The sequence below is a fragment of the Marmota monax genome, unplaced genomic scaffold (genome assembly GCF_021218885.2).
Source record: "Marmota monax isolate L192 unplaced genomic scaffold, Marmota_monax_Labrador192_F-V1.1 WCK01_AAM20220418_F8-fsc00025, whole genome shotgun sequence".
Classification (NCBI taxonomy): domain Eukaryota; kingdom Metazoa; phylum Chordata; class Mammalia; order Rodentia; family Sciuridae; genus Marmota; species Marmota monax.
Genome location: NW_026691950.1, coordinates 6,512,344 through 6,656,522, shown reverse-complemented (window position 1 = coordinate 6,656,522; position 144,179 = coordinate 6,512,344).

Below are 144,179 nucleotides of genomic sequence, written 5' to 3'. Positions count from 1 at the left end.
ATATACCACATTTTCTTTATTTATTCCTCTCTTCAAGGGCACTGAGGTTGGTTCCATAGCTTAGCTATTGTGAATTGAGCTGATATAAAAGGTGATATGTCCACATCACTGTAATATGCTGATTTTAAGTCCATTGGATATACGACAAAGAATGGGATAACTGGGTCAAATGGTGGTTCCATTCCAAGTTTTTTGAGGAATCTCCATATTCTTTCCAGAGTGGTTCCCCAAAATTGGAGTCCCACCAGCAATGTATGTTCATATGTTTGTTGACCAATCATATTTTTTGGTCTGTGACATATCTGTTCAGTTCCTTTGACATTTACTGATTGTTACCCTTCTAATTCCAGACAAAGTGAAAACACAGCAAACAGCTGCCTTGCCTGTTTATTCGATTCATTATTTATGCATTAATTCATCTGATTTTTGCTGAATATTTACCAAAACTATAATCAACATGTAGACATGATTCAACAATACAGAGAAGGAGTTTAATATATGTGAGACATCTCAAAATGCCTATCAACATGAATATATAATTATGACAGTTGTCATGAAAATAAAGAACACAGCTTCATGATGGAAAGTAACAGGAGCCATCTACACATGTGGATTATGGGAAGATTCACTGAGAAAGTGTTCTTATACTTGAGCTCTGAAGAACAACATATCATGCAAACTGGGACTAGGATGGTTCCAGGCAAAAGGAAGATTGGAAAGCAGGAAAGACTTAAGTATTTTAAGTGATTCAGAGAAGGGCAGGGTAATTTGAAACTCAAATATGTTTGAGAGGTTTTTTTTTTTTGATCCATTTTTACATTGCTATTGAAAAAAAAAGCCTGAGGCTAAGAAATTTAAGAAGTAAAGGGATGTAATTACTTAATGAAACTGGCAGCTGGAGGGTCCAAACAACCTGGCACTGGTAACCTGTAGAAGCCCTCTGGCTGTGTCACCACATGGCAGACACAAAGGAGACTGTCTTTGTGTACAGATGACCAAGTCCATTTGTTGAATAAAAACCCATCTTCATGAGAATTACTCAATCATAGGAGACCTCACCTACTTCCCAGAGAGAGTAGAAATCCACTTATAAGGGTGGAGACCCCATGACCTAATTATACTCCACTAGGCCCTACCATTTAAAACTTTCCACACCATCATACTGTAAAACAAGCCTCTAACCCATGAAATTCTATGGGAAAAATCACATCCAAGCCACAGCAGTGAGATAGAAAGTTTTCCCTCTTACCATGGTAACTGAATTAAGCAGATGACTGCATTCATTTATGTATCCTTATTATTTGCCCCAGTAAGACTGAAAATGTTACTTTTCTTCTTTTTCTCTTCCCCACCCCCTCTTTCTCTCTCTCTGAAAGCAATAGGCTACAATAAATTTCTTTACAACAATTTTGCAACAGTTGTAGATTAACAAAATATGGAAAGGAGAGAGTTCTCTAACGTAAACCCAGTTTCTCCTATTATTAATATCTTACACTACATGGTACACTTCTTGCAATTTTTGAACACTTTGTACATTGTTATTAAAATATCAATTTTACTAAGAATTTTTCAGTTTTCATCTAGTGTTTTTTTTTCCTGTTCTAGGGTCTCGAATTACATGAACTTTACATGCCTTCTCAGGTTTCTTTTGCCTGTGACAGTTTCTCACACTTTTCTTGTTTTTGATGCCCTGAGAGTTTTACGACATGATGATCAATAGAGTATATTTTCGTTGGGATTTATCTATTTGTTTATTGTTTTCAAGTGACTGGGATTGTAGTTTTACAAGAAAAACAACAGAAGTGCCTGTTTTTATCATGTTCTATCAAGTGTACCTGCTATCAGCATGACATCACTATTGATGTTAGTTTGTGTATTGTTTTTTGTTTGTTTTTTGTGTGGTACCCAGGATTGACCTCAGGAGCACTTGAGCACTGGGCCACATCCACAGCCCTATTTTGTACTTTATTTAGAAACAGGGTCTCACTGAGTTGCTTAGCTCCTCTAAAATTGCTGAGGCTGGCTTTGAACTTGCAATCCTCCTGCTTCAGTCTCCTGAGCCATCGGGATTACAGGTGTGCATCTCGGGGCCTGGCCTAACTAGTACGTTTATAGAAATTATTTGGAATTCTGCAGGGAAGACCTGTCTTTTCTCATTTATGTATTTATTTATTTATTTATTCATTCATTTTATTTATATGGATATGTATTTTATATTTTTTGCTACATTCATACGACTTTATTTTGTTGCTCATTTTCAGCCTGGGCCACTGGGAGCTCTTTCAATTGATGATTTCTTTTCTAGCATTTCTTCACTTTATGACATTACAAGAATATTTAAGGCCCAACACCTTGCACCTTTTCTTCCTAGTCCAAGAATAAGCCATTTTGCCAATGAACTCTTTTCCCTTTCATTGAGAATGACATTAGAAATTGAGATCTATATGCTAGTTTCTGTTTCTCTTCTAAATAGTTCATTGTAACTTTGTGTAACTGGCAGATAATGTCTCTCTCATTAAATATAAAATATAATACTATTTGGAGGTAAAATTAGAGGTTAAAGGGAAACAGCAGAATTTATACATCAAATTAAATCTCAGTGTAAGTAACAGAAAATTATTTAATTATGTCTGCCTATAATTGGTCTGAATCAGGTAAGTAACCTACAATTTCAGAATACACTTGTGAAATGAAAGATATATTAAACAAATTTTATCTCATGAAATATTCTGCCATTAATAAAGAAATTTACTCCCTATAATCCATTACATTTCTAGGAGGCTGTTAGTAGACAAAAAAATCATGGTAGCAAAATTGAGAATTTTCCTTTATGATATAATGGACTGCAGTGAGTTATAAAATTCCTCAATTTAAATATGATATAGTTTAATACTATTAACAAAAAAAATTTAAAGTATTTGTCTTACTCAAATTATTAACTCAATTAACAATGAAGAGTAACCCAGTAAGGGAGGAGGGAAGGGTAAGGGAAATACTGGTGACTATGATTATGTCAAAACGAACCTCAATATTATGTATAAATATATAAAAGTGCACTAATAAAAAAAGAAGTGAGGAAAATTCAGGCAAATATGTAACCCTTTTCTATGAGCTTTAACCCACTTCCTCTCAACATTAGGAGTGGATTGCATTCAATAGACATTAGTGTTTCAAATGCTGTTTGAAATGATTGACAAGTGCTAGAAATCTATTAAATGAAGAGAAAAAAAACAAGAGTAAATATTAAAACAAAGAGTGCATGTTTGTTTTTTTAATAGTTTTGGAGGTTTCAGTTCACAACTGAGTAGCCCTACAGCTTTGGACCTATTGAATAGCAACATATCAAAGCAGGAATATGTGGTAAAGCAAAATTGCCCTAATTATCAGCCAGGAGGCAAAGAGAAAGAGAATGGGGCTGAAGTGTTCCCCAGTGACCTAAGGACAACTCATTAGGCCCCACCTCCTAATGATCCCTTTATTTCCAGTAGCACCGCCTGAGAGACTGAGCTTTTAACACATGAACCTTCAGGATACATTTAACATCTAAACTATAGCAAGCTTTTAAGTGAATTATTTTAACTGGGTTGATCAATCATATGTTATGTAATTCCAAATATGTTAATTTCTAATGATAAATCATAAACCAAATCATTCTGTGGCATTTTGTAAATCTTAAAAATTGTAGTCAACCTGCAAAACTTTTCTAAGCATACAACAACCATGCACAATTCTTCTGCTATACAGATAAAAATCTTTTTTGCTGTTTGAGATGATCTGAAAAATATTTTACACATTGAATGAATCAAGTCATTGAATTTCCTAAGACTTCAATCATGATAATTTGATTATATGACATTTTCATTTTCTAAATAAAATAGTGCAGTATTAACCAAAATTTTGGTCATCCAGCTGATGGCTAAGTGTGAAAGTTCATATATGAATAAGTAAGAGCTTGATAAAGTATTTGCAAATTATAATGCTAAATGCAAAAACAGGCTATTCTTAGAGAGACATTGTTATATATCAGCTACTAAAAAACAGGACTGTGTTAATCTATCCATGTAATTGTTATTCCCATTTCACTTCTTTTAAAGCAAATTTTCTCTAATTAGATTTTTTAAAAGGAGCAAGGAGTCAATGACACACAACAAAACCAGAGGAAGCACGTTCCTATGCAACAAGATCTCTGGTTTTGTTTTTATGTGAGGATTACATAAAACATACATTTTAAAATCAGTATTCAACAGCATTTTCCATATCTGGTTCCAAAAAAAGGGTTAAGAATTTTTTTTACCAATATATTGGCATGCTTTCTATAGTCCTATAATCTCTTTAGAACATGTAAATACAGTAAGTTTCTTACATGTGAATTACTTGCAAAACGTGAGTTGACTTTTAAACATATTCTCTGCCAGTTGTGTCCTCCAGGAGGCAAACACTGAAAAGGAGTTAGGAGACTAGGAGTCTTTGGGGGAATTAAGAATATAAATTATAATGCATAAAGGGGAATGGGAGAAGCATTAGGAAAGGATTACTATGTGAACCGGACTGTGGAAAGAGGAAAGGGAGAAAACATGATGGGGCAGAAAAAGGCATGGTCCCTTGTGCCAATCTCGCACAGCACAGTAACCCAACAGGGGTCAAAGATAGCCTATTATGGGGGAGTCTTGTGTTGGGCAGAAATGGTTAGGCCTTACGAACACCACTGAAACCAGAGTTTGAGATGAAACTAGATTCATATACTTAGGGTGGAAGATGGAGTTTGTGCGGGTTGCATGCTTCACCAATTTCCTCTGGGATCTTGTCTCCAAAATTTGAAGAATGAAATTCATTGACAACAACAGAAGGTTAGAGTAAACCAAGTTAGGATTTATTTATGTGAGAAGAGAAGATATAGAGTTCCTGTAATGCAGAAGGGAACCTGATAGCAAGAAAAACAATTTTGGTGTACTTGCTTGGGGGCTTAGATGGTTTGGGGATATGAGCATTGACCAAAATCTATGTTAAACAGGCATTGAAAAAGTACCAAAGCCATTGATCAAAATCTATTTAACAGGTATTGAAAAAGTATCAAATGTATTGGCTGTGTTCATACCCCTCACCCCTCACATATACTTTAAGACAAAGAAGTGGGCTAGAATGTTTCAGGGGTTAGTTTTGTGATGTGGTCTTTATATTTGAACAAGATCTTAATAGGGTCCTGTTATCCTATCTTGTCTGCCTCTACTATCACATGGTCATTGGTTGGTGCTGTCTGAAGCCAATGTCCTCAGTTTGAAACTGGAAAAGAAAAGGCTTCTAAAAGCAGTAAGGGACAGTATAGGGTAATTGCTCTGTTCCCACTTTAAGTTCAGGTATTTCCTTGAATGGGGAACCAAGCAAGCAGTACTTCTCTTTGTTGCCACATTATGTTACATTTGCCTTCTTTGAGAAGACAAATTTGAACTTTTTACAAACTGTCACAAATTTTTAAAATAAAAGAATAGAATATCCCAACAATTAAGTGTAGGCCATCATCCATATTTGTAGGTTCCCCATCTGCAGATTCATCAGTCTTTAATCAAGAACTTATCTTTTAAAAATTGAATATGCACTCTATGTACAAACATTTTGTCTTGTCCTTATCCCCTAAACAATACAGTGTAACAACCAATTTGCATAGCATTTACATTTCATTAGCCATATAAGTAATCTAGGGATGATTTAAAGGGCACAGGATGAAGTGTGTAGGTTATATACAAATATTACAATTTATATCAGGGGCTTTAGCATTGTGGATTATGGTATCCCAGAGGAGTGCTGAAACCAGTTTCAGAAAGATACTAAGGGATGACTGCATTAATCATTGCCCCAATTAATTATTAGAGAAACATTTTAACTAAATGCTGGACATTGTACAACCATTTAAGTTGCATATGTTGATAATTTAAAGTTCAACTTCTAAAAATAATATGTTAAAACTGAAACATTATAAGGGCAAGGATTGGGAACTATAAGTACAAATTAAACTTAACTGTTATTTTTTAATTGGTGACTCTCTGAACTATAATTACTGTGAAAGGAGGCTTGTTATTATTTAATAGCTACTGCCAGTTTTCTTTTTCTTTTTCTTTTTTTTTTTTTTTTGAGAGAGAATATTTTAATAATTATTTTTTAGTTTTCAGTGGACACAACATCTTTATTTTATTTTTAGATGGTGCTGAGGATCAAACTCAGCGCCCCACGCATGCCAGGCAAGCGCGCTACCGCTTGAGCCACATCCCCAGCCCAGTTTCTTTTAATTTTAATAAATGTTTTAATTTAACCTATTGTTTTAAAGAAATTTTTACTAATGGAATTATATCTCTTGACTAGTGCAAATATAGATTATGACTTTCTCTCATAAATTTTGAATGGATTGGTGATAGCAACATTCAAAGAATAGAAACTACAAATGTATTTTATAATTGAACAACAAATTTAAACTTATCAATATCCCTGCTGATATCATTCTGATTGTTGATTGACACAAACTACTTGTAAATTATCATAAGCAATTTCATATAATTTTTAGTTCTATTGATACATTACTTCTATGACCACATTATGTAAAATGTTCACCAGGAGTTGTCAAACTTGCCAGTAATAAAATTTTTGTGTCAGTTTTGGTATTTTTAAAATATAGCCCTCTATTACAGATGAAAATGAAAGAATACAATTTTGAATAGCATATCCATGTACTTATCCTGGTGCAAAAGTTATAAAGTCATACAGTGCTTATAAGTTTTGAAATTTAAAAAATAACGTGCTTCTTGTTTAAAAGAATGGATATTTTGTGATAAGATTTAATTTTTAATTCTTAATTATTTTAAACTTGATTGTAGAATAAACATTAATGTGCTACTACTATATATTCATAAAATTAATGTGTGGTACATATTACTGTGCCACACACATATGCATATTGTCCCTATCATTCTTAGTAATCCTGAAAAGTAATTATTATCATGTCTATTTTTTAGGTGGAGGTATTAAGGTCCATTAAGCCAATAAGCAGAAAAGCTGCAATTTGAGCATAAATGTAATTTACTTTAATGCATTGTTTCCCAATAACAATAATGCTGTCCTAAAAAGTGAGAACTGAAACCAAATCAATAACCCAAGATTGTACTTTATGAGAAAAATCAGAACTTTGAGTACTGGAATGCCTCTATAATGGTAATATTTCTACAAATGGAACCATAACAAAGTGAAAGGGTAAAATTGAAAGCCTCCAAAATCATAAAAAATGTATTTCTGTGAGTATTTCCTCTATTTTTTAAAATGCCAAATAATATTAAATCCAGGAAATCTAAACATATCCTTGCTCCTGGACTTCATCAAATTTCAAGTTCTCATCTTACCTTTATTTCTACCAGTACAATGGGGCTCTTCTCTTTGAGGGAGCACTGCCTCACTGAAGAGGAGTCATATTCCTAGGGAGTCAATTAGACATCTTAGTTTGGTTTTAGATTAAAAAAAATAACTAAACTTACTGTAGATAAACCTAAGTAGAAGAGATTTTTGCTTATAAGACCAACTTAGCAGCTGTTTTTTTCCTACAAGTTGCCAAATGCATTGATCACAACTACAAGTTTGAATGCTCTTTAATGAAAAATATTTAATTATACATCATGAAAAATGCCTCATTTCTTACCATATGCTAGAGATGATTTTTCACCAAAAAATGATTTTTATAAAGAAAATAGTTTTCATGTAAAGAAAATAGCTTATATACTTGTGCTTGCTCAAAATATAAAATTCTGGCCTCCATGGAAATCTATTGAATCAAAATTTCTAGAAGTGGATTTATAAATTCCCAATCGTATCTTTAACACATTCAATTTTGACAACTGTTGGTTGAGGGAATAAAGTTTAATTGAAACTGGGAAATTTTTTGAACCCCATTTTTTTAAAGCACACATTGAATATAAAATTAGTCTGAATGGTCTCTAGATTTGCTGTATATACTTTAATTAATGAGCAACTTTAAAATACTTAGACACTACATATTTTTGAATAAGCATTTTACCCATCTACTTTTGACATACTACTGCATAGTTAACAATAAGAAAAATCTGGAAATGTGTTAAATGTGACACATGTTTTATGCCAGAAAGCAATAAAATATTTTTTTTTCTTTTGGTTCTTTTTATTTTATATTACAAAAGGACTTATTTTGACATAATTATAAAAAATGGAATATAATTTATACTAATTCAGTCTCCAGCACTTCCTCTTTCCCTCCTTCCTCCCTACCCCCATTCCCTTCCCTCTATTCTACTAATGATATTATATATATAATGATATATACAGACATATGTACAAATATGTGTGTGTATGTAGCTATGTGAGATCTATATCTATCTTTCTATCTATCTATCTATTAATCTTAGGCATATATAATTAGTAGAAATCAGCAAAGAAGAAGAAATATATAGGCAATGAGGCTCATAAAACCCAAAAGACTCATTAAAAAGGAAAAAGCTCAAAAAGTTTAAAAGAAGTCAAAAACTAAAACCCTCTTCAATCTTCTGGTCCTTGTAACCACCATTCTTCTTCCACCTGTCAGTTCTTAGAAGAAAGGGATTCATTTCATCTATGCCATCAGAACCTTCCTTAGAAGGCCAAGTTGTTCTTTGGGCGTTTGCCCGTGTTCTCTCTGCTCCACTTTCACACCATAATTGAAGTGAGACCTGTTGTTCATTTGCTTGTTTATGATCACATCCAGTGAGTGTCATCTGGTTTTCTTCAAGCATTTTTCTTCTATGTAATCTGGCATATCTTTTCCTATTCCCTTATGTTTTTGTCAGGAAGATATATGATTGGGGTGCCAAGTTAGTCCCTGCTTTTGTGCTATTTTAGATATTATTCTTATTTCAGTGTTCCAGTGGCCTTAAACAGAACAGGACATTGTGATAAAATGGAACAAAATGAGAAGAGAAGGGAAATGCCCATATGATTGAAAATATCTTGAGTATTTTTTAATATTATTATTTAGGGTTGATCATTTCAGATTGTTTAAAATATTTGTATAAAATGCAGCTGCAAAATCTTAAATGAGTTGCTCACTCACCTATTATTTATAAAATTGAATGAAGGATTATAATATATTTATTTTTCCTTATTTTAACATTTTGTTAGTTTTTTCTATTTCACATTTTAAGCAGTTATTTCTATTTTAATAAAAATCTCTTTAAAAATCAACATTTGACTAAAAAACTTACAAGGTAGATAATCCAATAGTTAATTCAAGAAAATATGAAGAGCATATAAACACATGAAAAATATTTAATCACACTATTAGTCAATAAATGGAAAGTAAAATGCAGTGTATTTTATATTTCAAAATGTATAATGGTGATGGTTTTAATGATAATAATTAAATCCTATGAATTTGTGTCATGGCCAATATTGTAACATATCTTCAGAAGAAGTATAATTATGTCCAGTTTTCCTGGAAAGCAGGAAATTTGACTACAATGGTTCTAAATTTCTTTAAAAGGAATTCTGTAGCTTATTTTCTCATTTTATGAGTCTATGTTGTTTGTATATGTAGGTACCAATTGTAGATATTGGTTGAAAAAGCTTTCTGATTCCTTATTTTTTAATCATAAGAATGTGCTAGGCTCTACCTGTTCAAGTTAATACTGCAATTCTCATAACCTTCCAATCAACTAAACTCTGTAAATGAGTATCCATGCAAACCAGCAGAGTTAACATTAATCTGAATCAACTGTAGAGAAAGACTAAAGTAGAAAAAAAATAGATGAAAGTTTTTATACTTTCCTGAGCTTAATATTATTAAAGATATGAAGTTCTGTATGACTCTTATAATGCTGGGAAATAAAAGTTGGTAAAATAGGAAACCATTGAAAAAATAGTTTAAACCCCCTAATGTCTAGAAAAGGTCTATTTGTTGCTCCTCTACCACAAGAATTAGGATGTGTTGATTCTACTAGACTTAGGCCTATCTATTCTGCATATCTGAGAGAATAAGACAGTATCTTATTTATTTCAATTGAATGCTGGATTTTAATTTTCCTAGTCTCCATTGAGCTGTAGTCTTCTCATAAAGCACTATTTGACAATTTTAAATGTCAGGAAACCCAAGGATATTTGGAAACTATTTATGGATACCTGCTGTCCCTGGTGATACACACAATCTATTCTGACACAAACATTTGCCAGATCTATTCCTCTTCTGGGACTCCCATTCTGTCATGATTTGTAGCCAATTGCCTGATGCTTCAATACCTGCCTAGTACTTTGACCCTTTCTTTGTAATGCGTGTTCCATGTGGTAGTTACCAAAATCTTTTTTCTGTCAGATCTAACATAGTTGGTTCACCATTGACCTAAGGCTCTAAGTTTGTCCTTTTATCTTGCCAATCTGTTGTTGACAGGTAGTGATAACAACTATATTAACATTCCTTAACATTAGTTTGTTTATTTAAATAAGGCACGCCTGTAATTCCATCTGCTCAGGAGACTGAGGCAGGAGGATTGCAAGTTGAAATCCAGCCTCAGAAACTTAGTGAGGACCTTAGCAAATCAGGGAGACCCTGTCTCTAAATAAAATACAAATAAAAGCTTGGGATGTGGCTCAGTGGTTAAGTGCCCCTGGGCTGAATCCCAGTACCAAAAAAAAAAAAAAAAAAGATCTCTGATTCCTGATGGCAGCCATTTGACAATGGCAATGTAGATGGAGAAATCTGATGTTTGAGGATGTGCTTTTAAAATTTAAAATGTGAAATATTTAAAGAAACTAGTTATTCCCAGAGATTTGTTTGTATATAGGATATAGGTATATTCCACAAGTTATTCTTTTTTATTATTTCTATTTCTTTCTTGGAATCAACCTTGAGAATATTAAGTTCAATTCCTGAATGATTGTACATAATTATTTATTTCTCTTATATTTTATTTTGAGTATTTAAAGTGTGTGTGCACCATAAAGTTTTCTATTTAGTTTTGTTTTCAATAATTCAGAGCTTTTTATTCACTAATTATACTTAAGCATTACTAGTAATGTGTATGTTTCAAACAGACACATGGGAATTGAAATGATGAAAATTCTTCACTTGAAATAGTATTGACTGCAATGACTTTCCAAATTCTTTTGTTCAAAATAGCACCATTATAACCTAAGTTTAAAAAAAGGAATCGGATTTAAAGATCATCTTCAGATAGCTGTTACCTAGACATTTTTCTTCCTTTTCTGTACCTACCATTCTCCACTATTGAAAAGGAACTAGAAACAACAATGAAATGTGCTCTGAAACAATGACAAGTAAAGGTCACTTGTATTTTATAAAGAAATATCTGCAATTTCCATAAAATCCATTTATGTAAGTTACTGCCACAAAGACAATTGATGGTAAATTTGTTTTAAAATTATCTTAAAAGCTTTATTTTAAATGGTAGAACAAATGTCAGAGACTCTAAGACAAGATGAATAATAACATCACTCTAGTTTCAAATAATATAAATGTACAAACTGATTTATTTTCCAGAAAGGGTATACAAATACAGTTAAATAATTTTATATTTCCCAGCTGCCTGGAGAGTCAGAATTATCATGTACCAAAATCTCACTTCTACAGCATGTCAGGAAGAATTAAAACAATATTGGTAACAATTTCATAGACATTCAACTTTATCATTATGTTTTGATGGCTATAGTAACTGGAACTAGAAGTCTTAAATGACTTGATTTAATAATCAGATAAAAATGAGGCATGTTTGTTTAAACAAATCTAGAGGAACATAGAAGGATGAAACTTTAGCTGGCATGCTTATAATGCAATGCTAGTCTTTTCAGTACATTGGTAATAGTGGTTTAATGCATGTAAATGCCCTTGAGGCATTCATTGATAGAACATTAACTACTGTAAACTGCAAAAAAGTCAAGTTGTTTGAGCTTCTCAATGTTCCATATGGCTAACTTTAAGTGTAAATTTCCTCTTAGATTTTAAAGAATTTACCTACAGAGGATCTAATTTCATTTTCTTTTGTTTCATGCACAAACTTATGTCACTCTACCATGAGCACTGATATTGGCTTTGGATTGGATTGGAGATTTCTGAAATCAAAGTAACACTATAAGAAGATATAAATGTAGAGATTGCCAGCATACTGCAAACATAAACGAGTACAGGTTCTCTTGATAGATGATCTTATAATTCAGTATTGAAATTGTGGACATATGGGGACAGACGAAAAAATAAAATTAGTGGATATAAGCCCCAAAATAAATTAATTAGGTGGAAAATCCATTTAATTATAAAACTCAAATCAGAGACTATCTTTTCTATGTATTAGTGAATTTTGAAGGAAGGTGAAAATGGTCCATTTTCTATTACCTATTAGAAAGCACTCCATGGAATGCAGAATTTCCCTCTAGATACAACAGATCCACAGTCTACAGTCAGAGGTGAGAGACTCACAAGTCATGAAAGCCAATATTTCATATAGACAAAATTGATGAAAACACTTAAACCCACAAGTGTAAACTCAATGCATGGCAAACATGAGAATCATGAGCAATTTGCCCTATTCGTATCATAATCAAATTGCTCAACAGAATAATCAAATTACTGACAAGATTGCTTATCAGAAAAAAAATGGAAATAAAAAGGCAGCCCAGAACATCTTTAAATATTGAACACATAATTTTATCAGCCTAGTGTTTCATCCCTACTGAAATATTGTTCAAAGAATGAAGATAAATTGAAAACCTTTTGAAATACTCAAAGCCATAAGAATTCATCACTAGCAGAACTATACTCTAGAAAGCATAAAAGTTAGTGCTTCAGGCAGAAACAAATGATACCAGATGGAAATTGAATCTACCCAAATGAATGGAGAGCACTAAAAAACAACTGCTTGGACAAGTACATAGATTTAAAAATATAAACATTTTTATAAGGTAGTTAACTATCTGAAAAATAAAAAAAAATGTACTATTTAAACATATGTAAGAATAAAAAACATGACAATAATAGTACAAATGCTAGAAGGGAAAAATGAAAGGATGATATTAAAGGCAGGATTGTATTGATCTGTGAAGTGGTAAGATATCCCTTGGAGATAGATCATGATAAGTGAGGGATATATGTTATAAATGTTAAGTAATCGCTAACCAGACAAAGAATGATAGCTAGAAAGCAAAAAAAGGAAGTAAAATGGGATGATAAAAGAAATATTCCTCCACCCAAAAATAAAGTTGACAAAGAAAGGAGATGAATCCAAAACAACTGCAAGGTAAATAAATTAGACCAAAGCATAACCTTTATCCTAATAACGAAACAATCCAATTAAAATAGAGATTGTTAGATGAAATTAAAAGAAAACAGACTCAACTATTTGCTGCCTACAACATGCAGTCTATATGGGTACCTTTTCAAAGAGAAATAGCTTAAAATAAAAATAGTAAAATAAATCTCACAGCATTGTTTTGATTAATCAAAATGAAAATGGAGTGGCTATAGTGATATGTCAGAAAAAAAAGAAGGGCACTTATTAATGATGATAATCCATCAAAGGGACATATAACCCTCATCATTTATTCACCTAATAATGAAACTTCAAAATATATGAAGCAAAAGACGAGAAAGAATCAAAAGGAATAAACAAATACAAGATATTAGTGGGATATTTTAATTTCCTTCTAGTACTTGTTAGAGCAAGCACACTAAATCAGTAAGGATGGAGAACACTTGAGCAACACGGCCAGACAGCTTGATCTACTTGTGATGTACACAATGTTCAATGCAGCAATAGAAGGAGACAGACAAATGTTCTTTCTCAAGTGTATGAAGTTTTTTTTTTCATCAAAATAAACCACTTCATGGAAAAAGCAAAATGTCAGTAAACACAATGGTTTTTAATTCTACAAAGCATATTCTCTGAGCAAAATAGTTAAATTATAAATCATAGAATAATCTCTGGAAAGTTAGCAAATATTTGGAGATCAAATAATATGTAATGATATAACAAATGCACCAAGAAGTAAAAACTGAAAATATGTATTTTGAGAAGAATTTAAATGAAAATATTTATGGCAACATTTACAGGGTACTTATGGGGAAAATGTTGAGTATGAGAGATTTTTAGCAAACTTATTTTTGATCTCAGACTTTATTATTCTCCTTTTTTTAAATCTTGAATTTTATTCATTGAGTGAATTCACATAGACAAAAATCAGTTATTTTTTTAAAAATATTGTTTCCTATGTTCATATGCTTTTTATGTATTTACAATTTTATTGTTCAATGCATTATTAGGGTCATGTTCATGATTTCCTCACTATATAAATTTTGCAAAGATCTAATTTTTATGGAGTGAGGGAAGAAATAATCTAATAAAGAGGGATCTCTTAATGCAGGGTTCACCAAAAGTTGCTCAAGTAGTCTACACTTGAGGAAACAGTGTCCTTTGTAGTATTTTCATTTCTTGTTCCATCTTTCCATGTGAAATGTGCCTGGCTCACTTTTCATTTTGTAAGTATCATCATATTTTGATATGATTTTTTTTCCTGCTTTCAAAATTTTAGATTTCATGCTTAAGAATTTATAAAACACAATGGTAGCTTAAAAAGTCATGATTAGTTAACACCTGTGTATTCATTACCCAGTTCAAGAAAGAAAACTTGACTTTTAAAAACTCCTTGCATTTTTATCATATCTTTATTGAGAATTGACCATTAATAAGAAATTTTGTGGATTATTCACCTGTTTCTTTCTATATCAAACACATGTATCCATTCTTAAAATCAATAGTGTATGTATCTTAAAACTTGTACAATATAATCGTACCTGTTATTTTTTAACTTTCTTCTTTCAATCAACATGATGACTTAAGACAGATGTCTCTGTTGATTCATGCAAGTATAATTTTTGATTCTCAGGTGGAGTAAACCATTAAAGGAGCACTTTAAATTCTGTGGAGGACTGGGGTTGTGGCTTAGCAGTAGAGTGCTTTCTTAGCATGTGTGAGGCACTGGGTTCAATCCTCAGCACCACATTAAAAAAATAAAATGAAGATATTTAAAAAAAAAAAAACAATGTACTTAAAAAAAAATCTGTGGAGTTGCTTTCTTTTCTCACAACGATAGAAAAATATCATTGGCATTTAGTAACAAAAAGTCAAATATCACATTCTATGCAACAATTTATTCAGGGGCAACTGAACTGGTCAATGAGGGGATTAGGAAAAAGACAAACCTACACAAAAATAGAGATAGAGCCTGGGCTTAGTGGTTCAGCTGCCTCTGGTGGAGGAAGACTGACTACAGGCAAATTCAGCTCATTTATTATACAGGTTTAAACATCAGAAGGATTTATTGTGAGAAAGCTTCTTTAACATAAACAAAACCAAAGCTGAGGGTAAAAGCACACCAATTAGTGCTTATCAGCTTGCACCTATATTACTCTCTACTTCCAGGCAGCAAACATTGGAACCAAGGTTATGAATTAATAAATTCTATGACTGGCACAAAAACCCCATTTGAACAAGGCTTCACTATATAGGTTGGGGAAACTTTGATAGGTGCCTTAGCCCTGAGAAATTCTCAAGAGATGTGTTGCCACTGTCGATGGGCAGTTCAGACCCATGATTCATTTGCTGCTTCCAACTTTTTTGTTTTATTTTTTAAGCACAAATAATGGGCTATTATTGGAAGCTCTTGGATGTCTTTTGTTACTAATTCTTTTTTGTGCTAAGATAGCTGCTATCTTAGCACAAAAAAGAAGCACAAAAAAGAATTAGTAACAAAAGCATAGTTGCAAAAATGTATCATGTTGAATGTTTAAACATACTGACAGGATCAAATGATGAAAGTCATTAAGTGTTTGTTCAGCAAGCCATGCAGGATCCATGGGATGATTCATGCTTTCTTGAATATCCTGAATGTGATGCTGTAACTCCATAAGGTCTAGACTGTCACTATTTCTGTGCCAAATTTCCATTAAATGATTTTTAACTTTCTTTTCAATCCTATTGGATAGCATTATATTTGGCTGTTGTTAACACAAACAAGTTTGTAGCCCATATATATTGTGGGACCAACATATAGGTAAACTCCCACAATATCCAGTATAATTAAATACAGTTGAATGAAGAGGTGGAATATGTTTATCTGAAAAACAATCCAACATTTGAGTATAATTAATAAATAATGAAATGGATTCTTCAGTCCATAAATCTGGGGTATATTAAAAGTGCATCTGGGAAACAAGTCCAGTAAGTTTCCCAATGACCTTTTGTACTTACCTGACATCTCAGTAAAGCCAGCATAGACACAACATGGTGGCTGGAGACTTAGGGCCTCCCTGCTGTATAACTATCTGTTTGTTCAACCTGATGTGTGAATTTCTTCAGCCATTTGAATTGAGGCTTTAAATCCTCCATGGTGATGGTGAACAGCATATTCAGAGGAGAGGAGAGCTGTATTTTCTGGAAATACACAAGCATGGCCTCTGCCCCATATTATTACTGAATCTTGTCCATTCAGTTGTCCTCTTTGTTAGTTTCTCCACCAGTCTAGGCCTGACTGACCTATTATAGAAGACACCATGTGTTGCTCAGCAGTGCTGTAATCATCAGCATCACAATTTAAAAAAATTAAAACAAAAAGAGCGCTATTCAAACAATTTTGAAGTTCTATCTTTCCCTTTTGTTTTTGTAATTGTAATTTCAGTGATAAATGAATCTACTCTACAAGAGCCTGGACTTGGGGATTATAAGGAATATCTGTTTTGTGATCTATATAATGTTTATCACAAAACTGTTTTAAAAAAGAACTAGTATAAGCTGGATGATTATCAGTTTTAAATTTTAGAGGGTGGCTCAGCACCATAAAAGGTATTTAAACAGTGAGAGATGACCTAATGAGAATTTTTTGTTTAGCTAGAAAAATTAATAAAAGTCATCTGTCAAGCTTGTGAGGATTTCCAAAGCCAAAGTTGTTCTTGAACTAAAAAGGGCACCACGACGAAAGAAGGCTCAGCTCCCACCAATTATATGACTTAACTTTTGTCATTAGTAATAAGCTGAGCAATGAAATTATGAAATGGGGTCTGAATAAATATTGCAAGTCAGCTTTACATTTTATTTCTCCGATAGGTGATGACCCTATAATTTTACCTTTGTAAAGCATTAAGAGACAGCAGTTGTAAAATTTATAAGGGAGATACAAAATGAAATTAAAAAGAGTAAAAACATATTTTTAAAGACTGGTTCTTTCTAAATAGTAGAATTTAAGAGACACAAAAAATTATTTTGTTGGGATGAGAGTAGATTAATATTTTTAGAAATCCTTATTACTTTAACAAATAGAAGGTTATACTTTAGGTTTATATCAGTACATTAATATATTGGCTTGTGTCTGTGGAAACAGTTGCTTTTTCTTTCTCTCTCAGCCTTTATTTAAGAAGCCCGATTTCCTCCTGAAATGTAACAGAGTTCTATGAAGAAAGCTTATCTATTTCTATAAACAGGCTCCATGCCAGAAACTCAGCACAAAGCCAGCCTAGTAGATTAGGAACTATTTTTTTTTCCTTTCTTTTTCATTTTTTTAAAGAAGAAAAAGTATTTAATAAATTTACCTGATTTTGTTAATTATATATAACAAATTTAATCACATACAAACTTTTTGAAATTTATCCTCCACAAATCTTTGTAATTTACTTAGACATTTTATAACCTTTCATTTTACCGAAGGACCTTTTCATTCAAAAAGCATTTTCTTTTATTCTTTATATTAAAATATATTTTTGTACCTAAATTCCTTCTGATCTTTTTTCTAGTTACTGACTTCTTTCCAAATTTATATTTTGAGATAATCCTTATAAGATTTTTGAATGCAGACAAATTGTTTTACTTTACTAAGATGAATTACTTTTGTTTTCATAGTACCAGTCTGAAAACTCTTAGACTATTTGCATATAAACCATGCCTTAAAGAAATTAATTCTCAGCAACTCTGTTTTTAGCAAAGACACAGGAATAAAGAAATCTCAAACCTTTTCCATTAACCAATTTATAAAAACAACTCTAATGTTTAAATACATTTTACTTAAGTGTGCTTGATTTTATATTTAGTAAATGATATTGTAGCACTTTAACTTTGTAAATTGATTATGTGTTCCCTTAACAAACGTATTTATGTAGATTAATCCCATTATATTAAATCTAATTATTTTAACTGTAAGCCAAAATATGAAACAAATGTAGTTCACAGTATTAGCCATCTCTTTCCTGTGGAAGAAAATTCTTAGAATATGGATAGTACATTTTGGACATCTTATAAACACCAACATTTTATTAATTGGCTGACCACTCAGAAAAATTTATGAGTTAGTAATTTTTTAAAGACATCTTTATTTGTTTACCCAATTTAAACTGAACTTCTATGTAAGTCATTTAAATTAAAAATAACAACAACAACATTTGGGCCAGGCACTCTGGAGCATGTGTGTAATCCCAGTGGCTTGAGTTCATAGCCAGCCTAAGCAATGGTGAGGTGCTAAGCAACTCAGTAAGGCCCTGTTTCTAAATACAATACAAAATATGGGTAGGGATGTGGCTCAGTAGTTGAGTGGCCTTGAGTTCAATCCCAGGAACTCAAAAAATAAAAAATAAAAATTTTGTATTCATTTTTTATTTTAATTTATGAGCACTCATTTATCTATGTGCCAATTTTCATACCACATACTATATGCATACAAAAATAAAAGACACCAGTGTGCACATGTACACAAAAGATACCAGAAACAAAGATCTTATAATTTTTTTGTAAGTGTAGCTACATAGGTAGGAGGCAATGTTATAGATATTTATTGAAGACTCAGAGTCAAGCTGTTAGAAATTAAATTAGAGCCAATCAGACTTTTATATTATGACTTAAATATAGAGCAGGTATGTGTAGATGGAAATGGCAGTCGTCAAATCTAACAGCCATGAGGACACTGTAATAAAATATTTCAGATAGCTAGCCTGTTGTTCTAATGATCATCAGATCAACCCCAACACCATCATCCCTAGAAAAATTCACCTCTGAGCAAAGGCAATGTAAAAACCTCTACAGTTAGATAAAATAAAACTGATTAGAAAAATATTTATTTAGGAGCATAAGATCAAATGTGAATTCATCATAAAATTATGAGTTCAAAGACATAGGATTCTTTTTTTCTGCAGTGAAAAACAAAAACAGTGATTATTATAGTAAAGGGACATGAAAAACATCTTTATCAACTCAGAGTTCACTTTAAGTTCAAATTAGGGTCATGACACTTTTCCCCCCTTTAGCCATCTGAGTCAAAAATAGCTTGAATTCAAAAGGGACATTTTTCTCCTGTGTTCTTAAATCTTGTAGGATTCTCTAAAAATGTAGTGCTACAGTTTATATTTTTTCTGAAAACACCATACCAGTAAGGTTTTACTGGAGGAAGTAAAAATTGTCCATATACATTTGTTTGTGATTTGCAATCATTAGCCCAATATTTACAGGGACAGCAACATGGATGCAGACCTGATTTATTTTTATGATGAGTCAGGTTCTGACAGTTTTTAACCAAGTGTCCAGGCTTGTCATAGTTAAAACAATTCCTTTTGGAATTTTTATTTTTCCAGGGAAGTTGTAACATGTCTCTTAAAGCCAGAGTTTTAACTTTATCCTCCCCCACTCCTGCCTGCTTTCAGGAGACAGATTCTGTCTGAGCAAGGGGAGGGGCTATGGGAGACACTGACTCCAAAGACTCTTTGTTAGCTGTTTGCAGCCTTTAATTACATTTTAAAGCTATAAATGAGGTCATCAGCTTCCTTTAATAACTACTTATTTTTAAAAAACAATTTAAAAAAATATTTATTTTTTAGTTGGACACAGTGTCTTTTTTTATTTATTTATTTTTATATGGTGCTGAGGATTGAACCTAGGGTCTCACATGTGCTAGGCAAGTGCTCTACTACTGAGCCAAAACCTCATTCCCAACACATGTCTGTTTTTAGGAGCATCCCATTCACCTTGAAAAATCAAAGTTCCTGCGTGTCCAATGTCCAAGCCCATAGGCCAGATGTCATGTCCTGTACCACAATTTATTCAGGGGTAACTAAACTGACTGATGAGGGAATTAGGAAAAAGAAACAGATATAAATGTAGAGAAAAATCTGGGGCTTGGTAGTTCAGCCTGCCTCTGGGGAAGGAAGACTGACTACAAGCAAACACAGCACATTTATTATATAGGTTTAAACATCAGAAAGATATATTATGAGAAAGCTTCTTTAAGATAAAACCAAAGCTGAGGGTAAAAGCAACCCAATTAGGGCTTATGAGCTTACACCTAACCTCTCTACCTCCAGGCAATAAGCTTTGGAACCCAAGGTTATGAACTAATAATTTCCATGATTGGCACAGAATTCACCTTTGAACAGAGCACTACCATATTAATTGGGTAATCATAGATTGGAACCTGAGCCAATTTAAAATTTAAAGATGATAGATATATCAGTTTCTTTCATATTTCATTTAATTTTTGATTTCCATATGTTCTATGTAATAATATATATTCAAATTCATAACCAAGTGTTCCCGTATCTTCACTTTTGTCAGTGTGGAAGTATCTTTATTTCAGTTATTATTATTATTATTATTATTATTATTATTATTTTGTTCTAATTGGTTATACATGACAGCAGAATGTATTTGGATTTATTGTACACAAATGCAGCACAACTTTTCTCCAAATCTGTAGAGTCTTTCTTCACATTATTGATTGCATTCTTTACTAAAAAAAACTTTTTAGTTTGAATCCATTCAGTTTATTGATTCTTGATTTTATTTCTTGCATTTTAAGAGTCTTGTTAAAAAAGTCAGGCCCTAATCTGACATGATAAAGATTTGGGCCTACTTTTTCTTCTATTATCTACTTATTATTTTTAACATTAAAACTATTATACATAGTATTATTATAGCTAAATCAACTCTTCTATTTTGTGGTATCCTATATTAAAATGGATATAATGTAAGCTTTATTGCTATCATTACTGTAATTGTTATAGGTATAATTTTTTTCTACTTTTACTCTAGCAAAATTTAGGGTTTGTATACATATAATCCAGTCAATGGTGTTGTTATTGACCATTTCCCCAAGAATTTTTATATAGAATTCATTGATTTTCAATCTATAATGTTTTATCAATTTTTACATAGTATGGGGTGGCAGGTCTTGTAAGTTATAATTAAAAGCTTCATTTCAATGTAAATTTTAATTTAGTACATACCCAGCCAATTAATAACTACATTTTAAAATCCCTTCTTTAGTATATGTGTAGAAATGATACAGGCAAATATTTAGAAATGTTCTAAATAGAAAGAGACATGATTTTTAGTTGGGTGTGGTGTGGCATGCTTGTGATCCCAACAACTCTGAACCTCAGGTAGAATGATCTCAAGTTCACAGCTAGCAACTTAGCAAGGCTCTAAGCAACTTATTGAGATGCTGTCTCAGTAAAAAATCAAAAGGGTTGGGGTATGATTCAGTGGTAAAACACCCCTGGGTTCAGTACTCAGTACCAAAATTATAATAATAAAAAGAAAGTGGTATGATTATCTTTTTTCTGCTTTTCCCTTTCCCTAATGATTAGAAGAAAGGCAAATGTTTTGGACATGGAGACAAGAACTGTTAGTAATGACAACAATACTGAAGAGGTTGGACTCCATACTGTGTGACCACAACAGAAGGCCTGTTTTTTCTGGGCTTGGACTACTAACATGTGAGAGAAACTAAGCTTCTTCTCTGGTAAAGTCATTGTATTTGTACGATATTTTTACAGTACCCCCTAGTGTATCCTAAATAATGCATATGACTACCAAAAATATTTTAATTTAATATGGGTTGAAACATATTCATCAAGCTGTGTGTCTTCTGATATCTAGAAAATTCATATATATATATATATATATATATATATATATATATATATATATATATATATATATATATATGTGTGTGTGTGTGTGTGTGTGTGTGTGTGTGTGTGTGTTCCCGTATATGTGATGTTTGCTTCATATACATATGGAGTAGGAGAGTGACATGAACAAGATGGCAGAGCAGGAAGCCCTGTACCCTCCTGCTTTCTACAAACACACTGATTTTGTAACACAAATAATTTATCCTTATGAGAAATCCAGAAGCTAATTGATAGGCTTTTGGATCCTAGGAAAATGTAAAATAAAATTCATTGAATTTATCAAGGAGAGCCAAGATGCTCGTTTTTTGAGATTCCCTTCCTTAGGTGCAGAGTGATATGATCAAGAACAGACTCCTTGTCTTCCATCTTCCCCAGGAGAGTGAAGGAGTTGGTTTGTATATCCAGTGTGTCATCTTTTCTGGGGTTGCTATAATAACTAGAATCTATCTCATCCAGCATTAACACAGTAGACCCTCTCCCACAGTGATCACATGAAAAAGTCCATCAACCAGCCTTTCTCCTTGGAGGGAATAAAAATTGATCCATGGGCTTCTCTGGGCAGCCCAAGGAGCTGCCATCTACTTTGCCAATCTTGAAGTTCTGACAGAGTTGGAAAATTTGGCTTGGTGGAGAATAGAGATGCCATAGTTTCCCTCTCACATTACTGACCTTCTTTAGCATAGAATTCACAGACAAAAAAAGACAGCTAACCACAGGTTCTTATTTACTCTGGTATGGGAAAATATTCGTAGAGGCTCCTAAATGACATCATATGAATCAGTTATCATGTTTGCCATTATACAGTGTACATAACCCTGAAATTAATGTTAGTTCACTTACTGATTTTTATAATATTCCACCCATCATTTTATATGGCGTGTGTGTGAGTGTATAGATATAACTAATTTAAGAAATATTTATTGAATTTATATATTTAGTGTGTTGCAGTATATGCATAAAATAATGACATTTTAGAAGTCATGTTATGTGACAAATGGCAGTGAATTATGTTCCTGTACTGTATGAGACAAGTTGGATAATAAAACACATTTTACCCTAAGTTTCTTTAAAACAACAGAGCCTGAATCATAAAGTAAGGTTCCTACTCTTTACTGGAAGGTGAAATCCTTGGAAAATATTAGTGAGGGAAATAGAGTGTGAAGCAGAGGAGGAGAGAATAAGGATAAAGAAACTAGCTTATATATGTGACTGTGGATTTGGGATATGAATGATTTATCAGCAATACTCCATGATAATATTTGCTGTTATTATATTAATTAATGTAACATGCTGTTATGTCAATGTATTCGTTATGTGTCACTCAAAATGAATGGAAAATATAAAATATCACTGATAAATGTGTCATATATCAGGGCATATTTGGAGATTTGAACAATGTCATTTCAAGGCTTATGATAAAACTGCAAAAATTGATATGCTGGAGGAAAAACCTCCACCTGCTGATAATTTAATAACCTTGGCTCTCTTGATTTTAACCTCACCCCTGCATTTGTTGAAATCACTTTTGGATAATGAACAAGCAAAACTTCTTGTTCAGATACTGGCTGCATCACAGACTAAATAGAATTCAGATGATTTTGAATTTTTTTCTCTGTGAAACTGTTTTGTGGGACTTGGAGTCAATGACATACAGTGAATATTTAGTACAAAATAACGGATGGTTTCATGTAAAAGTCTTTAATGTTCATAGGATTTTTAATCTCAAAAGAAATTTTATTTAAAGTAATTAGTTCTTGTAGGTGAATAATGATTTTCATGCATACACTTTGTTATCCTAAAGAAATTTTATTGCATTTATTCTGAAACTTGTGACACAAGAATGATCAAGAACACTACAACAGCAACTACTTATTTTTTCCAGATGTAAATGATATTTTATGAAGATAATTAGAAAATGCTTTCAAATCTAAAGGGGCCATCCAAAGTAATTAGCAAATCCCATATCAACATTTTGAACAGATAATAGATGAAGTATCAGATGGAGGCTAGAATATACCCTTTATTATTGTTAAGATTCAGCTGTAATCCAAAGGCCTGTGTTAGAATGAGATTTAAACAGTAACTGGAACCTGACACAGGAAGGTGGATGGTTGACATGTCTTTGGAAGAAAGGCAGTGTGCATAACTAGCTGTTTTTCCCCAGTCAGAAAATGTCACTCTAAGTCTTTATGGACATAATGAGTCAGGAGAAAAAATGTTCTAGAGTGACCACTAGTGACCACTCTGGAAAGCAGTATGGAGATTCCCTAGAAAACTTGGAATGAACCATAATTTAACCCAATTACCCTACTTCTTAGAATATACCCACAGGACTCAACATCTGCATACTATAGTGATGCAGTCACATCAATGTTTATAGAAGCTCAATTCACAAATAGCTAAGCTATGGAACCAACTTAGGTGACTTGAACAGATGAATGAATAAAGAAAATGTTGTATACATACACAATGGAATATTAATCATCCATAAAAAGAATGGAATTACACTTTTCCTGGTAAAAAGATAGGACTGGACACTATCATGCTAAATGAACTAAGCCAATCCTAAAAAAAACAAAGGCCAAATTTTCTCTCTGCTATGTGGATACTAACACACAATAAGGAGGGGAGCGGAGTGAGAAGAGAAATTAATTTGATTAGACTAAGAAGAATGAAGGAAAGGGAGAGAGAATGGGAATAAGAAAGACAACAGAATGAATTGGACATAAATTTTCTGTTTATATATGAACATTGCAAAAAATGGGATCCTAAGTAGAATAAATTATACTCCATGTATGCATACTATGTCAAAATACATTCTACTTTCATGCATCTAAAAAGAACAAATAAAATGTAAATAAATAAAGTGAAAACATTGTATGAAAAGAAAAAAAAGAGAAAGAAGAGCTAAGAGAATGGGAGATCTTTGTCATCAGACCCTCAGATAAACAATTAATATTCAGAATATAAGAACATAGAAAATTTAACATCAAAACAAAACAAAACAAATAAACCATTTAATAAATGGCAAAAGAACTAAATGGATACTTCTGATAAAAAGAAATAAAAATGACCATCATTTTTATATAAAACATGGTTCAACATCCCTAACAGCTGCAAAATGCAAATAAAAACTATATTGATATTTCTTTTCATTTCAGTCAGAATGGCAATTATCAAAAATAGAAATAATAAATACTGGTGAGGATATGGTGCAAAAGTTACACTTGTACATTGTTGATTAAACTGCACAGTAATACAACCACTCTCAGAAGCAGTATGGAAGGTCCTCAAAATCTAGGAATAGAAGCACTAGGTGATTCAGCTATTCCCACTCTTCTGTATTCATCCAAAAGAACTAAAATCAACATAATATAGAGGTACAACCACATCAAAGTTTGTATCAGCGCAATTCATAAGAACAAAGTTATAGAACCAGCCAAGATGTCCATCAACGGAGGAATGGATAAAGAAAGTGTGCTACATACACACAATTGATTTTTACTCAGCCATTAAGAAGAAGGAAATTATGGCATTTGCCAGTAAATGGGTGGAAATGGAGCACATCATGTTAAATTAAACAAACCAGACTCAGAAAATCCTTTGTTTTTTCTCTTATGTGGAAGCAAGCTCAAAATAAAGAGAAAAAAAGGGGCAGGAGAGAGTCCTATGAAAATACAAAAAAGAGACCAGTGGAATAGAGAAAAGGGATTGAGGGTAGAGGAAGAAGGGACAGGAAATGGGAGGAAAGGTGAAATGAAAATCATCAAAGTATCCTATGCACATAAATGAATACAACATAGTAAATTTAAGCACTAAGTAAAAATAAACTATAAATAAGTGGAAGGAAGACTATTAGACGAGGGGAAAAGGAACTGGCAGGGAAGGGAAAGGGGAAGTAACAGGGAATTAATTGGAACAAATTATTTTCCATACTTACTTATGTCAAAATGAACTTAAATAATATGTATAATTATAACGTACTAATAAAAATAAGAAAAATAAAAACAAATTTCTCCAAATAAAAGGTAGGAAACGATTATTACCCTCTAATATAAATGATCTATAAATACATGAGTGTTCTCACTGAGAATATATTTTGAGTATAATTCTTTATGATTACAAAATAATAATAATACTTTCCACACAATATGTAAGTTTCAAAAGAGTCAAGAGAAATCAAAACAAAAACCGTTGATGTAAAAAGATGGTAAAGATATAATTCTTCTCATAGTAATTTCAACATTGATTGACAGGTTTTGTCAATGTATGTTTTTCAAAATCTTATGACTCTCACACAAATATAGAATAAACATGTATGGCAGTTAGGTAATTAGTAAGTACATTATATGGTATATTTTTTTAAAATAATAGAATTTGGTAGAAACAAGTATATAAACATTGAAAATAGGAAATTACTTAGATTAGTAATTTACAGACAAAGCTGGTTTAGTAAGTGTTGTAAGAATATGTAGCTATAACCTTCAGGGTTATCTTATATATTGTACAGAGATAATTTTTGTTTCTACCAGAAAGTAATCTAAAAACATGATGTTACTTTAAGAATTCTAATTCCAAATGTATGTCACATGGTCAATGAATCAAGACTGCTTTTCCTCAGGGAATTAAATAATTTTTGATGAGTCTGTTAAACAATACTATACTTTAGAGTCTGAAATGAGAGGCAATTATCCTTTGGTTTAATTTCTAATCTCTGCATACTTTTTAACAGTTTCAGCAATGTATTAATTTTTCAAAAATATATTGAAGTAATTTATTCATAATAAATAATAACTCATAAATACTAGAAAAGAATATGAAGGTTTTTAAACTAGAAGGCCAGTAACTTCTCCATTTATTGTAATCATTTCAAGAAACTTTCCAACAATGTCATCTACAAAATAAAACTATCTACAAATTAGTGTCCTGGAAGCAGGTTTCAGTGTTCAAGATACAGAAAACTCAGCTCATAATGACTGGGGCATTAGCAAAGCCAGAGGGAAGTCAAATGTGTGGAATTCTGCATCACCTCTTAGCCATATTGTTTTTCAACTTTTTATCAAGTATGGGAAAAACGTGTTTTTATTTTCTTAACATAAAGGTTAGACATGAGTTTCGTACTTACTCCAATGAGAATTGTGTTGTGAGATGGAGTGAAAAGATGATATCTTCTAGCATTTTGTATATGGAGACAGACCAATAAATGAATGAATGGACACTCAATGTTTAAGTTAGTTGACACATGAAAATGATATATGTGAAAATTTCTGCTAGAACTTATTTAAGTGCAAGTAGACTTGTATAAATATACTTATGAATAAACTGAAATTTTTCAGATTATGCATTATTCTGCACAACTTTTTATTATACCACATAGGGCATTTTAATTGATAAAGAAATTCACTCCCAGAAAGCAGCAGTAGACTACCAACTCATCATTGTATATATGTATTTTAAAACTTTTCCTGAGATGATATTAAAAGATTGCTTAATACAATCTGGCTTATAATGAGAAGGGATTTGTGAATAATCAAGAGCGGATGTCATATTACACTGTGTCCACTTCAAACCTTGCCGACATAATTTTTAAACAGCTTGAAGTCCCCTTAGAGACATCTGCCTCTTCAGGGCATTTTCACAACATTTTGAAAAGATAACAGAGACACATCCCCAGATATTCAGAGAGAAATGTAAGAAAACTCATATTGGAAAAAAATTATAATTTCAACACTATTAATATTTCAAGGGCAGTAGGTTATATTCAAGAGAGCTGTAGATTTCCATTTTAATTGCTGTAATTTTATATTATAAGTACAATAATCAAAATTCTCTTACCTTATTGACTACTTGTTTTTCCAGGTGGGACTAGAATACCTCAAAATGGTATTACTTTGAAGCACTTAAAAGATTTGCATAAATAATAAACAAGTGAAGTTTTAATTTACTTATTCATAAATGTTTTATGATTGAAAATGCAATTTAGATCCTGATATATTATTGGCACAAATGATAAATGCTATAAATTGAATAAGTGGCTTTTGAAATGAAAGACAACATGTTTTAAAAACTGAATTAACATATACCAATGTTTTTACAAAACGTGTTTCAGAATATAGAAAGAGAAAGAAAGGGAAAAAAAGGGACAGGGAATTTCATCAAAATAGAGAAAAGATCAGTAGAGTAGATGAAGAGAATTGTGGGGAGGAAGAAGGGACAGAAAAGGGGAAGAACAGTGGAAGGAATCTGACTGAACATTTGTATGTGTGCACATGAGTGTGGCAGGGTGGGTCCTGGAATCAGCTGTTTCCACGGGACACTGATAAAAAAAAAATTAGGTGAACTGTAAATGGATTGAAAGGGATGAGTAGGTGGAGTGGGAGAGGTTAGTGCTGAGGACTGAATTACAGCAGGTTATATTCCATGTCTTTGTGAATATGTCAGGGTATATCCTGGTGCTGTATATAGTTAAAGAGAATAACAAAAAATGTATTTCAGGGAACATTTTGTGATGCATGTTGGTGTATCTGGAGTCTTTGTCTAATTCAAACTTAAATTCAAAATATAATTTATTCTTCTTAAACTGTAATATGAGTAGAAATTTTAATTTTTATACTAAACTTTAATATCAGGTTTATGGATAAATATGCCAACCTGTGCTACCTGGTCAACTCTAAATAAAGGTTTTGTAACCATCTCTGAGCACATATTCAAGTTTGGTGGAAATGTGTTAATGATTTAGAATGTTGTAACTCTGAAACTGCCTATTTTTATGGGTGAGGCCTTAGATATGTTTGTTCACCTATAGTTTTACAGACAGCACCCTGGTGAGGCATAGATCTATTTATTCAAATAGCTGAAAAATTTCACATGAATGTTCTTAAGGCACATATTTACTGTGGCTACATCAAATTTAATGACAAGAGCATATTAAATATATGGTCAACTGTTTAAGTTTTGTGTATTTGTCATTTGGCTTTTATAGTTGTGAAGATTTTGAACAACTGTTGATATTTTTAGTAACCTGAATCTAAAGTATTCCATTGCTGATAAAAGATTCTGGCTACCTTAGCTGTAAATGAACCTAAAGTTAAAAGAGGAGGTCTTAAAATAGGTGGCTTTCAGGTTCATTTTATGAGACTTTTTCAAACATTTACAAATATAGACAAAAAGTGTAGTCATTTTGCTATCTACCAGTGTATAGCCTGTCTCCTTGATGTTAAGTCTGAATTTCAGGATTATTCTCAATCCTCAACTCAAATAACACTTCCTCAAACTGCCTCAGATTGCTCTATTTTTTTCTAACATAACTTATCTGAAATTATCATTGTATTTATTTGCTTCAGCGATTTCCATCTGTCTATGAAATTATAGCTATAATTTCCATGAGGAAAGAAATATTTCCTGTTTTGAAAGCCTGGAACCAAGTACACTAGAGAGAAAATTAGAAGATAAGGACTAATCAGATATTATCAATTTTTATAATCTAACAGATACTGAGGAATTTGTCTCACACTCAGAAAGATTAAATGTGATAGGTGAAAACAATTAGAAAGGTGAGAACAAAGTAATCATGGTTTTATTTACACTAGTGTTTAGTTTCTATAATCACTAATATAATCATTATATATGAATGTAAAATCACATAGAAACTCAAAATGGATATTGAAATGTCCCCCAAAATTAGTAGGCTTGACTATCCTGACACATAATTGACCAAAACATAACACACATTGTTTCATAGTTTAAGTTATACTACAGGTTTATAGTGTACCTCAAAAACATTATTCTCATCAATGTCCAGAAATTTAATACATCAGTGACTCAGAGTAAGTTCCCAAATCATTGATGATAATGTGCTATGTTCTTAGTGCCATGGTCCCTAAGGATAGATGTACTTTTGACATATACTTGTTCATCCTGCCCTTACCATGCTTAGTACCCAGTTTTCTATCTATAACTCACTTTATTATATTTTCATTTTTAAGTAAGATGGAATATAGGTAAAATCTTCACCCATGAAGTGTATACAAGAAGCACGATAATGTATTTAATGCTTACATTTTCCCCTAATTCTAATGTTTTTCCACTTTTTAAATTTAGAGGCATACATTTTTGCCAAGATAACAATAAATTATTTTTACAAAGTAAAAAATAAAATCTTGATTTGATTTAAAACTAGTGTCTCTCAACAATGTACTATACATGTTTTCAATATTTTCAATACATATCTTAAGAGTTCAGGTCACTAAATTTTGAGAACTATATATGCTTATAATAAATATCACACAAATATATTTTTTTTAAAAATTCAATTATCCTAGTAAGTGCCTTTATGAACTTTTCTAATTGACTTATTTCATCACCCAGAGACAACTGTTTCCTCATTTCTAACATTTTGGGTAATTTTACACCTTTATTTGTAATTCACCTGAGTGGAATTTAATGTATAACCATCTGTGTGTAATTTGTTTTGCTCAGCATGTTTTTCAGATTGATCCATTCAGTGCTATGTATGAATGAATAATTTGTTATTGTCGTGTATGCTAATGCTATATTATAGCATTAATCTTAATCCATCTATTGTTGAATGAATACTTTGATCTTTCTAGTTTTAGCCATAATCAAATAAAGCAACAAATACTATTTTTTCTACATATTTTTGTGACAAAAGACTTTTTATTTCATGTTATGTAAAAATAAGGAGAATTGCTGAATTATAGATGTGATTTTAATATTATAAGAAAACATTAAATCATCATCCAGGCATAGTGGCATTAATCCCATTTACTCAGAAGGCTGACACAGGAGATTGAAAGTTCAAAGCCAGCCTGAGTAACCTAGTGAAACTCTGTTTCAATCTCTAGTATTGCAATAAATAAATAAAAATAAATAAATAAATAACAAAACATCAAATCATAGTCCAATAGTTCATTGTGATTGTAATATTTTATGCTTACATATCAGTTTCTCCAGATTTTCCAAAAGAAGTAGCTGAAAATTAGTAGACGGTTTCTACTTTAAATCATGACTTGACATTTTATCAGAACTCATGAATTACTACAACATGAATGGTGAGAAAATTCATGCAAAAGATTATGTCTAATCTTATATAATTTTCACACTGAAGATTAGTTTTAGTAGTTGAGCTAAAATTAAAAAAAATATGTTTTTGTCCTACTTAAATAACTCCTATACCATTAGATGAATGATCAAAATAAATTACTCTTCTACTTCAAGTTTTCCCTTTCGACGTAATGTAAATTGTCTTAAAAACATTCACTAAAATGTGGTAAGTGCTTTAGCAATAAAAAATGAATCCACTGGATTGTCTCCTTAAATCTTAAGTTTGAGCCAATATTGAGAGAAGAGAGAACACAATTAGAAAAACAAGAAGTGAGAGTCAAGATTTTTACTTCATAGTATGGGAGCCCTAGCCTTGTGTGGCTATCATGTACTTGAAGTGTGATTGCTGTTAGAAACAAATGCACTTATTATGAAAATATATTATAAAATATTTCAATAATATTTACATTTATTTCATTTTGAAATGATAGTTTTCATATGTTGCATTAAATAAGCTGTATTATTAAAATTAAGTATACCGGTTTTATTTTTTTAGTTGCCTAATATTTAAAATTATACATGCGGCTTGCATTTGTAGCTCACAGTGTGTATCCAATGGACAGTACTTATCTAAGGAGTAATCATAGAGGTAGAAAGCAACCCTAATAAGAAGACAAAGCAAAGCTTAGACGTGCTTCAAGCAGCATTCACAAGGGAGTTACACAAAGGCTGCATAATGGGAAATTTGAAGAGGAATTGAATTTACTGGCTAGTATGAATACAGTAGTGATAAGAATCTCTCATATTTACCAGTAAAAATAACTATCTAAGGTGTCAAAGATTTCTGTGACCCTTGATTCCAATGACAATATAGAGGGGAAAAATGATGATAATAATAATAATATAAGCTATGTTAGTGAAAATATTGACTATGCTCAATTGCCATAACTCATTTTATAATATCAGACAATATTTACTTATTTTAATCTACTTAGCACATTTATTTATATCATTACATGAAGAATTAAGATACTTGATCTATTTTTATATTAACTAGAAATCAATCTGTTTAACTTCCAATATAAATTTTCAGGAGTTAATTTCTGTGGCAATTAAATATATGATATATCTGAAACTAGTATAAAAGTGAGTGTGTTTAAAAGGAAATTATTTAATTTTTTCTTCAAGAATTCACATTCTTTGTTAGTTTTCTTGTTTCATTATATGAAGACAGATCTCTTAGAAATACAATTAGAAATTTTATAGACTCTGCTGTTATCTTGAGTGTACAATGATAATGACAGAACAGGCTCTAACAAAATCAAAAAGTTTAAAACATGACTACATGATATTTTGAGATGATTTCAGTGAAGTACTCTAGAAATTAATCTTCTGACACTTGATAACCTGTATGCTCTCCTTGAGGTCACTGTGATTCATTATATTGATAATCAGTTATTATGTGATAATTTTGAATAATTTGAAATGAATATTATTGGTAAAGTGTGACACTTTGAGCATTTTAAATTTATTTGAAGTTAATTTAGTGTGATGGTAAAACATCATTATTAAAACACTGAACATTTTATTCTGCATACTGGACTCTTGATGTATGAGACAAAAGTTTTTCCCTCCTGATTTCAATTTTAAGGAAATATTTTATTTTCTGATACACTTATAAACATAAAGTATCATTTAGTCTTTTCACTTTGAAATGAAAATAGCAAGTAATTAATTTATTATATTTATAATCTATTCACACACACACAATTATTTGGAGTCATACAAAACAATGCCATCTACACAGAAAAGTCTTTGATAAAGAGGTTGCTATCAGGCCATTATTCTGTTATTTGCAAAAGAAATGAAAGAACAAGAGACTCTGAAAGAAGAAAAAGATATAAACTATGTGTTCAAGAAAATGAAAAAAAAAAACTTACATTAACTTTTAGAATGAACACTTTAAAAATAATTTAAGAAATTATTCAGTGACTACAGCCTCAAAGCACAGATGTGAAAGCTGTTTCTGGAAAATACAAAATAGCTGGCAATCCTGTGTATTAGAAAACAAAAGCAATCAGTTGGAAACACTAATTTCACCAAGAGTGAATTGCCACAATTCCAAAAATAGTTCATTTCCATTAAGATTATTCATCTTAGTCCTAGCGCACAATTTGGGAAAAAATAAACTCTTTTTTTCCAGAACATAAAAGATTAGTAAAATAACACAAATTTTAGATGTAGAAGACGCAGGCCATAAATTCTTAAATCTTCAGTACTTGGAAATACATTTGCTTTGTTTCTATATTTTTTCTTTCTTTCTTTTTATGATCAGAAAGTCCACCATGTGAACAAGTTTGTAATCTTTGACATGGATCCAAATGGAGTGATAAGTGAATATAAATTTCTCAAAATGCCTGAGGTAAAAATGAAATGTCTTTTCACTCCCCTCCCCTTCCCTCTCCTGCTCTCCCCTCCCCTTTCCTTCCCTCTCCTCTCCTCTCTTTCCCTATCCAGGATTAGTTTGTTTATAAAGTTTGCCATCCACACAGGTGAAGTCCTATTTCAATAATAATATCTTACCTAAGTACACTGGTATGTACATACTCATTGTGAAAATGGTCCACTGCCTTCTTTCATTCTCTTCTCTGTTTTTTAAGGTACTTTGACCACCCTGAGGATCCACGCCTCCTCAACATCCAAAACATAGAACCCTGATTAATATTTGTCAGGGTGGGGAACAACAGTGGCACAAAAGGCATTCATTCTGACCGGTCTGTGATGATACCATATAGATTTTTAAATGTTTCTTTTTGCTGCCATTGTTATTTTTAGATACACATGACAGTGGGGTGTACTTTGACATAATGAAATTCTGGATCTGAATGATCTGGTGGTTAATGGCATTTTCTTATCCCTTTTTTTGTTTGTTTTTAGTACTGGGGATTGAACTCAAGGGCACTTAACCACTGAGCCACATCCCCAGTCCTATTTTGCATTTTATTTAGAGACAGGGTCTCACTGAGTTGCTTAGCACCTCGCTGTTGCTGAGGCTGGCTTTGAACTCGGGATCCTCTGCCTTAGCCTCTGGAGCTGCTGGGATTATAGGCATGAGTCACTGTGCAATGTTCTGCAACACTTTTGACACCTCTTTATTCATACTCCACAAATGGCCACTTGTCAAATGTTAACATCCTAGCTTTGAATGCATATTGTTCTTCCCTCAAGAGTTAATACATAAAAAACTGAGTTCCAAAATTATTCGTACCTACAGAATAATTACTTCATTTATTCAAATATTTACTGAACTCATGTATCAAATGCTATACTTGTCCCCAAGAACATAATATTTAATAACCTGGATCCCTTTCATGTTACAAACATATTTTAAACTTTTATTCAGTGGAAGCTTTCCAAAGCATCATTACCTCAATTGTTTAGCATAAAAATAAAGAAACATATCCTGAGTTTTTAATGAATGTTTATTCATTATGGTAGTCATTAAAATTACTTAAAAATGGGAAATTACTTTCTGCCTGAAATTAAAATAAAATGTTAAATATACACAAAAATATTCTTTGTTCTGTTAAAATTGTTATTCTGTATGAATAAATTTATTAAAATATTTTTCTAAAAGCGTATAGACTCACAATCCCTAGCACTGTGTAGCATATAGTAGATATTTAATAAGAGAGGAATACTATTCAGTTGTGACCCTAATGCATTCCTTTAGTTAACTTGCACTGAAGAAAAGGACCTCTCTCTTTTCTCAATTTGAAATACCTTTCAAACTTCAAATGCCACCTCTAAATTTATAATTTTGTGACTTAGTATAGAAGTGATTATTCAGCTTACGTACGCAGTGTTGTCATTATGCATCAGCCACTTGGTATAGAACTTCACTAGCTGGATATGACAAACAAACCTTAATTCAGTTGGAATTAATTTAAAGGTATATTATAGTCACATCCCCAGAGTTATTCTGAAGATCTACTTATTCTTTAATTTTGAACATGATCATTTTAAACATTGATGCAAAATGTAAAAATTATAATTTTATTTATTTTTTTCAGAAAGCTAAACTGACTTTGGGGATTTATTTGGAATATCTACATTACTTAACAGATTTTTTTCATAATCTTCTCTACAGCTATCCTCATATGAACCCATTTGGAAAGAGTTAACAACTTTAAGGACTCTAAATGGAAACTGAGGATAATATTACATTAATTCTAGATTTTGATTTGTTTTTGGACCTTTTAATTGTTTTAATCATATATTCATTGAATAAATTATTTTTAGTACCTAAGAATTACTAGGTGCTATGATTTGGGAATTGAATATTCACCAAAGGCTCAAGTATTGCAGACTTGGTCTCTAGGTGAAAAGCCTTTGGGAGGTGGGGCCTAGTAGAAGGAAATTGGGTCACTGTTGGAGAGTCTTGAAGAAGATAACTCCTGGCTCCTACTCTTCCTCCTCCCCTCTCTTCTTCTTTTTCTCCTCCTCCTTCTCTTTCTCCTTCTTCTTCTACCTCTCTCTATATCCCCCGAGCCTTCTCTTTCTTTGCTTTCAGGATGATCTGAAGTGAATATGCTTTCTCTGCTATGCACCCCTGCCCCATTTTGTTTTCCCTTATCCCAGGTTCTATATGAATCAATTGTATCAAGTATACTGTCATGGTGACAGAAAGCGAACACTATGTATTACATTTTCAGAATTGCTGTGGTTGACCAAAGGTTCTCACCTAATAGAAGTATTTTTTTAAAGCTTGGTGAGAGAATTGCAGAGTAAACAAATAATTACATATTGCAAATAATGAAAATGTTACAGAAGAAATTAAACCAAGGAATGAGATAGGATGCACCAGGTTTGCAAGTGGAAGGTATTCCAAGTAAAGGAAATATTAGGTTCAAATGCCCTGACAAATAGCAAATGGACCAGTGTCCAGAAAAAAGAAGTATGGAATAGAGGGTGTAAAGTCAGATAGGTTAACTAGTACTGTGAATGGCAGCTACATATGGCCTATATTTCTGCACTGATTGCTGAGGCTGGCTTTGAACTTGTGATCCTCCTGTATCTCAGCCTCCCAAAGTGGTGGGATTACAGGTGCCTACCACTACCTCAGCTGGCAATTCGCTTTTAATAAAGCATTTTGAGTCCTAAACATTGGATCATAGGAACCAATTGAATAATTCAACTTATACAATATATAATGATTGTGGGAATATAAAAAAATATTGTTATTTCACATCACATATTTGGGCAGTTTTATGGAGTTTTGAGAACTTTTTTGGAAGTCAGAGAATCATCATCTTTACATTTTTCTAGGCAATTTAATCAATGTTCAGAAATTTAGCCATCTCCTCCAATTTCATCAGCAAACGGAGTATGAGAAATTAGATGACTAAGCTCAAAAAAACTTTCTGAAATTTATCTTAAAAGCTGCAAACTTCATGAATATTAATTTATAGAGTTTATTTTTGAACAAATTAATTTATAGTTTATTTATGAATAAACTATTATGAAGCAAATTTGAAAAAAAATATTTTTCACTAAAATAAAAATACAATTTTCTAGTGAATTTTTGTTGTTGTTATAGATTTCAGAAAACAAATATTCTGCAATGCTTTTCAGAGATTTTTTGGTCATATCTCATGTGATTCCTAACAATTTCTCCCTGAGAAAATCTTAGAGTAAAATATGGAGATTTGATCATTTTGCCAAGTGAAACAGAACATACTCAATATGTTTTTAAACACTTATAACAAAATTTTAAGGAGGACTGGATAAAACTCACTTTTACTTTCTACTCCTTTTTCTTTACAATCTAGCCCAGTGCCTGTTGGTGGTGGTCTTCAAGAAGTGTTCTGTACCAGAACAAAGAAGGTTACTGGTGGCAAATCCTCTGAAATCTCTCCACTAATGATAAATATTCCTGTGATATGATCTATAGCACTGAAATTCATGTGTGTTGCTAGATACTGGGAGGTTTTCCAAAAAAAAAAAAAAAGAGAGAAATTAAATTTTTGAGATAGGTAGGACTGAGATAAACTTTATTTGCTATCCAAACCTAACAGAGGCTTCAATCATTGACAGTTGATTCAGAACATGGCAGAACATTCTAGGCCTACTCTGATAGGCCTATATATAATTACAGGGCACACACACAACTATACAGGACATATACACACAATTCGGTTCTTAGTATTCTTCATTTAACCTTAATTTTTCATACTTGAATACATGCTTTAAATCTGCAATACTCAGTCTGACAAAAGCATTGAGATGAAGATCGAAGCTCAGTGTTAGGGCACTTGCCCTGTGTGTTGATGCTGCGGGTACCATCCCTAAAACCACAAAAATAAATAAATAAGTGAAAACAGTTAAAACATAAAATTAAGAAAAGACAAAATTATAGAGATAGTAGAATATTTGTGGTTGCAGGTATTTCAATGTGAGAGGAGTGGATGGATAGATGATGCACAGAGAATTTTTAAAATAGCAAAACGATTCTGAATGATGGTATAAAGATGAATACATGATAATACCAATTTTGTTGTGAAACTCTAGAACAGCACAGTGCAAAAAGTGCACTCTAACATAAACTGTAGACTTTTCACTCAACAGTAAATTATAAATAATGTGCTATTAATTGTAACAAATGTATCAGACCAATGCCAAATGTTAATAATAGCAAAAAATTGCTAATGGGAGAAGGGGGAAGAGGGAATATATGGAACTCTGTACTTATTGCTTAGTCTTCTGTAAACATCCAAATTCCCTACAAGATAAATTCTATTATTAAAAATTAAATTCTATTTAGAATTTTTTAAAAATTGAATTCTGCTAAAACTAGGTATTCTCTAAGTCCTGCATAAATTTCATCTTAAAGAGTTTGAAACAGCATGTAATATCAATAAATAGCTTAAAAACCAGGAAAAAATTTACACATTGGTATTTAATTTATTTAATTGATTAAAACATTGAGAATTAAATAATATGAGTGCATTTTAATGATTGCTATAATTTCAGAATATTTAAGACTATAAAAATGGCAAATATTAATTAATAAATAGCAAATACAATCGGCAAAAAGATGAATAATAAAAGTGACAAAATTAACAATTTTGGAAAGGCAAGAATGGCTCATTATTAGAAAACTCTCCTAATATGCTAACATTTAAAAATCAATATATAATAATCCATATTGTTAAATTCAGAAAAATTCCAAAATCTGCAAAGCAACTCTAATGTCTTGATATATCCTTGAAACTATTAAAATGTATATGTTAGTATAAAAGCCAATAATTTGTCTCACGTTGATATAGTAAAGGCATTCCTATTAAATTCAGAAATATGATCATGAACCCATAACTTCTATAACTTAGTATTAATATATGAGTTTCAGGATATTATTTCATAATAATATTATGAATATCATAATGATATTATGACACCATTTCATAAAGAAATAAACAAAATTACTATGTATTGATCATGTCATTGTACACTTGTGAAGCAAAGGAAAATAAAACAATAACTATGTGAACAATAAGTTCAGTAATCAGTTGAAATTATAAAATTCAAAAATACTTTGATATCAATTTTTCTTTTATGAAAAAATTATTATCTTATTTTTGGGGGAGATGGCCCTGGGGATTGAACACATAGGCACTTTACCACTGAGCTACAGTCCTAGAACTTTTTGATGTTTTTAGTTTGAAACAGGGCCTTCCTAAGTTACTAAAGGTCTCACTGAATAGCTAAGGCTGCCTTTGAATTTGTATTCCTCCTCCTTCAGCTCCACAAGTCACTGAGATTATAGGCATGTGCCACCACACCTGGCTTAAATCTTTACTAACTCATATGAAAACCAATTTGAATTAATTTGAAATTATATTTTGTTCCTAATCAAGAAGCATATATGTTCTACTATTATTGTCTGTAGATTTACAAACACATTCACTGTAATTTTATTCAGACTCTTAATGAACATTCTAAAATCTTTTTAATGACGTAGAAGAAACAGTTTAAATCCCTTTAAAAATATTCACTAGAGATAGAACAAAAAAATTGAAAAAGAATCAGTTTGCAGTAAAAAAAAATTTACACCAGATATTGAACAAGCTGAGGTTTTAACTACTAAAATACTATGATACTATCTTGGAAATAAAGCAATTGTATCTATTTGGCAGCAATTGATAGAGCATTTGATAGGCAGGGGTTTAAAAGCCAATGTCTTTGTCATTACACACCTGGAAGTGGACATTTTCAGATGTGTTATCCTGGATCAGTGATTCTGGCCCTTGTTTTATCTTGACAAAACATAGCCTATGGCAACAAGCAAGTCCTTACACAACACTAAATCTTAAAAGGGTTAGGCAAAGTGATTTTTCTTTTCTTCCTTTTTGGTCTCTAATATCCAAGAAAAAAAAATTTTTCAGTATGTCATATACCAAGTGATTTCCTTGCTTACCTCTTGTCTAAACACTACAAAACAGTAGGATTATAATGGAAACATTAGGTTTGTTATGATTCAACCCCTGGAATTTCTTCACACATTTGTCCCTGAGAACATAACTGGGATAATGTTACCAACATTAAATGGCAGTGATGGATGTTGAGAAGACAAGTCATCATCTCTACTCCACATTTCAATCAATAATAGTATGCAGAAAGCAGAGGCATTTACTGTAAATTTTGGTTAAAATTGAATTTCTAATCAATGGAATGAAAGATGAATTATCCAATAACTGATATTTGGATAACTGCCCATGTCAATTGAAAGAAAAATGTTAAAATAAACTTTTAACATTCATTGCACCTTATAATAAAAAAATAATGATTCCAAAGTAGAATTTAAAAATCATAAAATTATTACATAAGACAGTTTTTAACATTGAACTTGGAAAAATTGTAATAAACTGACCTTGAATCCTTAAAGGAAGCCTGGCATTGTGGCACATGCCTGTAATTCCAGAGACCCAAGAGGCTGAGGCAGAAGAATTGCAAGTTTAAAGCCAGCTTCAGCAAGTTTTCAAGGCCCTTATGCAATTTAGTGAGATCCTAACTCAAAATTAAAAAAAAAAAAGTTAAAAGGTCTGGGGCTGTGGCTACCTGGTTAAGTGTCCCTAACTTCAATCCCCAGCACCAAAAACAAAAACAAACAAAAAAACTCATTTATGACAATTTAAAATTATCTTAAGCCAAAAAGTAAGAAAGAAATTTAAAATTTGAAAGTGACAACTTAAAAATAATATTTATATTATTTTCAAATGATAAAAAAACTTATTTTATGTTTTTTATTAATTCATTATAGTTGTACATAATATTGGGGTTTGCCGCGTCCGGCTAACGGAGCTGAGTCCGGCGAGGGACGGCGGGGTTAAAAAATACACAGGACACCAAGGTTCTTCATCCAGGAGGAAGCGTGTGCACGCTTTATTGCCCAATTTGTTCCCCTTATATATCTATTTAACAGCTGCGGGAAATCACTCAAAAGTGAGGAGGGAAGAGTAATAACTGCGTCCTTGGGTTACCATCATGTCACTGTCCCCTATCAGGAGGCTCGAACAGGTCAAGATGTTCCCTAGAGACACATATGCTCGAGTCAGATAAACGGGAAACTGCAAGCCCACATCAAGGCCTTGTGAGCTGGCCACATTGACATGCAGAACAAAGAACTGGGGGTTGAGTCCCCAGGGGCCAGGGCGGGCCTGCTACCAGCAAGTCCCCCTTTGTTGTTTTTTGCATGTCAATGGGAATCAAGTAGCCCCTGTCTTAGGTCGTCCACCGCCCCTGCACTGCTTACCCGTCTCTAGGGAGGCCCCATTCCCCTGGCTTAGGTTGCAGTACAAGCGTGGAAGTTGCCCGTCACTGGGTACTACAAGATCAGCTCTTGTCCTACGTAAACGGACACTTTTCAGTTAGGATGTCATGGCCAGCAGGACACAACTGCGGATCCCAGTCATCATCTTTGCCAGTGGGATAGCTATGACCAGGGAGCTTTCTGAACGTAAGGGTCTGGGATGACGGCACCAAGTCGGCAGGGTAATTAGGGACCTGGGCAAAAGCAAGTATACATAGGAGGGCTCGGGTATTGGCTCCTGTCCAGTTACATCTCATCTCTGGATGGGTCGTGAGTACACCTCGTGGGCGGAGTCGTCCATCTCCAGGCGTTTGTAGTGAACCTGTATTGGCTTGGAGGTTAAAATGTTAATCTGGTCCTTAATGAATTGAGTTATCCTATTTGCAACACAAGGTCCCAAGGTTGCAATCAAAAGAAGACCCAGTAAGGGCCCCAGGAGGGGAAGAAGGTAGGGCAGGAACCCATTCATCCCAGTCCAAAGAGCGTTCTCGAATAATTCTTTCCTCCTTTTCTCTAGGTCTTCTTGAAGCTCCTTGATTTTAGTGCGAACTATGCCCGATTTATTGGCATAGAAGCAGCACCTTTCTCCTTAGGCTAAACAGATTCCCCCCTGATTGGCAGTCAGTAAGTCTAGGCCTCACCTATTTTGGAGGACCACTTCTGCCAAAGAGTCAATTTGGTCTTGTAGGTCCCTAATAGTGCCAGATAGGGTCTGCACATCATCTATAAGCTGCTGAGATAGACAGTGATAAGAATGTATCGCTGTACCCAGTCCAGCTGTGCCTGTGCCCACAGCAGCCATTATTCCAAGGCCAACAAGGAGTGGTAAGGCCTGAACAGTTCTCTTGTGTCTTCTAACTAGGGTGTCTAGGCTAGGAATGGGTAGGGGTTCATCTCCTGAGATAATTGTGATATCAGGAAGCAGTAATGCCAGAACGCAAACGCCAGTCCAATTTGCTGGGAGCCTGGGAAAAGCTAAATTTCCACCACACATAAAAACTGTACCATTAGGGGGACAAATGCGCGGAGTAGGTGAAGAATAATTCTTTACTAATGAGCAGTTCCCAAAGGAAGAGACTCCAACATCAACATCATAGGTATTATTTTGCATCATGCCCAGAAGGCAAGACATAAAACCACCTAGAGGCTGCACCTTAAAGGGTAGCCCAGATTGACATGTGTTGTCATCATCAATGGTATAATTAATGGGGACCGCCAATGGCATGACTGCACCTGCCGTCATGCAGAACCAGCAATCACCAGCAAGGGTAGGATTGGAACTGTTAAGTAAAGAAAAGGTCAGGAAGCTGGGATTTGGGCAATATCAAGGGGTGGTATGTAGGCTTAGGGATCTCCGGCTTTAAAAGCTTAATCACCTGAAGGTGTTCGATAGCATCAGTGGGTCCCCCTCCATCAGAGACTCCGATGGGGGCCTGCATGGGCCAGCAGGAGGGTTTACCCACAATGCCCTCACATCCCGCCTCCGTTAACCGAGTCGTGATGCCTTCCCCTCCCCGGTCACTGTGGGAAGCCGGCGTCCTGATTGACTTGGGCTAGCTGGCGACACCTCTCTTGATTTTCACTTTTCCACAACAAAAAATCCCCTCCGGACAACACAGCCCTGCAAAGCTGTTGCCAATCCAAATTATTGAGAAAGCCTCCTGTCAGAAACCAAGGACAAGCCTGGGCGATAATTTCAACAAATTCGGTTGCAGTCTTAGTTTTTATTCCTGTTCCTTGTGTATTTAACAGCTCTTTTAGTTCATTGGCCAGACGAACCTTCGCTGTTGAGTTACCCATGGTACGTACCCTGTCTCTTTAAATTATCTTTAAACCAATCCTCCCCCTTCTACCTTAGAAGGTGAGCCCCGTCCGCTTACCCCTACTTTCCGGATCTCAGTGGGAACCTCCAGATTCCGTGTCCGGCTAATGGAGCCGAGTCCGGCGAGGGATGGCGGGGTTAAAAAATACACAGGACACCAAGGTTCTTCATCCAGGAGGAAGCGTGTGCATGCTTTATTGCCCAATTTGTTCCCCTTATATATCTATTTAACAGCTGCGGGAAATCACTCAAAAGTGAGGAGGGAAGAGTAATAACTGCGTCCTTGGGTTACCATCATGTCACTGTCCCCTATCAGGAGGCTCGAACAGGTCAAGATGTTCCCTAGAGACACATATGCTCGAGGCAGATAAACGGGAAACCGCAAGCCCATGTCAGGGCCTTGTGAGCTGGCCACATTGACATGCAGAACAAAGAACTGGGGGTTGAGTCCCCAGGGGCCAGGGCGGGCCTGCTACCAGCAGGGGTTCATTTTGAAATAATAAAATATGAATAGAGGGGTTGGGGTTGTAAATCAGTGGTGGGGCCCTACCATGTGTGAGGCACTGGGTTTGATTCTCAGCACAGCATATTCATAAACATAATAAAGGTCCATTGACAACTAAAAATATTTTAAAAATTGTGCACATCTATATAGAGTAGGATATAATCTGGTATACTTTAGATCCCAGTACTTCCTCTTTTCTTCCTCCTTTCCCCTGTTTTTTCTCTACTATAGTGTTCTTCTATCTTTTAATAGTTTTTGTTTAATTAGTATATTACAGTTATACATAAAAGTAAATCCAGTGTGGCATATTTATAATCATACAAAGCATAATTTGGTCAATTTCATTCTACATTTACTTCCCTTTCCCCTTCCTCTTCATTTCACATCAATCACCTTTCTCTGCTGCATTGATCTGCATTCTATTTTCATGAGATTTCCCTTAATTTATTTTCCTTATTTTGGTCTGATTTTTGCATATGAGAGAAAGAAATCATTCAGTCTTTGATTTTCTGAGTCTAGCCTATTTCACTTAGTATAATGTTCTACAGTTCCATACATTTGCCAATAAGTATCATAATTTCATTCTTTATAGTTGAGTAAAACTCCTTTTTTCATGTATATTGCAAACAGCTTATGTTTAAAACAAAATTATTAAATTAACAATTAATATTGTTCTAGTATTAATACCATATTTATCAAAGGCTTGTTCTACATGAGAAAATGAATAAGTACTATTTCATGCAATCAACAACCAATATGGTAGCACTCTCATAATAGTTCCTTTACATACATAGAAAGATGGATTCTGAATACAGATTAAAATATTCACTTAAGAACATAGAGAAGTACATAGAAGAGTTAATTCGAATTTATATAGAAAAATATATGCTCACTTGCAATAGAAATTAAGTTTATATGAATTACCCTAGTGAGATAATCAAAACATAAAAAGATCTGCACAAGAGTATTTACTCATAACACCATTTTTACAATGGCTCTCTTTCAAAGTCATATATAACATGTAAATCATAGAGATTGGTTAAGTTAATGATGGTACATACATTATGAAATTTTACACAGTCATTAAAATGATAATGTAGCTCATTCATTTGCATTGAAATATGACTACAACATACAGTTGGATACTAATTAATTACATTGAAACAGAGAAGACTGACAGAAAGCATTAATCTCTCCTCCCCAAGATACAGTTAAAATAAACGTAAATGAATCCTGGTTGTCCACATGTGAGTGCGTGTTACTAAAGAGAATAAAACAGCAAGAGTAGAAGGGCACAACAGACTGGGATGATTGATGACAATACAGTTTTTGTTGGACTGTTGTTTTTAAAAGGGCAGTGGAAGTTTCTCTTTAGAGTAAAGATTTTGCAAAAGGAAACTATTTGACAAATTTAAATCCCTGAGACATTTGGAACTTAGCATCTTCAGGAATTTGTTAAATTTGTATAAAGTAAGCAAAATAATAATAATAAATGCAAATATTCATCTGTGAAAAATCTTACACAGGCACAATAACTTACTCAAGTAATTTTATACTTGTGCAGTGGATGTTTTGGTAATCTGATGAGACTTATGGCCTCTAAAAATAATATTTTTAAATACAAAAAATAAAATACTTAATGTTGTGAGGAAAACTAGCTATATTAAGTAAATTATTAAAATTATAACAATTACATGTTTCTTTGTTGATTCTTTAAATCAAACTTATTATACACACAATAACTAGTCATGAACAGAATGGTTACAAAAATATTTTATTATTCCACTTGGTGAGAAAATCACAGACCCTGCAGGTCTACAGGGTTGTTTGTTTACATTCTATTTAAAATGCTAAATTTTAGATATAAATGAATAAAAATAAAGACAGTTACCAATAGCCAAATTATGAAACCAGCTCACATGCCCATAGATGGATGAACAGATTTTAAAATGTGAGATACACACACACACACACACACACACAATGGAGTTTACTCAGTGATAAAGAAGAATGAAATTACAGCACTTGTATAATGGATGGAACTGGAGAGTATCATGTTAAGTGAAATACAGATGTTGAATGTTTTCTCTCATGTGGAAACTAGAACAAAATAAAGAATAAAGGAGGGATGAGAGACAGATATCAGAAAAACAGAGGGAAGATCAGTAGAGCAGAAAGGGAAGCTGAGGAGAGAAGAGGGATAAAAAAGGAGAGGAAATGAGGAATGGATTTAAATTTATACATGATATGTACCTATATAAATATCCCACAGTGAATTCCACCTTTATGCATAACTGTAAAGCACCAATTAAAAATAAATAAATAAATATATAAATAAACAAATGGAAGAAAAGAAGAGTAGAGGAATGGAAACATGGGGAGCGAACAGGAAAGGGAGAGAGAATGTGCTGGGGGCTGAAATTGAACATATCAAATCCATGCATGTATGATTATGTCAAAGTGACCCCAAACACCATGTATAACCATAATACACAAATAAAACCATTTAAGAAGATAGTTTTCCTTCTTTAATTTTGTAGGTATCCTGAACAAAATGATTGACATCTTTAGACAACAAGAGTGGCTGAAATGCCATTCATTTAAATAAATAACAATTTATTTATAACTAATTGGTCTATTTAATGTAGGAAAATGAGGAGAATAGAAGACAACTAAAACAAGTGAATGCAGAAATTTTTGAGGAAAAGAACTGAGATATAGGAAAAAGGACTATTTTTGTTTTATTTTTTACTTTTGCATTTTGTTCATCAAAATCTATATATTGCCACTTGATTTTAACTAATTCATAGTGAACTTTACAACAAAAATATTTTCTTAAAAATTATTGAATTTCACGAGTAATATTAATCCATTTCTGTAAATTGTGTACAAGTACAAAAGATGTCTACAAGGAAAATTTTAAAATGTTATCAGTGATTAACCTATGGATAAGATTTCAAGTGGCATTTATTTATTTCTGTTTTCCATATTATTTGAATCACTGTACATTGAAACCTAGAAATATTTATAAATATGTGTGCACATAAGTTTAAAATACATAGTATGCACCTACGTAAGTGATGGGTGTATAATATCAAATACATTAGATTTAATGGGAAAATGAAATACATTTGTATTTAAGTAAGTTTGTTATAAACTAAAGAATATTTCAAGTTAATGAATGTAACTTACAGAAGAAATATAAAATCTTTCTTAGAGGGAAATACAGAAAAAATCAATTTTTAAAAAAGTCAAGTAAGAAAATATATGTGAATTTAAAACTTTTAAATCTGATAAAAGATATTTTATTAAAGTAAAACAATTATACATTTATTAATTTCACATTTAAATTTAAATTGTCTGGAATACCATTCATATGAAATAATTTATCCTGATTCTAGTATAATCTTGAGTGTCATTTCATATCACAAAAATTCTGACACATGAAATTTTGAGTTTTCTAAACCAAAATTCTATTATTCACTGTGGCAATTAAGTGTTCAAAAATTGATGACAATATTGAATTTATTTATGAATCAAAATATATACTGAGTCCATGATATGTGCCAGACATGGCATTAAGTGTGAAATTTTAAGTATATAAAGTCCCTGTTTATATTCACATTGATAATATATACCTGTGACCAATATGCCACTTATCAAATGTGTCAGTTCAAGTTGCTACAGCAAAATTTCCATATGCTTGTTGAATTTGGCTAGAGAAATTTATTTCTTTCAGTTCTGAAAGCTGGGCAATCCAAAATCAAGATGGTGGAAGACTCATTGTCTAGTGAGGGACTTCTTTAAAAGAAATGTCATCTTGCACTATCCTCACATGGAGGACACAGTAAGTCTCCATTTCTTTTTATGTAGACAGTAAGCCCAATATGGAGGATCCATGGAAGCTCATATAAACATAATTACTTCCCAAAGGCACCATCTCCTAATGCTGGGTCATTAGAGGTTAACACTTCAACATAGGAATTCTATAGTGACACAAACACACGGTCCGTCCGTGACAGCCTATTAATGTAGGTATAATTAAAATTGAGCAGATGATTCCATACAAAAGAAAGAAAAACATGAAAATGATGTAGAGCAAATAATCTGCTTTAGAATTTAATAAAAGAAAAACTACCCTGGGAGATTAGAATTGGGTTGTATCAGGAAAACCAAATGGGAATAAGGGGGGAAGGGGAAGAAGCGTTCCCTCTCAGAAAGAAAACACCACCATCCTCTTAGAAGGAATATTACATAGGAACAGTGGAAATTACAGAATCCAAGATGCTGAAGTGCTTAGCAAGGGAGAAGGTGAGTCTCTTAAAATTTAAAAAAAAAAAAGCCACATCAAACGGTAGGTCAAATTAAGGAAAATACTGGTTAGGTTTAAATGTGAGTATTATGAAAGAGTCAAGCAGAGTAAATTGATAATTTTTGTAATTTTAAATTATTCTGGCAGCACCAAGGAAAGCAAATAGGAGAGGGTGCATGATGGTTGTGAAGAAACTAAGAAACAAACTATATATATATATATATATATATATATATATATATATATATATATATATATATATATATATTTTTGTGAATATATATCCCCTCTTCCTCAAAATGCTGTTTGACCATATTATAAGCATAGTGTTTATACTGTCTCCCTCATATATTAATAAACTGAGTAAAAGTCTGAGATAGTTCACTCTAGATTTTCATGATTTATTTATTTTGAAAACTACTGCAGTTTTGGAAGTCTATTGAAATGAGCAAGGGCTCATTTCACTATGGGTTTTACAAGTGTAACTTATGAATTCATTACTTTCAAGGCCATTTTTTTTTTGAGTTTCTGTAATGAATCCTTTGAGGCAATATACCCTTTTCTGGTTGTTTCTTTTACTAAAATTTTCATGACTGCATTTTCATATCTTTTCCTATTTCTTGTGCAGGTTTGATTCTTTGTTTTGCTTTGTTCCTGACCAGATGATTATTTGTCACTGGTTGCCATAATTAAAGAGAATCCAATTTTACAATCTATTTAGTGATTTAAATTGGGTGGATACTGAGCAGTTTTCTAATCTATTATTTATGTGATTAAAAAAAAAAAGAATCCAGTCTCTCAGCAGTTTTTGTTTCTGTGATAGAGTTCTAAGATTATCCCTGTGTTCTTGTCCCCATAGTGTTCCCCTGTGATTAAGTAACATTACACTAATGAAGAGATTTTGTAGACATAATTAAAGTGTCTAATCAGTTGTCTTTAAGTTGGGTAGTTAATCTGGGTCAGATGATCCTAATCACATAAACCCTTTAAAAGCAGAAAACTTTCTCTTACAGGTGGCAGAAAGAAAGGTCCAAGAGATCTTAGCATAAAAAGAATTTTGTAAACAGAAAGATTTGGCACACCTTTGGACGATGCATTGGGGCAGCTAGACTTAAATGTAGCCTGTAATTGCTGAGATCAGTCCTTGGTCTGCAGCCACTGAGAAAACGGGGACCTCAGTCTTATAACAGCAAGGAAATTGATTCTGTCTATAACCTTGGAGCTAGGAGCCAGATTTTTCCCTGAGCCTCCCAATAAGCTTCCAGCCCAATCAGCAACCTGACTTTGGCCTTAAGTGACTCTTAGCAGAAGACTTAGTCCTACCTGCTCAGACTTCTCACATACTGAGATAATAAGCAGATGTTATTGTAAGCCTTTTAAGTCTATTGCATCTTTTTCCTCAAGAATAGGGAAAAAAATATATGGTTTTTACATTTAACTATGTGATCTCAAACCAATGAAGAAAATACTTACTGGAAAGGTGTGCAACTTTTTAGTATTGGAAAAATAATGCTCAGAATTTCTCTTAAGTGGTCCTGAAGCATATACTCTAAGTTTCAAGAAGTAAGGTAGGTCTTTGACAAAATATGATTTCAGAGTCTACTAAAAAGTATTGTACCAGACTGCAGTCAACTATTGTTATATCAAAATTGATCTTGTCTACAGATTTTCATGCTGATAGATATTAAACCATGTTTCATCTGTTCCAAAAAACTGATTTCAAGAATTGCAAAGGCAGTCTGCAGTCCAGAAGCAATGAGTTGTGGAGAGTGGTGACAGAGAACGGGAGAGCAGTGTCTGAGACAGAGGGTCTCTGATGACCTAATAGCTGTGGCCACCTGGTGCCTGGGAATATTTCTAAGCAAAGGCATAGGATGCCCAGCTCCTTTGATAATACCCTGCATGAGGAGGCTTTGCAGAATTCTTGTCAGTTTAGACCTTGATCTCAGGCACATAACTCCCAGGGATAGAGGAATTTTCATGCTAGACAACCACAATGTTTCACCAGCTCTTGAGCCTGTGGGCTTAACAGGAGCTATAAACAATGGACTTTCTTGAGCTCCACACAAATCTCCTAACATTGTACTTTGCAACTGTGGATTGCAACTCCAGAAAAGATACATAGATGTTTCCAGTTCTGTAACTTTCTGAGTTCAAAGAATAATGCTTACAGAGTCTTTAACCTAACAATGAGACCTGTATAAAGATTGCTGGCTTAACTCTTTAGATCTGCTCTTCCATAAGAGAGCAGCACTCCATCTGATTACAACTTCAAAATCTATATGTGTGAGTCTTTTTTTTTATCATCTTTCATACATTTGATTCAAGTGGGTTATGAACTCCCATTTTTGCCCCAAATACAAGTTGCAGAATCACATCGGTTACACATCCACATTTTTACATAATACCATATTAATGACTGTTGTATTCTGCTACCTTTCCTATCCCCTACAATCCCCCCTCCCCTTCCCTCTCATCTTCCCTCTCTACCCCATCTGCTGTTGTTTAATTCTCTCCCTTATTTTTTTTTCCCTTTCCCCTCACAAACTCTTATATGTAATTTTGTGTATCAATGAGGGTCTCCTTCCATTTCCATACAGTTTCCCTTCTCTCTCCCTTTCTCTCCCCCCACTCGTCTCTGTTTAATGTTAATCTTTTCCTCATGCTCTTCTTCTCTGTTCTTTTCTTAGTTGCTCTCTTTATATCAAAAAAGACATTTGGCATTTGTTTTTTTAAGGATTGGCTAGCTTCACTTAGCATATCCTCCCATCTTCATTCTCCAGAACTCCAGTTTGGCTGCACTGGATGCAGCAATTAATACCATGAAAGCAGGCTGCTGACCCATGATCCAGATAAATAATAATTTATTGAACAGAAATGTAAGAATTGAGAAAAGAATTTAATGGAAGAGGATTTGGGGATTTGTTTATGATCCACTTCCTAATAAACACAGGAGAGACCTCATTATATTTCTCCATGATGATCTCTATCAATCATTTTAGATTGACTTTGTTTTCCTTAACTTCAAGAAACCATTTAAATGTCATATAATCCTGTGATTCTTGGGTTATAAAATTCTTGCCTTTTCTAAGTATTCTAAACTTTCACACACTCACACATATGTATGTATATGTTCAATAAAAATGTGTTCGAGCTTTTACCAGGATGTATTAATTATGCAACAGATACCTAATCTGGTTTATTTGGTAAAGAATGACAAGCCTTCCTTTAGGAAGCCATCATTGTATTCTAAAAGTAAAGTGAATGCTTTCAATATCCTCTTTAGAGAATTGATCTGATGAAGAGACTCAGATAAAGAAAAGACAAGAAAGATCTCTTTTAGACACACAAAAATTTTTGAAATATGTAGAGGACCTCAAAGAGAAAGACTTTACTAATATTTGTAAGTTTTGCATGTAAAATCTCACAAAGATAATTTTAGGGGTTGTTGTTTTTTAGTGTTAGAATAGAAAATCAAATTATAGAAGACTTTTTGGGTTTCCAACACCATGGTAGTGATTGTAATTTTCAAATAGAAGCTAATTCTTTTCTTTCTGGTGCCAGATAGTATAGGAAACATGTGATTTATAAATATACACTCTTCACTATGACAGTAGTCAGAGAAAATCAAGCAGGAATTATGATGGAGAATAATTCTTCACAATTATTTGTGGTCAAAATAGAAAAATATTGAGAAAAATATTAAAAATAACTAAGAAAAATGGTGGATTCACATGAAGATTATATTATTATCTAAGGGAATGTACTCTAGTGAGAGTAACTTTATATTTATTCCTAAGAACTCAGAGTCCATGGAGTCACCATGCTAACTTGTAAATTTCTGTTTGGTAGAAAAAATAACTCCAAAGTTTACAGCTCAATGGCCTTGTAGGATATAAATTAGTTTTATATCTAACTCAGCAAATCTCATTCACAATGCCCTCTCTGGTATATTGTAAATAGTTTGCTCCTCCAAATGATCTCTGCACCAGCTTTAACCTTCTAATTAGCTTGCTCAGTATAAATTGTGAATTGAATAAAATATTTGATGTTTTCACTTTATTATTTATAGAAGTCATTGTCTTAAATTTGGAGGAAATGTTTACAATACACTGTGTTTTGGCATGTAGATGAAGTAAAACAAAGAGATACAGAAACAATTATGAAAGTAAAATTAGGAACAACTAGTATTCTATTTCATATGGGGTTTCAAGGTGAAGAAATGGTGAGTATGATTTCTTTTTGCACACAGAGATAGATATCAATACTGTTAAATGACTAGGGACCACAAGACAGAATGAGGTTACTTTCTGAGGTGGAGAAGGGAAGGATCAGAGAGTAGGAAAGGAAAAAAATCAAAGGTCATGATTCTTATCATAGATATCTTGGGGTTTGAGGTACACAAATCTATAGGTGTTGAGAATATAAATTTGTGTTTGGCTGTAAATCTCATAATAGAGATTTAATATAAAGATGCAGATATCACTTAAATATATATAAAAATTGTCTTAAATATCAGTGACTTAGTTGAAATTGTGGCATTGGCCATTCAAGAAGAATGAAGAGAATATTTCAGCCATGACCTCTATCAAGATATCCTGCTTTGGGCTCAGGTAAATTATTCAGTAAAATATTCCCTTTTAGGGTGTGGGTTAATGCAAAATGTCACATAATATTAGAAATCTGTCTCTTCAGCTCTGATTTATCTTTGCTGGCATAATTTCAGGTAGGCATTATGCCAGTGTGATGAAGATGCCATGCCCTCAGTACCTCCAGGATTGATAGAGAATTTTCTTGTATTGAAAAGTGGCATTGGAAAATGACTAAGACTGAGAGCATGGGGTAATCAGTCTTGGTTAACAATTCACCTCTATTGATGGGGAAATTCTTAACCTTGTTTGAAATCTCTGTCAGATAAAGCATGAGAAGATTATGAGAGAATCACTGGTTTTGCTTTCCTGAAGATGACAGAAGATACTCTGGACAGAGAACACAGATTTCTGCACAGATTAAGAGAAAATGTCAGAATTCTATGTATTTGGGGAAAAGCCTGGAAAAAATCAGCTCAATAAATATTGAAAAAGAAAATCTGAGTGATTTGGTTTCAAACAGTAAAAACAAAGTTCTTTGTTGCAAATTGGTGTAAATATTTATGAAAATTTTTGTGTCAAAAGATGAGCTGAATAACAACAGAAAACTAAACTGATATTTCCTAGGTGGGTTATTTAAAAGGTAATTTTAATGAGTAAATATTTCCAATATGTTTGATAAAAATTAGAAATTGCTACTTTTGTCAAACTAAAGTATGGTAGTACTATACTACAGTGATTAAATGTTGGCTAAAAATGCTTGTTGCAACACATAAAATCAAAGATTTTTTTTAGCTTTATGGTGGACTGATATTAATATAAACAAATAAACAAATAAATAAAAAGACTCGATAGATACAATCACACTTTTAGCCCGCTGTTGAACTGAAAAGGTGAAACTCTGAAGCTGCCAAAAAAGAGTTAATTTAAAATCAGAATGATAGACATAAATTTGAATTTGCTTTGCCCTAAGGATCACTAAATATTCCAGAATGAAAAGATCCACGAGTTACTTCCAAATCATCCACGAGATAGATACTAGCCATTTGGCCCATGAAAGAACATGATGAAAGGAATTAGGACTTTGTCCCCCACAAAAGATACTCTGAAATGCTATATCACCAGTGAATGTCTAGAGGGCAACTCTCATCAAAAGAGAAAAATCATCTGGCAGGAAGAGAGATGGCAAGCTATGATATATTTTCTTCTAAAATTCTAGCTGGTAAAATACAAAGAAATGAAAAAAAAGACCATTAGTATGGTATTCAAAAGAGCTTAATAATGCAGACTTGGAGTATGTATATAAACTATAAAGTTTGGAAAAATCTTAATCTGAAAAATTTAATTTCAAATAATATGAGGGTTGTGAGATCTCATAACTTCTGTCAAAAATTTAGAGATAGAACAGAGGAATTTTTCTCAGTTCATGTTCTAAGGATTTCCCAAGATTGTATACCAAAGGACTGGCTTTGCAGGATTTCCAGTGACTTCACACCTTTAATTATCCCCACACTAGATTTTTGTACTCACTTGAGTACACCTTGATCAATTATGTACAGTGAGGCAGTGGTATGCATTTATCAGTGACACAAGGCAACAGTTGGATAGTCTACAGAAGAAGCATTCTCTAGATATTTCCTCATCACAAGGTACTCATTAAATTCAAACAAGGCTGCATCCCACTTCCTTTCAGCTTGAATTTTTCTTTATCTATTTTTTTTATAATTTAACTGCATTTAAGGAAAAGTTCTGTCAATTTATATATGCAAGAATTATTTAAAGCAGAGTATAACATTTCTTATAATAAATTTAGACTTTATAATGAATAAAAACAGAGAAAGTCATAATTCCTAGTTCAAATGACAATGACTTTTTTAAAAAGCAGTTCCAGAGTTATTAAATGAAAATTGGTATATTATAACATTAATTTAATTTCCATTTTTGTAAATGCCTTAGTCCTAATTCAAGGGAAACGACATTGATTTTTTTAGCATCAAATGATACATAAGAAAAATTACATGATTCAAATTCATAATAATAGCTGTAATTATAACCGCATGATATTCTCTTATGTGATCTAAAATAAAAGAATTTATAAGTGACAATGGAAACGAAGCATATTTATCAAGAGTTATTCTAAATGAATTTCACTCTAAGATAATTTTAAAAGTTATATATTATTCATTCAGCAAGTAATGATTTAATCTCTTAATATGTGCCAGGATTTATGATGTCAATACAGAGATATTCTTCTTAAGTAAGCTGTTGCTTGTTCTCTTTGAATTTCTTTCAATAATACTATATTGGAAGATATGATTCTGAAATGCCACTAAGGTAATTTTAGGTATTATCTCAGCTCTTTCAAGGGCAGTGTCTATAGATTCATCATACATTGTATATATTCAAATGGCAAGAGAAAAGTTTCCATCTGGAAGGCAAAGGCGTGTTGCTTGTGCACATGTTACAACCTGAAATTTGAATTTCTGTGCCATAATGTGTTAAGTTTCGTGGGATAGAAAATCCAACTGACTATTGCAAAGGTCAAATTCAGTTGACTATTGGAGAGATTTGGCAGGTTTCATGAGAGCTATATATTCACAATAATTCTATGATGTGTTACCTAAAAATATTCCAAATTCTTAAGACAAAGGGTGCAACTAAAGAATTTTAGATAAAACTGAAAGGGGGCTCTGATACTGACGGGTTCTATAAAGTTTCTGGTTGTATTAATTTGCAGGGCTGGAACATGTTAGCACCAACAAGTCTTTAATTAGTCTTTCTGTTTAAGATATCACCAATTCATTTTCTTAAAATTTGTGGAAGTCAGATGTTTTAAAAAATCAGTCTTATAGGGCTAAAATCAAGGGGATTGCATAGCTCTTTCTTTTTGTTGATCTAGGAGGGACAGATTTCCTTGCCTTTCTGACTCGTAAAGGATATCTGTATTCCTTGGCCTTTATAATAATAGCTGTAATTATAACTGCATGATGTTCTCTTATGTGTAAACTAAAATTAAAAAAATATTATTCTTTTGTGGTTCTTTTATCTTCAATGCAAGCAGAGCAACACAATAAAATCTCCTTCTCCATGCAGCCCCTGATCCCATTTCCAGAGACCTGACCCTTCTTACTTTCTCTTATGAGAGTCCCTGTGCTTATGTTGGAGGCATTCAGAAAATTCAAAATTATAAGGATGTCCCAAGATTCTTAATCACATCTTTTGCTGTAAGAAAATATTAAACCTTTTGCCCTATTTGGTAATAGTGACAAATTCCACGTATTAGAATGTTGACAACTTTGCGAGGTGTTGTTCAGCATACCACATTTTGTGAACTTGGGCAAGAAACTTAAAGTTCTATGTTTTTAATTTCCTCATCAAAAGAAAGAAAGAAAGAAAGAAAGAAAGAAAGAAAGAAAGAAAGAAAGAAAGATTGTAACGTGCCAATGTCCTAAGTAAAACTGTGTGTGTGTACTATATACCTATGCACACATCTGTAACTGTGTGTATATCACACATATATAATATGTAAGCATATTATCTGTTTATAGCTTTATCATTTAGGTATCATTAAAATGGTGCCTGACTCCTAGTGTGACCCCTGGCTATGTGTTAACTGTCTTTATTAGGTATTGGTCATGCTTTTATATAACTGAATACTTCTTGAAATCATAAAAACAATCTTACTAGGTTATTAACAAATAATTACTCTGAAAAATAAGTTGTATTAATCACCAATAATAATAATAATAGCAAGCATCTTGAATGCTTATTTCATGTCCTCTCCTTAATATAATTTTTTGAAATTTTTGATCACCCATTGAGTACCTTTCCCATTCCATCCATCTCAAATTCTCATGAACTTAATGCTCTGAAGTTTTCATGTATCCTTAAGGAAAATAGAGTACTAATTTGAAAATATTTCATATTTGTTTTTAATTTAAATAAATGACATTTTGCTATGGTTTTTATTGTTTGCTTACATCTTCACACAATGCTATGTTCTAAGAGAACTTTGATTTAAAGTACCATATTTGAAATAATATAGTATGATTTGTTCTGTTGCTATCACTTCATATACATGTGATGTAGAAAATCTGCATCAACTTTCTTCTCCTCAGTGTTTCTAGGTTATTCCTTCTGGCTGCATCCCCAACATGTAACTTACTTTCTTTTCCCAGTGATGGACACCTCAGGTCCCTCTAATTCACTTTAAATGTAAATAGTGCAATTAATGTACTTTTACATTTATGGAGCTATGTTGAACTATAGGAGACATACTACAGATGGGAATATCTTGATCCTTAATACATGCAATTACTTAAATTTAATAACTAATGCCAGTTTTTATTCATAATATTTTATGGATAGTACAGTAATGCACATTCTCTTTTATGTCCTCATTAACTCATGGTTCTGTGACACTTTTCTTTTGTCAAGGTGAATGATGCTTCAAAATTAAAGTAAAATTAAACCACTTTTAGACATTTTCAGGCCTTTTTATCTTCCCTCAAACAATTGTGCTGTATTGCTAAATAATAAACCTACTATATTAAAAAAAGAAACTTTTAGAGTAACTTCTTTTAGCATTGTCACTAAAAATTTAAGATATATAATTGTTCACTTTTTTAGTACATTTTATTTTGTAATATATTTAGAATGATAGAAAAGTCCAAAAATAAAGTAGAAAAAAATTAAAATATATTCTTTACCCAGTTTCCCACATTTTTAACATTTTATACTATCATGGTCAAAATTACAAATTTGACATTGGTACATTACTGTTAACTACATTTGGGATTTTGTCAGTTTTCCCATTAAGGTGATATTTCTGTTCTAGGATCTACTCCAGTTCACTACACTGTGAATAGTCATCATGTTTCCTCTGCTAAGCTGATCTATGAGAACTTCTTCCCGTTTTCCTGTGAGAAGATTTTAAGTTCTTGAGTGCTAGGTCTATTTCCTGTAGAATGTCTTTGATCTGGGTTTTTGTTATTGACTTTCACATGATTAGACTGGGTTTTGGTTATCTGGGGAAAATTTACAAGAGATAAATTGAAAATATCATCATATCATGTCCACATACTTGATATCTACATGCCACTGGTAAAGTTACTTTCATTGCTTGGATAAAGTAGTGTTTAATGTGTTTTCAGTTTGGTGCTTTTTTCGGAAGGTGGTGGAGATCTGTGACAAAGGGTGCCTTGTGGAAGGTTTTAGGGCACTGTGGAGTGCCCCCAAGGGGAACTGTTGGACACAAGTCTCTTCTTCCCTATCTTTCACAACCTGGTCATGAGGTGAAGAGTTTGCCATGTTTTCTCTTCCTTGATGAGTTGCCTTTCCACAGGCCAAAAGTAATGGGGAAAACCAACCATGGACTGAAAGTGTGCTGATGTAACATGGAACCTGGGTGGGTGGGTTCTTTGTCTCACAAATTTGAGGAATAAAATTGATGGATGCAAGGGTGAGGTAAAGCAACAGGATTTACTAGAATAATAGAAAGAAAGCAGAGCTCTCAAAGAGGATGGTCCCCAAGACAGTGATGCCAAAGGTGTCTGTTACCTAAGTTTTTTTTTTTTTAAAGTCATATCTGATAGCCCAGTGCAGATGATTGGTGGGATAAAGGATGCCAGCATGGACCAATAGAGCTCTTCAAGCTCTGAGCTTAATAAGCCAATCAGAAGTACATGATTTCAATTCCTTATTTGCATAATTAAGAGGACAGGTTCAATCTTGTAGTTGGACATATCTATTGGGCAGAGGAAGCACTTCAGGTAGGGGGGGTCTATGTTGTGTTCAGCCATTGCTAGGGGTAGGGGCAAGGGAAATTAAGGAAGGGCCACTGTGGTGGAAGCTTTGAGAAACAGAAACAGGTATTCTAACTCAGAAGAAATCATAGTGGTTACATCTGACAAGGAGTAGTAAGTCACAGATGTCCTCCAGACCTGATGTCTCCTATCAGGTTGGCATGATGCTCCCCCCTTTTCTTCTCCAAGGCCCTCACCCTGGCTGACTATGGGGGATCCATCTTCCAGCCTCACTGACAGATCTGGAGTCTGGTAGTGGCCCTCTGCCTGGTTTATATTGTTACAGGACTGAGAAGGAAAGATCTGATCCATGCATCCCCTTAAAAGGGAATTAATTTATTTCATAAATGGTCCTCTCTCATGACCTAATTACCTCCCAAACCCCTGCCCCCATACTATTGCATTGTGTGTTAGGATGTTAACATATGAATTTGGGGGAAAGATAGTCAGTCCATAGTAGAGAAATACAAAAACAGTATTTTCACTCCCTCACCAACAACTTTATAGCATAAAACTCTCACTTTATTGTTTTCAGACATGACAGTCATTACCCTGGTATAAAGGATGCAGCTTCTGAATGCTGGTCAAAATTTGATAAGCTACTGTGTTGCCAAATGAAGTGTAAAACTGTCCTTCATACAGTGGCTATAGAGTCAGTATGTAGTCTTTATATTCATGTCTTTATGTATTTTTCTCTTATATTGATTTCAATTTTGATTATATAGAAAGATAGATATCAAAGTTATAGCTTCTCATACAAATAAGTATTTTCCTTTTTATCAAAATGAGCCTCTTCTATGTTATCAAAATAAACTTTTAAGGAAAAAAAACAACAAATATTAAATAACTACTACCAAATAATATTAAAGAAAAGAAAAACACACTCAGTTCAAGTCTATGGGGAAAAAAATACAAGTTTAAGTTACACTATTTCAGAAATCCAGAAATCCCACTTTTATTTAAAATGTATTTAAACATATTTAAAATATAGTGTGAAAATTCCACAATATAGAACATATTAAAAATGCCCACCTTATTTTCATGTGATATAATAAGACATCTATTCTCTCCATTAGTTAAGAAGAGAGTTGTTTCAAAGTGGGAAAAAAAGGCATATGAATTTGGTTCAAATGTTTCTGTACTTAAATGATAATAGTTATGTTACTAAAAATCTGAAATAGTTTCATCAAAATATTATTTCTTAATATCTATAAAAATAGTTTGAAATTTAATTCTCTTCATGATATATTCATCATTCATGTCTATGATGTCATTAATATCTACAACTCTATTTCTATTGGGAAAAATAATTTCTTAAATATGCCTTAAAATGTATTTTGCATCACAAATTTGTTTTATTATCAACTGAAATATATTAGAAAATAATATTTTAATTTGCTTTGTGAGTTTTTCTAAGTCACTATTCATAAGAGAAAATAACATTTATGAGCATAAATGAAAAGAATGTGTACTAAAAATCAACTCATAGAAAATCACAAATTTTAAAAGAAGAATTGAATAACAAATTAAATGAAATTTCACCAATTTTCACTGGAATTGAATTTAAAATATTATAAATACCATCAGCGGATGCTCAACAAATCATTTAATAAGGGCTTAACTTTCATGAATCAGAATCATCAATTTCAAGGTTCCTCAAGAGTAGGAAAATAAACTTTTATAATGTCAAGCAGCAAGTTTGAAGAATTCACATATTTTGTTTTATTGTATCCAAAAAATAACATAGTGTTCAATCTGATGTTCTGACCCAGAGTTATGCATATTAGAAGATAAGATAATTGTTAGTGGAACATTACAGGGGCATCTAGCATTGAAGAGAGTTGAGGTGCAGGGTAGTCTGCCCTCCTAACAAAACAATTCTTGGAAATAGAAATCACATATATGGGTTTGTTTTTCTGCTATTATTTCAGCATATTCTGCTTTTAAAAAATGTCTTTTTTATCCTAATGTTATCAGAATAAATGAAAATGTAGTTGGCTGTTTATAAAAATTGTTAGGAAGTATTGATCTAGAATCAGTATAAAATGTCTGCATTGTTTTTGAAACACAATTTTCCAAATAACTAATGTATCAAATAAGAGAAAAATCAAATCACAGCTTGATGTTCCTTGGCCAACTTATTCATCTTGGCAAACTCTGCAAAACATTAGTACAAAACATCAAAATTTTGTAATGATTTAGTTTATTACTTGTACATTTTATTTTAGTAGAGCTTATCTTTTCCAGACTTTTTAAAAAATGTAGGTTAACATGGATTGGATATGAAAAGAGAAGAATATTTCAAAATAATCAATTTTAAGTGTTTGAAACAAAATTTAGAAGTTTTGTGTAAGTTACGGAAATCATAAAAAATGCATGTTTACAGTGAACGTATCTCTCTCTTCCTTAACACCCCACAGCACAATTGAATTATAATTGAGCCCTGAAACCATGAGCTTTTTAAGACAAATGCCACCAAATATGCTCTACCTTTTTGTGCCTTCCAGTACTTTTCAGAGTAACTCAATATTTATTTCAGTACCAATTAGAATGTTACTATAAGCAAATGATTCTTTATTTTTTAAAAAAATTTAAGCTGAAAGTTAATAAATTTGAAATGTATACTGGCTCTGATATAATCACCTTAAAGAAGATAGGCAATAAATCGAACTTCATGCAGTTAATTCTGGAGTAATAAGATAATTTTGGTTTTTGGACAGTCTGTTATACAATGTGTCTTTTCTTGTAGGACAAGAAGAGTGCATCACTTTGGACTGGGCGGTATTCTTTGAGAACATAGAATTGAGAATATTTCTGTGTTGATACTTACAGCAGGCAATCATCATTTTTCTTGGGAGGGTGTTGCATTTTAACCAGTAGCTCATTGATAATTAAAATCTCAACACAACTTGAATGAATTCCAAAGTTAAAGGGAAAGAGAAATACATAAAGAGTAGGACAGAAAAGGAAGATGCAGAAGGCAATAATACTGGGCAGAAAGTATACTAGGCAATTATTTTTTAAAAAAGAAGATTCTTTTCTGAAAATCAATCTAAGCCATTATAGGTAGGGGGTCTCTACTCTGTCTGAACTGAACATTGCTTCCTGCTGTTTCTGTCAAAAAACGAGACATTGTGATTTCCAGTGTAATTTCAAACCTTGCGATATGAGGTTGGCCATCTGCCCCTGCTGCATGCTGCAAGATCTCACACCTGAATGAAAGGTAATTTCACCTCTATCGTGAGGTGATGTAAGATGTGCTCTTCTCAAGGAAGGATAATACAAATTCTTCCCTTTCAAACACATGATATTGCAAGAAGCTTATTGAATCTTAGCTTAAATTATTTTATTGTGCTTCTTCCATATGTATTAGACATTGCAGAAAAGGAATGGATTGGGGAAAGCATCAGGATATTTGTTGAATTAAATTGCATACTTTAAACTTAATGTTATTGAACTATATGCCTAAAAATGATTAAAATGGCAAATTTCATGTTGATTATGTTTTTTTTAGTTGTTGATAGAACATTATTTTCATTTATTTGTATGTGGTGCTGAGACTAGAACTCAGTGCTTCACACATGCTAAACAAGCGCTCCACCACTGAGTTACAACCTTAGCCCCTCATGCTGATTATATTTTACAGCCAAAAAAAAAAAAAAGAATATTTCAAGTGAACCTGTGTCTCTATTCTTTAACACTCCACATAGCACAATTGAATAACAACTCTTCATTTTCTTCTGTATCATTCCTGAGTTTTCTCTATTTTATTAAAACAAGTATCTAAATATTCTCATATTTTAACTTTAGCACAAAATGATGTCCATTTTCACCAAAAAAATCTTAAAAATAATATTAAACTATACAACAAGCTATAAACTGTTAGATAATGTATTCATTTGAATCAAATCAAGGTGTACAGGAAGCAGCACTCCAGAGTTGGACACGTATGAGGAAAATAAAAAGGAGACACAGAGACAAGATGTAGTGACAGGAAAGAAAGATGGCAGAGACGCCAAGCTGCCAAGCTTTATTCATATCAATAGGTTACTTTAGGTCATTGGCATCATTAGTGCATATTGTTCATTGTATTACTTGGTAGGTTACAGACTTAGCAACATTATGGAGCTTATTCCTCAGTCACGTATTAAGTTGCAATGCGCAATTTTAGGAGCTTTGTGTAGGTCTCAAGAAAGTCCATTGTATAAAGTTACTGTTATGTGGGCAGGTTTAGGCTCAGTAAAACTTTGTGGTTATCTAATAAGAGAGTTCCTTTATTCTCAGGAGCTGTGTCCTGAGATCAAGGTCCAGACTGAAAAGACTCTGGGGCATTGCCACAGCAGCTAGACATAGCACATGTATTAGTTACCTTACTAGTTCCTAGGAGAAACTGCAGGGCATTCTAAGGGTGGGAAACAGAGTACCATGTACCCCCCAGGAGTTTGCCTACCAGAGGAAGGCTTCCCTGTATATTTCCAAGGTCAGAATCCCTACAGACAGGTGTATGTTTTTTTCATGAGCAATGGAGAGTGCAGATGGCAAGAAGCAGCAGTACTTTGTTGAGAACCCTTAGACAGAGGTATTAGGGACATGCAGGAGTCAGGATATTAGTGTGGGAAACAGCCTTTGAAGTACCACTTTTTGTGTCAAGACAACTACATGAAGAGGCTCAGCAGGTATCACGAGGCCTCCGTGTCAACAAGAGATCATGTTCTCTGGCTACAGGCTGAGGTAGAGTTTCATCAGATGTCCCTATGACACACTGCTGACTCATCATGCAACTACTAAAAACCTAAGAGCCCTCTCTTTTGCAGTATCCCTCTGGTGCCCTCTACTGTGAAAGCTTAATAGTGTACTCTGTGTAGATGATTAAAGGGATTGTGTAAATGGATTTGTGTTTGTGTGTGTCAGAAAAACAAAGAGTTTGGAACTGAAAGATAATAAATTCATAAATGCAACAGATAATAAAGTTTCTTACCCTCACCGAAATTCAACTTCAACAATAAAGAAGAAGGGATGGTGAGGGTAGATATTATAGCTTCACAAACCTGGCAACAAGATGATTTATTTCTGATAGCAAGTATATGAATGTGGGCTATGGTACTGAGTTGATGGCATCAGTGCAGTGACGACAAGCAAGATACACAAATACCAATGTACTAAGACTCTCATCAATGTTCTAGTCAGTCTCGCCTTTCAAGGGAAAGAATAGACTTGCTCTCTTTGATTCATCTCCTTCTGCCCTGTGAAAATGTGGGAGCATATTGATATGTTTTCTCCCACTGACTTTGACCATACCTTGAAGTATAGGTGAATAAAATAATTGATTTGAAAAATTTTCTTCATCATCAATCTAAGGATAGTTTTACAAATCCAGGTCTGTTTTATTACGTTTAGGATATTTAAGATCACAAAGAATAGCTTTTATGTACATGGATGGTAATCTTGACTAGTATATCAAACAAAAGCACCAGTAAACTCATTTACGTTTTCTGATGCTATTTTGAAATGTTAGATTCTTAAATATAATTCTATGTAGAAATAGAACCCACCTGTTGTGATTTTTTAAAATGTATCTTACTTTATGATGAAAAACTCTTACATCACTAGTCTTTTATGTCTCGTTGACATAGAGTCAGCAATTTACAAAAATCAAATGAATTATTAGAGATTGGAATAAAACATGTGTACTAATTACATATATTCTAAAGAGGCAAAATAAGTATTAAAATTTCTCCTTTAAGAGGTTTTTCAAAATTATTATTTATATACAATATTATTAAATGTGTTTAACATGTTTATAAGGCTATGTAACCAAAATCACCAGGATTTAAATTATTTATATGACCCCGAAATGTTTGTTTGTGTCTATTTTTATACTTCACTCTCAATCTTGGCCCCAGGCAGTTACTGAACTTTTGCTGTCTTTATATGTTTGCCTCTCCAGGGAATTCCTAGTAATGTAAAAAGTCTTTTGTATCTGCTTTGTTTCTTTCAGCATAATATATTTTATGTTTATTTGTCTTAGACCATAGTAGTTTGTTCCCTTTTGTTGCTGAATAGTATGCCATTACACAGATTTATAATATTTGGTCTATCCACTGAGAGTGGATACACACTTTGAGGAGTCAATGTGCAGGTGCATTCTGCTTATCCATTTATAGTTGCTAGGATTATTTCCTATTTGTGTTTTTTGTTTTTGTTCATTATGATTTATAATGTTCTGAATATTATATGAACCTTTGCTTGAGCTTATATTCAGCTCTCCTGGTTATAAACTTAGAAGTGAAATTTCAGGATTACATAGTTTTTAATTACATATTTTTTAATATATTCTGGGTATGTGGGCTGGGAATGGGGAATGGATGGCTGGTCCATGTACACTACTCTCTTTTCAAATAGCCATGGTCTCTCCATTTAGCAAGAACCTCTAATTGCTGTATGTCCAATCAGGTTCCAGAATGTCAAAGTAGTTGATTTCAATGACTCTCCAATTTAAACATTCCTTCAGTAGAGGAGTGGCTACAACATTTACAAATTCCTACTGAACCATTTTGTGTAACATCACATGGTATTTATTGTCTTTTTACTTCTCTCAATAGTTTATAAGCTGGCTTGAAGCACTTTTGAATAGATGAAGTCCTTCCCTTCTAATACCTGGACTATTAATCAGAAAATCTTCAGGAGGGAATCGCTAAATCACATTTGAGAAGCAAAATAAAAACTGGAGATCCTGAGGATTTGGGTAAGACAATGGAGATAGATTATTATTTGCTTAATTGGAGAAGAGGTGTCTAAAATTCAAGATGAACCGATGCAGTTATTCATGTGAATGAATAGAGTGTGGTAAGAGCAGGAAGCACTTTCTCATGATCCTTCCATAGGATGAGTGATTTACTGTTTTGCATCCCTAGTGGACAGCCATCATGTCTGGTAAATAGTAACTGTAGTTAGAGTGGTGTCTTGGGAATAGTAAGGCATCTTTCTTAGAAATATAATACATGTGAGTCTTTGTCCTCTTTGTAATTCATCTCCATTGGGACTGCAGTCTAGTTTTTGAATCATAAAATCAGATCAGTGAATGTGGTTAAAGACCTGAGTAGAGAATATGCACAGCAAAACTCAAGGGGGTGCTACTTATGTCACAGTCGTTGCAGCAGTCTTAGCTGTTTATAGCATTAATTACTTTAGCAGAAAGCTACAAAGCATCTTGGAGTAGAAGTAATTTCACCCCTGTAATTTGTAAGGGATAAGGAAGATGCTTCCCAGGAGAGACAGGTTTTGCCTGATGGTTGTATTCGTCATTGACAAACAATACCTAATCTTCTGCTCCAAACTGTTTGTTTTCTCTGTGAGCAATCACAGCTAAGACTAAATATGAAATACTAATGGTAAAACTAGCCTCAAGTCCAAAGATGTATAAGGCAACCTTCATAATGCTTCTGGGGTTTCAATCACAGAGTGTGGTAATTCTAGCTATGAACAAATAAAGACAGTGGAAAGGAAAACTATTTTTAAAATATACACAGAATTGTGCTAATTTGAAGAAGTACATCTTAGGGGATTATTAGAAATGCAAAGGCAAAGAAGGATAATTAAAAAGACATAAGAATGAAAGAGTATGTTTTTGAGGATCAAATTCATCCTTACATTCTAAAAGGATAAATATTTTCTTTTCCTGAACTCAAAATGGGAACAGTAGTGAAAATTAAACCAGAAATTAAAAACACTTGTTAAGCTAGGCACATTGGTGCAGACCTATTATCTCAGAAGCTCCTAAGGCCAAGCCAGGAGTATAGCAAGTTCAAAGCCAGTCTCAGCAAAAGCAAGATGCTAAACAACTCAGTGAGACCCTGTCTCTAAATAAAATACAAAATAGGGTTGGGGATGTGGTTCACTGGCCAAGTGCCCCTGGGTTCAATCCCTGGTAACCCTACCCCACACCCCGCCAAATAAAAGGAAAAAATTTAATTACATTAGAAGGGGAAAGACAATTCCTTGGGGGAAAAGGAAAACTCTCAAAGACCAGCTTAGACAAATAATAAGGGGAAAAAGATGTATTCTTTGATGCTCTTGTTGATGGGACTAGCAAAGGTGAAACCTATTCTCTTTAACTTTTAAATGAAAATGAACAAAGCATAAAAGGCAAAAAAGAAAAGAGGAAAAAAAGTCTCAGAAAGTCAGGGGGAATATCTCTCCCTAAAAAATGTGTAAGTTTAAAAATTATGTAGGGGCATCTTCTTAAAACGTCAAAGAGAAATCAAGAAACAGTTTTGTAAAACAGCACTTGGGTAACTGGAAGACTGCATTTGTAGACACAAATAGAAGAGAAGCCTAGTATGTTCTAAGTTTGAAAAAAATTAGGCTGAAATTGTATTTTTAAGGTGCTGTGAAGTCACATACATGCATTTATATAGTTAGACTTCTAAAGGAAAACATAGAGAAGGGGACTCACACTAAAGGGAATCAAGAATTTAAAAAATTGAGAGTACAATTTTGAAGGGTGAGAAAGTAGAACTGGGCTACACAGAGAGATAATTGAGAAAATATCTAAAGGATGATTTGGACCATTAAGGAATCACTCTATTCATAAATATTTCTTACTGAGGACTGAAAAATCATGGATGGAGTATTTTAGGAATGAAAAGGAACTGATACACTTTATACCTACAAATGTGGTGTGGTGGAAAGAAGAAAAAGAGTAGTTAAGAAGTAAAAACAATCTGTCTTTCAGCTAGTTGGGAGATGGGTTTGTTTAAGAGAAAAAACAATGAATGGAATTAGGTCAGATAAAGAAAATCAATATTGTAGCTACAACCCACAGACCACAGATCATGGGGGAAAAAAAGAAAGTTAAAAAAAATAAGAAAGAATACTTCTTCTGCCACATGTCTGTCTCTCTCTCTCTCACTCACTCTCTCCATATATGTATGTATGTATTATATATATATATATATATATATATATATATATATATATATATATATATATATATATTAGAAAATTCAAAAATTAGAGAAAGACTAAATTTTAAAGAACAGCACTTGCAACAAGATGCACTGATCTTCATTAGCTACCAAAATATAACATATAACATTAACTGTTGGCTGGTTTAGAGAATCTGAACTATTTCTACACATTGGAGTTAGACACAGACGCAAAGGCAAAACCACCATGGGCCTTGATTACAATTCTCTAGCCAAAGGCACAGTAGCCTCTGAGACTCAATATTGAAATGTTTTGAGGTATTTCTAAGAATGGGAAGATAGAGATCTTATAACAATGAAGTGAGACTGTTAAGAAGAAAGATTCAGAAATAAAATTTAACTTGGACAATTGTAGTTTAATATTTTCAAACAGAAGATAAAAGCCATGCTAGTAAGCAGACCTCAAACTTAATTTTTGGATTAGGTTGATAGAAAAACCATAATAAAGAAATACTGGGATCAAATGTGTTGAAATAGCAGAGGATGGAATAAAGTTTAAGTAATACCTATTTTACATGATTAGCATAATTGCACATCTTTAAATTTGTTTCAGATGCTAGCAACTCATATAAGAATTTCTACTCATAGGGAATTTTAAAATTAATTTAAAATGCTATGCTTACAGAACATCTCTATCAAGGGTATATTGTCTTTTAGCATGCAGACACTTTGGTATATGTTTTAACTAGTTCATAGGAAAGTTCCTAACGTTAAGTTAAAAGAATTCCAAATGGCTAATATTGTAAGCACCCTGACATTCTCCTTAAAATAAGTTGACGATGGGATTTGCTTGCAATGTAACAGGAGCTAGTTTCCAGAGACATAATTTCATCATAAAAGCTTCAAAGACAGAAAATTATCTATTCTTCTCAGAATATCATGTTTGAAATATGAATCTATAGCTATTTGACCCTCTAGAAGAATAAAATAGCATCAAAAAGTAACCTCCAAGAAAAAAAAAACATTTGGAAATCAATCTAACAAAAGAGGTAAAAGATCTCTACAATTAAAACTACAGAACACTAAAGAAAGAAATTGAAGAAAACCTTAGAAGATGGAAAGATCTCCCATGTTTTTAATAGGCAGAATTAATATTATCAAAAAATGCCATACTATCAAAAGCATTATACAGATTTCATGCAAGTCCTATTAAAATCCCAATGACATTGATCATAGAAATAGAAAAAGCAGTCTTGAAAATTATTTGGAATAATAAGAGACTCAGAATAGTCAAACCAATCTTGAGCAAGAAAAATGAAGCAGGAGGGGACAGTTATTTCATACTACACAAAGGTGCCAAGAAACATTCATTGGAAAAAAGAAAGCCTATTCAACAAATGGTGCTGGGAAAATTGGAAATCCATATGTAACAAAATGTAATTAAACCCCTCTCTCTCACCCTGCATAAAATGCAAAAAGTGGATCAAGGACTTAGGCTCTAGAACAGAGAACTTGTGCCTAAGAGAAGAAAAAGTAGGCCCAAATCTTTATCATGTCAGCTCAGGAACTGACTTCCTTAACAAAACTTTTATAGAGAAAGAAGTAAAATAAAAAGTTAATAAATAAGATGAATCAAACTGAAAAGTTTCTTCACAGCAAAGGAAACAATCAAATATGTGAAGAGAGCCTACAGAATAGGAGAAAATCTTTGCCACCCTTACCTCAGGTGAGCGTTAATTTCCAGGATATATAAAAAACTTAACAGCAATCATCATCATCATCATCATCATCATCATCATCATCATCATTATCATCATCATCATCCAATCAATAAATGGCTACAGAACTGAACAGACACTTCCCAGAAGCAGACATACAAGTGATCAACAAATATATGAAAAAATGCTTAACATTTCTAGAAATTAGAGAAATGCAAACTAAAACTACACTGAGATTTTATCTCATTCTAGTCAGAATGTCAATGATCAAGAATACAAGTAACAATAAATGTTGGCAAGAATGTGAAGGAAGAGGTACACTCACACATTTCTGGTAGGACTACAAATTGGTGCAACCACTCTGGAAAGCAGTAAAGCAGAATGGAGATTCTTCAGAAAACTTGGAATGAACCACCATTTGACCCAACTATTTCACTCCTTGGTTTATACCCAAAGGAATTAAAATCACCATACTACAGTGATGCAGCCACATCAATGTTTATAGCAGCTCAACTCATAGTAGCTAAGCTATAGCACCAACCTAGGTGCCTTTCAACAGATGAATGGATAAAGAAAATGTGGTATATATACACAATTGATTATTACTTACTCTTAAAGAAGAATGAAATTATGGCATTTTCTGGTAAATGGATGGTGCTGGAGAATATCATGCTAACTGAAATATAAGCTAATCCCAAGGAAACAAGGGCCAAATGTTTTCTCTGATGTGTGGATGCTAATTCACAATAAGCGGCGGGTAGGGAAAATAGAGGTACTTTGGATTAGGCAAAGGGTAGTGAAGGGAGGGGAGTGGGTAAGGGGGTAGGAGGGAAAGTAGAATGAATCGGACATTATTACCCTATGTGCACTTATGATTACACAACTGATATGATTCTACACCAAGTACAACCAGAAGAATAAGAAGTTATACTTCATTTATATATATCAAAATGCACTCTACTGTCATGTTTAACTAATTAGAACAATTTTAAAAAAGTGAAATTAGAAGTTTAAAAAAAGAAGCCAAAATAAACACATTAATTTGAATGAAATGATATAGGAGCAGAATAAGAAACTGAAAAAAGGCTATGAACTTCTATTTCCTTGATGTTTCATTTTCATAGGAGGAGAATATTTTATGGTTTAGCTCTGTCATTGTAATAATGGGGCAATTCATACTGGTCAAATTTGGGAATATTTTAATACTTGTATGATATCATTTAGAATATTGTTATGCTACTATTTGAATTATATGGTCATTATTGGAGAGCTGTTGAATACCATGGCTGCTTTTCTGTGAGATGAGAAATAGAATGCATGGTAAAATCATGATGTATGTGTCCTCCTAGTTTTCTGGAAACAACAGCCAACTATTCCTATACAGATTCTGAAAAGTAAATTAATAGAGGCAGATAGAGGAAAAACAGTTTCAAAGAGAAGATACTGGACTCTGTATTACTGGTCATGTCACCTTCTTTCCTTGAATGGGCTCAAGTCCAGCTCCATGCTGACTTTAGATTTGGTTGTTAAACCAGTATATTGAAAATTATAAACAAGTGGCAAGTGCAGAGATAATCCTCATGCACCTTATTCTTCGTTTCCTTGGCAGGCTGAGAACTTCTGCCCACTCATCTGGAGAAAGTATTGAATTAAGTAGTATTGGGTTAAAATTTACATTTCTTCTCAGTTCTTATAAAAACACATAAAGGGAGGCATGACCTATTTAAGTCATGATATTAGTGAAAGACTGAATCCAGTGAGCTCTGAGCCTGGTTTTGCATTGAAATCAGACAATTGTGGTGTAAATTCAATATGTTTTCCTTAGATACACACAAAGTAGTATGTGAACCCTCCAAATTATTTTCTTTCTGTCTTTTTTTAAAGTATACTTCCTAAGAAAACTCTGTTCTCTTTGCTATAAAGCAAGATAATCATTTTCAAAATGTTTGATTATTTTCTAGGTAAACTTAGAAATCAAGGGCTAGAGATAGGTGAATTACCTGCACTTTCAAAACTGAAGCTACCATAACACATGTGCATGCACGCACATACACACAAATTCTAAATAGGAGTACATTAGTCAATTCTCATCATGTCAGATGAGAGAACTAATAAGTTTCTGACACCATCCAAATATCAGAGGTTGGATACAAAAAATTTTAACTGTAATAAAATGTGTTCCACATCATCTAATAGAGCAAGGCATTATTACTAAATTACAAATTAAATTACCCCAGGAATCATTTCTCTTTTGCAAGAGATATTTTCTCCAGAGAACCGAAAGCCCATTTTTTCACAAACTCTCAAAAAAGTAATGTACATTGTAAGAAAATAATATGCAGTACTATTTTTATAATGAGAATATATAATATGCACAAACCTGACAATTAACAGAGAAAAATCCACACAAATCCATTAACTAGACTTTTTCATATTTTCTCAGAAATTTAGAATTCTTTTCTAAATAAATTTTGCATACATTTATCTTGCATTTCCATTAATGCATGATCATGACATCCTGGCTTCCAAAGGGCTATAATTTTAGCATACAAATATCTCTTCTGAACTTGAACAATTTTGAAAATTGCTTGTCAAAATAAGACAAAATCTATTTGAGATCAACATATGTTTCATATAATCAAAGAAGACTATACCTCTATGTGTAGAATTTAAGCCAGAAGAAAAAACAATCTTCAAACTAACCAAAACTTTATGTATAAATTTTAGTAGCACAAAGACATGCTTTATTTCCTAATTACTGCTACTACCATGCTTTACCTTCATTTGCATTAATTTCAAATTATCCATGTGTATTATCTGAAAATTAAAAAAGAAAAAAATTATAAATGTAAACCATTTTCAACTTCACCACCTAGGGATGGGGATATTATACCATATTATTTTACATGAAGTTAAAATAACCTTTTTATTGATGTTGTTAAAGACCTTTGATATTTAAGTAAGCTTGCCTTAACCTGCTGAAATGTTTGAATATCCCTGCAGCATTGTTACAATTCTTGTGGTTACCTTTGCCACTTGGTGTTGTTTCATATACCACAGTTTTTATGTTCCAAAATTTAAACATTTCTCTGCAATCTATCAACCCAGCTTTGAAAGTCAGTCCTTTCTACACAAAACATTATTCACAAAAGAAACTTTGACTTCAGGTGACTGTCTCAAAGGATCTGTTCCTGACGCAGACATAAGGGTCATAGATCAGATAGCTTAAGTCTTTTTGTATCTTAGCAATGTCAATGAAGTGAATTCCAGTATTACACAGTTGTGTTTACAAAGTTCTTTGGAGACAAAGAACCAGCCCCAGGCATGTAACAAATCCTATGTAAGCATTCAATTTTGATTTTGGTAATAGAAAATACCTTCTCTCAGTTTCTCTTCCGGGTGATCTCCAGCCTCACCCCAACATAGTGATTATCCTAGATTCATGGTGTTCCCCAGTTTTTGCTTGACTTTTTAGGAAAAGTACAGTTTCTCTTGTAATTAATATAAAGAGTTTACAATATAAAGAGTTTTGCTCTTTTCTTTTCTGCCTCTTTGCTTTTTCTCTATTTCAGTGCCTTTAGGTTTCTCCTTTCTTCTAGTTGTAAGATATATAGATGTTCTTCTCCATTTTCTTGACTAAGGGGAATTTCCATACTTGCTATAAAGTTTAAAGTTGTATCCTCGTTATTGGGATATAACCAAAATGGAATATTACTAGATGTTCTTATTTGCAACCTACATATATTCTGTACACATTTTCCCATATCCACATATGTTCATAAATTTATTAGTTAGCCTCTACGAGACACAGATGCAGTCATAAACATGAAGCTTTCCTGGGATCAAAGATGTTTTTAGTTCTACTTTTTCTTATAAAATTAAGAAAACACCTAAATGTGTGCCTATTAATGATATTTTAGGTATACACTTGTTTCATATTATATTTTACTATCATGAAACATCATTTGAAAACTATCCCCAGGTTATCACATCTGAAATTGGTGATAGTAAGGCTTTGAATTCTTTTTAATTTGTTTTAATTAGTTACACATGACAGTACAATGATCTTGACATATTATACATTTGAATCAGATGGGATATAATTTCTCATTTTTCTGAGTGTACATGTTGCAGAATTACATTGGTCATGCAGTCACGTATATACCCACAGCAATAATAATGTCTATTTTATTCTGCTGTCCTTACATTTCCCCCTTCCTTTCCCCTCCTTTTCCCTCAGAATTGTATGCATGCATGTTAAATTCTTGTTATTCTCTTTATGCACACACATAGGTGTTAAAATGAAATGGATATGTCTTTCATATTTTTTTCATATTCAGTGCCAGTCATTAATCATGATACAAGTTGTATGAATAATTAAAGTAAAAACTAGAGCAGGGTTCATTTTGGTTTAACTCTTTCTGCTTCAGTCTGTTTGTCGGGGACATCATTACTTGGAAAAGAACAGGAAGACAATAACTGCAGGGTAACTCCCACTTCCTGTGACAAAACTATGTAGTTCTGAATTGGACATTTTTCAGACTCAGTGCATAGTACCTCTCAGTGTAGGACATTGGGAGCACTGATTTTTGTCCTCAGAAGTCCCCCTTAATACAGATAGAAATAATATTTGAGTTGGGTGTCACACAATAGTAAACCCAGTGACTCAGGATGTTGAGGCAGGAGGATCACAAGTTTGAGGCCAGTTTGGGAAACATAGTGAGTCTCTTCCTCAAAATATAAGGTAAAATGTTCTGAGTATGTAACTCATTGTTAAAGCATCCCTGGACTCAATTCCTAGTACTGTTGATAATAATTATAATAGTAATAATAATAATGATAATAATACTTGAAAATACTTTAGGTTCATTGATTATGATTTCATTTGAATATACCTGTCATTTGTTCAGCAATTTAAATAATTTACCATCAATCAGTCAGTAATACCAATAGAATAAATTCATTACCATTATTATTATCATATTTTTTTGCTTCAGGGTTTCTTCCTGGATGATAAAAAAATAAATTAATCTTTAAAGTCCTTATTTGTTTTAACATTATTTAGTTCAGGTGAGTGCCTCAGAAAAGTCAGATATATTAATCATAGAATATGAAACAAAATGTTTGATTATCTCTTCTATGGACTACTTAGCCACATAGTAAGAATAAGAGTCCTTAACAAGTGAAAGTAAGGAGTAGATAAAAACATCACAACTCTGTCTCTTGGAATCTTTCAAACAGTGAGTTTTAGTTCAAACTGACATTCTTGGCAAGAAGGCAAAAAATGAAAATGCACAGTGGAATCTGAATGGGTGAAGTAAATAGAACAGGCTATGTCACATTGACATTGGAATTTCTTTAATCAAATTGGTTTGACATAAGATCACTTATTATTTTAAAGTGTATGAGAAAAGCCATTTAAAAATAGACCATGATAATAGATTTAATCAGACAAGATAGGTAGGATATGCTGCAATAACAAACACTCCTTATATTTCATGACATTTCAACCATGCAACATAACAAAAATTTAACACTTTTTTCACACAAAAAAATTGTAAACCAATTTTACTTTAGTAGTATTTATTTTTACTACAGGACTGAAGATGATGACAAAGACCCTATGTGAAAATGTTCATGACCAGCTTGGCAGAGGGAGCAGAGAGCCTTGGAGGGTCTTGCATGGGCAATTAAATATTCTGAACTTAAAGTGATATATACCATCCCTGCTATCTCTCCTTCGCCAATACTAGTTACATGTCCTTACTAATCTGCAAGGAGTCAAAAACAAAACAAAACAAAACAAAAACATACTTTTTTCTAGTGTTGGAGGGAGGCAATCATCAAAATTGGCATTCATTTTCATGAATGCCAAATTAAAAATAAAACTAGTAAATTGTGCTGAAATTGGCTCATAGCAGGTTATAAGAGTTGACTGTGCATATCTCCTCCCAACTCATTTTTCAGCTTGGAGAGTTATACAAGGAATATTGAAAAACATTAAACATTAGGGTTTTTGTGTCCTTCTAAGAGCCAATGGTTAAAACTTTTACAGCACACCAGAAAATATTAATTTATGAAGATAAATAGGAGCAGAAAGTAAGGCTACTAGAAGAATAAGTATTTCACTTATATCTTAAACATTTTGAAGATATCTGTATCACACTCCTGTGTTCCACACATTTGAACAGAGTATTTATGCATATGTAAATAATTTAATTGAAAAATACTTTACTTTTGCCTAAATCCTTTTCAAATGTGGGATCCTTAGATAAGCAGATGCCTCTGATTTTCTCCTTGGTTTAAAAGAGCCAGTTTCAGCTTTCTTATAAATAAAAGTAACATATTGAGACCTTGTTGAAACTGCACATTTTTAAAATCCATTTTATAGCAGACTAGAACTATATATGCTAGCAAAAAGCCTTCTGGTGCTGGAGAGACTTACTTTCAGAACTGAGCTAATATTATCTGGAATGCCTTACAAATTGTTTGCGCAGAATGTTAAATTGCAGGTAAAGAAATTCATTATTTAATTTTCTTACATCTTTAAATATATTTACCTACCGCAAATTATTTTCCTTAGAAATAATCTTAAGTTGAAATAAATGAATAATATTCCTAATATTGTTTATAATATGGATTCTGATTTAATTTGATTCTTATTAAGTATCTTGTGGTAAGGAAAAATTGGACTGGATGAGTTTAGAAAGCAAAGTTATACTCCATGTATATATAATATATCTATATACATGACTGTAGAGTATATTTACATATACATATATATCTGAAAAGAACAAAGAAAAAGAAGAAACAGCAGAAGAACTGGGGTGAGTTGAATAGAAAAGTATTGAAAGAAATTGGAGGACAAGTTGATCAATGTGATTAGATCAACTTCATTTGCCAATTAGAGCTTATGAAAGTTGGGCTTCTTCTTGCCCTTAGAGACAAGGGGGGAAGGGTAATATTTTTCTTGATGGTAACACTAGAAAAAATGTCCTTGAAAAAACCATTCCTGGTTTGTAAAATTGGCAAAATAATTTAAGAATATTTATATTTTGAAGGAGCAGAGAAATAATTTGAAATTATATTCATGTTGTCTAAAGTAAATGTTCTAAGAAAAAGGAGCTCAGGTCTTTAGGGTAGGAAAGAAATAGTTGAATATTTAGTTAAGCTGAAAATAATGTTATGGACCTCACTTCTACTTCTGATAATAAAATGAGACCAATAAGTATGGTGTTAGTCAATAGTCACATAAACTGCATTTGTTTTTCATACAAACCACTCCTCCTGCATCCTTTCATATTCGTTTGTCATTCTCCTCTGTAAGACTGTATTTGCATTGGTTCAGGAGGTAGAAAAGTAAAGACGGCAAACCTGGAAAACATTGAAGGTAAATGACTGTCTAAAGAATAAAAGCTCTAAAATAGGAATTCTTGATTTTGATGTCAAAGTACAACTTTCTCATGATGGGTCATGATTTAGCTACTACTAATCATTAAGGGATTATGTTATGAAACATTTATTTTTAAATATACGTTGGAAAAACCAGAAAGTTTAAGTTGAAAATTCACTCAATGACAGTTTAATGACAGAGAATTAGCAAAATTACTCAAAACAAACAACAAAGCATGGTGGTGGTAAAGACAGATCACATATAATAGAAGCAGTTCCTTCCATTCATGTTCACTTTATATGTGACAGCAGTTAATAAAATATAGTTAAGAAAAAATGGGGAACTTTTAGATAAAATGCTAAATAAATAAATAGAATGTTGTTTTGAATATTGGATATCTATAGATAGAAAATAATTAAAATATATCCCTATATCTCATCACACTTAAAAATCTTGAAAAAAATTACTGTTTTAAATAACAAAGGGTATTTTCATGATTTAAGGAAAGGAATTATTTATTAAATAAAAATATGGAAAATAATTATTCTATATCGGCAGTGAAGAAAATATTGACCCTGAACAGGTATTTGCAATATACATATCTGACAGAGAAATTAATAATTAAAATATAGAGTACTCCTAGACTTGATTAGAAAAAAAGAGGAGAAAAACAATAAAAATAGGCAAAAGCCTTTTTATGTATATGATATATTCTTAACTAAAATTGACAAAAACAATGACATACAAATTGATTGGAGCAAATGTTAGGTTATCTCTAAATCAAAACACATAGAAACCACCTCTGAAAATTATTTCTGGAATGCAAAGGAAAGAATGATCAGCCAGGAATTAGCCATGTGTCAATAGGTGTGTGCTACACATAATCAGCTGGATTCAAACAAGGATGGAAGGGAAATTATTTTATATTTAAGTTTTGCTTGCTTTGTCAATCTAGTGAACATAATTATTTTTATTTTGGTGGAATGTTTCTGACCAAAATTTGTTTCTCTTGACAATGTCCTTGCACTAAAGATATAAAAGGTTTGCTTTAGAATATAGGAAACATAAAGGATGTGCTATACTCCTTTAAAAAGCATCCATTGTGTGATGAAGCCACATTTAAAAAGAAGACAGTGTGTTATAGGTAGAAGTTAACAAGTGTACTAATTGCATAAATGCTACTTTCTTAAGCTCAATTCACAATTGTGAATGTTTTTCATAATAAAACATGGTACATCAGCTGAATTGATAACTAAAATTTTTTGAGCTTAGAGTTTGGACATGAGCCAGGTCCTAACTGCCATTCAGAAATGCTTCCCCCAGCACTAGTCTCAAATTATTCTAATTATGATATTTTTTACCATCATCACTGAGTGTATATGGATAGTGTCAGACACTTTGGATTTGTATTTTTATAATTTTATATATTTTGCTCTTCTTTCTGTGATATTTTTTAAAAAATAGAGTTTGGCTTAAATCCTGACATAAAACTCATATATTTTTAAAGCCTGTCACTCCAGATTCCAGCATGTTACATGAGAAAGATATAAGAATAGCCTCTGGATTCCTACAATCTGTAAAAAAAAGAAAGGAACATTTATGTAACTTTAACGTAAGTAGACCCAGAGGTTTAAATTTAGTGTATATGACTGTTAGATGTTGCCAACAACTTCAACCGCAGAACTTATGAAAAATTTATGTTTACCTTTTATATTTCTATAAAAGTCTATTTATGATGATGTGTAAGACTTTTAGGAGTGCTGGAAAATAATTCCAGTCACTATATAGGTTGAACAGATTCATTGATAGCAATGTGTATGTGTGTGTGTGTGTGTGTGTTACATGCTACCTGACTAGAGGGAAACTCTGCCAATGCAGACAAATAACTCTATTAGCTTGTAGCCCTTAGTTGAGTGCCCACCTTGGTAAAAGATGCTGAAATTCCATCTAGAACTATATCTAGATAAGATATATATATATATATATATATATATATATATATATATATATCCTTTAAATATATATATTTATACACATATAAATATATATATTCTTTAAATACACACACATATATATATTTATATTTATATATATTCTTTAAATACACACACATATATATATTTATATTTATATATATCCTTTAAATATATATATTTATACACATATAAATATATATGTATATATTCTTTAAATACATATATATATATATATATATATATATATATATCCTTTGAATGTGTTTCTGCTATAAAGACTGAAAATTACATAGACAAAACAAGTTTCACGAATATGAAATAGAATAATAGAATTCATTGAAAATTCCTTTCCACCTACATATTCTCAGTGCTATGATAGATATTAGGAAATATCTGGTTCAAAATCTTTCTTTTAAGAAAATCTTTCTTTTACGTTCTAACAGAATAGAAATTCGTCCCTCATACTGAAGGTAGTTTCTTACTAAGGCCTAGACTCTGAGTCAATCAACTCCTATATTTTTGCTTTCTTTGACAGCATTTGTTAAAGATCACATTTATTATTTTGTGAATGTATGCAGTTATTTTCCAGGATTAACATTTTCTCTAAGCTTCTTTGCTCTTTGCCTCAGAAGTATTTTTTCCTGGGATACAATATGAATTAAAATATAATTTTAGCATTATATAAATGTTATATAAATGAGTCTTGTCACAACTAAAGTTTCTATTCTGAACTCAGACTTGATAGCCATGCAGAAATAGCAGATGACTCATCACCAGTAGCTCTCTAAAAAGGTTGGGAGCGTGTTTAAAAGTTAATACAATTTCTTCACCTTCTTCTCATTAGTCTTGGCTGACAGTCTCAATCACAATTCCATACAGACTAAAATAGAATCATGGAAATTTTAGAGGCTACATGACTAGAGGTAAAATCTACCAATTCAGACAGAGAAACCTATTAGCCTGCAGCCTTTAGTGAGTGCTCATCATGGGAGTAGTTGCTGAAATTCCACAACAGTGATGAGTAACACATCCTCCTCCAGAAAGAAATGACAAAGCTCACAGTCTTCAGAGGGAGAATTATAATTAGCATCTCTGAAGTTCTCATAAGTTTACCTACTGACATCTGTATCCGTTAATTTCACCCTCACTTCCTGATATATAATTTTATTCCCATTTCCCTGGGGAAGAAATTTAGGTCCAGAGGACTACATTGAATGGTCTAAGTTAATTATCTTGGCTTTAAAAAAAATTTATATTCCACCTACGCTGAAGAATGCTAAACATAAAATTATAATCAGATCAGGACATAGTATGTACTATAATTTGATATTTGACAAGTCATAAGAATTATTGTACTTCTCAACAATATAAAGGAAAACTCTCAATTAAAATAACCATCCAAAATTCTCACCTAATGACACATATATTCTCCTGTAGGTCTCTTGTTCTGGTTCCTGCCTTCTCTCTCTACCAATCTCCCAGTATCCATGCCACATGCATAGAGCTGAATATTAGTTATCAGAAAGTTTGTCATAGATATTCTAGACTGAAAGATACCCCAGAAATCTTTCATACTAATGCTTCCTTTTTGTTTATTCATGCAAATTAACTGAGCCTAAAAGGAAAACACTTTTAGAATTTGGCAGAGCTAAATAATTAATGGCAAAGATTGGAAGGGTAGAAGGTGAAGAATAAAATTTGAGTTTCTGATTCTACTCTGGCACTCTTTTCTTATATTTTATTGTTCCTTAGCAGATATTGGGCTCAACTTTCAAATTCCTTTCTAAATAAATATTGATATATTTTACTTAGTAATTGAAAAAATATTTATTGATATACTACACATTCTAAGTAAGTGTAGAAACACATTCTTCAGTACTGTCTTAAAATTTCCTGTTTTAGTTAGTCCATGCCAACTTAACTATCAGTTTAACAAAACTGCTTTGTTTTAATATCCAAATAGTAAAAGACGTGAACAAAGTAGATTTCTTAGAGAATGACAAATTCAATTTTTTCGATATAGGAAGAGTGAAATTTTATTTTAGGAGTAATAACAACTAGAATTTATTTAGCACATAGTATATGCTGAACAATGCTAAACACTTTAAAAATATTTTCTAATTTATTACCAAAACAAGCTTCGTGGGATTGGTACTAATATAATTTTTATTTTATAAGTGCAGACACTAAGATTTCAAGAGATTACATAATACTTTTAAGGCCACATATAGCTGATTAAGATGTATAAACAACTCATCATTTCAAAAGAAGTATCAAACTGCTCCCTGGGTTTTATTTCCCCAAAGAATGTTGGTTATTTTTCACAATGTAGTGCGTTTATTCACTTAAATGTCTGTTGCTAGTAGCAACAACATGGAACAAAAAAATGCTTTCTCTAAAGATATTATATCATGTTGAAGAATACACTATCACATCATTTAAATAATATAACTTAGTTATGTGTAGACTTGTTGCAGAAAACTGTATTATTTGACAAGCCGTTCTAACAAGCCGGCTCTTCAGCCCAAGCCAGAGAGAGAAGGTATAGAATAGCACATATCATCATCATTTTAAATCAAATTTGCAAATACTTAAGCAGATCAATTAAAAAGTATAAATGGATGAGCAAATCGTATTTTTAATTCTTGTCTTTTAAAAAGTCATCAAATATATTATCTAATTTGTCAACTGTAGTAATCTTAAATATATAATATTTTGTTTGTATAGCCATAAATCTTCAATAGATGTTTCCATTAAGTTAAAAGAATGTTTTGATACAGTATTCATTAGATAAAAGATGCTGCAGAAGCCATGGAGAGTGCTTTATATATTAGCTGGATTTGGGGTTCAGACTTCAGAAGAAAATTAAGACCTAGTTTATCTGCTATATTAAGTTTGCTAAGTGAAAACGTAATAAGTTCTAATAAAATCTGAAATTGCACTCAAAGAACCATATCATGTTTTATGAAAAGTAATCACAATAACAATTATTTTAAAATCAATTATTTTTTGTTCTGTCATGACCACAAATTAATCTTTTATACATTTAAAAAACTTTATATTTTATTACCATTTAAAGTTAAGTATTTTCTCTGATCTTTTCATAAAACTTGGAACATCTACCAAATAATTTCCCTTAAAGTAATTTCTAAAGGAAACTATTTTTCCACATTAAATGAAACAATAGTCATTGTAGAAAAAAAACTTTGATATCTGATAAGGTGAGGCTTCCTGCTGAGGCTTCCTCTCTTGTGGTATATTCACAGATCTTCACACCAAATCATATCTTCATACATATACTTTGGATAATAATGTTCATCACATTCCATCATCATTTCTAACCTCATGCCCCCTCCTTCCCCTCCCTCCCCTCTGCCCTATCTAGAGTTTGTCTATTCCTCCCATGCTCCCACTCCCTACCCATTATGAATCAGCCTCCTTATATCAGAGAAAACATTCAGCATTTGGATTTTTGGGATTGCTAACTTCATTTAGTATTATCTTCTCTAACTCCATCCATTTACCTGCAAATGCCATGATTTTATTCTCTTTTATTGCTAAGTAATATTCCATTGTGTATATATGCCACTTTTTTTAATCCATTCATCTGGTTCCAGAATTTAGCTATTGTAAATTGTTTTGCTATAAACATTGATGTGCAGATTACTATGGACTTATGGCGAATGTGAAGTATTGAAAAGGTTTTGTGCAATATGTGCTTCTTGGTATACATGAGACTGTTCCAGTGGAGTTTCTTTTTCATATGATTTTGTCAGTATCCCCTGTGAACTGACTTTGGAGAAAAATTTTCTAATATAAAATGCATCAGTGTTTTTCATCTGCATGAGTTCTTTGATACACGATGAGCTGTGGCTTCCAACAAAAGGCCACAAAATTCTTGAACATGATTAATGTGATGTCCTTGTGTCCTCAGGTCATAAGAGATGCAGTGAATAATAGCAAGCTCTATGCAATTGCATGTGGTACAGTGATAGACAGCAGTCCCAAGTACACATTATTCTACCTCTCGCATCTAGAATTCTCTGTTGTCTACAACTGCCTCACTAAGAGCAGGACTTGTAGATAGAATCAGGAAGTTTGCTGTGGATAGTATTTCCCCAGGGACTGCTTTATATTTCAGAAGCTCTTTCAACTTTGGAAGATTAGGGCTAACAAATCCATAGGGATGGAGGATAAGCAAAGCAAAAGAGAAGATGAGTGATGAAAAGTACAATTTTCCTCTGTGGTCAAGAAGGCACATGATTTTTCTCAGAGAGCAGGAAGGGAAATACTAAATGGATGAATGTTCTTGTGTCTGGGGAAAATTTCTTAATTCTAAAATGAAAACAGAAGTTGACAAAACAGTTCAATTAATAGTGGTGAGTACTATAAGTGTTCATTGTTAGGAATTATGAGAAGATTTGTGAACAACCCAGTGCTTTGAAGTAAAAATTTACCTTTTCTACCTTAGCAATTAACCATATTTCAGCTCTTCTTCAATATTTTCTTTTCAATAATTATAAAAATCATAGAAGGAGTGTTCACTTATACACATAGTATAGAAAAATGAACCAAAGTAAAAAGATGATATGAATAATTCCATAACTAACCTATTTTTAAAATGTTTAGTTATAAACAATGGACATCTGCTTGTCAAACAAAACCCAGGTTTTAAAATTCTAGTATTTATTTGATAAGTTTCATTGAGACATCAACACAACCAACATAATAGTACTGAAAAAAAAAGCAGTCTCTAGTGTACATCTTTACTAGAGTGAGCATTTGAAACCTTTTGTGTGGTACAACTTACCATGGATCCAGAAGGTGAAGCTATGGTAGAGCTAGTCATGGGGTCATAATCAAGCAATATCCTCTCCTTTGCTCCCATTGAATATACTCAATGACTCTAGTTTTTCTACCAATGACTTGACAGGATGTTCTGGCAGAATCCACATACTCACTAGTTATGACTGTAATAGCAAACTAATTAGACTTTAAGTCTCAAATCATACTTCATTGTCAGAATGAAACTCTCAGTTATATTACTATAAACTACATAATACTATAAGATAGAAACAAATAATTGGAAAACCCAATTTTAAAGAGTGTTGGCATCAATAAGAATCAAGTAACTTCTAAATTTATCAGACATTGTAAATTATATATTCCTTAAACTGTCATGCTGATAGAAAATTTTAATTTAGTTTAAATTTATTTTTAACTGATACATAAAAAGTATACACATATATGGGATACCAGGTAATAGTTGAACACATATACATATTCTATGATGTTTAAATCAGGTTAAATGTATCTATCTTCTCAAACATTTTCTATTTTTTACAGTAAAACTTTCAAAATCCTATCTTTTAGCTTTATTAAATACATATTCTCATTAAGACAACTTACTGTGCAGTATCACACCAGAACTTCTAACTCCTTTCTCACTTTGACTTGTTACCAACAGAAATGTAAATGACTTATTTAAATCAGACAAGTACCATAATAGCAAATTGAACTAAATTTTAAATTGTTAATTCTACAAAAATTCACTCTTAGATTCAATGCAATCTCAAATAAAATACAGGCAGGTTTTGTCTTTGAAACTGACTATAAAATTGACAAAGAAAGTGACTATAAAGTTGGTATGGAAATGAAAAAGGCAAAAGAGGCATGCTTGAAACACTTTCTACAAAGCTTTAACTCTAAGGCAATGGGGTATTTGTGCAGAGACCAAGAGACCAATGGAACAGACTAGAGAGTCCAGAATGTGAATTCTTCATCCAATAGATTTTATAACGAAGATGCCATTAAAATGCAGAGGTGACAATATTATTTTCAACAAAATGTTTTTGATCTAATGGACTTTCCAGTTGTGGAAATAATAAAAAAAGCTAAAGCTTCATCCTCACCACACATCATTCACCGATATGAATTCCAGGCACACCATAGACCTATATATGAAAATAAAGTCATAAATATTTTAAGGATAACAAAAATATCTTCATGAATTTGAGGTAGGCAAGATTAGTTTTGTTATTTTTAATTTTGGTTTTGTTTTGTTTTTCTGTAAGCCTGACACAACAAGCACAAACCATATAAAATGTGAAGAATTGGGCATCATTAAAAATGAAAAAAATATTATACACTAAATGCCCATTGAATAAAGAATATATTCACAGAATTTGAACAGATCTTGCAATGAATATTCAAGTCATATCAATAATGTATAGTTGTCCTACAGGTCACTAAAAAGAGTAAACAATATCCTATATCCAAACCATTCCACATTTAGTCACTCTAATACTGCCCTAAATTGTCTAAATAAAATATGCTTATAAAATTTATTTATAGTAATCCCAAAATGGAAAACAATTCACTGGACCACACCAATACACTATAAACATATTTTGGAATATTTATGTGGTATAATATTACGCATTAATGGGAAGAAAACTTAATGAAACATGCAATAGAAATATTTTCAGGTGTTATTATACAAAATAATCAATTATCAGTAAGTATATGCAATTTTGTTACATTCATATGAATATTTTTTAAAATCCCTTAAGTAAACTAATGTTGGAGAAGTCAGGCAAAAATTCTTTAAGAATGTGTGGGAAAGAAGTTTGATATTTCTTAAATACTTGAACAAAGTTATAATAATTTTTTTCAAAAATCATCTTTTATGGTAGTTCTACCTTTTCTGTCACTTATGAATCTACTTCTCTACAAGTTTTTCTTCTGGTTGTGAGTCACATTTCTTGCTCTTGTCGTGTAAGAATTGTAATTGAAAGATTTATGTCTTCATTTAAAGAGTATGTTTCTTTGTTTTGATGGAGAATTGAGTTATTTGCTGAGTATGTCAATAGTTTTCTAACTATTTTCAAGATTTGCTAAAAGGATCTAAGTTTCTTACTAAATTCTTTATTTATTTATCCTTTTACATACTCCTGTAAGAGAAATGATGATCTGAGCTCAATTTCTTAAAGCTTTAAAACCGTCCTACATACAAATGGATAATTATTATGATAATTTTCATCAATTCTAATTAAAGACAAAATATATAATATTTTAAACTAGTATGCCATATCATGGAAATAAAAAATGAAATATAAACTTAAGTAAATAGGCAATATTATAACACTCTCATTAATTTTGTAATTATTTGTATTTTTACAGTAAATTTTCTGAAAGGTATATTACCTGATTTCTTAGTACAAAGAGGAAAACAAAGCCTGTTTTTCCCTTTAAAATGGTTATCCTCATAAATTTAATTTTCTTGTATAGATTCCATAATAATCAGGAACTTTAGATATATCATCATTAACTCTTCAGGCCCCCCAAATCACATATATCCATAATCATTTGTAGCATGTAGCTTCTGAGCTGCTTCATGAGTTGTAACCATTAATATGTATCTTAAGCTTAACAAGCAAGACCCCTGAACAATAAAAACTCTATACAGAGAAATCCAATTCATTGGTAACATAGATATTGCTGAAAACATGAAAGAGATGAATTATACTATTCGTCTAATAGCCTCATTTTCAAGGTTCCTACGAAAATGTGGAATCTGCTACTTTAATATCTTGACACCATCTGTTAATAGTAACCTGATTCAACAAATTAAAACATTGTCTATTGGAATTCACATCCATTATGTTAACACAGGTATAGAAGAATAATCACAAAAGACATAAACTAAACTTGCCTGATGTGTGCTAGCATAATGTTACTTGCCAGTTAATTCTATTTTTTTAGTAAATATGTCTCTTTTTTTTATTTTTACTTAATATATACTATATATTTAAATACATTTTATTTTTTTATTTTTTAAGATTAAAATTTTAACTTCAAAAAATACATTAAATTTATTTATTTTATTTTTTTAAGGGAGTCAAACAATTTATTGGTATAAGAATGATTTATAGTTTTTAAATATTAAGAGATATCATATATGTGTTCCCATTTGTTTTCTTTTTTTTAAATTTTTTATTGTTGGTTGTTCAAAACATTACAAATTTCTTGATATATCATATTTACACTTTGATTCAAGTGGGTTATGAACTCCCATTTTTACCCCATATACAGATTGCAGAATTACATCAGTTACACATCCATTGATTTACATATTTCCAGACTAGTGTATGTTGTGTTCTGCTGCCTTTCCTATCCTCTACTATCCCCCCTCCCCTCCCTTCCCCTCCCCTCTTCTCTCTCTACCCCCTCTACTGTCATTCATTTCTCCCCCTTGTATTATTTTTCCCTTTCCCCTCACTTCCTCTTGTATGAACTTTTGTATAACTCTGAGGGTCTCCTTCCATTTCCATGCAATTTCCCTTCTCTGTCCCTTTCCCTCCCACCTCTCATCCCTGTTTAATGTTAATCTTCTTCTCATGCTCTTCGACCCTACTCTGTTCTTAGTTACTCTCCTTATATCAAAGAAGACATTTGGCATTTGTTTTTTAGGGATTGGCTAGCTTCACTTAGCATAATCTGCTCTAATGCCATCCATTTCCCTGTAAATTCTATGATTTTGTCATTTTTTAATGCAGAGTAATACTCCATTGTGTATAAATGCCACATTTTTTTTTTATCCATTCGTCTATTGAAGGGCATCTAGGTTGGTTCCACAGTCTTGCTATTGTGAATTGTGCTGCTATGAACATCGATGTAGCAGTGTCCCTGTAGCATGCTCTTTTTAGGTGTTTAGGGAATAGACCGAGAAGGGGAATAGCTGGGTCAAATGGTGGCTCCATTCCGAGCTTTCCAAGAAATCTCCATACTGCTTTCCAAATTGGCTGCACCAATTTGCAGTCCCACCAGCAATGTACAAGTGTACCCTTTTCCCCACATCCTCGCCAGCACTTGTTGTTGTTTGACTTCATAATGGCTGCCAATCTTACTGGAGTGAGATGGTATCTTAGGGTGGTTTTGATTTGCATTTCTCTGACAACTAGAGATGGTGAGCATTTTTTCATGTACTTGTTGATTGACTGTATGTCCTCCTCTGAGAAGTGTCTGTTCAGGTCCTTGGCCCATTTGTTGATTGGGTTGTTTGTTCTCTTATTGTCTAATTTTTGGAGTTCTTTGTATACTCTGGATATTAGGGCTCTATCTGAAGTGTGAGGAGTAAAGATTTGTTCCTAGGGTGTAGGCTCCCTATTTACCTCTCTTATTGTTTCTTTTGCTGAGAAAAAACTTTTTAGTTTGAGTAAGTCCCATTGGTTGATTCTAGTTATTAACTTTTGTGCTATGGGTGTCCTATTGAGGAATTTGGAGCCCGACCCCACCGAATGTAGATCGTAGCCAACTTTTTCTTCTATCAGACGCCATGTCTCTGATTTGATATCAAGCTCCTTGATCCATTTTGAATTAATTTTTGTGCATGGCGAGAGAAAGGGATTCAGTTTCATTTTGTTGCATATGGATTTCCAGTTTTCCCAGCACCATTTATTGAAGATGCTATCCTTCCTCCATTGCATGCTTTTAGCCCCTTTATCAAATATAAGGTAGTTGTAGTTTTGTGGATTGGTTTCTGTGTCCTCTATTCTGTACCATTGGTCCACCTGCCTGTTTTGGTACCAGTACCATGCTGTTTTTGTTACTATTGCTCTGTAGTATAGTTTGAAGTCTGGTATCGCTATACCGCCTGATTCACACTTCCTGCTTAGCATTGTTTTTGCTATTCTGGGTCTTTTGTTTTTCCATATGAATTTCATGATTGCTTTCTCTATTTCTACAAGAAATGCCGTTGGGATTTTGATTGGCATTGCATTAAACCTATAGAGAACTTTTGGTAATATCGCCATTTTGATGATGTTAGTTCTGCCTATCCATGAACAGGGTATATTTTTCCATCTTCTAAGATCTTCTTCTATTTCTCTCTTTAGGGTTCTGTAGTTTTCATTGTATAAGTCTTTCACCTCTTTTGTTAGGTTGATTCCCAAGTATTTTTTTTTTTAAGATATTGTGAATGGAGTGGTTGTCCTCATTTCCATTTCAGAGGATTTGTCGCTGATATACAGGAATGCCTTTGATTTATGCATGTTGATTTTATATCCTGCCACTTTGCTGAATTCATTTATTAGCTCTAATAGTTTCTTTGTAGACCCTTTTGGGTCTGCTAGGTATAGAATCATGTCACCTGCAAATAGTGATAATTTAAGTTCTTCTTTTCCTATTTTTATGCCTTTAATTTCTTTCGTCTGTCTAATTGCTCTGGCCAGTGTTTCGAGAACTATGTTGAAGAGAAGTGGAGAGAGAGGGCATCCCTGTCTTGTTCCAGATTTTAGAGGGAATGCCTTCAATTTTTCTCCATTCAGAATGATGCTAGCCTGAGGCTTAGCATAGATTGCTTTTACAATATTGAGGTATGTTCCTGTTATCCCTAGTTTTTCTAGAGTTTTGAACATAAAGGGATGCTGTACTTTGTTGAATGCTTTTTCCACATCTATCGAGATGATCATATGGTTCTTATTTTTAAGTCTATTGATGTGGTGAATAACATTTATTGATTTCCGTATACTGAACCAGCCTTGCATCCCAGGGATGAATCCTACTTGATCATGGTGAACAATTTTTTTGATATGTTTTTGTATCCGATTCACCAGAATTTTATTGAGGATTTTTGCATCTAGGTTCATTAGAGATATTGGTCCGTAGTTTTCTTTCTTTGAAGTGTCTTTGTCTGGTTTAGGAATCAGGGTGATGTTGGCCTCATAGAATGAATTTGGAAGTTCTCCCTCTTTTTCTATTTCCTGAAGTAGCTTGAAAAGTATTGGTATTAGTTCCTCTTTAAAGGTTTTGTAAAACTCTGCTGTATACCCATCGGGTCCTGGGCTTTTCTTAGTTGGTAGTCTTTTGATGGTTTCTTCTGTTTCCTCAATTGATATTGGTCTGTTTAGGTTGTCTATATCCTCCTGACTCAATCTGGGCAGATCATATGACTTCAGAAATTTATCGATGCCTTCACTATCTTCTAATTTATTGGAGTATAAGGATTCAAAATAATTTTTGATTATCTTCTGTATTTCTGAAGTGTCTGTTGTGATATTGCCTTTTTCATCCCATATGCTAGTAATTTGAGTTCTCTCTCTTCTTCTCTTCGCTAGCATGGCTAAGGGTCTGTCGATTTTGTTTATTTTTTCAAAGAACCAACTTTTAGTTTTGTCAATTTTTTCAATTGTTTCTTTTGTTTCGATTTCATTAATTTCAGCTCTGATTATAATTATTTCTTGCCTTCTACTTCTTTTGCTGTTGTTTTGCTCTTCTTTTTCTAGGATTTTGAGATGAAGTATGAGATCATTTATTTGTTGTTTTTTTCTTTTTTTAAGGAATGAACTCCCAGCAATGAATTTTCCTCTTAGAACTGCTTTCAATGTGTCCCATAGATTCCGATATGTTGTGTCTGTGTTTTCATTTATCTCTAAGGATTTTTTAATTTCCTCCTTGATGTCTTCTATAACCCATTGATCATTCAGTAACCTATTGTTCATTCTCCAAGTGATGTATGCTTTTTCCTTCCTTCTTTTATCATTGATTTTCACTTTCATTCCATTATGATCAGATAAGATGCATGGTATTATCTCTACTCCTTTATATTGTCTAAGAGTTGCCCTGTGACATAATATATGATCTATTTTTGAGAAGGATCCATGTGCTGCTGAGAAAAAAGTGTAACTGCTTGATGTTGGGTGGTATATTCTATATATGTCAATTAAGTCTAGGTTATCAATTGTGTTATTGAGTTCTATAGTTTCCTTATTCAACTTTTGTTTGGAAGATCTGTCCATTGGTGAGAGAGGTGTGTTGAAGTCTCCCATGATTATTGTATGGTGGTCTATTAGACTCTTGAACTTGAGAAGAGTTTGCTTGATGAACATAGCTGCACCATTGTTTGGAGCATATATATTTATGATTGTTATGTCTTGTTGGTGTATGGTTCCCTTAAGCAGTATGTAGTGTCCCTCTTTATCCCTTTTGATTAACTTTGGCTTGAAATCTATTTTATTTGATATGAGTATGGACACTCCTGCTTGTTTCCGAAGTCCATATGAGTGATATGATTTTTCCCAACCTTTCACCTTCAGCCTATGTATGTCTGTTCCTATCAAATGCGTCTCCTGTAGGCAGCATATTGTTGGGTCTTGTTTTGTGATCCATTCTACTAGCCTGTGTCTCTTAATTGATGAGTTTAAGCCATTAACATTTAGGGTTATTATTGAGATATTGGTTGTTCTTCCAGCCATATTTGTTTATTTCTGTTACTAAACATGGTTTGTTTTCCTCTTTGATTATCCCCCCCCCCCTTTACTGTCCTAACTCCCACTGTTGGTTTTCATTGTTATTTTCCATTTCCTCTTCCTGTAATGTTTTGCCTAGGATGTTTTGAAGAGATGGTTTTCTAGCTGCAAATTCTTTAAACTTTTGTTTATCGTGGAAGGTTTTAATTTCATCTTCCATCCTGAAGCTTAATTTTGCTGGATACACAATTCTTGGTTGGAACCCATTTTCTTTCAGTGTTTGAAATATGTTATTCCAGGATCTTCTAGCTTTCAGAGTCTGTGTTGAAAGATCAGCTGTTATCCTGATTGGCTTACCCCTAAATGTAATCTGCTTCCTTTCTCTTGTAGCTTTTAAAATTCTCTCCTTATTCTGTATGTTGGGCATCTTCATTATAATGTGTCTAGGTGTGTGTGGATCTCTTATGATTTTGCACATTTGGCGACATGTAGGCTTCTAGGATTTGGGATTCTGTCTCATTCTTCAAGTCTGGGAAGTTTTCTTATATTATTTCATTGAATAGATTGCTCATTCCTTTGGTTTGGAGTTCTGTACATTCCTGTATCCCAATGACTCTTAAGTTTGGTCTCTTAATGTTATCCCATATTTCTTGGATGTTCTGCTCATGGTTTCTTAACAGTCTTGCTGAGCTGTCTATGTTCTTTTCCAGTTGAAATACTTTGTCTTCATTGTCTGATGTTCTATCTTCTAAGTGTTCTACTCTGCTGGTAGTATTCTCCATTGAGTTTTTAAGTTGGTTTATTGCTTCCTGCATTTCTAGGATTTCTGTTTGTTTGTTTTTTATAACCTCTATCTCCCTGTATAGTTGATCCTTTGCTTCCTGGATTTGTTTGTGTAATTCATTGTCGAAGTGATCTTTTGTTGTCTGATTTTGCTGTCTAATGTCTTCCTTGATACTCCAGATCATCTGAAGCATGTATATCCTGAGTTCTTTATCTGACATTCCATCTGCTGCAGCTGTTACCTCTTCCAAAGTTGAGTTGACCTGCATTGCTTGTGGTCCTTTCTTTCCTTGTCTTTTCATACTGCTTGCGTTTCTTTCTGCTTGGTGAAACTGTTGTGTTTTTGAAATGTTTTTTTCTCCTATATATTTATATTGCTCTTCTATAGTTGAAAAGTCTCCCTTGCAGGGTCGGGCGGCGGTCTACCTACCTTGCAGGTGGGGCGGTGTCTCTGCTCTCTCCTTACTCCAATTGGGGTGTCGTGACTACCATGCCGGCAGGTCACTGGGCCTGTTCCGGGAGCGGGCGGCTGCTCTGTTCTGCCTCTACTCCAATTGGGGTGACGAGTGTACCACGCTGGCAGGCCACCGGGCCTGATCCGCCGGTTGGTTGCAGGTCTGCCTACCCTGCAGGCACGGGCAGTGGCTCTGCTCTGCCCCTCCTACCATGCCTGCGGACCGCTGGGCCTGATCTGCCAGTTAATTCTAATTGGCATGTTTGTGTAAGCTAACTATATGGCTCATTTTGATATAAGAAGAAAATAGTAAAATAGGACACTAATAAATTGAAAGTAAAAAACAAATATAAGTTTATTTAGTGATCTGTTGATTTGAAGTAAAGGAGAAGTTTTGTTATCTCATTAATACAGAGGCTGACCTGGGGTTATAAGAAAGATACTCTCCATTTTAAAGACTTCATGTTTTTCAACCTCATACCTAATAAGCTTTCAAGTTTCACTGTAATAATTTTAATAGTACTGTTGCAGATTGCTAGGTACAATGGCTACTTTACCTCTAAAACATTTATTTCTAATTATCAGCCTTTGAGAAAATAAATCACCACCATTTTTTTTCTTAACCAATGTTATTATAGTGTTCATGTAAGTAATAAACATATTGTGTGTGGCTGTGAGAGTTAAGAGGGAGAGGGAGAAAGACTAGGCAGAAGAAGCCTTTTGACTGTGATACAGTGCTGATGTGTCTGAAAGGAGAGATAAAGGAAATGTGGAGTGGGCAGGAAGAGTCTTAAAGTACAGTGCAATTCTTGTGGAAAAGGCAAGTCCTATGCCATTATAGTTATCAGACATTGAGTGGGAGACTTTCTAGGATGCTCAAGGCCAGGGCTGGCAAGCTGAGATAGATCCTGAAGGCTAACTCAGCTGGACACTGTCAAGACAATTTCTCACCATGAATCAAGTTCCCTCTTCACTTGTTCTCTGAAAGACATGCCTCTGTGGGTGGCACTTAAATCTGAACGTAAGTTAAGGCGTTAAATCTTTGAATGTAAGATAGATAATAATTTTCATCTTCTAGGACAAGTTAAAAAATAAAGACTTCACATGGGTATAGTACTATCCTAAGGGACCATTGTCAAATGACCACATCTGAAGAAAGAAATGAGTAACAGATTCTAGAACCTAAAATCTCCACATTATATGGAATGTGTATATTCCACACCAAGGATGGACCTTGTATTGATTGGTAAAAGATCTCCAGAGACAGAGAATCAAGTATGTATGTGTGTGTGTGTGTATATATATATGTATATACACACATACATACATAGATATATAGGAGAGATTTATTATGGGAATTGGCTCATATGATATGAAAGTGATAAGTCCCACCATATTTGATGTACAAATTAGGGAACCAGGAAAGACCATGGGGTAAAAGTTTGAAGGTCTGAGAAACAGGGAACTGATGGTATTTTTCTCAGTATGAAGCTAAACTCCTGAAAATTTAAAAACCTATAACCTGAAAGGCTGGGGAGATAATCCCTGGTTCCTAGTGTAGATATCAGAGTACCAAGACCCAAGAACTGAGAGCTTTGATGTTTGAGTTTCATAAAATATGGATACTCTAGTTCAAGGAGAGAGAGACTATGAGCCAGATTCCATGTGCAATGCTTACCAACTTTTCTGAGTCTAGTATGAAAGTGTACAAATGCATACTATTATTAAAGGCTTATTACTTACATATGCTCAACAAGGGTTTCAAAAGACTAGGAGTCATTGAAAACTGGTCCCCCAGGTCTCAGAAAAGCTGCCTTGGGTGGATGGAGTCTCATTTTCATAATTCCCTTTGCCCCACAATTGAGGGCCATAGAAAAACAGTTTATACTAGGTTCTATACATGGAACTATGTACGCAATCACATGTGGCATTTCTCCTTCCAAGAGAGGTCTATGACAAAGTACATAATTCTACCCAGTGGGAAGATATGCCTTTACCACTGTCTTTCAAGGATGTTTTGGAGAGGAAACATAGTACTACAGCTGTCCTCTTTCATATGGCCCCTGCTTATCACCCAGGCTCAGGTATTCTCTTCCACTGTCAGCTGATCATAGGGACCTCCACATAAGACAACAGGTAAGACTGAAAGAAGAAGGCTATGTCAGGATTGATGACCATGGGCACTTGAAACACTTCTTCATGGAAATTATTTTATTTACACCTTGATGGCCTGCTAGGAAGTAATCATGTTTGTAACTCTTCTGCTAAATGACAGGATTGGTATGCCTACCCAATTTTATGGTTTAGTGGGTCCTATACCAAATTAATGTACAGTTACTTTGATTAAAGTATATAAATCCACTTGGGAAAAGCTGAGAGAGAAATTAACAATATCAGTACTCCATAGTGTACAGTGCTTCATTGAGGGGGCCCAAGCTCCCTATCTCTCAAAATGTTTTAGGTTTGTAAATTGATTCACCTGGAAAATGGTTGAATAGCCACTACCCTGTTTTCATTATTTTAGCAAGATTTTTCTTTATATCATCTTCTACTTTTCTGCTTATACAAATCAAATAAAATAGATTCTACAGCACTTCCATTTTTAATAACTATAATTAACTAGCCAGTGTGTACATCTGCTTATATAAGATTATCATGGTTGCTGCTTTTATGGTACCTACTCTGTTGTAGCTTGGATCTGAAATGTCCCCCAGGGACCATGTACTGAATGCTTGGTCACTAGCCCATGAGACTTTGGAGGCATGGTGGAAAATTTAGGAGGTGGGGCTCAGTGAAAGGAAATCAGGTAATGGAGGGCAGGCCCTCGAAGGGGATATTGGGACCCCAGTCCCTTCCACTCTATCTCTTTTTGTTTACAGATAGCCATGAAGTAAACAGGCTCCTTTTGTCTTTTGCTTCACCATGATGCACTGTCTCACATAGGTCCCCAAAACAATGGGACCACTCAATGAAGTGTCTAGAAATAAATTCTTCCTCTTTAAAAGCGAATTTATATCAACAATTTGTAACAGAAATATGACCAATATTGAAAGTTGGTTCAGGGAAGTGGAGTTGTTTCTGTAACTGCTCATATTATGTGATTCAGAAGCCTTTGGAATTTGTAGGAGTTTGGAAAAGTTTGTAGATGCAGGTTGCAGAAACACTAGAATGTTTTAAGTAGAGTTTATGGGCAATTCTCCTTTGAGCTCAAAAGGCAGTGATGCTTATAGAAAACTGGGCAATAAAGACAGTGATTATAAGGTTTCATATGGAAATGAGAACTCTTGGGAATGGGACTAAGAGTCACTCACATTATGTCTGTCAAAAAACTTACCGACATTTGTCCCTGTTTTGATATTTTGTGTGAGACTAAGATTAAATTGATGGGGTATTTTATCTGGTGGAAGGAATTTCAATGTGGCACAACATTCAAACAGTGGCATAGGTATTACAGACATCTTATATTTAAATTTACAGGTACAAAAGAGTAAAGCAGATACTTGAAAAAGGCACAGTTTGGCCAAAAGATGTGTATGTTTAAAGTTATAGCCAAGGAGGATGCAATTGCTGAAGAGATTAGCTCAATTAAAAGGAAGCCAGGTACTTTGCACCAGGACATTGAGAAAGATACCTTGAGAGCTTTTCTGGAAAAACTACACCCGTCGCAGTCTCAAAGGTGAAAATGCATGAGCTCATTTCAAAGACTTTCCTTTGATTAAAAAAAAAAGCCCCAGACTTCCCAAACTCATGCAGGGCCATCTAGGGAATCATATTCCTGGAATTTGTTTCCTCATGCATGTCCATCCATCAAGATACTCAGAGACCACTGCAGCTGAGTTTTGAATGGACTGTGCTGGCAGCAGTCATTAGTGTCATTAATGATATGTTTTTGCATGTATGCATGATGCAAGAGTTATGAGGTGATCAAGGTTTCCATTTAGATTTTAGAGGAAATCCTGGGATGTCAAGAAGTGTTGGACAGTACCAGAGGGTCTGGAAGCGGTCCACAATGGGGCAATATGTGATGCTGTGAGAGTGAACCTGAAGCTGCAACAGAGACTCCAGGAAGTTAGAGATGCCAGGGATTTGGAACATCTGCAGAAAGAAGCTCAAATGATTGCCGTATGGGATGCAGCCAGCAAGACCATCAGGGCAGGTTTATCCAAGTTGTTAGAAGCTCAAATCATATAGCTGCATATCCATAGATATGGAGCTAGAGTATTTAATGTTTTCTCGTCTGTGTTCCAGTTGCTTTGGTACCACCTTTCCCTTCTATGTCCCTATTCCTCCCTTTTGGAATAGAAATTTTTACTCTGTACCTGTCCTACTGCTATATTTTAGAAGTGTGTAAATCATTCTTTTGATTTTTTTAGCGGCTCTGAGGAGTTGTGTTTGTCTTGCGTCACAGAGGAAACTCTGGACTTAGACTTGTGACCAATGCTAGAACAGTTAAGAACTTGGAAACTTTTGTAGGTGAACTAAATGCATCTTGTATTATTGGATGAACATGAACTTTAGAGGTGGGGAAGAATGCTGAAGTTTGCTTCTTGAATGTGCTTGATAGGTCTATATGTTGAAGGCTTGGTCCCCAGCATTGGATGCTAATGGGAGATGATGGAATCTTTAGGAAATAGGGCCTAATGGAAGGAAGTTAGGAATTTGAACTATGACCTTTAAGGAGATATTAGAACCCTTGATTCTTATCTTTCCTTTTTCTTGCTTGTCACCATGAAATGAACAGGTTTCTTTTGCAATGAGCTTCTGCATAGGTACTGACTTGCTACAGGACCAAAAGAAATAGGACCAACTGACCATATACTGAAATCATGAGTCAAGATTAACTTTTCCTCTTTTTAAGTTGTTTTATGTCACCTACCTGTTACGGTGATGGGATTTTACTAACACATACCCCTACTTTGGCTAAGGCAGTTAAGTTCTGCTTTGGTAGTCTATGTCTCCTTATTATCATACTTCCACAACTATATTTAAGTCTTCCAATCCAGTGCCTCTAGTTTCTACTATAAGATCTGGTCTACAGAAAAGAGCAATCACTGAGATCTTCCTGTATCTTTAGTCTTTCCTAACAAGTGTATTTGTCAAACTATGAAAGTTTATATTCTGGACTCCCTTGGTGTGAGGAGCTCCTAAATGACAAATCTATTGTTATTCCAATGTTCTTTAGCCTTTGAATTCCTTCCTCAGCATCAAACCAAATGAGATTAGACATGTCTAATTTGCTTACAGTCGGTCATTTTCTATTGTTTTCTTTTCTTTCTTTTTAAGTTGTAGATCGACACAATACCTTTATTTTATTTGTTTTTATGTGATGCCAGGGATTGAACCCAGGGCTTCACGCATGCTAGGCAAGAGCTGTACCACTGAGCCATTGTTGAGAGCCACAGCCGAAGGGGCCCCAGCAAACTTCCAGCTGCCAGCAAACTTCCAGCTGCCGGCTGATGATTGGCTCACAGTGGCCCCAGCAACATCTAGCTGATTGGCTCCTCGGCCCCAGCAACATCTAGCTGATTGGCTCCTCTGCGGTGATGCTCATTGGGCTGTTTCCCTGCCCTTTCAGACCACGGAGCTGCTCATTGGGGGACTTTTTTGGCTCTGCCCACGTGACCCAGCCAATCGGCCTCAAGAGCAGGAGGATTGTGGGAGGTGGAGAGAAGCTTGTGTGGGAGAGAGAGGCTTGTGGAAAGCTGGTGGTGGCAGTTGAGGCTCTGAGGGTTTTTCCTGAGAGGCTGTTTTGTTTGGCGTGTGTGGTTCTAAAAATAAAGTTAGTTTCTTTTGACAAGTGGCTCCTGATTGTGCCCAGCCATACTGCGGCAAGCCACAACCCCGGCCCAGTGGGTCATTTTCTATCCATGTTTTAACCAATCAACCTACTGTTAATGCCATTTCTAACTCAATGAGCCATTTAAAGCAGTATATCTGCTAGCAGGACCATATCAGTACATTTGACCTGACCTAACTCTGTGCTTTTCCCAGCATTTTTCCACAAACTTAATATTCATTCCCAAACATATTGCTCAGAATTTTTTTCTTATATAAATTAAAAATTAAAAAAAACTCAAGTAGTTCTATTGAAGTGTTGTTTGCATTCTGCTGAATCAAATTCTGTACCTCCCCTTTAAGAGCCTTCTGGGGCTTAAGTCTAATTACAGGTCTAGAAGCAAAGGGGGACAATGTAGGAGGTCCTAAAGATAGTCAACATCATCATAAATTGCAGTTACCTTAAGGGAGGTCATTATTTATTGCTTTCTCGGGTAATGTGGGGATAATCCCCTCAGAACGATGTGAAAAGATGGATTCCACTTGTGATTGGAGAGGATTGACACCACTGAAGGGGGAGAGACTACCTCCATTTGGGTTGGGAAGACCAGTTCCTCTGGAGATATAAAGAATGTTTTTGCTATGGTTAGGGAGACTTCTTCCATTAGCGAGGAAGATTCATATTGTGGAGATTCAGCATCCCCAGCTTACTCAGGGTCTTCCCAAACCTTCCCATCTCAACTTGCGGGATTTCATTATCTGCCAGTTATGTTCTTAATTTTAGTAGTACACAACATACAGAATGGAAATTCAACTTGCATCGCATTTAGGGAAATAACCGGATAAGATCTTATGCTTGAATTTCATCAGTTTCAGTTCTGTGAATAAAGGAAATACAGTTTTCTTTCAGGGCACACCAGAAAACTCTTAGTAATTTATGTATATTCAAGCTGAAATTTGAATCCCTGAGCTTAGCATTTTTCCCCATTTTATTCCCCAACGTTAGAAGAATCCAACAAAAGTCATTACACTCATTCATATTCAAAAAAATGTTTAAATGTATATAGAGAGTTATTTAGCTTCTTTCTTCTTATTTGTGGTTGATTCAGCATATAAATGAATATATTTTGCGTATCTCAAGAGTTCACATCAAGCATTACCAGTCATTTCTTTACTAAAGTAAATACAATTCATTATCAATTATGTTAATTCTTATAGTATTAAGGTGGTAATTTCACAGACCTTAAAAATTCATAAAACTCAATGTTAAAATTGTTTTCATCTAAAAATCAATAACACCAAATACTGTCTTGGCCATTATTCTTCAGAAAAACGGAACTAATAGGATAGTATAGGATAGAACGTATAGTTACATAGATACATAGATAGAGATATTTAGGTAGACAGACAAAGATATTTAACCTCATTATGAAGGCCAAGAAGAGAATTCGCTTTGTATGCCATTTGCAAGCTGAAGAATCAAATATAAACACCAAGGCATAGAGAATCTAAAGGTTTTGCTCATTCCAGTAAAATGTCTTGAGCATGTAGCAGGAGACCACAGGTATAATTGGGCTCTTACATCTTTGAGTCCAAAGGCCCAATAAAGCAGATTTTCATGTCCAAGGATAAGGGTTTTCCAATTCAGGAAAAAAGAGAGAATTCACCCCATCTCTACTTTTATGTCTACTGGACCCTCCGTGGGTTGAATGGTGCTAGCCTACATTCATTAAGTTACATACTATTCACTCAGCCTACTGATTCAAATGCTGATCTCTTCCAGAAACACCCTCATATACTTATGCAGAAATAATATTTTATGAGCTATCTGGGCACTCCTTAACCCAATCAAATTAACACAGAATTAATAGTAATAGTCTTTATCTAAGATACATACTGTCAATGTTAAAAATATTAAAATAACGAAACAAAAGAAGAACTACAATGGTCAACAAATACATGAAAAACATTCAACATCTCTAGAAATTAGAGAAATGCAGGGGCTGGGGATGTGGCTCAAGAGGTAGTGCTTTTGCCTGGCATGCTGGAAACTAAATAATAAATATTAAAATTCTCTCTCTCTCTCTCTCTCTCTCTCTCTCTCTCTCTCTCTCTCTTTCTCTCTCTCTTTAAAAAAATAAAGAAATGCAAATTAAAACTTGCCAAGATTTTAGCTCAGTCTGGTCAGAATGGAAAAAATTAAGAATGCATGTAACAACAAATGTTAGCATGGATGTGGGGGAAATGGAACACTCATACATTTTTGGTGGAACTACAAATTGATGCAAACCCTCTGGAAAGCAGTATGGAGATTCCTCTGAAAACTAGGAATGGAACCACAGTTTGATCCAGTTATTTCACTCCTTGGCATATAACCAAAGGATTTAAAATAGTATACTACATTGACATGGCCATAGTAATGTTTATAGCAGCACTATTCACAACAAGTAAGCTGTAGAAGCATCAAGCTAGGTGTCCGTCAACAAATGAATGAATAAAGAAACTGTGGTATATATACACAATGGAATATTACTTAGTTGTAAAGAAGAATGACTTTGTGACATTTGCCAGTAAACAGATAAATCCGTGTACCATCATTCTAAGTGAAATAAGGCAATCCCCAAAAAACAAAGGTTAAATGTTTTTGCTAATATGTGGAAGCTAAACCACAATAAAGGGGAAGAGGGAAAGAAGTGAAGTGTAGTAGGTTAGACAAAAGGGAATGGAAGAAATGGAGGGGAATAGGAATAGAAAAGAAAATAGAATAAATATAACATAATTTCCCTTTGTACATATATGAAAATAACTAAGTGAATTCCACCATCATGCCCGCCCATAAGAATGGGGTTCTATTTAAAAAAAGATATATTTCATACTTGTAAAACTTTATCAAAATGGACTCTACTGTCATGTATAACTAAGAAGAACCAATTGAAAAAATGGATACTAGGTTTAAAAATAAGAAATTCTATTTACATAGTCATCCAGTTTATATCTAGACTGTCCTCACAATAAGTTATAGATGAGTTTTTTTTTCCTAATAATATATACATTATTTCTTTGTTTATATTTATTTATTTTTGTTGTGGTTAGTGTGGTTGTTGAAGGAAGGAAACATGGAAAAGATTAGTCTTTGTTTTAGTCAACTTTTTTTTTGATGCTGTGACCAAAAGACCAGACAATATCAACATATAAGAGGAGAAATTTATTTTGGCTCATGATTTGAGATATTCAGTCCATGGTCAGCTGACTCCATAGTACTAGGCTCAAGATGAAGTAGAACATAATGTCAGAGGGCATAGCAGAGGAAAGCAGCTCAGGACATGGCACCAGGAAGCAGAGAAATCTCTACTCACCAGGGACAAAATGCAAACCCCAAAGGTATGCCCCCAGTGACCCACCTCATCAGTCACATCCCGCCTTCCTACTGTTACCACTCAGCTAATCTATATCATTGTATTAACTCACTGATTAGGTTACAGCTCTCTTAATCTAATCTTTTAACCCCTCAATGTTTTTGTGCTGTCTCACACATGAGCTTTTGGGGGATACCACATATCCAAACTAGACCACTCATCAACCTATTTGGAAAAAATAATGAGAGCTTTACCAAAACTTGAGGAAGATGGTTATGGCAGAAGTTGGGGAAATACATCTACATATAATGGTCCAATATAGGAGTTATGAGTGGGTAATTTACAAAGATGGAGAAACAGTAGTGATAATGGGTGATTTACCCACTGGGCCATATTTCCTCAATATTATTCCATACACTATACAACCACCACTGTGAGAGGCAAATAATGTATAAATTATTTAACTAAACAGAATAACTAAATTTGTATTTCTGTTCAACTGTCAAGATAAAACACAGTACATTAATTTCCTACTGCTCTAGTAAAAAAATTCCCACAACTTTAGCAGATCAAAATAACTCGAATATATTAATTCAGGGATTTTACATGTCAGAAATTAGGGTGACCATTTATTTCCTAAAATTGAAATCAAGGTAGTTCCTTCTAGTCGCTCTGAGGAATAATCTGTTTCCTAAATTGTTCATATTGTTGGATGAAATCATTTGCTTGTGGTTGTAGGTATGAAGTCTCCAATTCCTCTCTAGCTGTCAGCCAGAGGCCATTTTCACCCCTAGATGCTATCTGTATTCTTTTTCATGTGGCCTCATCCAATAAAAGTCAACCAAGACCCTTTTAGGCTCTAAATGTCTCTGACTACAATCTCATCCATTTGCTTTCAGTTTAGAACATTCTCTGCTTCAAGCGTAATGTGATTAGATGGGAGACAGGGAGATAACCCAGCATTACCATTCTATCTTCAGATCAATTTTGTTAATTAAAACTGCAAAACCCTTTTTGACTTATACTGAAACATATTCCAAGATTTTAGGGATATTGCTATAAACATCTTTGGGGGACCATTCTGATGTCGTATATTGAAGTTTCTGCATACATGTTTTAAAAATTTAGTTTAGAACTAGAATTGAAACCAGACACACTGTATTACTGAGCTACATCTTAAATGACATTTTTTTTTTAAATTTTGAGACAGGGTCTCATTAATTTTCCAGAATTGCCATTCTCCCTCTTCTGCCTCCTGAGTCACTGGTCACTAGGATTATAGACTATGTGCCACTGTTGCTAGCTTTCTTAATTATACTTTTAAAAATATAATGGTATTATCCAAATTACCAAAGTCAAATTTGAAAACATGTAAAATTTTGCATATGCATATTAGATATACTCATATAAATTCATGCATATGTGAATTTCATCCAAATGTCTAAAATTGTTGAGCCAAGACCTATTTTCCCTCTACTTCCTAATTGTTTCAGCTCAACACTTTATTTCAATGTGTGGAATAAAAAGCATGAAAACTTGTTTTAAGAAGTCAAACCTCTCTGAATGAATGGTTTTGCTTTAGAAATTCACCAAAGCAGTACCATTAACAAAATATCAAGAGGACTCTCCTAATGTCCACATTTAATTTTATTCCTGTCCTTCACCATAGGCAATGATAGTTGCATTTTATAATGAAAGATAGATAAGCAGTTTCTGATTACAATTATAGTTTACTGTTTAAATATAGAGAAACAATATTGTTTTATAAATAGACTGCACTATGCTCCATTTCTCTGTGGGAATTTCTTGGAAGAAGTGAAAATGATTTTTGCTACAGTAGCACTGCCTACATCGAAATACAATTATAATTATATTGCAGGTAGCAAAATACTCAAGGTACCTGCAGAGTACAGATAAAGTGGTTCGTTGGCCATCCATTTCCCTAGAGGTTTAGCTTAATCTGCAGAGTATATATAATGCATATTAATCCAAATAGCCCTGAACCCTAGCCATTTGGAGAAAGTACACCTGACTCGGCCTTTTAGAATATGTTTTGTCAGGCCATTTTTTTTTCTGGTTCTAATGATTATCACTGGTATTTTTAACCCTATCTAGAAACCCATATTTCCACTCTAAAATGTTTATCCAGAATTTTCATCCCTCTGAGATTTTCCTACAATAAAAGGAATAATGACGTCCTGCATGCCTGCCATGTTAGAAGATGTTCAAACTATCGCATCATAGCTAAAAATATGTAAACTTCTAGTCTGAGTAATTATTGTAGGCAGCTAGCTCAAGTCAAATGGAAAATTCCCAAAATATGAGCTATTACATCTTTCTTTAAACTACATTAGTGTCAAAAATAAAAGCAGAGCTTGCCCATTTCTACAACGACATTTACCATCTATATACCAAACTTAAATATATTTTAAGATATCAGGACTCTCTATGCCAGATGGATCACACATGATGATATGACAAGCAGCTTGTGACTTGAAACACAACCACCAAACTGACAACAAGCAAACAGGATGCCAACTACTATTTATTAAATCAGTGCTGGCCCTAATTCATTGATGTACACAGATCAATAATCCCTTTTGCAACTTGGCTGATTACCTCCATGCTTCTATGTAAAATATCTATGAAAACTGCATGCTGTCCAAAACCCATTTTTAGTAAAATTAAGTTTCTTGAACCAAATCATGTAACAAAATATATATATATATATATATATATATATATATATATATATATATATATACATACATATATATATATACATGCATATATATATATATATATATATATATATATATATATATATATATATATATAAAATATCTATTTCAATTGGAAGAAAACTCTAAAGATCTTCAAATGCATAACAGACTCATCAATGAGTTTCACATATTATTTTGTGATTTTCATTATTCAGTTTTTCATCACTGGCTAAAATTTCTGAGAAAAACAACTTAGGAAAAATTATTTTGGCTTATGATTTGAGAGGTTTTAGTCCAGGGCTGGCTGACTCCATTGCTCTGTGCCTGAGGTGCAGCAGAACATGGGAGAAGGACATGAAGGAGGAAAGATGCTTAGATCAAGACAGCTGTAAAGCATGGGTCTGGGGTAATGGGGAGGAGGAAGGTCCCAGGACAAGATATAGTTCTCAAGGACATTTCCCCAGTAAGTTATTTCCTCCAATCATGGCCTAACTGAGATAGTTTCTATTTTCACTTAATTTGAAACAACATTCCTATTAAATCCATCTGGTTACAATTTATCCAACACTCTCAAGCTTATTTTATTGGCTGGTGTAAAACTTTACCCAGAAAATTAACAAAACAAAGAGATTTAATGCTTCAACTAAACTCTATTATCTATGATTTTAAGTTTAAAAAATTAAATAAACTAGGGTAGTGTTGCTTTATACAATTGGTATTTAAGAGGTAATGTCTATACATTATCCAAACATACCCTCTAAAAATACAAGAAAATATGATTTCTCAATTTGCTTTGATTTAATTCTGCATTTGAAACAAAATAAGTAATTTTAATAAATAATTACAGGAAAACAATGTTATATCTGAATTAAGTATATATCTGCTCTTTTATAACATTTTAATTTTCACACTTTTAAAACAGTATAGACAATCTCTCCAAAGTAGTCACTGAAAATTTTTATAACCTACATACTTTGTAGTATAGTTTTGATTTTATTCAGAAATTCTGGGAAGCTTGAGAGATGTTTCAGATATTTGAATGACAGTGAATTGGCTTACAAACTCTCCATCTCAAAGTTCTCTAATTGAAAAAATGTGTTATTATCTCTAGTCATAAGGTATTCAGCATTTAATCTGTAAATGACCCAAATTTCTAGAATGGATGTTCTCAATGGATTTTGTTCAGGGAAAAACTCCAAATTCTACAATTTGGATACAATGATAGGGCTTAAATATATGAAAAACACTAAAGAAAACATTAATGATTGAATTATATAGTTATTTTTCATCCATTTCTCAGTTTCTACAAACAATGGCAAACCTTTCTTTCTTGAGTATCCTTCAATGTAGCAACTGCTTTGGATTTTAACCCTAAAATCCTAGGATTTTAACCCTAAATTTTAGATTTCAAGGACAATTTCAAATTCATATTTTTTGCATCTTACCCAAACTATGAGTAAACTATATTCAATCTAGACAAGTCATTGGCAAATCTTTAAGTAACATCACACACAATTAGTTGACCTAAAACTAAATGTCAAATCCTAAATATTTTTCTTCTCTGGAGAATTTTAATGCATTCTTATCCATATCATAGTGCCTCAACATATTCTACAGAAACCACCCATGAGTACCAAAAACTTGTTAGAATGGTCCCTTTTGTGTGGGGGAGGGTACCAGGGATTGAATTTAGGGACGCTCAGTTGCTGGGCCACATCCTCAACCCGATTTTTTTTTATTTTATTTAGAGACAGGGGCTCGCTGAGTTGTTTAGCTCTTCACCAGTGCTGAGGCTGGCTTTGAACTCACAATGCTCCTGTCTCAGCCTCCCAAACCAATGGGATTACAGACCTGCACTACTTTGCCTGGAAGAATGGTCCCTTTAAATACTTTGTTTTCCTATTTGTGTAGGTATGCTCCATCTCTTTAAACATATGCTTAGGACACATAATTCAGGATAAATTATCTTGCTTATATCTTTTATAACCTTAAAGATTAGGCATAAATTGTGCATAAGTGCTGTGCTATGATTGCATCTTAAGCATTTATATTAAGTGTTTTATATGATTTTTTATTTTAAATATTTATAATCTTGCTACATGACATTTTCCCATTTTAAGAAAACATTTATAAAATTGGACCTGTGTGCATATAGATAAATTGGTTTTAAGTTTAGTTCATAATCCACAATTTTGGTTCCTTATCTCTTTGTGGCTGCATGATTTCCCTATTCTTACATGATTAAGATGTGGGAGTTATGAAAGAAGGCTTTGAAATAAGGTAGGTAATGTTTTCCCCCTGCCTCAGTCACATGCCTACCGAAGTATATGGACAAGTTTTGTGAATATTTTTCATCTCTGTTTAATTAATTCGTAGTTGGATTAGGTCCTACCTATTGTGTCTAGACCAAAGTAAGTGGGCCTCAAATGCCAACTTCCTTAGCACATTATAAATGGGGCTTATGGAGGGTAATTATAAATGTACCTGTGACCAAAGCTACATTTATGGTGGGTCCATTAATTACTAAATAACCTGGAAGTAATTTCTTTCATTCTCAGCCATATAGTCAGGATGGACTTTCAAAGTGACAGGCAAAAATACCTTATTTATCTCTTAATTAGCAAAAGAAGAGGCGTCATTTTGGTAAAGGTTTATGTTTCAACTTTAAAAACTGACTGGAGTCTAACCATGTAAATTAAAAAATAACATCACATTACATGTGTAATAGTAGATACTTGTCACTCTAGAAGATTTTTTAATAGTAATTTCTGATTATATTCAAGTATACCAGTGTATGAAATATACCACTGTGATCCCATCAGGAAACTCAGATATATAAGATGAATGAAGTAGTCTACTACACACTTTAACCAAATATTAGTCTCCACATTTACTGTCCCAGTCAGCCTTTTGTTAGTGTGAACAAAATACCTGAGAAGTACTGAGAGGAGGAAAACTTTATTTTGACTGATATTTTCTGTAGTTCAATCAGTAGACTGCATTGATCTAGGCTGGAGAGATGGGGAAGGGTGAGGTGGAGGAAAACTACTCAGCTCATAGAGGCCAGAGAGCAGAGAAAGTGGTGTGTGTGTGTATGAGGGTGCCTATAATCAGGGAACACACCCTCAGTGATCTATTTCCTACAGTTGAAGCCCAGTTAGTCCAATCGAAGTAGGGTAGACTGATTAGGTTACTGCTGTCATAATTCAATCATTTTTTAAAATATTTTTTAGTTATAGATGGACACAATATTTTGTTTATTTTATGTGGTGCCGGGGATTGAACCCAGTGTTTCACACATTAGGTAAGTGCTCTACCACTAAGCTATAACCCCGGCCCCATAATACAATAATTTTACCTCTGAATATTCCTGCATTAACACAGGGGATTTTGGGAGACACATAATTTTGGAGGATATTTAAACCATAAGGATTGCTATGTCAAATGTGATGTGATTACTAGAACTGATTGGCATAACCTCTGGTATCTGGAAAATAAATACGTAAATTTACCTAATATTTGCTAGGAAGGAGGACCAGGAAGAGTTTGCATTTGCCTAACGTATATAGACAAATTTTGTGAATATTTTTCATACACATTCCTCATCTTTCTCTGGAGCAAGGTTGACTTTCCTACTTGCTATAATATAACTCAAAGAGACCTTGTTTTTTTTAAATTCCATAACGTATCATGATAGTTCCCTGTATTGATGAAATTAAGGTTATTTGACCTCAAAGTGGCATGTATTTTTTAAATTGTTCTAATTAGTTATACATGACAATAGAATGCCTTTTAACACATAGTTTCTCATTCCTCTGATTATACATGATGTAAAATCACACTGGTCTTATAATCATATATGTACATTGTCTAATTCATTCTAATATCCATCTGACCTCCAAGCCCCTTTCCTCCTTCCACTCTCCTCTGCCTAATCCAAAGTACCTCTATTTTTCCCTAGTCACCCCCACACCCCCGTATTGTGAATTATCATCTGCACATCAGACAAAACATTTGGCCTTTGGTTTTTTGGGATTGGCTTATTTCCATTAGCATGATATTCTCCAGCTCCATCCATTTACAGGCAATTGCCGTAATCTCATTCTTTTTTAAAGCTGAGCAATATTGCATTGTGTATATATACTGCATTTTCTTTATTCATTCATTTGTTAAAGGCATCTAGGTTGATTCCATAGTTTGGCTATAGTGAATTGAGCTGCTATTAATATTGATATGGCTACAACACTGTAGTATGTTGATTTTAAGTCCTTTCAGTATAAAATGGGGAATGGGATAGCGGGTTTGAATGGTGGTTCCATTCCAAGTTTTCTGAGGAATCTCCATACTGCTTTCCATGGTGGTTGCACAAATTTGCAATCCCACCAAGAATGTATGAGTCTACTTTGTCACCAACATTATTGTTGCTTGTATTCTTGATATTTGCCATTCTGAGTGGTGTGAGATGGAATCTTAGAGTACCTATTTTATTATTTTTATTTTTTAGTTATAGTTGGACACAATACCCTTATTTTATTTATTTATTTGTATGTCTTGCTGAGGATCAAATCCAGGGCCTTACATGTTCTAGGCAAGTACTCTATCGTTGAGCCCCCCAACCCCTTAGAGTAGTTTTGATTTGCATTTCTCTAATTGATAGAGATGTTGAACATATTTTCATATATTTATTGATCAATTGTATTTCTTCTTCTGTGAAGCATCTGTTCATTTCCATAGTCCATTTGTTCATTGGGTTATTTGTTTTTATGGTGTTAAGTTTTTTAGTTCTTTATATATCCTACAGATTAATGCTTCTATCCAAGGCACATGTGGTTAAGATTTTCTCCCATTCTGTATACTCTCTCTTCATGTTATTGTTTCCTTTGCTGAGAAGCTTTTTAGTTTGAATCAATACTATTTATTAATTCTTGATTTTACTTCTTGAGCTTTAGGAGTCTTGTTAAGGAAGACAGTTCCTAAGTTGACATGTTGAAGATTTGGGCCTATTCTTTCTTCTATTAGGCATAGGATCTTTATTGTAGTGCCTAAGACTTTTATCCCCAAGAATTGAGTTTTGTGGAGGGTGAGAGATAGGGGTTTGATTTCACTTTGTTATATATGGATTTCTAGTTTTCCCAGCTCCATTTGTGTAAGAGGCTATCTTTTTTCCAATGAATGTTTTTGGCCCCTTTGTCTAGTATGAGATAGTTGTATTTCTGTGGGTTTGTCTCTGTGTGTTTTACTCTGTACCATTGGACTACATGTCTGTTTTGGTGCCAATATTATGCCATTTTTGTTACTATGGCTCTGTAATATGGTTTGAGGTCTGGTATTGTATATTCCTGCTTCCCTTTTCTTACTAAAGATTGCTTTGACTATTCTGGGTCTCTAACACTTTTCCCATTGAATCTCATAATGGCTTTTCTATTTCTATGACGAGTGTCATTGGGATTTTAATAGACATTGAATAAAATCTATATAACGCTTTTGGTAGTATGACCATTTTGACAATATTAATTCTGCCTCTCCAAGACCATGGGAGATCTTTCCATCTCCTGAGGTTTTCTTCAATTTCTTTTTTTTAGCTTTCTGTAGTTTTCATTAAAGAGGTCTTTCACCTCTTTTGTTAGATTGATTCCCAAGTATTTTATGTTTTTTGAGGCTGTTATGGGATAGATTTTCTAATTTCTCTTTCAGTAGATTCACCACTGATGCATAGGAACAAATTTGATTTATGTGTGTTGATTTCATGTCTGGTTAGTTTTCTGAATTCATTTATTAGTTCTAGAAGTTTTCTGGTGGAATTTTCAGATCTTCTAAATATAGAATCATGTCATCTGCTAATAGTGATAGTTTGAGTTATCCTTTTCCTATATGTATCCCTTTAATTTCTTTTGTTTGTCTACTTGCTCTGGCTAGAATTTCCAGGGCTATATTGAATAGAAGTGGTGATAGAGTGTATCATTGCCTTTTTCCAGTTTTTAGAGGGAATGCTTTCAATTTTTCTCCATTTAGAATGATGTTGGCCCTGGGTTTACAACACAGATAGCTTTTACAATGTTGAGGCATGTTTCTACAATTCCCAATTTTTCTGATGTTTTGAACTGAAAGGAAGCTATATTTTGTGAAATGCTTTTTCTGTATCTATTGAGATCATTGTATGATTCTTGTGTATAACTCTATTGATGTGATATTTATCAATTTCATTTATCAGTTTCCATAAATGGAACCAACCTTGCATCCCTGTGATGCACAACAATTGTATCTTTTATAGGTAAAACTTGTGTACTAATTGATAAAAGATGAAATTTGCAAAAATAGAGGCATGTACTACACTGGTTAATAGTTTAGAGTTTCTAGTTTTGGAAAAATAAATGGGCATGTTCTCTAAGGTAAAGGGTAATTTAATGCAGAGTTCAAATGTTACCATAAAGATGGGCACGGTCCTTTATAACCATCCATGATTTTGTGGGGGCATATATAATACTCGTAAACAGTACATTGGATGACTTTGGCCTTGCAGTTTTGTAGAGTTCAAAGTTAGAAGAGTCACTATACTATTTCCAGACTAGCCACAATATTTAGGCTAAATTATCTTGTAAATTTCACTGTGGTAAATGTGGCAAATGAAGATCCCACATAGATTTTCAAGGATGCCTTAATTTTATATTTGTAATCAGGCCCCTAGGTTTTCACCATCTGGAGCAGAGAACTATGCATCACTTGGAGATAATTGCTTTGCATGCTATTTTACCATAATAATGGTGACTATCAAAAGTCTATTAGATTAAAACTGTCCATTATTACCTGGGTATTCTTAGACACACTGAGACATAAGATCAGGTAGAACTAACAGTAAACTATCTGTAATAGAAAGGATATATTAGAGATTGAAACTGATGAGAGACAAGCTCTATAAACAGGTGGTCTTCATCCTTTTGTCCTATAACTCTGCTATTCTTCAAACCATGATGATGGCTCTATTTCTGGGAGGGGAATATTTTTCAAAGCAATATGAAACTTCCCCTTTAATGTATCATGATGCAGGGCCAGCTCTGAAAGAACAGTAAGGAATTCTATCACTTTTAAGGCAGAGAACCTGTTAATCCATTTTGAATGGATACAGTAATGACTCAAGAATACAATTGGTGTATTAGTTTATGTTCTCTATGAAACAAGCAAAAGGGTAGCCTATATGCTATAAGTTATAAATAAATTTTACATAAGAAATTGGTTGCATGATCTGGAGGTTGACACTCAGATGAACAAAATGAGCCACTAGCATAACTTCAGTGCAAGCTCAATTTTGAAGACAGAGGAAAACTCTTTTTTTCAGCTCACAAATAGGAAGAGACAGCACATTCTCTCTTACTCTTTTTGTTTTATTCAGGCTTTTATTGAATCAAGTGAAGTCTGCCCACTCTAGAAAGGAAAATATGCTTTACATGGTTTACTGTTTGAAAGGTAAATCTAATTCAGATGCACCTTTGCAATGCACCCTGAGTAATGTTGAAATGAATATCTGGGCACCCCTTGGTCCAGTGAATTTGACACATAAAGCTGACTATCACACTTGCATTCATGAATATTAGAAATACTTTGTCTGTGTGGCTAGGAACATGGGAAGAACAAAATTGAAATATTGGTCCCAAGGGGATGCAGAGAAGAAGCTCATAATTGAACCAATGGGAGTTAATGTAAAGTGCAATAATATCTCTCTCACATTAATGTCCACCAGATAACATTCTCTACAGAAGAGGTGTAGTTGGAAAACCTAATACAAGGAACTGAAAATTACTACAAGGAAAGGAAACTTTTTCAGATTGTATAAAAGAAAGTATAAAGTATAATTTTTCAGGTATTAATAGCATAAATCAACAACTTTCATTTATATGAAAAAAACGTGATATATTATTTAAACTTCAGTTAAAATAGCATGATAATAAAAACATCAGAACATAGTAACAACAATAAACACAGTAAATACAATTTTAGCTATTAATTAAAATTTTTTAAAAAATGACAAAAAAGAAATTAGAAGATGTGATAAGCCTTTTAAAAGTCATTTTAAAAGTAAAACTTTGAAGTATTCAGAAAACACTCAAAATATTTGGACAAAGTAGAAATTTACAGTATTTTTTGTCTTTTATTGTTTATGTAGTTATAGGCATCAACTGTTTTTTTTTTTTTTTTTTTTTTTTGGCACCAGTGATTGAACTTAGGGTCACATGACAGCTAAGCCATTCCAGCCCTATTTTGTATTTTCTTTAGGGACAAGGTCTCACTGAATTGTTTAGTGTCTCACTTTTTGCTGAGGTTAGCTTTGAACTTGCCATTCTCCTCTTTCAGCCTCTGAGCCACTGGGATTACAGGTGTGCACCACTGTGCCCAGCTAATGCCTAGCTCTCTTGTGAGTAGAAAGTTCTCCCCTGCCCATTGACATTGTGACTGTCCTAGTAACTGACTTTAACAACTTGACTTTCTGCCCCTTTATCACCACTATAATATGAACATAATCTGTCTAGACACTAGCTCAAGGAAAATGAAAATCACAAATCCAGAGGGATAATGCCCCTAAATATGATTAAAAGTCACATAGCATTATGAATAATCAAGTCCAAAAAGAAAGACATATTTCACCAAAAGTTGTGAATGTGGCTCTTTCTCTTCAGTTCAGAGGCCAAGAGGCAGAAGCAGAGATGCAGATGTTTGTGAAGACCCTGATGAGAAAGACCGTCACCTTGGAGGTAGCAACCATTGGCACCACTGAGAATGTTAAAGCCAAAATCCAAGACAAGGAGGGCATCCCCACTGTCCAGTACTGACCAGAGGATAGCCACACACACTCTTTGAGACGATAACATCCAAAGAGATTTTGTCTTCCACTTGGTCCTTGGCTTTCAAGGTGGCCTCACTGAGCCTTTCCTCTGCCAGCTTATCCAGAAATACAGTTGGGACACTAGGATCTGAGGCAAATGCTATTCTTGCTTGCACCCGTGTGCTATCAACAACTGCAAGGACTGCAGCCACCCCAACATCTCTGCCCCAAGAAGTTCAAATTAGTTTCTTCAACAAACTCCTCTTACCCTCGATAGGAGGCATCCAGCCCACGTCTCTTAGCCCTGGAGTCTCAATAGAGTTTCCCCTCACTGACTGGAGCAGCAGCAAAACAAAAAGGTGAGTGTAGCTTTTATCATAGGACTGGAATCCTACAATGCTTCAGATAATTTCATATACTCAAAGAATTATTAATTTATGTGAACAATTTCTTCTGAAACCTAGGCTATAACATTTCTAATAACAGAAAGTAGTTTGGGGATACTGGTAGCAATCAACATGGGGGCACCTCTTAATGTACTATCCAGAAGTTAATAGGTAACATAAAATGAATACCATGGCAAACGGTGAACCCAAGAGCCTTGCAAAGAAGTTGACTTGGAAGGCGATCCTTAGAATTGGAATTGAAGGTCTTAAAGCAATATTCACTACCCAAGAGATTGTGTAGCATTTTCCCAGTGTTATTTCAGAATCCTTATGTGAACTAGTGACTGCTTGCTATGAGTTTCTGATTCTTCCTTTTCCTATTGAGAATGCACATGAAAGGTGTATTCTTTCAGTATGTAACCATGTTAAATAGGATAAATATAATGCAAAGAATTGGTTTTTTAGTTTATATGTCTTCAAACTAAGAGACCTCATGTTTCAACCTGATGTAAATTCCCATATCTAAGAATTTAAGTCTGAGCCATTTAAGTTTGATTGATATGATACATGGTGATCCTTGAATGGAGGCAAGTATATTTTGCTTGTGGGAAATATAGGAATAATTGAACCAAAGAAGGCAGACTATGCAATGTTGAATGTCTGGGTCCAATATTTCACTATCCCTGAATTCACAGTATTGCTATGACCTCAAAGTGGCAATAGTGTGATTCTCCACCCTTTTACTTCTGGTTTGATTTTAATTTGGATTGTCCAATGCTCTATACATGGAAAATACAGTATGCCAGTTACAAACTTAGAAGACAGTTATTATATATGATTATACTTGTGTTTGTACTTCAAGTCATTGTTCATGAATGGAGCATACCATGGCCAATATTGTCATCTTGGGAGAATAGGAGACATGGGGAGCTAAGTGGTCCCAAGCAATTCATCATCAATTTCAATGAGAAGTAGAATTATACTAGACAAGTCCCATACAAAATCACTAAATGTGAATTCTACGGATTTATAAGAATAGATCATTATTTTTAAGCTACTGTGAGTAAAAATTTGTTATACAAGTTTTTTGTAGTATTCTCTTTCAGACAAAATGACAGAATGTCATAACAATTCAAGTCCTCCTTATTTGGTTTTCAAAGTGAATGTTATCCTTAAAAATATCAACTTTTGAAAAATGGAGTTAGACAAACCCAAGCTAACATTCATATGGTGAAAACAATGAGTAAGCAAATATCTTAGCAAGTTTTTCAAAAGAAAAGCAGAACAGGTTGTAACATATTCAAATAAAATTAAGACAGTGATTAAAAGTAAGAAATTATCATACAAATAGAAAGATAGATGAATGGAACACACACAAATACAGAGATGGGTGAAGATAGTTGAAATATTTCAGATGCAATAAAGGCAATATCTAAAATCAGTAGAATATTTAATAATTAAAAAAAGAGAACAAATGAAACAGAGTTCACATGATTCCTCCCAAGACAGCAGCTGAGACCTATAAATATATTGCTTTTGTTAGTAAATGACAGTCTAACTTTGCACCTGTCTATGTTTGCTCTTCCTTCTTTCCACCCTTAATTTCCTTCACTTTTCCCTAAGATTATACTTCTCCTCTTAATAAAGTGTGGCCTTATTACATCTTTAAAAAAAAAAAAAACTTAGGTTGAGAATAAAAAAAAAAATGTGGCCTCTTACCATAATATACAGAAAATATTTTCCCTTGTTTTAATATTATATCATGCATCATTCTGTTTTTAATCCTATAATTTTTACCTTTTTTGTAAGAAAAATTTAAGGATTTTTTATTTTATCAAATGTCATGTTTAGCGACTGTAAAATGCTATGGTTTTTCTCCTCTGACATACTATAAAACATGTTTGCAATCATTGAATAAATTTATCTTGATAGTGATGTTATTCTTTTAATATGTAAATAGATTACAGTTGCTGATATTGTATTTTAGGAATCTGATACTGGTTTTTTATCATATAAATCATTTTTTCTGTAAATCTGTCACATTTTATTATTATTGATATTCTATATTTATATAAAATAATTTGAAAGATTTTCTTCATTTTCTATTCTACAGAAGAATTAGAGTAGAAATGGAACTATCTGCTTTTTTAGGATTGGATAGAATTCAGTTATGCAAATATCTGGGTCTGGTAGTTTTGGGTAAGAGTTTTCTTTATCTGTTTTGAAATGCTTTGTTCAAACACCTTATCCATTTTTATAATAATTGTTTGATTTTCTGTGTATTAAGAGTATTCACTTTTTCTGTATATTTGTTTTTCTTAACATATATTTTCTATTATAATTTACTTCTTGTCCGACAAAAAGTGTCACTGTCTCCTCAGAAGGACTTGAATACCAGCTCTTATGGTCTAATTACTTCCAAAATATTCCATCTCCTAATAGCATCACCTTGGTGTTAGGAATAAATGTATTAATTTTGAGAAAATGTAAGAATCCAGATAACAGCAACTTTCTTATTAATAAGCCATTCTACTATCTCAATCATGCAAAACTGGTCATTGTATATGGAGATCCACTGTTTACCTCTTCTTTATCAGTGACTTGTAGATTTGGATCAACCGCAAATTCTTATATGCCATCAGGTTCTCAATATAAAAATATGGCGTTTGTGTTTGTTTTTTTGTCTTTTTAGATTTCATAGTAAGGATAAGAAAGAGTTTAAAAAAAACACCAAAGGGCTGATGACATATTGTCTAATGAATTCTTTCATATGTCTTACAAATATCTAGAAGTATTTTTAAAAATATTTTAATTGATTTAAAAAATAAATGACAGCAGAATGCATTACAATTTTTACTACACATATACAGCACAATTTTTCATATCTCTGGTTGTATATCAAGTATGTTGACACCAATTCGTGTCTTCATATATGTACTTTGGATAATGATGCCCATCACATTCCATCATCCTTGCAAACCCCCTGCCTTGTCCCTTTCCCTCCCACCTCTCTGCCCTATCTAGAGTAGTGAAGTTAGCCAATCCCACCAAAACAAATGCCGAATGTTTTCTGTCATATAAGGAGGCTGATTCATAGTTGGGTAGGGAGGGGGAGCATGGGAAAAACAGATGAACCCTAGAAGTATTTTTTAAAAATCCTTCATTTATGCAGATTACCATGTTAATGGAATTAAGATAGACAGCTATGACTGCAAGGAAAAAAAATAAAAACAATTGTTTCTGAATTGTTATTCTATGAAGAGAACACAGAAATTAATGTGTATCCAAGTTGGAAAAAACTTTCTAGATTCACACTTCAGATTTCTATTTAATCTCAATATCCTTACAATGTCTTACAGAGGCTGTCAAATAAAGTTTTGTTCATAATTATACATTCTGGATGAAAGTTTGCCATGTAATTTAAATATATTAGATCATCTATACTTAACTCATTGATTTAAGCAAAATTTTATTATATAACAAACATTATTATGATAAAAGAAACAGCTCATAAACCCACCGTGTGATAACTTTTAAATGACCAGCAAAATAGTATATATGCATGTGGCTAAAACAGGTTCAACCTTACAGAAAGGAACAAAATTAAATGCAAAGTTCCTTTTTCTGTAAGTATGCATTTGCCCCATTTTCTTTAAAATTACCACAATCAGCACTTTTTGATGGTTGATATGCTCTGAGTGCTAAACAAACACATAAACCCAGCACATTTTGAGTTTTCATATGTGATTTGTGATTGATTAGACTCATATGAACAATAAGTGTGTGATGATATCTTCATAATAATTGAAATTAAAATTCAAGAAACCTTAAAAATATAAATATTGAATTACTATTAAATGTTTTTTTTCTGTGCAATACTCCTATTACTATTTACATACAAATGCAATTAAAAAATCTAAAATCAAAGGGTACATTTAAAATTGCTTTTGTATTTCTTTACCTCTAAAATCATTATTAGTGCCATGCAGACTCAAGTAAAAGTGGGAAAAGTTTTTATAAGCTCTCATTGTCATTCATTAAACATCCATTGACATTCATATAGTGTCTGTAACTTTTAATGAATAGTGTTATATGTTTTGCAGTGTATTGAGGATGGCATTCCTTATTTTGCTTTCTGGGGAAATAGAAAGCAGTTAATTTTGATATTATGATATACATTTTCCTTTCTGTCCATTCTGACTAAACAAAGAACTGTCCAGGTAAGCTGACTGCATGCATCATTACAAAATTGGCACGTGATATTTAATTCATGAGTGAGTTTCAGATATGCCACCTGGAATACAGTGATATGCACTTCTGCCTTCAAAGTAATTCTCTCTCTCTCTCTCTCTCTCTCACACACACACACACACACACACACAAAATTGGAAATTCCCATGGCTCCTAAAATAATCTCCTATGGAATGCAAATATCACATTTGAAAGGTTGTTCTGCTGGGGGTGGGGGACTGAGTTTTGTTTATCATTAACAGAGGATTTCAATACAAAGACTGAAGTGAAGACTCTTAACTATTCGTACAACAATAAATTTTATGGATTTTGTATGCTTTAGATGCTTTTATATGCCATTAAGATGTAATGCAAAATTGTTAAAGTAGGTTATTGTATCTCATTCTATGCTTCCTGGACATGGCGACCCTAAATATATGTCTGGTTTTTAATTTTAATTACCTTACCTCTGATTAGTAAGCTTTATTACTTTCTCTATTATAAATTATGTTATTTTGAGTCATGTCATACATGCAATGTTTACATGAAATTATAGATGCATTTATACAGTTAATTAAAATATTATTAAGTTCTAACACCAAGTGAATTTAGGAAATTTTCAATTGACAGTATTTAACCTCAAACTACTTTATCAAAATCAATTTAATTTCTCTATTATGACAGTGATGGCCACCAAAACTTTAAGGAGAGCCTCCACTTTTAGTTTCTATCTTCAATGTTCCAAATAACTCTACTTCTGTCATTCATCTACAGCTGGGCTAATTACTGTGAGCATTCTGGTTGACCAGTTAGAGTTGCAGGTTCATCTCTCTAGGAATGAAAATCAAGTACCATATCAAGTGAATAAGTGGCTCTTTTGGGGGAAAAATGCTTGGTATTTTGCCACAGTCTGGCTGGGCACACAATCACGAGCCACCACACAGCTTGTAGATTCAAACAGCAACTCTTTATTCCCGAACTCACACCAGCACTCTACAAATACGTTCTGGGGAAATCCACGTTCTCTGCCCAAATCCACCTCCACTGGGCTTCTATCTCCCAAAAAAAACTGTCTGAATCCTGTGAGAACTCAAGGGGAACTCAGGCAGCAGGATACGCCCTATTCCCAGCAGGAATAATCTAAAACCTGGAACGCCCTAAACCCGATTATCCTAAACCGGGAACACTCTAATCCGCCCTGGTCCTTGAGCAAGGTCACCTACATTCAATGTCACTGCAACATGGGGTACGCTGGCAAGGAAATTGTCATACCTACTTGGCTAATGGCTCCCAGCAGTATTTTAATAATGATAATGAATATTCAGCATTCCTAATATTCAGGGTTTTCATAGTTTTACGCTAGGGCTTTAGACTTAGGCTTTCTGTTTAGGAATTTGACCTCAAACCTATATACAAACTACTACATTCATGGGAGCTCTCTGAAATCCTCAATCTACCTTGGCTACTTCCTGTTCAGAATAATGCTAGGGGTGAAGACGATACTGTCCTATGTTCCATGTTTAAAATTCTCCCGATTTCTCCAGCACTGGAAGATCTGAATATTTTAATTCCTTTGCTAAAAATCTTTGAACTCTCTATTGGTCTTAGGATAAGTCAATTTATAAAATTTCCTTTGTTTCCTTTGCTTGCTCTTTTAATATCTTTCAAGATATTTCATTTCTCTATTTTATTCTAGAACAAGTTGTCCTAAACTCCATTGTTCAGTAATGCTATTTCTTGTTGTTCTTTACAAGCACTATACCCTTTTACTATATTTTTTTTCATTTAAAATTTGAATAGGATGAACACTATTCAATAGATCAATGAGATAGATCACAGTGTACAGAAATTGCCTTACATATTTATAAACAAGAGTTTATTTTGAAATGTATCAGTATAATTCAACAATATTTTTAAGAATTGCTGCTGGAATAAGTGGTATCTATCTAGGGGAAAATGTACACTAATGCCTAACTCATGTCTTTTATGTACATAGACAAATTAACATCCTGATGTAAAAATAAATTGATCTATATGACTGCCCTTACCATTTCCACTGTTTAGATTTCACAGTTTTGTTCTAAATCTTAGAGTCAGTGAAGTTTGCCAAGTTCAGAAAATATGTTATAGCTCTTCTACAAAAGTGGTACTTCCTTTAAGCTCAAAAATCATCTTGTGAATTTCTCCTAACAACCAAGGTTTTGTTTGAAAGTATGTTTAATGTGTAAATTTACTGTGGGAGAGCAGGCATATTAAATAACAATCACAAAGAATAGAAAAACATGTACGAGTAATATTTCCTGAAGACTACTGAATATTTTTTAAAATATTAGGAAGGAAATGTTTTGTCATTTTAAGGGTACAGTGCTTAACATTTATTTATTATATTTATATTTAAATATTTCTTATTTTATAAGCTATTATAAATTATATTTTTAAATTACATTTTTATTTTTTTCTTCTAAATTTTTAAATTGTGTATACAGAAACTTATTGACTTCTTTGGTGTTAATCTTATGTCCTGAGGTCTTCCTAAATTAGTAGAGGATCTTCCTTAAACATTTCTTGGAATTGTACATGATCATAATGTCTGTGAATAAAGACAGTTTCTTTTCCCCTCCAATATTTATGAGTTTTCCTGCATTATTGCTATAAATAGGACTCATGTATAATGTAGAATTAAAAGTGATAATAATGGGCATGCTTACCTACTCTCACTCTGGAAGAATATTTTGTTTTTTATCTTTATGTGTATGTGTGTGTGAGAGTGTATGTGTGTGTGTGTGTGTGTGGTGTATACAATATATGTGTGTGTATACATAGATATATAACAGTGTACTATATATTTATTACCTTCTGATACTTACTTTGGTTTTAATTGTACTTTTTCCCTAATCTCTTAAATTGGAAAATTAGGGCATTTTATTTTGGTCTTTTTTACTTCTTTAAATAAACATTTCATGCTATAAACTTTCCCTCTACATACTTCTTTATTTATATCTCAAAAATGTTGATATGTTGGATCTTAATTTATATTCATTTCAGAAAAGTAAAAATAGAATTAACATATGATTCAGCAATCCCCCTTAAAAGATTATACAAAAAGGAAATGAAATCTTCACATTGTAAAAATATCATCATTGCAATTACCATTGAAGCAAAGTGCCTATAAAAGGATGAATGAATAAAGAAACTATGAATTTCTGTGTGTTTGTTTATGGACACTTGAATATAAAAGAGAATTTTATTCTGCCTTGGGAAAGAAGGAGATCCTGCTATTTGCAACAACATTGATGAGCCTAAAGGACAGTATGCTAAATGAAATAAGCCAAACACAAATTCTATATATACTACATGATTTGATATATATAGAATTTTTCAAAAGGTGAATACATTAAAAAAAACAATAAACAATTAACCTGTAAGAAGAAAGAAGGAATAAAGAATAGGTGAGACAAATTTAGAGTATGAAGTAAAATGGCATTGTGACATGGCAAAAATTATATCAAATTAAAACACAAATAATTCCATTACTAAAGAGTGAGACTGTCAAAGTGTTTATAAAAAGAAAGTTACAAATAGATGATGTTTAAAAAGAGATATTAAATAAAAAACACAGAAAGCTCCTAATAAAAGAAAGGAAGATAAATACATCATGGAATCCATTTTAATAAGAGAGAGAGGGGTTTCCATTAAAATCAGAAGAATTAGAGTTCAAATAAGAAAGAATGTGTATTAAAATAATATTTCATAATGATAAAATTATGAGAAGATGAATTTTAAGTGTGTAAATATCTCAACCAGAATTTGAAAAGGCATTAAACAACAATGAAGTGAAAAAAAAATAGAAATAGACAAATTTACATGTACAATACAAAATTTCAACACATTTTTGTTTCAGTAATTATAATAAGTGGATTGAATTCCAGGACGAAAAGATGCAAATAACTGAATGACACTCTCAATCATGTTGAGTTCATTGATCTTCACAAGCAACATCTCAGCCCTTTTCATTTTGAGACAGGGTCTAGTTTCATTTATGAGGCTGGCCTCAAACTTGCGATTTCCCTATCTCAGCATCCCAAGTTACTGGAATTACAGGTGTGTGTCACCATACTCATTTAAACTTTAAACCTGAAAATTTGAATTTGGCTTTTCTGACATATTTAATATGTGGTACTATTCTTTTTGTATATCCATGACTTTTCCTATACAATTTTAATTTACCCAAAGAATTTTCTTTAATATTTTGTAGTGCAGGTCTACAGATGGTAAATTTTCTTCTTTTTTTTTAGAAATGTTTATTTCAGTTTTTATACTTTCACAAGATAGAATTTTCAGTTGGAAATTTATCTATCATACTTTTTTGCTTTCTTTACCTACTTATGTCATTCATTTCAAAGTCATTTGCATTCTATTGGAGTTTGAAAACTTAAACTTAATCATGCTTTCTTCTTTTTATTCATTTGTACATACTATATCAATTTCTCTAACTGCTTGCAGATTTTCTATATAATCATCACTTTTCATAAATTTTATTTAAATATATCATTGCATGGCTTTGTGATTATGTTGTTTTGTTCTTATGATTTCTTGGTCCCATGGGCTTACTTTTCATCAAATTTTGAAATTTTGGAGTCTGGACGCTTTAAATTTTTTTCTTATCTCTTCTTGTTTGGGGAGTCAAGTGTGAATGTGTGACCACTTGATATTATTCTTAAGATCTCATATTCTGGGACCCCAATGTATATTTGAGCACAAGATGTTTTGGAATAGCTATCATATTAACTCTGTTTTTACTGAATAAGACTATTTTTTCAATGTTCCATTTTAGTTTCTACTTTTTTATCTTCAAATTTGCCTAACTTTCTTCAGTATACTTAATATTGATTATTTAAATTCAGACAATTTTTCAATTCAAATACTGCGCTTTAAAAATTTTATTTGGCTCTTTTTTATATCTTGTATTTTTTGCCTCATTATTTCTTAATTGTTATTTTGGCCTGAAATCATACTTGAAATAGCTTCTCTAAAGTTCTTGTCTGATAATTCTATTGCCATTGTTATTCTGTTTATCTTAAATCACTTATCTCATTATTATAGGTGACATTTCTTATTTCTTTACATAACCAGTATTCTAACTGAATATTAGAGCTTGGGAATGTTACAGTATCCAATGCTAGAGTTTATTTTCTTCCTTACAGAGTATTAAATTTTCTTCTGCTATCCATATAAGTTTCTGGAAGATTAACTTTACGATTTTAGAGTTTGTATTCAGGAGGGTGTTATGATTAAAGTTTGTCCCCCTCCTCCGATTTATATGTTCACACTCTAAAACTTTCTACCCCAGCATGTTACTATTGTAGGTTTTTATATAAGTGATTTAAGTTAAAAAGAGACTGGGAGGGTGAATCCTAATCCAATATGACCAGTATTCTTATAACAAGAGGGTATTTGATCACATAGAGAAGGGCCAAGGATGTACATGAAAAGAACATCTAAAGATACAGTGAAAAGATGGCTACTTGCAAGCCATGGAGAGAGTCTCAGAAGAAACCAAATCGGCTGACATTTTTATTTTGAACTTCTAATATCCACTAAAGGTGCAAGATAATAGATTTTCTGTTATTTAAGCCATAAAATCTATGATATTTTACTATGGTAGCCATGGTAAAATAACATGAGAAATCTAGAGTAACCTTTGCTTTAGGGATAGTTTAGCTTTCTAGTAACTTCTGACCCTGTGAGGTGCTACTACTGTGTTAAATTTCCACCATTTTTTAGTTGGACTTTCATCTACACCCAGTCTTGCATGAGCTCCTGGAAATTTTCAGTGTACATCTCACTTGTCATTCTTTGTCTGAACTCATCATGTAGTATTATCCTATGAATGTGCAAATCAATATTTATCCAGTGGCTCAAATACACACAGTACAGATTTTCCTGGCAGTTTCTCTGCATAGTTTTCTTCTTCCTGATATTCTGCTTTGTAAATTGAAACTCCCTCTCCTTTAAACTGTGTTCTCAGTGGCCTCAATCTGTGTGCTTCCTTTAGATTCTCCCTCTTTGACTCACTGTGTTCTGCCTACAGACAGAACTGTGTGGTCTTTGTTGCTTTTTTTTTTTTTTTTGGTGATATTGAGGACTGGACCCAGGGCCTTGAACATTTTAGGCAAGCACTCTACTACTGAGCTATACCTTCATCCCCCGTGGGTGATCTCAATATGTTTACTTTCAGTCAGATATCACAGCCATGTGCTATGTTTTGTCCATTGACTAAAAAAATGTTATTCAACATATTTTTACAGTTTTAATATTGCTTATAATGGGAAGTTAAGCATGATCAGAAATGGTCAGAAATAAAACTTGTATACATAATTTTTGTTACTGTTATAAAAGCATATTAAATGCACAATGGACATTTTAGGTAGTCTGAAAAAGCCCCAAAGAAAATGAACATATAGAAATAGTAGCCAATAACATTCTAGCATACACACATCATATCAATTACAGTGTATTATATTTCTTCTAAAAAAATTGACATTTTCAAAGTTAATTAAATATTTTGGACATCCAATAATATTTAATCAATATTATTTTATATTGTAGCTAGTGTGTATGTTAATCATTGATTTATTTACTGTAGGATATACTAAATAGATTTAAAAAGATGCTCCCCCAAGATCCTCTAATCTGATTATTCAAATTTTAACCTAATTGCTATGAAATGTCTTGAATTTAAGTCTATTAATCATTGATCTTATGAGAGAGAAATTACACTTTGTATCCCAGTCATATACATTTATAAAAACAGAACAAGAAGACATAAATGAGACAGGCAATAGAAGGAAAGAGATTTGAAACATGGGGAGATTCCTTCACCACTGACGCAAAGAAGTCACATGAAAAATTTCAAAAGGAGTATATGCAGCTGGTAGAAGCAAACTCTAGCCCATTTCCAGCCAACCAATGAATGAGCTTCTCAATTTAATAAGTGTAAGGAAATGAATCATAACAATTGAATGAACATTAGGTCAGATTCATCCCTAATAATCCCTCAAGAAGTACAGTCTTTAGAGAGGTTATAAACAAAAGCAGAGAAAACATGGCATAATAGCCATGGGGATTAGAAGAGATGCTTATCAGAATTTTGATGATATATTTATAGTGGTTTTAAATGTTCTGCCCACTTTTCTTCTACAGAATATACAGTGTTTATGTTCCAGGTACTTCGGGGAAAAACAGGCATAGCAAATTCTGATGTTAACATTTATTTGTGTTCTACTTTATCTCATCTATTCAGTTCATTCCAAATATATGTCAATTGAGAGACATGTTTTAGATGAATAAGAAGCAGAAGCAGTAAACAAAAGGTTAAAACAAAAAAAGCCAAAGAAATGCCAGTTGAATAAAATTAGCCTTATGGGGCAATTTATTTGCATTGAGCAAGTTTTATTGCTACTTTAAAATGGCTTTTAAGTAATAGGCCTTTTCTTCCAAAAGTGTTTTAAAGATTCTTCACTCTACCAATTGCTACAATATGTAGAAGAAAATGTGATATGGTGGTTTCCTTAAAAACTTGTTAAGTAATAATATAACCTGAAATAGAATATAGCCCCCCCATTCCTCTAAAAATAAATAACTATCCCTAATTTAAGAAAATACGTAGATTATATTTTCATAAATTGTGGCTTAATGAAGTGAATTATATTTATATTTGTTAGCCTCAACAAACATGTTACTTTCAATTGTATATAAAAATCTAAACAGTAATACAAAATATTTTTAAATGATCTATGAATTAAAAGTCATAGCCATTAATTTCTCAATGGGCTATATGATCCTTTTGCATGCTATATGAACATAATATTTGACTAGAGTGATCATATGTATTCTAAAGATGATTCTAATAATTAAATGTAATAAAAGAAATTTGGAAATCAGGCACAAATATGACAATAATTAAAATAATCCAGAGCACTTAGTCTAAAATGAAAGTGTTCTGAGCTTTCACATTCATTCTAAATTAAATTTATATTGATGAAGAATGTACATAAAGCATTTCTTTCATTAAGGCTACTGTTAACATTTATTTAGTTTTCCTTTTCATAAGTCAAAATATACCTTCTTAGAGACATTTTCTATAAAGCAATTATTCAAACCACTGTCAGGATTTATAATTCAAGTGACCTAAACTAAAGTGTTGTAACAGCACTGCAGTTGATAGTGTCAACATGATTAGTGCTGGCAAGAGCAGTGTGCAATTTGTGTCTGCTTGTAGGAAATCCTATATGTTGCCAATGAAGAGTAACCTTCTGCTTAAGCATAGTTCTTGGGGAAATGAGAAACCTAAGAAAAGCAAAATAAGAGAAGGAGAACAGAATAGAAGGCATGAAAGAAGTAAATGAGAATGAGAAGTTTTCAGATGGTTCAAGGAGAGAAAATGGAGCAATGATGTATGGGTTTCAATGTATGATTGTTGCCTTAAAACCATGTAGATTATGTTAGCCTATGATGGATTGCAAATTAATGGAAGTATTGCTTTTAGTAGACTTGCACATATCAGTATTTCTGATATTGAATTATTACCTTAAGTAAAAATATAAGAACTTAAAAACATTAAAATCCTACAAAATCAGTGATGGCTTAGAAGATGCACTCAAGCACAATATTCAATGAAAGATTTTGGATAAAAATTAGAATTAAATGGAATATAAAGATATACTTCATCCAGGCATTAAAGTACTATATCAAACCATTTTAATCATAACCATTTTATGATTTTATAAAATTATATTGTGTTACATTCAGTTATACCTATCCTAATAAAAAGAGGGTGGATGGGTTTGAAAGAAACCTTTCATATTATGACAAAAGCATGTTGAATTTCTGGCTTCATTTTATTTTACAAAGTGTTGTGGGAAAATCCTTTGTAAGTTTGGTTTTATTTTTTCCTTCAAATTCATATGTTTGCCTGAATCAGATCTTACCCTATATTTTCCTCAAATTCTTATTTTAATATTCTAAGAAATTGATAACGTACTGCAATAATAAAATGATCTTTAGAACATTTCATATCAAATACTTTGAGAATAGATATAGATAATGTTAGCATTCAAAAAAATTCCAAATATCTATAGCATTATTTTCACCAAAAGAATGATCTAATAATATAGTCCAACATTATTTATATACTGTTTCAAATCTCTTCTTAATTACTATTTTTCTTAGCAGCATTGTGGGATTGGATTTCAGAAAATACTTGAATTTGTATGCAGGTTCTATCATTTGTTGACTACAGGAACTTGGACAGATCACTCAAATACAAACCATGGTTAATAGAAACTGAGTTATGAGGAGAATAAAATATGTGAAGAAGATGATTTATGTGAATGTGCATTTATTTTCTTGCCCTTTGCCTTTCTTAACTAGGAAAAGAGCTCTTGTAAATCAGAGAACAGATTTACCACCGTGAATGGTATGGCCTTCAACACATTCTTAACAATTGTATTTGTGGTGTGTCTTCCACCTTATTATTAAGGAAACATAATCAGGTCTGAGGGTGTGATATAGGAGAATGAAAATTATCTGCTTTAAGAAAGAAATAGAAATATCAGGAGTAATAAATATTCAAAATTTGCACTGATGGAGTAAGTGAAAATTTGCATTGCCTTACCCATCATTGGAACACCCAAGCCGTAAGTGTGCACCTGGCTCAGTGTTACATATGAAGATCCTGAGCCTCATCCAAGCCTCTTCACTATTGGGAAAGTAACTATCCAAAAACTGCTTAGTAATTATACTCTGAAACTCTAAAGCAGGTGGCCCATGGGAAAAATGAAAAAGAGCATCTAATACATATGCATTAAAGTAAAACCTGAACTGCTTAGATATGCTAATTCTGCTTCTTCTGATTTCAGATATGGTACACAAATGGTGAGTGCTTAGATTGGAGCAAAGCTTCTCAAATGTTGTTATTCAAACTAATTGGTGAGAATTTATTTAATATTGCAATGTTATTCTGATACAATTTTATATTTGAGGACCATTGGTCCAGATTAGAGAGTGACTTTGCCAAAAACAAACAAACAAAATGATTCTATAACCTACATTTGGTTGAATAACACATTGTCAAAAAATTGATGACCTAAACATAGGAACAAAGTCTTCATATAAATGACAAAAATATCCAGGATCCAATAGTTCATAAATTCATGGACTTTTAAAAATATTGTTGTTATAGTTCATGGTGAATGGGATTATTAGTACAGTCCCTTGTAGGTACTCAACTTACAGATCCCTTTGCACAAGAGGAAAACATTAGAACCTTCATTAAGAAGGTTTGATTTGATTCATTGGTACATGTTTGCTGATACCCACACAGATAACCCAAACAGGAAAAAAAAAATCAAATGACTCTAAATTAGTTGGAATGGAATAGTCTACTTTTAAAATCAATGTTGTAATAATGGAGAAATCAAATGAATTAAAAATTGGTAATACCTTCTCTGTTTCAGTACAAGGCATTCCTTCTTTAAATAATTATTGTGTATCCTTTTCTTCCTGTATATTACCAGACTACAATAAATGACAAGTATATTATATTTTTTGGTATTAGAAATTAAGAACAATAGATTTTGTATTAAGCAGAGACTAAAAAATTTTATATATGTTTGTGTTCATGTGCTTATGCACATTCATAATATGTGATATCTATATATTTGTAACTGCTTTGTGGAACATTTAAGTTTGTATTTTAGAATTATCTTGCTTAACCAATAAATAAATATTAACAACACTTATATTTCAGTATAGCTTTGTCATGTCAACTCATTATTCCACACCAACTACCTTACTTAGGCTTGAAATTTTAAAAATAAAATTTAAAAATGACATGGTTCATTGAAAGTCACCTAGAAAAACAAGATAGTCTATCTTGCAAAATCTAACAGTGAAATGATGACAGAGAATGTTAACTAGAATGCAGAAGGTTTTGGTGAGTATGGCTCTGACTCAGCTAACTCTACATTCTCCATATGGAAATAAAGATAAAAATTCTTTTATGAAGTGGCTCAACTAGTACAAAAGTTGTTCATCATTTCAAAGAGAATAATTCATGACAGTTGAAAAGGTAATTAATGTGTGGTATGAAAATGTGCAGAGGAAACGTGATTCTGAATGGAAATATAATTTAGGAAAAAGCCAGAAGCCTATAAAAAATATTTCCATATAACCACAGGTGCTAAAGTTACCAGCACAGCATTTAAAGCAACCAATTTTATGAGCAAAGATTGGTTCAAGAATTTTAAGGAGCATTTTCATTTGCATAATGTGAAGCTAATAGGAAAGGAGGCATGAGTTGAATACATAACTGAAAAAGTATTCCCTACCAAGGCAGAAAACACAAAGACACAAGCCATAGGCAGAATAAATCTCACACAGAATTTCATCACTCAATAATAGAAGAAATATCTTTCTAAATATGCACTCACGTTGTTGGTAGTGAACACACACATGAAGCACAGCATCAATCACAATCATGTACTCTTTTAACCTTGCTAATTCAGCATTAAGTCCACAATTAATTTTACTGTAATAATGACATATTAACTTATAGGATATAGTTTATTCTACTAGAAAAACAAATTAGTATTGAATTAAATAAAATAAAATCAACACTAGTATTTTGGACCTTATTGTTTTGAGACTCAATTGAAATATTTGTTAAAAGAGTATATTTTTTATGAAAGAGTTTTATATATTCTAGTGGCATCACAAATTTGTAGTTCTGCAAATGTCTTGTAAAATATTGCTCACGAATTCCAATTTGGAGCACATCTTATTTTAGCAAACTTGATATATAAAGATTTCTGGCTGCCTGTTCTTTAAAGATACTAGATAAAGTTGCATATTTCTACTTTAAATAGTGTTTTATTTTATTTGGCCATGTATAAAAGAATGTGACTTCCAGAAGAATACAAAAAGCCTTCAGTTTTCTAATTATGTTATAGATGAGCACTTTCTTTATCTTTTCCACTAAGAAATTTAAATTGTTAATGATTTAATGATTATTTGAGTGTGTAGATAAAGGTTTTTTTTTTTTTTTAATGAAACATGGAAGTCTAGATACATGCTCTTGTTCTGAGGAAGTTGTTCTAATCTCTATCTATACTGTATTTGTCAGATTAGAAATATCTACAGTAACATCTTTAAAAAATATTAGTAACTAGACAAAACAAAAGTATGTTTCTTGGTCTCAGCAAGTCAGTATGATTTCAGGTATTTCTCATCAGAAGGTCTCTCGTGGAAAATCAATGATTCAAGCCACTGTTATCTTGAGATTTCACTTTTACAAGGTTGAAAGTCTTTTCTCCATTATTGTTTTGGCAGGTGGAGAGTGAGAGAATTGAACTCCATAATGACTTATTTTCTGTTTTAGTTTAGAATGACATATTTCTTTCAAACACATTTAAATGGCAAGAAATATACACATAGTTTAGTAAGGAAAGTCTCTTTTGTACAAGGAAGGGAAAATAAGTATATCAACAACCCTCATTAATCTCTACCTCCAAAACATAATCCAAACCTATAATGTTCTTGTTTAATATAGTGAAATTAACTAAATGCTAGGATAATGATATGCAGTTAGACAAAATTATTGTTTGTAAGATCTTTTTTTTTTTACTGGCCACAATAAATCTAGTTTGAGGAAAAATGAGAGGAAATATCCTCCCATTTTGTAGAAATATTAAATGAGATAAATATTGTTGTAAATATAAAATATTCCTACACATTCTCCAGATAAAAAATAAAATAATATCACAGCATCTGAATAATATTTATTTATTTTTTAAATAACCTCAACACACACAGGAAGTGAGAAATTATACAGTATCAACAATCTATGGTAACCTTAAACTAAGATCTTAGTAAGAAATTCAAACCATTCAACTTCATCTTATATAATAATAATTATTATTGTTTAAAAAAATTAAGGTACTTTAAAAACAGAAAGATTCACATAACATCTACTACAAATCTTCTACGAGAATATAGAAAGTTGCTGTCAAAGCTTTTCAGCAGATGAAAATTAACTAATAATTATGAGGCAGAGGAAAGTTTTACAATACTACACTTAAATATAAATTAAATAGCATTAAATAAGAATTGGGGAAAAATTAAAATTACATGAATCATAAATCAACAATCTAGAATAGAAACGTACAAAAAAAATAAGACAAAGAGCAGGAAACACAAATCAATCTTGAAAACAATAAGCTAAGTGAAAGAGGCCAGTCACAAAAGGCAACATGTTGCATATGTCCATTTATATGAAATGTTTAGAATAGACAAATCTACAGAGGCAGAAGATAGGTTAATGGCTGTCTCGGGGTGAGAGAGTGGATGGAAAGTGACTGCTAACCAGTACTATTTTCCTTTTTGGGTAACAAAACTGTTCCAAATTAAGAATACGGTGATGATTACAGAATTCTGTGAATATCCTAAAAAACACTGAATTATATCTTTTCAATTGGTGAATTATGTTGTACTTCAACTGTTACTCAAAAAAACTGTAGTAGGTATGCATTCATGTGTGCACAAATACACACAAGACAATTTGAAATCAAGTTGCCTGACTAAAGGAAGGGAAAAATAACTAAAGCAAAAGACAAAAACATCCAAAATGAAGATGGAATTTATTAGTTCTTAAGAGGGAATCATTGTACTTAAAGTATAATAAGGGAATTTGAGGAATAAAGGAAAACCAATGAAATAGAAGCTAAAATGAGTGAGAGAAACCAATATATTTAAAATATGTTAAAGACCTATGGTATCATGAGATCCCTGAAGATGAAAATTACAACAATAAAATTAAACTAAATTAAGATTATAATGACAGAAGACTCTAGAATGTAAAGATGACCTGCATCAGCATTTTGAAAGAATGTACTTCCATCTTGTCAATTTGACTCAGAATGGTTAACTTTGAAACATACCTTTGCTTATTCTATTTAAAAATAAAGATAACAGAAATAACTGACCATCCTGGTAAAAGGACTAAGTCATGTACCAATAAAAGAAAATGAGGATAATATGTAGAGTAACATACAAATCAAGTAGTAATAAAGTAATATTGTCAAGATATACAATAGACGGTAGAAAAGTAGGGATTTTATATTTAGTATCACTACCTTTAAACAACCTGAGCTATAGAGACAATGAATTAATAGGATGGCAGATCAGGAAGATTGAGGCCCTTATTCTGCAACAGAACAAATAAACAATCAAAAACTAGATTGTTAAAAATAACTGTATATGAGCTCTGGAAATCAAAGAAATACAACCAAATAAGTGTCCACTTGAACAAAGTGCCACATTCAAAATGGTAGGATCTTTTGTTTTATTATTACTCTCTCTTGCCCCAGACTCTCCCCTAGAAAATGCGGTTTAAAAAAAGCAGAGGCTGGGTCCTCAGCTAACTCCCTTAACTCAGAGACAGAACAAAGAGGCTTAATTTGCAGCATACTAACCTGCCTGTAGCTATTGGAGAGACTGATGTCTATGTTGCCTAACTCAAAGGTCAGACATCCAAAAGAAACACAGCTTAGATCTTCAGCTCTGAAAAGCCACAGGAAGAAATAAGAACAGCCACTGAAAGCCAGTAGGACACTAAAATTCTGAAAATACCAGGAACAATAGATTGCTGGCAGAGGATTAAAATATAACAACTAAAAACCTGAGAAGCAGCAGAGGTGAGATGCAGGGAAATTAAAAGCAGCCACTAACTTGGGGGAATTCGAAAAAAAAGCACACACCTCAGGGAAAGACTCATGCTTGAAAAAGACCTGAGAATCTTTAAACTTTCTCTCTAGTCTTATCTTAATAATTACAGCATGCCCTCTTAATTAGTTTTATACCATCTAGACCAACTCCACAATAACTGATTTCAAATGTATAATAGTCAATAAAATCAATATGCACAAAGAAAAGGAAAAAATGGCCCAAAGAACAAAATAAATCTTAAGAAACTACCCTGATTAACATCGAATTAGACTTACTAGTCCAAGAATTTCAACTGGCTGCCTTAAAATATGCTCAAAGAACTAATGGAAAGCAGAAAACAATCTAAAGGAAATCAGGAAGACTTACATAAACAAACTGAAAATAGCCACAAAAAAGATAGAAATTAAAAAAAAAAGAATCGGCAGAAATTCTAGAATTAATTTACAACAAGGTTGAAAAATTCACTAGAGAGATTTAACAAATTAGAAAAGGCATGGGAAATGATCAAGAACCTTGAGAATAAGTCATTTTAAATTAATGCATTTGAGGAGCAAAAAAAAGGGAGGAGCAATAGTTAATATAGAGTCTGAGAGACTTATAAGCCTCTATTAAATGGACCAATATACACAATAAGGAGGCTTCAGAGGGAGAAGAGAGAAATAAAGGTGGGATAGCTTATTTGAAGTAATAACAGATGATAACTTTTCAAGTTTAAAGAAAGACATGCTTATGTGAACATAGGAAGTCTAATAAACTCCAAGGAAGACAAGATGTAAAACACCAACACAAAGACATGATATAAATAATGAAATTGTTGAAAGACAATGGCAGTGCATTGAAAGCAACAAAAGTGAGTCATATGGTACAGTAGACACTGAATGGAATTATCAGAAGTTTTCCCAGCATGAATCTTCATAGCCAGAGGTAATGGGTTAATACATCAAACTGCTGAAAGAAATTTCTGAAAAAATAAAATGTCAACCAAGAAGTCTAATTTTGAATACAAAATTGCCCTTCAAAAATGAGGGAAAATTTAAGACAGACATTTCAATATAAACAAAATCTAAGGGATTTAATTACCACTACACCTACACTGCAAGAAATGTGAAAATTCTTTAACCTGAAATGAAAGGACATTGAACAGTAATTCCAATTTCTGAAGTAAAGATAAAAATATGAACAATTACAAAATACAATATCATAATTTCATTTTACTCTTTCTAGCTTTCTATTTGTTAGATTTAAAAGAAACATGAATAAAATAATTATAAACCTGTACTAATATGCATACTACATAAATATGATTTGTGATGAAAATAACATAAAGTCATTAAGCTATTTATGCTACCCAAATGTTTTACAAATTCAATGCAATTCCTATCAAAATTCCAATGACTGTTTTTCAGAAGTAAGAAAATGGATCCTAAATAGCAAAACAATCTTGAAAAAGGAAATTAAAGTGGTATGTTTTAGGTTTTCTGATTCAAAAGTAAATACAAAATTGCCAGGTATGGTGGTACACACCTATAATCCCAGCAACTTGAGAGGCTGAGGCAACAGGATGACAATTTCAAGGCCAGCCTTAGCAATTTAATAAGGCCATAAGCAACTTAGCAAGACACTTTCTCAAAATGAAAAAATAAAAAGGGCTAGGGATGTAGCTCAGTGGTAAGATGTCCCAGGATTCGATCCCCAGTAAAATAAACAAACTACAGAAATCATAATAGTGAAGTATGGCATAAATACAGAGACCAATGAATAGAATAAAAAACCCAGAAACAAATCCTTCAAAATGTGACCAAGTGATTTTTGATAAGTTGCTACTATAATTCAATGGTGAAATGACAAGTTTGCCAACATAGGAGTGAGGAAACTCCTGTCTGCTTGCTGACAAAGAAAGATGTCCTCTTACCTCATGGCACATGTGAAAATGAATTCAAGATGGATTAAAAGCCTACAGTTAATGCTGAACTCTAAAATTCTGAAAAGAAAAAAATGGGAAAATATTCATCTTGACCTTGGATGTGGCAATGAATCTAATCTTTAAATTATAGTAAATAAAATAAATAGAAAAGGAAAAGTCTAATCTGAAAGTGTTTTTTTTTTTCTAAAGAAACAGTTAAGGAAAAGGTTTACTTTACTAAACTACAAATACAATTGGGATTTGGGATTGAACACATTAATTATATAGTTTAAAAATAGACAACATTTCAAAACAGTATTGAAATAGAATAAAAATAAAGTAGTAAGAGAGAAGAAATATAGTATATTCTACCCATTATAGTAATTCTAAAAAATATGTAATTTTTTGTTTAAACTACTAGAAGTCCATAAAAAGAGAAACAGCATTATAAAAAAGATGAAAATTAATGTCTATAACAAAAAATACATATAAATATAGAAGTCAATTAATAAAAGGAAATGTTCCTTTGCAATTTGTGGACATATTACAAAGTACCACAAAACTTAATAACAACTCAGTATCTTAACCCATAAAAAGAAAAGTATTTGTAGACCATTAATCAAAGCAAACCACCAACTCTAATCTGAGTATAGTGAAAAATCTAAAGTGAAAAATCTAAAACATTGTGATCCCAGAAAATTAAAATAAATCAAAGGAAACTAATAGAATGTAGAAGCTCAGATTTTGCTTAAATACAAGTCATAATTCAAATATGCAAATAATTAAATGTGATTAAAAAGAAATTTAAAAATGTCAAGTATCATAATTCACAATAAATGTAAAAGAATTATGTGCCAAATATAAAGCAGCCATCTCAGCCGAGCAAAATCTACAAGGCATAAAAGGACAAACACATAAAAACAGAATAATTATTAACAGGTCATCATACACTATTCCCAGTGGAAGGTAAGTCAAATAGACAAACATTATGGGAGACATGAAAGATTTAAAAACATAATCAATGAGATTGATCTTATGATAGTAGATGTTATATGTCAACTTGGTATAATTATTTGAATCTAAAATGACCCCAAAAGCTTGTAAATAAGACTTGGTTCCCAATGCAGCAATGTTCAGAGGTGAGTTATTAGGAAGCAATTAGATTGTGAGAGTTCTAAACTCATTGATGGATTAATTCATTGAGGAATTCACAGCTAAAATTGGTAATGGATGTGGTCAAAACTCCAGGAGTAGGGGTTTATTTGAAGAAAATAGGTCACTGGGGATATACCTTTGAAGGGAATATTTTGTCCTCAACCCCTTTTCCTTCCTTTCTCCCTCTCCCTTACCCAACTCCTTTTCGGACTCTCAACTTCCATGAGGTAAGCATCCTTGCTGTACCCATGCACTTTCACTATGATGCCCTACTAAGGGCCCAAAGCAATGGGATTAAGTGGCCAGGTACTGTAATCTCAGCAACCATGAGCCAAAACAAACCTCTTATGTTTTAAATTGATTTCTTCCAGGTATTTTGTCATAGTGACAGAAAGATGACTAACACACTTGGCTAGGCCAGTACCCAGAAATTTTGTTGAATGGTTTTTATAAATATTTCTCTTTTTTTTTTTAGAGAGAGAGAATTTTTTTTTAATGTTTATTTTTCAGTTTTCGGCAGACACAACATCTTTGTTTGTATGTGGTGCTGAGGATCGAACCCGGGCCGCATGCATGCCAGGAAGCGTGCTACTGCCTGAGCCACATCCCCAGCCCTTTATAAATATTTCTTAAAATATATTTTTAAATGGGTTTTGATATTTAAAAGAGACTTAAAGCAGATCATTGTCCAAAGTGTGGATGAAACTTATTCAAACTAAAAAGATTAGCCTACCCAATTGAAGGAGTTCTGCCAACACACTGCCTCTGGATTCCAAATGAAGTTCTGCCTCCCACCCATTTTAACGCATACTTCGAAGGAAGAGGGAGGGATGGTGGGAGGAAGAAGAGGGATGCAAAACAGTCATTGAACCAGAGAAATACTATATTTATATTGGGCCCCAAAGAGAAGATTTCTCATTTGATTGTGATTGGATCCTAGTTGTTCTCTGCATAACTCCTCTGTACATTAACATCAAAAGACTCCTAATTCTACCCTCTGGGACTGCATGCTTTGTATTATTTCTTGAAGATATATTTTTAAGTGGCTGTTGGTCTCCTCTGGCAGCTGTGTGGTTGTTGTGGTACACTTATTACTGGTTCAAATTTGGAGGATGAGATTTGATTTAAGGTTCAAATAAGCAGGGATAATCTTTGCCTACTTTGCTTTATTGGTAAGACAATGACTCAAAAACTTATTGAGCTTCAGGTCTATTTCTGATCTATGAACCAGGAACACCCTAACCACATGCAAAATTATTTCCTATTTCTAATTCTAAATTTTGCTTTATTGCTTTGATTTCTAGATTGGTCCCTGACTCCTCTCTAAATCACTTGTTCTTTCCCTCTTCCTTCTCTTTCCGCCATGCTGAACACTTTTGAATATTTTAAGATTATCTGAACTAATAGGCTTACCTAGTTCAGAAAAACTTAATCTCACCATTAAGTAAGATTGTTATGTTATTTTGTTTTCCTGAGAAATCTTTTACTTAAATCTAACTGTTGAGAATCCAGAAGCAGCAACATTTTTGTAAACTTTTGAAAACCTCTTCTTAATTCAATTTTATTTGCAAACTTCCTCTTTCATGGAATACCTTACTAGAAGCATAATGTAAAAGCCAACACATAATATAACTTTAATTCTTACACTTTCTACAACTGTATACTTAATTAGCAAATGGCCAATTAACTTAGTCATCAAAGGCAAGTTTTAATGAGGTATTGCCATTCCCTAAGGAGGCTGCATAATGCTAACCCTTGTTAACAATTCCTTAGACACTACTGTCTGATTGCTAATCTGACCTATAAAATTCATGGTTATGCTATGGAACCACCTCAAAGCAACATTTCTATATTAATTAAGGACGTGCTAATGTTATATAACAGGCAAAAATGTGTAGTGGTTCAATCAAAACAGGAGGTTATTTCCTGCTCAACATAAATTTCAGCTGATACTCTCAAGATATTAGATTTTCTCTTTCAAGAAATGACCTGACACTGAGGTCCTCCCATTGTGAAGGAAGATAGTTATGCCATTATCATCATGTCTTTCAGGGTCACTGTGCGCATTTGCTGCCAAACACCAGGAGACGTGAATGGAGAATGATTCACAGGAAATTTTTATGTCCAGTGATGGAAACAGCCCCATTCCTTCTGTTCATATAGTCTCAGATCCTCCGGAGTGCTTATAACAAGTTAGCATGGAGTAGGTGGTTTTTTAAAACAAACATTTATTTCTCACATTCCTGGAAGGTGGGAAGTCAAAAATAAAGACATTGACACGGAACCCAGATTTCTGGTTTGAAGACGGCTGTCTTCTGGCTCAGTCTTCACATGGTGGGAGGGCAAGAGAGCTCTCTGAGGACCCTTTTATAAGAAAACCAATCCCATTCATGAGGGCTCCAGTCTCATGACCAAGTTACTTTCCAAAGTTAGCACGTTTAGGGTTACATCCCAGCAAATGGATTTGATGTTGGGCAAGGGGAGAAAACATTCAGTTTATTGCATATACTCTTAGCCCAAATTGTTAGGGTCTGTAAACAAGTCAGGATGGCGCCTGGCATTTTGCCAGAGGGAGTGGTTTGTGAAGTAACGCCAGCGAGCCATTAAGTGTGGAGATTCCTTATTGGTTGACTGCTGTATCTAGTTTATGTTAATTAAGATAAGCTGTGTGGAATGTATATATACCCCTCCTGTCCTACAATAAACTGCTCCCACTCGTGCTGTATCAATCTACGCAAGTTGCTCCTCAACCCCCAGTTAGTTTGCTGCAGCCGGACTGCGGCACCAAATGTTTCCAGCAACAAGTCCTGTCTCCCCACGTTTAGTGTTAGACTGAGGTGGCAGGAGGGTTGTGCCTGTGATCCTGTTACTCCTTAGCTTTCAGTTGCTTAAACAGAGGCCCACCTCAGAGGCAGGATGTCTCCATGTTTGGGCCATGCTGCAGAAGACTGCTGTCATATCACTCTGTGCTGCGTTTATAATGGTGAGGATCCTTGTGGTCCAGTTGACAGTCTTAGTAAGGTTCCGTGCAATTGGGTCTTATTGATTCTGGCATTTCTCTCTGTGGCAGCAAACTGATTTTTTAATTTCTGTTGGTTTTCAGGGAGGAGAATGTTCTCTACCTTTCTCTGGGTAGAAGCTGAACTTGGTTTGGTTTCGTTTTGTTGTTTATGTTGTTGTTGTTTTCTTCAGTGCAACAAATAAAGGCCCAAGAAGTTTTCCTGGGCCTTTCCTAGGTGTCGGAAATTTTTACTATTACCCTTCCTCTGAAAGCAGTAGACATTTGCCTGAATTATGGCATCTACAAAGAGAATTTCCTACCTTCTCAGATAGGCTGTACCATGATCAAATTGATCAATCATTCCTTTTTCCTGGGAGGTCTCTTTTTGGGGGGAGGTGGTACCAGGGATTGAACTCAGGGGTACTTGGCCATAGAGCCTCATCTCCAGCCCTATTTTGTATTTTATTTAGAGACAGGTTCTCACTGAGTTGCTTAGCAACTTGTGTTTGTTGAGCTGGCTTTGAATTTATGATTCTCCTGCCTCAGCCTCTCTAGCTGCTGGGATGACAGGCATGCACCACCGTGCCCAGCTTAAATCTATTGCTCTCTTGATTTGAGTGTTCTGAGAAAAACACTTGAAAGCATTGGTTTGTGGACTTAAAAATGTCTGTGTGGGGAAAGAGAGAAAAAGCATGATAGACTTTAAAATATGTCTTAGTCATGATAGCCAAACAGATGGCCAAGAGGCAGCAGCTCTTGTGGAAGTTGTCTTCAGAAAAGGCAACTCAAGACCAGGGCTCACCTGGTCACTCAATGGACAGTGAGTGAGGGTGCGATGTGAGGAAAGCAGCAAACTATGTTTCTATTTCCTTTGAAGGGAAGATGAAAGTGAAATAACTCGACATTCATGCCCTAGATGGCAATTTCCCTGCTGGGCCCTTTATAACATAAAAAATACACAAAGAAGAAAAAGAGCATAAGTAAGACTTGCCAGTCAGTCCACATATCCCCAAATCATGAGATGATTATAAAGTTTCTATTAGTATCAGTAGAATAATAGCAAATAATAACAATAATTCCTATCATAAATGAAATAATATGAATTAATTATTACCTAAAACCTCAACCAGTGGCCACGTAATATCATAGAGATTGTTTAAAAATTAACTAATGGGAAACATAAGCTTAAAGTAAAAGCTCAAAGTTCCCTGCAGGCTGAGACATAGTCTATAGAAGTAAAATTCAAATCTAAGGTGGTCAAAGTTACCAGAGGGTACACATAAATAATAAAGAAATAGAATATTGAAAAGTAATCAATTTATTGAGTTGTTAAATATTATTTGTATGCCTTTGTGAATTTCTTAGTGGTATGGTTAAGGTCTGAATTCTCATTATAAGAAATTCATTTTTTTTCAAGATTACATGAAAACATTTCCCAACATTTATAAAATCACCATTTCTATCAACTGTGCCAAATATAAATATGATGCGAGCTATGTTTGCAATTACATGCTTTTTTTTGAGCTACAGTTGTCAAAAGTAAAAACCTCCAGAAAAACTAAATTTAGTATTATATTTTACCCAATATATAAAAAATATTGTCAATTCAACCTAGAGTTTAAAAAGGCTACTAATGAGATGTCTATATTTTTTCTTATTAAGTTGTTTAAATACAGTGTGCATTATTTTGAAGTTATAATATTAAGTAATTAATTTCCAAGTAATTAATTTCTAATATATTATTCCTATTAATTTATGTGGCATTTGCATCATAAACATCATAATGACAATAATGTTGAGATGTAGATATAGGGGAGAAATTTTTAAATATATAGTTATTTCTAGATTTTCCAATAAGCTATACATTTGAGTTGTCATTTGATCTGACTATTAGATTTTTTCATTGAAATGTTACTAGGGTAAATTCCAAATTTTTGCTTTAATAGTGATTTATTTCAAAATTTGGTGAATCTTTCATGAAATTCATTGTTAATTATCTCTACAATCCACTTTTTTGGTTTTCTTTAATAATTGCTATATTTAAAAGACTCATTTTTTATTAATCATGATTCATTATATCACAGTATTTTTAAAATATGTTTTTGTCAGTGATACTTTCACTAGGAAATAAGTTAAACTGTTCTAATCACAAAAGGACCATATCTTTTCCATATTCTAGAATGCATTTTTTTACAAAATAATAAAAGCTCAATAGAAAACCATAAATAATAAAGTAATCCTTCCAGAATCTAGTTTAACTTGTGCAAAACACATATTTTATATTTAATCACAACTACTAGATAAGCAACAAATTAAGTGAAATAAACTGTAATATTGCTTAATATTACCCATATTATGAAGTTGAAATTGTCAAATCATGTAGCCTCAAAGCAACTGAATAATCAATTCAATAGTAAAAAAAAAAAAAAAAAAAATCTACTCCATGACCATGCAGTGAATTCTATGCATAGTCAAAATGTTATGCACTAGATGTTAAATATTTCAGAACTCAGAATTCTGATCCAGTGAGAATACATGACATCATTCACTCGGTATCCACATCTCTTGTTTCATTTGAATATTCACTTTCTTTTTACTTTCCTATTACTTTTCTCTTTTTGCCAGATTTTTGCTTTTCTCAGTCTTTGACTCTCGTCTCACATGTCCTAAATTTCCCTTCAACCATACTCTACTTCTTAAAATAGAGGAGAGGAAATCAATAATCATGGAAAGTAATACAATATTGAGGAAGAGGCAGAAAGGAAGTATATGGAAAAAGGAGAGATGGAGAAAGATCAAGGTCCTAAAGGGAGCCTCCCTGTTTTCTGTGTATTTGCTCTGCTTGTTGATGGGAACATGCCCACAGCTGACATGTGTCATGTGATAGATCTGTGCCAGGCATCACCCAAGTCTTTTACTTGTTTGCAGGTATTTAGTGTGCAAGTTTGACACTTAACAGTTGTTAATTCAAGACGCATTCCCTTAACTGGTTGTGTTTGAATTAATTTTATCTAGGTCATCTTTTATTGGAAAGGTATCTTACTTTGATGTAAGAAACATTTTTCTCTTGTTATTTTGTGCTTTGAATATTGCATAAGGATTTATATTTTGTTCCATATTTTCTTTACATACATTTTTAGCAATTTTATTTAAATCTCTTATTTATTTGTAGTCTACTTTGTAGGGATCCAATTTTATTTTTCCATATAATGTGAATATTATGAAACCTCATTCATTATGTATTAATTTTTACTATATATAAATATTTTTAAAAATGATTCTATATTATATTCCATTTATCTATTTACATGTTTTCAAATCATATTGCAAAAAAAGAAGGTTATCCAGGAAAAGGATTTCTATGGTCACATAGGAGGTATTTAGTAAGGGACATGATGTTCTCCCACATTCCATTCATGCTACAGCAGCATTTTACAATACACTTTCTGAAATAATGGGGACATTTACACCTTTCAGTAAAGGAGCAATAATAGAAAGCCATTGAACAGGTGAAATGTAGCTTAGCTTGATCAAGAAGCTGAAATTTACTCTTTATTTTTGTAGCAGGGTTTGAATTCAGGGGCACTTAACCACTGAGCCACATCCCCAACCCTTTTTTTATTTTTTAGAGATAGGGTCTCACTGATTTGCTTAAAGCCTTACTGAGTTGCTGAGGCTGGATTTGAACTCATGATCCTCCTGCCTCAGCTTCCCAAGCCCCTGGAAAAACTAATTTGTACAAGTTCACATATTGTGGAAGGTTGCCGTATTTGTTACCAGTCAATTTAATAAGATTTGTTCAAGTGAGATATAAAAAGATTTTGAAGATCTATATGATCATCATTTTAAACTACTACATTTGAACTAGTAAATTTTCTAATTCACTTTTCTGTACCACTTAGCATATCTTTCTTGCTGCTGGTACTAGAAGGCAGCTAGAACCTCAAATAGAAGAATTGAACAGAAAATTGCAGAGAACAGAGAAATCTGGAAAATTTAAGTGCGGCTTATTCTCTCTAGTCTGTATCAGATCTGGCTTTTTTTTTTTTTTTTGAGAAATAGCTTCCAAAATGATATAAACTTTGTCTTCTTTTCCAATAATTTTGTGTTTGTATTCTATAGGCATGTAGTCCAGCAAAAAGTAAAAAAAAGAATAGGATTATTTTCCTTGTGTTTCAATGCATTGGTTTTATTTTATTTTAACTTTACTATTGTAGGCTAAAATATTATAACACTACCAAATTTTTAAAAAGTAGTGAAAATAGCAATAAGCCTTTTGATTTGTATTCTTCTGATCCAATATACTTTTATTAGTATAGTGTATTCTTGACTTTAAAAACAGCTAGAATTTGAAGTCACTGTGTTTTCTCTCTTTGGCTTCCTTCAATGTCCAGTGTTCTTCCCTAATTTGGCACTTTCATGTGCCTGTCTTGCGGGCTGGAACTGTCCCTGCCTCTCTTTACACACTGCTTCATTATTTTCCATGTGTTGTGTTCACATTTATGATATACTTTTTTATACCAAAAGATTCAGCTAACTGAACATTTTAGATATTTGGAAATATACTCATGAGTAAAAAGTCTTTGGTTTTCTGTGCTCATAGGAAATGGATTACAAAGAATTTATATATGAGGAAAAAGAATTGTAGGGTGAAGGATTAGGTAGAGTTGTTAGATTTAATTAAATTTTAGTTATTAAAAATAACATATTCAGGATTTTTTATTTATTTTTCTACAATTTTTGTATTTATAAACTTACATAAATTTATTCCCTTCAAATGTATTTACAAATTTACAAAGACAAAATTTATCATGTACATATATATGTATATAACATATATACATATATATTATCTTCTGACACAGATTTATATATACAAATATAAACACATACATACATTATATATGTATATATTACATGTATATAGTATGTATATACATATGTATACATTAATATTCATATATACATTTATAAATATATATGTGTATATATATATATATATATATAAATCTGTATCAGAAGCTATTTATATTATTAATTCTGAATTTTTCTTTCTCATATTTTCTTTCCTTTCTTCCTTATTACATTTTCCAAGATTTGTATATCATGCTAAGCATTTAAAAAAACAGCCTTGGTTTTTATAATTTTGCTATTGCCTATTCTATTTATAGTTCTTTGGTTTACTAATAAAAAAATTTCGCACAAGTATTCTAAGCTTGCTATCACTCTTCCACTCAGTATTTCTAAAAAGCAACTATATTCACGTATTCATCAGACTACTATCTTACTAAAAATATTTTTGTCAAGGAAACAAATGTTCTTTTCATTATTAAATGCAGTAGATATTGTCTGTAAACCAAGATATTGTCTTAACCAATTATCTTACTGTAACTAACCATTCTTTTCTTACCCCCTTACTTTAAAACTCATAAACACATTTGTCTCTCCTGTTGTCTCCATTTTGTGTTGAGCACACTCCAATATGAACTTTGGCCTCTTTTGATACAATAAAATATACTTTGTCAATGACATTTCTATCACATAGTCAAAGTCAAATTCCAGTCTTCACCTTATATACTATCTGTAGTATATGAGGCAGTTGTTCATTATTGAAGTGCATCCTTATTTTGACATCTTGGGTGCTTCTCAGTATTCTGATCATACTGTATGTTCTTTCTTAATCAGTGGTTTGTTTCTTCCTATCTTCTCCACACACTATAATATTTAAAATGATCTTAGCAAATCCATTGATGAAGTGGAATTTTGGTCATCTAAATTGTATATGGTACCTGAATTTCACACTCATACTCAATTACCTATTCAATATCTTCACTTGGTCAAATAATAAACTTCTCAAGCTTGAGATAGTTTGTGTCAAGATAGTCTTAGCCCTTATCCTCAATTTCTTTTCATATAGGCTTTGTCATTTCAGGGAAATTTTCCACTTTTAATCTAGATGACCAGGAAAAATATTATCCTTCTGGTAACCCAAATTTTCATAGATCTTGAATAACAAATAATCACAATTGAAATATTTGAATACATAAAAAAATGGTTTAAAAAGTTAGGTTGAATATGATTTAGAAAGTTTCACAAAAGCATAAATTCTTAAAAAATGAAGATTGCTTGTTTTTAGGGAAAATTCACTACATTTTATTTTTCTGTACCACAAACTAGGTAAAGCTGAACCTTACTGAGAAAAAAAAAAAGACTATCATGTGTTCATATTTAGGTATATGTCACTTAATGACAAGAATATGTTCTGGAAAATGCATTGACAGTTGATTCATCATGGTGTGCACTTATGCAAACCTGGAGGATAGAGCTTACCATATGCCTGGAGTGCTGCTGCTAGGCTTCATGTCTGGACAGCATCGTACTACTGTGCCGAATACTTACTGCAGGCTATTTTAATACAATGGGAAACACGTGTGAATCTAAACATATATAAACATAGTGAAGGTATGTAAAAATCTAGTATAAAAGATAAAAAATGGACAGGCATGTAATATAATACCTATAATCCCAGTGGCTTCAGAGACTGAGGTGGAAGGATTGCCAGTTCAAGCCAGCCTCAACAACTTAGCAAGGCCCTGAGCAA